The sequence below is a fragment of the Neofelis nebulosa genome, chromosome 15, assembly GCF_028018385.1.
Source record: "Neofelis nebulosa isolate mNeoNeb1 chromosome 15, mNeoNeb1.pri, whole genome shotgun sequence".
Lineage (NCBI taxonomy): Eukaryota > Metazoa > Chordata > Mammalia > Carnivora > Felidae > Neofelis > Neofelis nebulosa.
The window spans coordinates 38,126,159-38,269,470 of NC_080796.1; the positions used below are offsets into that span (position 1 = coordinate 38,126,159).

At 45.9% G+C, this 143,312-nt stretch overlaps 2 protein-coding genes and 2 long non-coding RNA genes across 12 annotated transcripts in view; 3 read left to right on the top strand and 1 right to left on the bottom strand.

Annotated features, from left to right (window-relative positions):
• The first annotated feature begins 31,227 nt into the window (after window positions 1-31,227).
• On the top strand, window positions 31,228-39,048 carry SLC30A1 (solute carrier family 30 member 1). The gene is made up of 2 exons (XM_058700180.1): window positions 31,228-32,529; window positions 34,192-39,048. Exons 1-2 carry the CDS (start codon window positions 31,923-31,925, stop codon window positions 35,091-35,093), a joined length of 1,509 nt encoding a protein of 502 aa, XP_058556163.1. The 5' UTR covers window positions 31,228-31,922; the 3' UTR covers window positions 35,094-39,048.
• Window positions 39,049-47,899: 8,851 nt separating this feature from the next.
• Window positions 47,900-78,004, top strand: LOC131495426 (uncharacterized). 4 transcript variants are annotated; one of them, XR_009253942.1, is made up of 4 exons: window positions 47,900-48,719; window positions 68,046-69,942; window positions 74,546-74,608; window positions 76,742-78,004. It is a non-coding gene; the product is annotated as an uncharacterized LOC131495426 (long non-coding RNA). The 4 variants fall into 4 exon arrangements; XR_009253941.1 differs by having other exon boundaries at window positions 47,901-48,719; window positions 74,546-78,004; XR_009253939.1 differs by lacking the exons at window positions 74,546-74,608; window positions 76,742-78,004 and adding an exon at window positions 72,130-74,535 and having other exon boundaries at window positions 47,902-48,719.
• A 29,592-nt stretch (window positions 78,005-107,596) lies between these two features.
• RD3 (RD3 regulator of GUCY2D) lies at window positions 107,597-121,626 on the top strand. Of its 6 annotated transcripts, none has more exons than XM_058700668.1 (5): window positions 107,597-107,912; window positions 114,848-114,944; window positions 117,028-117,070; window positions 117,552-117,901; window positions 119,720-121,626. In XM_058700668.1, exons 3-5 carry the CDS (start codon window positions 117,068-117,070, stop codon window positions 120,015-120,017), a joined length of 651 nt encoding a protein of 216 aa, XP_058556651.1. In that variant the 5' UTR covers window positions 107,597-107,912; window positions 114,848-114,944; window positions 117,028-117,067; the 3' UTR covers window positions 120,018-121,626. The 6 variants fall into 6 exon arrangements, with proteins under 6 accessions (XP_058556651.1, XP_058556655.1, XP_058556649.1 ...); XM_058700672.1 differs by having other exon boundaries at window positions 117,592-117,901; XM_058700666.1 differs by lacking the exon at window positions 114,848-114,944.
• Window positions 121,627-131,677: 10,051 nt separating this feature from the next.
• LOC131496413 (uncharacterized) overlaps window positions 131,678-143,312 on the bottom strand; it is a 12,542-nt gene continuing 907 nt past the window's right edge. Inside the window, exons 2-3 of the long non-coding RNA XR_009254482.1 lie at window positions 137,543-137,640; window positions 131,678-132,076 (exon numbers count right to left, since the gene is read on the bottom strand). This is a non-coding gene — a long non-coding RNA (uncharacterized LOC131496413). The remainder of the gene's footprint in view (window positions 132,077-137,542; window positions 137,641-143,312) is intronic.

Here is a 143,312-nt window from a genome sequence, read left to right on the forward strand (position 1 = left end):
ATGTAATTAGAAAAGGGCTATGGAAGAATGAAGTGAAGATAGGGAGGAGAAGGACTATTTGGGGTAGGGTGGTTAGGGAAATGGGTCCAGGACGCACCGACTTATTCTACTGTTAAGCCTGGTATTGAAAACATCCTAGATTCCCTCATTATTCGTAGAAATCAGATGTGAAATACCCATTGAGAGCCCTCCTTTGTCCCCTCACTACCCACTCTGTAGACAACTTTCCTGAGAGTTGAATATTCCTACATCTAAATTAATCAACCACAAACCACACAACTTCTTTCTGTTATGACAAAAATTGGCAGGTTGATTCACCTCTGTTCCCTTTACAGCTACTTCATCCAAGCCTAGGGCTGACGGTGAGTTCTGCTTATGTCACCATGGGCTCCATTGCAAGAAAGTGTCCCCTTTAGGCCATCTCCTCACTTTCACTTTCCTGAAGCGACGCCTTGGATCGGCCCTGCGTGGTGCCCCCCTTTTATGAGGACAGAGGTGCAAAGGTACCATTTGTGATAAGGGAAGGTCTGCCAGTACTGATACCAGCACCCCCACGCTGATAGGTGCTTGGTCGGGATATGGGGCAGGAGACCTTCCCTGAGAGGCAGCGGGTGGGGTGGATTTAAAGGCAGAGCTATAGCCGGAGTCCCTGCCCGCTGTGTGGCCCGGAGGGACCGCCTGTTTGGGAGTCAGGAAGACCCAAGTTGCTACTTCCTGGGTTGCCTCAGTCCCTCTAAGCCCCGGTTTCCTCACCTGTAAAAGGAGGATCTTTACCTAGCTTGAAGAAACTGCACAAGACCCTGGCGGGGGGACAAACACCTGGTAAATGACACTGGCTGTGGCTCCCTGGGCAAATAGCTTAATCTCACTCAGCTTTGATTCTTCATCTGCGAAAGCGAGATAGCAATGTATTGTCCTCCTGGGGTCACGTGAGGGTGAGGTGACACATGTAAAGTGGCCTGCCACAGCGCCTGTGTCTAATCTACGTTGGGAGCGCATCCCAAAGTGAGCCAGCAGGTAGACAGGACAGAGAGGGGCGCGATACTGCCTAGGAAGCCCTCGGCATCGCAGGGGATGGGCCCTCCTCCCCGGCCACCGGCCTAGTCAGCAAAGAGAAAGTGAGGGAGGGGAAGTGAGGGGAAGGACTTTCTGGATGTTTTTGCTGATTTCGGTTTTGGTTTCAGGATGGGAACCGACATCAGTAACGTGCCAGCTGAACAGATCGCATAACCAAAGGAGGGCCGCATGGTATTAGGCCAGAGGTTAGAGAAAAGTGCAGCCTCACGGCCTCTACATCCCCTGCTGGAGAGAGAGTTCTGCTTTTCCAGGTTCACCATTAGCTTTCCATCTGCTGACTCATTCTCACACAGCTCCAGCCCCGGAAAGCTGAGCATGTGGAAGGAGGCCTATTAATAGCCTTTTCCTGGGACACTCATCCTGACTTTTCCTAAGACAGTTTATTTTTTTTTAATTTTTTTTTTTCAACATTTTTTATTTATTTTTGGGACAGAGAGAGACAGAGCATGAACGGGGGAGGGGCAGAGAGAGAGGGAGACACAGAATCGGAAACAGGCTCCAGGCTCCGAGCCATCAGCCCAGAGCCTGACGCGGGGCTCGAACTCACGGACCGCGAGATCGTGACCTGGCTGAAGTCGGACGCTTAGCCGACTGCGCCACCCAGGCGCCCCGACCTAAGACAGTTTAAATGCAAGCACTGATCCCCTACCCTTCATTCTCCTCCCCACCCACCGCTGCCCTCACAGAGACTGAGAAGGAACAGTTCTGGGCACTGAGTAGTGCCCAGAAGGTTCTGGAGCTTCCCTTCTGTCACTTCTAAATTTGTTGGGGTTTCAAAATGGAGGCCTGTTAACTTTGGTCAGAGAGCAAGGCGTGGGGAGCTCTTTCTTTAGTGTTCCTAAAGGGCTCCAGCAGGGTCCCCACACAGCCTTTACGTGGGAAGCTGTAACAAGTGAGAAGAAGGACGCAGCACAAATCCTGGAAAATGTCCCGAGGCCCATGGCCCGGCAGAGGGCAGAAATCCCCGACGGTGGAAAGCAGCCGTGCCAGTCAGTATGGCTGGGTTTGTGTGGGAAGAGGTTCCAGGGTCCCTGGGATTCTGCCCACTCCAGGGTGCAGTCGAACCCAGCTCAGCAGACAGGCCACAGAGCAGAGAAGGCTCTCAGACCATATGCAGACATGCTGCTGGCCTCTGCCTCCATGACCACAGCCCCACACAGAACAACCCGCTCTGGGGGCATCATCCACTGAAGGAAAGAACCGTGACTGGGTGGAATAGAAGCCAGGACAGGACAAACTGAGGTCCCCTGAGCAGACCTAAAGAGATAACGAGTGGGCCAGGTTCTTGGACAGTACTGGGGAGCTGGCCCACGCAGTCTCTTCTGTATGGGGGCGTGGGTAAGAGGCAGCCTCATGTAGCACGGAGCACTGTTTTTTTCATCTACTGCTTATGTGACCTTGGTCAAGACATGACCCCTCTCTGGACCTCAGTTTCCTCAACTATAAAAAGATAGTGCTAGACAAGAGGCGTTCTAAGTTCTCTTCTGGACCTGAGCTTCCTGGTTAATATTATGCACCTATTTGGAAAGTGTGGCTCTGTATAGGATGAAAGAGAGGAATGGCTAAGGGAGTCAGTGGGTGGACCGGTGGGGGTAACAAGGGACAAAGGGAAAGAGTGGGGGTTCTCTCCCTCTTTCCTTCTCCCCTCCCTTTTGTTAGAAAGGCTTCCCGTGTCCCCTCCCACCCGACCTCGCTGGCAGGGCCACTGCTACATGGGAAAAGCAAAGTTTCATGTGTCACTTTTCTGGGCCTGAGACATGCCTCTGCTACCAGGCCCTGTCAGCCGAATCTGCTCCCTCTTCCATCCATGCTCTGGCCCCCAGTTCTTCCCTTTTCCTCTATTGCCCCTACATTCCAGTCAGGATTCAGAGGCTCCCGGGCCACGAGGACTCTGCAGGAATGACAGTGATGCGAAGGGGGTCTGGGTAATGAACAGAGGAGGCTTGGCCTATTGGGATGGGGGTTGGGAAGAGAGGCAGAGAGAGAGAGAGAGAGAGAGAGAGAGACCTAGGCAGAGGATGTGGGTGCTCCCCCCAACTCCACACCCAACAACCAGCCAGACCTGCATGGTCGCAAACATTTTCTGCCTTCTCTTCTCCAGCTTTAAAGTGGGCAAACCTAAGCTTTCTGCTCAGGAGGAGGTTAGGGACATTCCCAGAGCCCTCAGGTAGCCTGTTGCTTCACTAGCCCTGGCAGGGAGGCACAGTCACCTCTGTCAGGAGAGTGTCACTGGGGCCCTGAGGGTGTAAGGATCAACAGATTAACTGCTGGGGTGGGAATAACCCAGCCCCCAGTCCAGGATACTTCACCATCATTCAAGGGGAATCCGGGCTGGGGCACTCCTCCTCTAACCCCCTGAACTCGGTTCGAAGGGAAGATGGAAACAGCTAAAATGATTTCCTGGCTGGCGCTCCCGCCCGCATGTCTGTCTAGCAATTGCTCATGCCGACAGAAGCCACCTTGCACACGGCCCCTGGATCCAGATTTCTGCAAAGCGGTGCCAGGGAACCATGGGGGAAGGGAGGGGCATCTGGCTAATGAACTTGCTTCGAGCCAAGAGGGAGTTTTTGGTTTGAAAATGGATTGTGTTTTGCTCCGTGAATATTTCTCTGGCATTACTTTGCTGACTGTGAAAAAGAGGCTTTCGGCCAAAAAAAGTAAGTCTTCCTGGAACAAACAGACGACTGAGAACTAACCCAACACAAAGAGATGGTATTTTTCCCTTTCGGCACAGTATCCACAATTACAATAAACATGTAGCGAGCACTGGCTGAAGGGGAACCATGTGCTAAGAGGACAGATTCTGGAATCCAACTGGCTGTTTTCACTCAGAGCCCTCTGACTGGATGTGTGATGTGGCTTCAGCTTCCTCATCTGTAGATGGGGATAATAATAGGTGAGGCTTATACTGAGGGTCTTTTTTTTTTTTTTTTAACAAAGCAGTTAGAACTGTACCTAGTACATGGTCAGTGCTCAGTAACTATTACTTTAACTATTGTTACCTATACTATTGATAACTATATAGCAATAGTTACTACGTATAACTAGATGTAACTAATACATTGGCAGCTATTAATAACTATAACTATTGTTATCACTTTATTACAGACATTTAGGACCATCATTTCTACTGTTAAGGACATTTATAATCTAGTTAAATGGATACGAAACAAACACATGCAAATTTAGATAATAAATAATACTTTGAATTACTCAGTACAGCAGCACACAAATGGGGCATATGATTGATTGCCAAATGGGTGGTACAGCTTCCTGACCAGGCTGTGCCCACAGTCCATTTCTAGGTTGCCGGGTCTCGCCTCCCTCAACCCTATGGAAGGGACAGCCCAATGAAGACTACACAACCCACCACCTGTCCACAGGTGTTTGAACCAAGGGTGAAAACTTGGCCCAGTAATGGGCCAACCATAGGCCAGCCAGGGACCTGGCGTGGCTTGGTGAATAAAGTTTAGTTATTCCAATCAGATCCTCTCTGGGAAATCTGGATTGGGCCCATGGAGAAAAGGAGACACACGCTGAGGGAACAGAAGCTGAAAGGCCACCCTGAGGTTGAAGTGAGGACATGGGGGGGTATGCGCACCCTGACGTTGCTAGGAAACAACAGTGACCAAGAGGCTGCCCGTCTGCAGAGACACGGAGTCAACTAGGAGGCTCTTGAGGAGAGATGAGAGGGAGCAACACCGGGAGCTGCCTCGGTTCCTAATGACCTTCTGAAGGAACTTAAGTCAATGTGACTCTTGGGACTGAGAGAGTGGGACTGTAATTTGGGGATGGAAGGGACCATGGGAGCTGTATCCACCTGAGGAGAGAACAGAGGTTTCTGTCTGGGGGGCCAGGAGGACATCAAAGGAGCAGAGGGGCTGGAGGAAGGAGCGTCCAGAGGACAGGCATGGCGCTGGAAAAGCATGAAGAAATGTGAGGAGACTGGATCTAACGATTAGATCAGAATTTGGAAATATTCAGAAAGATACCTTGTTCTATCAGTTAGGATGTCAGTTGCACTTACCAGAAAATCTGCCCAAGCCCAACTTAAACTCTAAGGGAAAAAGACTGGCTCGAGTTTGGGAAAAGGCAGCAGGTGCAACAGGCTTCAGTCGAAGCCCAACCAGAGTTTAAAGGCCATAGCAAGGACGTTGCATTTATGCCTTTCCACTCTTCTTCTGAAGGCGGCATCATCCTAAACCCACCGGCCTGGCTTTATTTAAGTCAACCTGCCAAATGACCAAGGTGCCAAAAACATAATTGAAGAAACATTCTTTTTTAAAACAGTCAATGAAAATGCATATATTTTTAATTTGATTCAAAAACTGGCTCGCAGCTAATTGGCTTTCAAAAAATTGTTTTTAGGCAAGTTGCCCTGCTTTCAGCTATTCTTGGAAATGAAGATGCCTGGTAGCAGCCCCTAGGCTATTGGCTTCTCTATTCGGGTCCAGGAGGAGAAAGAGCCTCTGTGCCCCAGTCTGACCAGCAGAAGTCCTGCGGTTTGCTCTGGTGGGTCATCTGGGCTCACATACCATTCCCGAGCCAATGACACTGGCCCGGACAATGTGCTGGCTGGTGTGGACCTAGCTCAGTGGCTTTTCCTGAAATAGTCACTAGGGCCAGGGTGATGGGTCAGCATCGGTGGGCTTAAGCCATCCAAGCACCACTCTTGACACTGAGGTGGGTGAAATCACACCACAGGCACACGGCTGGGAGACTGCATGGAAAGACCTTGGAGGTCACAGGTGCTGAGAAGGCAATTAGCAATAGCCAGCCAAGGGGACAGGGGAGACTTTTAAATCTTGGATGTAACCTCTTCAGGCAGTATTTCAGGAAGATAAGTCTGGCTGTACAGTGGATAGGAGGAGGGGAAAGTCTGGCAAGCCAGTGGGGTTATTGGCGAATACAGGAGGTTGGGCAGTGAGGATTGAAACTAGGGAACTAAGTGAGAAAGGGAAGAGAGGGGCAACTAGGAAGAATCTTGAAAGAAGAAGTAAGAATCTGTGCCTTATTTGACAGTAAGGAAGTAGGTGGATGGTGGTAGAGGGAGGAGTAAAAAATGACCCCAAGGTCTGTGACTGCGATGAAAATTTGGAGTGTCTGCCTCACTCCTTAACCACTTTCTCCAAAGCTATCCCCTCACTCACAGGAAAGGGTGGCTGTCTCAGTGCCCCATTGTGTCGGCAGCCTGGCACTCCTCCCACTTCTGGGAATGGACCCTTCCCTCCTTCTGGGAACTACCCGGTCCCCACCATCCCTCCATGGTTATTGTGAGGGCACTGTGCTAAACACAACCCCCATCTAGGGGCACCTGACTGACCCAAAATGGGTCAATTAGAACTCTTCCTCAACTTACCAGAAGAACTGAGAGAGTGATGCCCGCTATTGGCCTTATTCTTCCACATGGTCCAAGGAGCAGAGGAAGCCAGTCTGTAATACAGAGAAGATCAAAGCAGATGCAGATATGGTGTCCGAGAGTGAGCCTGGGAGCAGCCGCCTGGATCCCTGACAACTGTCTGCTTTCTGCATGTACTTCCTGTTCTTGGAATCTGCAAGACACCCTCTGGATTCTTCATACACATTGTAAGCAACTATTTCCGAAGTCAGGAAATCAAGAGTAGCTGCTCATTCTGAAGAAAGGATATATCATTTTGGAACTTATTTGCATTACTAGTGAATTTATTGGAAGTATCCAAGCTGGACCATCACTTAGAAGAGATGTCACAAGGAAATGCCAACAACTGGTAAGCAGATCCTCAACTAAAGAAGGAAGCCATGGCAGAGGGTGAGAGCTTCCAGAGAGGAAGAGTGGAACCTTGCAGAGATTTATAGATTATTAGGTGTAAGGGGACCCAGCAGAGATGTAGTGAGATTTATCAGAGAGTTAGGGGAACTGGGATGGAATGTCCAAAGAATCCAAGGCAATTCAAGGATCTTAACCAACAGGGAAATACGGGTGACTTCGGGCAGGCTTTGGAGTTGGCTGATTCAGCAGCTCAGTCAGGTTACTTAAAACCCACATTTATGTCTACTTCTCTGTTCTGCTGCACCGGGCACTGGCTTCATCTAAAAGTTGACTCCTCCTTTGGCTGAGTTACCAGAATGGTGGAAGAGAGTGAACCATTTCCCAGTCAAGGACTCTAAGCTTCTCTCTGCAATCTGATTAGGCCACTCTAGATCACGTGCACATCTCTAGCCCAGTAAGACTCACCAGATAAATGTCATTTCCTGACTGGCTTAGACCAATGAGGAGCCACTCCTTAAGCTGGGGGTGGGATCAGAGTCCCCTGAAGCCCCTGGCCAAATATGGCTGCTCCACCTGAGGCTGCCAGGAACTTGCCTAGGGTTGTGTTGGGGAGGAAGAAAGGGGATCGGAAGCACCAGAGGCAATACCCCCCTCCACACACACACGTGGCCCACAAGGCCTGCATGTGCTGGCCCTGCCTCACCTTGAATTTTTCTCTCCGTGCTTTGTAAAGTTCCCAGAGTACACTAGGTTTCTTTCTCCCTCCTGCTCTTCTCATAGGCTGGTCCCTCTGTGGGGAATAGTCTCTATATTTGCTGCCTAATTCCTATTCTTGTATCAAGTCTCACTTAAATGTCATTCCTGAAAGAGAACTTTACAATCCCCCCAAACTAAGTTAACCCCTCGCCCCCTTGTGTCCCTATTGGAATCTAATTTCGAGCTGTAATTATGTCCATATTTTGTTCATTTGTAGCTCTGTGGGGCAGAGGCCATGTCTGTTCTGCTCACCAATGAGTTTTCAGAGGTTGGCACACCGCAGATGCTCAAGAAATACTTGATGAAGGGAGGAAGTGGATAGTGTACCCACTTCTTCTCACTCACGTCTATAGTCTTCTTCAAGCACCTGAGACATCTTTGGAGGTTACTTGAGTGTAAATATTTCTACAGAACAGTATCTCTTCTAAAAGAATGATGCCTTTAAAAGAGCCTAAATAATTAGGGATGCTTTGAAAGCTTATAGAATCCAAGCAGTGGGACTTTTTAAAAAAAATCATATATTTGTATCATGTTCAAGTATCATGTTCATGCTTCATGTCAGTTACACAGATGAAGACAAGGCTAGAAAAAAATTCGTGAGCTAGCCCAACACTGTCTTTGTTCCAGTCCCTACCTCATTAGTTAATTATATTACCAAATATTTATTGAATGCCTCCTCTGCATCAGCCATTGGGCTGGGCTCTAAGACTTGGCCCTGCTTCATGAAAGTTTACATTAGGGTCATTTTATCTATGAGGGCAGGAACTGAATGGATACATCTTCAGAATGATTTTTTACTACAGAGTTTGAAACAGTAAGTTTTTCTGGTTAACCTTTTGGATAATCCAATTAACTTTTGTTGCCAGAACATTCTAGTCTGCTTTGCTAGTCAGAGTTTCTTCACAGGAGGGGCTTACGGGCCAGCAATCTGTTAGGAAGGGAGGCTGGAAGCTTGTCTTGAAATCATGTTTGCACAGCAAGCACGCTGTTTCTGCTCAGACTGTATGGCTATTTGGCATGGTTAGAGGCAGCTATTGGAAATTACGGGGTAATTAAATCACTGCCTCTTCCCAACCACCCCCTTGGAGCTACCATTGATCCTAGTTAACTGAAGCATAATTGTATTTGGTTTATCAGACTTTCAGATATGTCGGGCTTCAAAATCCACTAAGATCTCAAAAAGAAAATTTCAAAGGGAAGAAGTAGCAGTGATATTGTCTGATAACTTGTTCATCAATTTCTTTTTCTTTTTTTTAAGTTTATTTATTTCAAGAGAGACAGTGAACAAGTGGGGAAGGGACAGAGAGAGAGAGAGAGAGAGAGAGAGAGAGAGAATCCCAAGCAGGCTCCACACTATCTGGAGCCCAATGTGGGGCTCAAACTCACAAACTGTGAGATCATGACCTGAGCCGAAACCGAGTCGGTCACTTAACTGACTGAGCCACCCAGGCACCCCTATCAATTTCTTTTCCAATTGCCCTGTCCTCACCTCTGAGAGGAAGACTTAGGTGAGAAACTGACTCTCAGCATTGATGCCCATGACAGGCATTAAGAAAGAGAATATTTAGGGGCACGTGTGTGGCTCAGTCGGTTGGGCGTCCAACTTCCGCTCAGGTCATGATCTTATGGTTGTGGGTTCTAGCTCTGCTTTGGGCTCTGTACTGGCAGACTTATGTTCTGTCTCTCTCTCTCTCTCTCTCTCTCTCTCTCTCAAAAGTGAATAAACATTAAAAAAAAGAGAGAGAGAGAGAATATTTAATTACTTGGGGGAGGGGGAGGTTTTGACCTTAAAAAGAAAAAAAAAAAGGAAAATATGGTTAGAGTGCCAAGTTATAAATCTGTAAACTGGCAACATGGAAGTATATATTTACCTACTTTATAGGGATATCATGGCATCAGAATCAGAGGAATGTGCTGTGCAAATACAAAGGATGTAATTTAATAGCTTCCAAATGGCCTTTCTTGTTTTATTATCACCCATCCGCTCCTCATGTGTTGAAAAAAAAAAAAAAAAAAAAAAACTTGTCTGTATTTATCCTCACTTATGCTGAATGAACATATTTCACTCAAGGAAAGCAAAACTAGACAGGTCTGGCTTAATTGCACAATCAGATATTAATATACTGTTTTTGAAGATAAATGCTTCATGACCTCAGAATGAATCAGCTCCTGGCGCAAGGATACATTGGATGCGGCCGGCGGGATGCCTGCCGTCCGCCGGGATGCCTGCCGTCCGCCATTTATGCTACGTGCTGCAAGCACCGTGGGGCTGAGCCTCATGGTCATGTCATGTATCTACCATATGCAAGCGAGGCTGACACAAATGTGTGGACTTGGACTTCATTCTCTTTCTCCTTCCTAGATTCTACTCTGGAAGTTCAGTTCTGTGGTTATGCAGTCCTCCTGGGTGAAGGCTTATAATGATAATGACATGCCTAATAATAGCTAACATTTACTGTGCACCTATCATGGGCCAGATGTGGGGCTAAATGTTTTCGTCCTCATCTTTGGAGCTGGCCCCGTACCATTACGAGGTGTATTTTATCATCTTGCTATTTTTCTAATTTTGCAGCTGACAGCATGAGCAGAGAGCAGTTCAGTCTCCTGCCCGAGGTCGAATCCCTGGGGTTTAAACTGGGTGTGGCTGGCTCAGAAGGGGAAACTCCACAGAACCAGTGAGCTGAGGTTTCGGGGTCCTGCACTTACATGGCCCCTGGCATGGCCCAGTGCTTAATTCTGTGTCATAATTTTGTGTTCTTTTTTCTTAAAGAGGCCCCCAAACTGTGTTAGCTGTAGTCCCCATAAAATCTGGATTCATCACTGGCTTGAGGGCAGAGCCTTCATTCATGATCTCCAAAGTGTAATTTCTTTTTTTTTTTTAAGTATATTTATTTTTGAGAGAGAGAGAGAGAGAGAGAGAGGCATAGAGAGGGGGACAGAGGCTCCGAAGCAGGCTTAATGTGGAGTTCGAACTCATGAACCAGGAGATCATGACCTGAGCCGAAGTCTAATGCTCAACTGACTGAGCCACACAGGCACCCCTCCAAAGCGTAATTTCTAACCAATCATAAAACACAAACCTGAATGACAAGTACTGTCTTACTTCCAACACAAAGCAGGTGTTCAGTTCAGTTTGTATTGAATGAAAGCATAGATGACTGAATAAATGTCTTACTTGGAAACCATCCTATGGATGGATCACTATCATAGGCCAAAAACTATGGGGTGGATTAAAAAGCTCGGATGGGGTGCCTGGGTGGCTCAGTCGGTTGAGCGGCTGACTTCGGTTCAGGTCATGATCTCGTGGTCTGTGAGTTCGAGCCCAGCGTTGGGCTCTGTGCTGACAGCTCGGAGCCTGGAGCCTGTTTCAGATTCTGTGTCTCCCTCTCTCCGACCCTCCCCCGTTCATGCTCTGTCTCTCTCTGTCTCAAAAATAAATAAACGTTAAAAAAATTTTTTTTTTAAATAAAAAGCTCGGAAGCCAGAGCACCTTGGGAGCCTTTAAAGGAAACGGATTCTCTCCTGACGTAGGGCACAGAGTAGCAGCTGGACAGTGTAAAAGAGAAGACGGGATTCTTTTCTGTACCATCTCATTATTGGCAAACCAGGGACAATACCACACTGGTAAATTTGCGATGACTCCCTCTTCGCAGCACTTCCATAAGAGACACCTCATTTCACTTAGCTTATCCAATTAACAAAGGGAGACAAACAAATTAAAAGGAAGTCCCTGAGGTGGCTGAGACTCCGTGTGCCTAAGTGGATAAACAACATAATTGGAATCACCTACCCTGATGAAAGCACCCTGCTCTGGGCTGGCTGTGAACAAGTAGTTCTAGTTTTGCAAGACTTTGCTAGTGTCATTTCAAGGAAAGGCTAAGAGGAAATGTGTTTAAAATGTGTTTAAAACAAGTTTTTGGTTAGATGGTGCAGATGGTGAGGATTGATACATTTTGGAAGTAACTACTGAAGGAAGTTGCACTGTGTATGTTCCTCATGCCTAAAATGCAATCTTGTCTCCAACTCAAGACTGGAGATTCCAGTTCCCTAATGGGATGCATTTACCCCATGATTTACCCCGAACTATGTGCCAGAATGAGGAGATTCTAGACAGTGGACGACCCTTGAGAATAATAGTGGTGGTTCCCAGGATCACCTATGCTTTTCTGGTGACATTGACTCCAAAGTGCAAGATCATGACCTGAGCCTAATTCAGATGCTTAACCGACTGAGCCACCCAGGCACCCTGTAAGGAAGGACTTTTTAAGGATGATGTAAAAATCAGAAACCAGAAAGAAAAAAAAATTGATTTCATTATATAAAACCTCTTAAAAACTCAGTACAACAAAGAATAATTATAGACAAGTCAGTAGACAAATGACAAAGTGGAGAAAACACGTACAACACATGTGATGGTTGAAGATATCTGTAGTGGATGCTGGGAAGTGCTGACCAGAGCCCGCCTCCAGTATTGAGGTCAGTCCCCAGCTATCAGGTCATGTATATTGGTGTCTCAGAGCTAGGCTCTTCTCCTCAACTCCACAGCTGAAAAGAGTCACTTTTCCTGGTCATCCTCACTCCCTGGGCACAACCCTCAGTGACTTGTCACTTGTCACTTGTCACCCTCTTTCCTCAAGGCAGAACAATGAAGGGTCATCCTAGCTCCAGAGCTCCCCAATGGAAGTAGCTGAGTGAAGCCTTCTTCCTAATCCTCCTTTTTGTCCCTCCTTCTTAGCTACTCATCCCATGGGCTCTCCCCAGTAAACTCCTGCATGGGAATCTGTCTCAGAGTCTGTTTCTGGAGAACTCAACCTAAGATAATATCCTTAATATGTAAAGAACTTGTGTAAATCAACGAGAGAATTTAAAAATGGGCAAAAGACAAAAACAGCCAATTTTGATCTGCATCATAGTTCAAATGACCTCTACCTTTTGTCACAGAAAGTTCGCTTCTGGAGTTTGTCACAGAGAAATACCCTCACAAGTGTGTCGAGCTGTATAGTTAAGAATGCCCATAGGAGCATTGTTTATAATAGGGAAAAACTGGAAACCATCTTAATGCCCATCAATTTGTTAAGTCAATGTCATATTATGCAGTTATTAAAAACAATGATTTAGATAGCTATAAACATGAAACTATATTTAACATTCAAGCATATTCCTTAAAACACATTCTGTAAAATAGGTCGCACAATATATAGCATATATACGGAATAGATAAACAGCTTGGGAGACTATAGAAAAAACTTTAGTAAATATATTTAGGATTTTAGGGGTTCTTATTTTCCTCCTCATACTTTGCTGTATTTTCTGCAAAGAATTATAATGAGCATTACTTACACAAGCAGAGGAAAAATAGAAGGATGTTACTGGATAAGTCTTTAGAATTAAATTCAAGTGTACTGATTAAAACCCAAGCTTATTTTAGGGTGGGCCTGGGTTGCTCAGTCAGTTGAGTGTCCAACTTCTGATTTGGCTCAGGTCATGATCTCATGGTTCATGAGTTTGAGCCCTGTGTCTGGTTCCATGCTGACAGTGTGTCAGGCTCCATTGCTGACAGCAGGGAGACTGCTTGGGATTCTCTCTCCTTCTCTCTCTGCCCTCGCCCTGCTTATGCTCTCTCTCCCTCCCTCTTAAGATAAATAAATAAAACTTAAAAAAAAATCGCTCAAGTGTATTTTCATTTTCTCATTTCTAATTATTTCAATTAAAGCAGAATAATTAACTTCAAAATTAACCTTACCAGCAGTATACAAACAAAACCTTACTTTATGGTTTTGCAGTTCATATTAATCCATGAGAGTCACGTACTACCTGCTGGACACCTGCTGTTTCTGTGTGTGCTTTGCCCGAGCAGTACCTAGTCTCTTTATCCAGGTAAGGGGGTCTGGCTTGTCCTTAGGGAGCCCTTCCTCCCCATCCTGAGGCCATGAGGTTTCTGTGAGGCTGACCCCACAACCCCTGTGAAGGAGCACATAACCTGTCCACACCTTGCATCTCTCCGGCCGGGAGGGCATTCAGGAGGCACATGTGTCCCAAGTTTGTCCCAAGAGAGCCAACGGCAGAACTTCAGTTACATGTATTGGAAAAGCAACGCTCTCTGTTAACTGGTGTTGCCAAGGTGGTCAAAACTCAACTTGGAGAAATGCTGCTGAGTTCAAATTAACACAACAAAGCAGAGCAGAGGGATGGAGAGAGAAACATTTCTGAAGACAGTGTTGGTGCCTTTCAATCCAGCTGTGCTCAAAGATTACTTTTTGGATTTTTTGGTTACATGAACCAATACATGTTCCGTTTTTGCTTAGGACTGTTTGAGTTGAACCTCCTTTGCATCTTGGATGATGTGTTATTAGACACATCCTATCATTCCATGCAAAGCAAAATCGTATTCATTTGTTCAATCTTTCGATCATTCCACACAATGTATTGAGCGCTGTCTTTGTCAGCTCAGGCCGCCATAACAGAATACCACAGACTGGGGGGCTTAAACAACAGAAATGTATTTCTCACAAATCGGGAGGCTGGAAGTCTGAGATCAAGGTGCCAGCAAGGTAGGTTTCATTCTGAGGCCTCTTGGCTTCCCGGTGCTACTATCCTGTGCTCACATGCCTTCTGTGTGCATGCTGAGACAGAAAGCAAGCTCTTTGGTGTCTCTTCTTATAAGGGCACTAATCCCATCATAAAAGCCTCATCCTTGTGACCTCAGGTAACCCTAATGACCCCTCAGAGCCCCCATCTCCAAATACCATCACATTGGGGGGGTAGGGCTCCAATACATGAATTTTGAGGGGGACAAGGTATTCAATCTATAACAACACTTAGGACTCACAACGTATGCCATCAAGTATGCTCATCCTGGGAATACAGGGGAGAATGGCACAATCTCTACCCTTAACAGGAGAGGTACACTTGGTGGGAACTCAATCCCAGAGAGTCGTCCTTGGGAATGCTCAAGCTTCTTCCCAAGAACTTTCCCAGTTGCCACGAAGCAAAAGGTAGGCCATCATTTTTATCTTCTCTCCTGCTGGAGAAGTAGCGTCTGCCTTCTCTTTGGCTGTCTCTGGTGTTCTTTCTTTGGACTCTTCTACTGTCTCTCAAGCCAAAGAGGCTGCACCTGGGAGGCCCGAGGTGGGCAGTCTGGACCAGCCCTGCTGTTGGTAGTGATACAGATGCCTTTTTGCCCTGGTGTCCATCTTGCTGTTTGTGCTCTCTTCTTGTTGGATGGCCTTTCCTCTCCTTTGGACACAGTGAGATTGACTTGGGGGTGACTTATAGGAAAAAGATAAAGGAAGAAATGCTGCCTCGTGCCTATGTCAAAGGGGTTCTGCATGAGCTCCGTCCAGCCTAAACCATGGGTTCCATTTTGGGGGTCAGGGCACGTGTCCCGGAAACAGTCTTTGTTATCAGCCATTGTTCTCTCTGACAATGGGTTTCCTTAGAGAAATCTCATGGAAAGGAGTTGCTGGCCAGAGGCCAGGGTCTGGGCCCTCCTGGGTTCACTGGCCAGTTGATACCTTTACCTCATTACCATTCTCAACCCACAGATGTGTATAAGGCCTTCTAGGGAAAAGTGCTCAGAATAAGGGCTGGGAGTGTAGATCAGCTGGACAGCTCTCTCAGAAGTCCCTCTGAGAGAATTTTTGAGGCTATAGATCACATCTCCAGAAGGCAAAATTAAGCATCCTCAGCAGATTCCATTAGAATAAGGGTAACCCAGTGAGGTCATGTCTGGTAATTATAGAATTATACTAATTATTTTTTAATGTATTCAAGGCTTGAGAACACTGGATTCTCATTATACAGCATAAACTTTCAGAACCAAGCCCAAACCCTACCTGTAGAAACTGCACAAATGTGAAGTGAGCCCCCAACCACACTTTGAGATTGAGTGCCCTAAATTCAGCCAAATGACAAACTGTCGACTTTATGGAGCTGCCTACTGAATTTTTTGTCTTTCCTCTCAATCTTGGAGAATCATAGAATTCAGCAACCTCTCAATCCGGTAGTTCTTCTTTTGGCGTACACACCAGAATCTCTAGGAGAGCTTTTGCCGCCTTCACTCTTCCAGGCCCCGCTTCTGGAGGTTGCTTCGAAAGGTCTAGGGTGGGGTCCCAGCATCTGAATAATCACCGATTAATCCCTAAATTAGCAGACGGGGAACTGAGACCCAGAGAGAGACAGCAATTTGTCTAAGGTGGACAATAACCACCTGTCAAAGAACCAGGGTTAGCACTCAGGTTTCCTGACTCTGATCCAGTGTTCTTTTCACTACACAAGTACAAGCACAAAGAAGTAGGTATCCTTACTCAAACGGCTAGTTACCCTGTTACCCCAGTGCCCACCTTGAAGAATGGAGTGTGGCTCCAGTCTATGCTTGGGAACACTGCTCAGTGATTTATACCACGGCCAAACAGACAAAACTGCCATTTGGGTAACAGCTGCCAGACATATCTGTCCTTCATTTTCAAAGACAAGGCCACTCGCCCTTTGTATTCTACTGTAGTAGACAAGATAGGGAAATGCGTGACACATGTCTCCCTCTGTTTGCTGCACATTTACTCTTAATGCCCTGTGGTTTGTGGTTGTGGTTGCTTGTTTACAAAACCCGGCACTCAAAGTCATGGTCAGCCCAAAGCCTCTGTTGGCAGAAGAAATCACCATTTATGCTATAGCTTCCCAGAGGGGCCTCTCTGCTGCCATCCTTTCTACTCTTTCCTCCCAAAGCTCCAGCATTGGATTATAGGCATTTTCAATGAATGCAGGAGATGAACCCCACAATGTCAATCGAGAAATAAGTATTTGTTGAGAAGTAGTACATACCCAGCATCATGTTTATGTTAAACTCATCCTGTAGTTAGAAGGCATTTCAGGGTGTTGGGGAAAAGGAATATAAGCTGCTTCAGAGCTCTCTTTTGGAAACAGAAGTCCCCCTTATTCCTAGCACACCCAAAAGAACACCAAAATGCATTACTCTTGGAGGAAAACATTCTTTGGCTACTCTGGGAAGCACTCACCCAACCTCTCTACACTGAGCCTGTCCGTAGGAGCTTAGCCAGGTGCCATTATCAACCAGCTCAAAAGTGCCACCTTGGTTAACAGAAATCTGGTAACTACAAGTCATACTGCCTCCTGGACAGTGGGACTTGTCACCCATTATAACCAGCTGTGTTTTACTGTTGAAGAAATCTAAAGACTGAGTGATTAAAGCCCAGCCAAGGTCACTCTCATGGAGTTCAGAGTACAACCAGAGCAGAAGGAACACGCGCTGGGTTTCTAGAATCAAAGGACACTATAGCTGGAAGGGATTTCAAGAGGTCATTTGGTTCACTTGCTCCGCTGTGGGTGAACAATGAAACCGTCCAAGACTAATGATTGTCTGGGGGCAAAGGCTTCGCGATTCCTCCAACCTCTTCGTTCCTGAAGCTCTTCCTTAAGTCTCAACAAACTCTCTCTTGCTGTTACTCTTTCTACCTTCCCAAGCTGTGTTTAATGAAGAGAATAGCATTTCTCTATTGTGAGGCCTCCCTTGTTCTGTTGAAGAGTCAGCTCAGGGGAAGTCTTGAAAGACCCACTTGGAGAGGCTCTGTGGGGAACTCCAGCAGGCAAAGGAAGACTATTCTGTATCTTTGGCTCTTTTTTGCTCTGCCTGAATGCCAGACAATTGTACTTCCCTAATCCATCCTCTCCAGGGATTATTTTCCCTGGAGAAGAGAAGGCTGAGAGACAAATCATTGGGATGCAAATGCAGAAGATATTGAACAAAAGCATCCGTGACCACAGGCAACTGCGGGGTGAAGGCTTTCAGGTTGGGTTGATGGGAGGGTTGTTTCTGCTTCTGCAGGGTTATTCTTGAAGTAAACTCTGATCCAGAGGGCTGCTGTGGAGTCCTCCTTTCCAGGAGGACTAACAGATGGGAGAAGGCTTCACCACAGGGATGATTTCCCTGTGCTTCCCAATGGGAGAAGAAAGATGGAGAAACTTTCCTTGGACTCTTTCCAACTTTCTAGTGGTTCTTCCCCTCGTCTGAAAAAGCACTAGTTCTAAGCATTTTGAAAGACCAGTGTGAGAAGGAACTAATAAGCACATGCAGCTCAATGAGACTCCCTTTGAATTTGGCTCTGGCCCTGCATTAAACCAGCAGGGACAAGCCTAAAATGAGATGGTTCTTATGTGGCTCCCCAGGCAAAATTTTGAAAGCTAACAACTGAAATTTTCTTCCTGATATTTTCCCACCCTACTGCCTCCTTCAATTATTGCAGTGGGAGGAGATGCAGAGTTCTGAGATTAATTCCATGTATCGGGTTTTATTTCATTAAGTCTCTTTTGGGGGTAAACTATCCACTGGCATTTGCATTGCTTGTTCTTGAATGAGGACCTAACATGAAATGCTTCAATTGGGAGAAGAATTTCTCTTAAGACACTTCTTCCTAAAGGTAAAATGAGATATCTCGAACCTTGCAGAAGAGCTTTAAAGAAAAAATGATGGCAAATACATAGCCTGTTCTTTACAGTGGCACCCTTCAGAACACTTTTCACCAGTCTCTTCCAATCTACCAGCAAGCATGTGCATCCATTAGGAAGCACTGACTGAGCCCAGCTTTAGACCAGGCTGTTTGGGGTTTACCCCAAAATGGAAGTTTGGTCTCTGCCCTTAACAAGTGTCCAGACCAGTCAGGCTACAAGAGTAACTCAGACTCATGCAAGGCAACACACATTTAGGTGCTAAGAAGTGTTGGTGTTTTTGTGGATAAAAGTAATCAGGAAGCTTTTATTAAAGAGTGTATAGCTTGAGCTGGCTTTTCAAGAAATGACAGATTTGGAAGAAGCAGAGCAAAAAACAAACAAACAAACAAACAAACAAACAAACAGAAATGGGGAGGGTGGAGGAGGCGGGGAGGGGAAGCAAATTGTGAGAATTCAAATGAATTTTAAAACTACTAATTATAGATCACTTCAATCATATAAAAAGGTGCAGAAACACTATGTACTCATCATTGTGCTTCAGACTTTATCAATCTATAGCCAATCTTGCTTCACCTTTCCCCTCATCCATTTTTTCCCACATCCTGGATTATTTTTGAGGCAAATCTCAGACATCATATCATTCTATCTGTAAATATTTCAGTACTTTACTAGCATTTTAATGTAAGCAAAGATCAAATTATACAGGTCAGAGCGTGTTTGAAAAAACAGCACAAAACTGAAAATCTTGGCGTAATAAAAAGATTCCCCCAAGCCTTAGCCAGCAGCACATGTATTCCCTTCTATTTTGTTCAACAATGTCCCAACACATCAGAAGAATCCCTCATTCTTTTTGGAGGAGGTTGAAATAAAATATATATGTCCAGAAATACATGCTTTTTGCTATAATGCTTGGACCTTACTGGAATGTCGGAAGCATATGGACAAACACTTGTCTCTGTACATCTGCTGCAACTTAAGTATATTTCTTTATTCTATTTTCAACATAGATCAGAGCGGTATTTCAGGAAGACATGCCTTTCTTAAACCAGAGTCCAATAAAAGTGACCGGTGGAATCTGAGGATGGTGAGGCAGGCTGGGCCAGGAGGTAAAAGCACAGTGGGGGAGGGGAGAGAGCAGGGTGGGGTGGGGGGATGGAGAGGGCACAACTCTCAGGACTCTGGCTGGATGTGAAACTGAGTGGGAGGCAAAGAATGAAAGTGGAGCATGGTAATCTTGGAACAAGGATGAGTCATGCCGAAAATGAGATGCTTTCCCACTGATGCTTTGAATAATACCCCTTAGACTGGGAAAAGAAATCAAATGAGCTCTGCGCTTGATCACCGTAGAGATAGAGAATGACATTCAGAGCGCATCGTTGGAGTCTGGGCAGCCCTCTTTGCTCTTCCACTCTTCTGGGTGACCTGGAACCAGCCAACGAACCTCTCAGGGTCTCAGACTCTACATCTTCAACCAAAGGAAAGCAGGGCTAAATTATCTCTGGATTCTTGGAGACCCACAATGGTCAACAATTCAATTATTTGAAATGTATTTTAAAATAGATATGAGGGGTGCCTGGATGGCTCAGTCAGTTGAGTGTCTGACTCTTGATTTCAGCTCCAGTCATGATCTTATGGTTGGGAGTCTCTCTCTCTCTCTCTCTCTCTCTCTCTGCCCCCCTCCCCCTGCTCTCTCTCAAAAAATAAACTAAAAAAATTTTAATTGTTTTTAATGTTTATTTATTTTTGAGAGAGACAGAGACAGAGTGTGAGCAGGGGAGGGGCAGAGAGAGAGAGGGAGACACAGAATCTAAAGCAGGCTCCAGGCTCTGAGCTGTCAATACAGAGCCCGACGCAGGGCTTGAACCCACAAACCGTGAGATCATGACCTGAGCCCAAGTCGGACGCTCAACCAACTGAGCCACCCAGGCGTCCCTAAAAAAATTTTTTAATAGATATGAATTTGCAGTGGCTTGTGGATGGTTTCTGTTAGCAATAGGAAGCAGCGGTAGTCCTTGAGACAACCCGGAATCTGCATGAGCTGTCATATGGAGAAATTAAGTAATGGCACTAACACATGTATATCAAGTGTTAGTTACTCTACTAAGCAGCTCGCGTACATTCTCACAACAGCCCTGTGAAGTAAGTTCTAATATTATCACACTACCATGAGGAAACCGAGGCATAGGGAGGGTAAGTAATCTACCCAAGAAACATTGCCTATAGATAGGAAAGCCAGAATAGACAGCAGATCTATCTCAATTCCAAACCCTTTACCACTGCACGACATGCTCTCCTATTGTGCTAAGGTGCATAGAATGACTATTAAAGTCTTGTATTTTATCTTCCAATCAAAATCCAGGAACTTTATTTCTTTTTAATGTTTATTCATTTTTGAGAGACAGAGAGGCAGAGCATGAGCGGGAGAGGTGCAGAGAGAGAGGGAGACACAGAACCCGAAGCAGGCTCCAGGCTCTGAGCTGTCAGCACAGAGCCCGACACGGGGCTTGAACCCATGAACCACAAGATCATGACCTGAGCCAAAATTGGATGTTCAACCAACTGAGCTGCCCAGGCACCACCAGAAACCTTTTAAAAATATCTGTCTGACTCAGGAGCCAGGTTGAGGAGGGTTCCCACTGAGTAAATCTGGGACAAATTCAGCACCAAAATTAAGTATAGTGATGAATTATAAGCCACTGAAAAAATAGGATTCATGAGTCCCCTTACTGATGATAGATAGATAGATAGGTAATAGAGAACTAGAATACGAAGGATTAACTGGTAAACGCAGAGGGATTGCTGAAGCTGGAAAATCATCATTTGGCAATCATCAGAGTAAAGATAGAATCAGGCAGGAACCATCAATGTATGCTAAATCTAAGGGAGAAATGTTAATGAGCAAGACATTTGCTTGGACTTAAAGTATTTCTCCAAAGACTGCTTTATTAGTTCAAGGGAGGGGAAAAATTAATTATACAGTAGAGAAAATTGAACAATACCTTGATGCATGAGAAAAATTTACATTACCAATAAGGGTAGATGGACATTGTGTGCCTCTAGCTGTGATACCCTTAGAAGGACAAAGTGTTAATCTTGCAATATTCCAGCCAAGAATGTATAAACAAAACATCAGACAAATGCAATATGAAAATGTTCTTTAAAAAAAAAAAAAAAAGACCAGGGAAACTGAATTCTTAAAAAATGTAAACATGATGAGAAACAAAGAAAGGCTGTAAAAATGTTCCAGATTAAAGGAAGCTAAGGTGAAAAAGAAAACCAAATGCTCGACAAACTGCAGGGACGTTATGCTCGACATAAGATGGGGGTGGGGGGAGATGTGGACAATGCCATAAAAGACATTGTTAGATCTACTGACAGCATTGGGATTTGGACAGTACCAATGTCAATTTATGAAGTTGGTAAATGTACTGTGGTTATGTTGAGAATATTCCTGTTTTTAGGCAATGCACACAATATTTAGAGGTGAAGGATCCTGATGTATGTAATTTACCATCTCATGGTTCAAGAGAGAGAAAGACAGAAAGAAGGCAAATTCTAAAGCACATGGGATAAAATGTCAACGAAAGGTGAATGTAGGTAAAGAGTATATGGGGGTCCCTTGAAACTTTTTCTAAGTTTGAAAATATGTCCAAATAAGGAGACTTTTTTTTTTTTTAAGTCAATCTGACATCACATTAACAAGTGGTGGTCAGTCTCTGCGTTTCTGGACTATGTGGAGGGAAAAAAAAGAATGACATGCATTGAGTCATGAGAATAATTGTCATCAGATGGGAGAAGCTTAAGGCTGAGTTGATTCCCTGCAGTTTAGGGGTTCACCAACCCAAACAGGGAATTATGTGGGTCACACAGAAAACAGACTCACAAGTGAACAAATAACAGAGTAATTCCACTGTGAGAAACATCAGGAAACCATCTCTGTATGTGTAAGGAAGAACTTTTCAGGCATGGAGGCATGGGCCTATATTCAGCACAAGTCTACCCAGCAGAATAATTAACCTGTTCAAGCCCATCTACCACTTGCTGCTCCTTGAAATATATTGGAACTAGAAGGTTCTGTGCCAGTTGGGAAAGGCAGTTGACACAAGGAGCAAACTGGTAGCATTGACAAGGATATGATAAATGCTAGGGTGTGCGGAAACTCTAGAACGAGTGACAAATTAGCAAATTAGTGGGCAGTTTTTGATGGTGGGATTATTATGATGGCCACAGATTTGAGTTACTTACTATTTGCCAGGCCCTGAAGGTATAGAAAGATAAAGGAAATAATCCCTGTTCTCAAGAAGCTTTGGGAAGAGAGAGACACACAAAGTTACACCACAGGACAGCAGGTGACAAGTATCAAATGGTTGTTCTTGGCACTGTGCTAGAGTTGATGGAATAAGACCATCGAGAAAAGCTACTGTGGGCATGTAACACCAGGTAAGTGGTAGCGGTATGCCCTTCCTCTCTTCCTCCTTCCCTCCCTCCCTCCCTTCTTCCCTTCCTTCCTTCCTTCCTTCCTTCCCTTCCCCCTTCCTTCCTTCCTTCCTTCCCTTCCCCCTTCCTTCCTCCCTCCTTCCTCCCCTTTTTCTTTCTTTCAATAGATATTTATTCTGTTTTCTAATTGCAAGGTAATGTGCTGGACAAGGAGAACAGTGAGATAAAACATGATGCTGAGAGGAAAAAGGAAAGGCACATTTGGGGATTAATTGATGATAATAATGGCTAAAATATAATGGGCCCCGTATGAGTTTCCTGTGGCTACCATAATAAATTATCACAAATATAGTGGCTTAACACGACAGAAATTTATTCTCTCACACGTATGAAGGCAGAAGTCTGAAACCAAGGTGTTGGCAAAACTGTGCTCTAGGGGAGATTCCTTTTCTTGCCTCTTCCAGCATCTGCTGGCTGTTGGCACTCCTTGGCAACCTGTCTCTACCCTCACATGACCTTCTCTTCTGTCTAGTTACCCCGTGTCTCTTATTAGAGATGATCTTTTCATCTCAAGATCCTTACTTACATCTTCAAATGACCCCTTTTCCAAATAAAGTAACATTTGTAGTTTCTAGGAATTAGGACATGGGCATATCTTCTGGTGGGGGGCAGGGGGGGCACCATCCAACCCATTACAGGCTCTTTCCATGTTCCAGGCCTTGTGCTAAGCATATTATATGTATTAACTAACCTAATTCACAATAACCCAGTAAGATCAGTTATTATTTTGGTCCACATTGAGGAAATGGAAGCTTGGAGCCATTAGGTAACTTGGAGCCATTACTTAAAATAATTTGGCTTGAATCGTGGGCTTGTGTCGAGGAGGAGTGAGAGACAAGTTTGGATAAACAAGTGAAAGTCACATGCAGAATGCCTTCAATTACACCTAGATAAAATGTTGTGCCTTATTCTGTGGGTAATGGGCAGCCACTGAGGGTTTTGAGCATTGATGTGTGGGGATATTGATCAAAAAGCACTGCATTAAGTAGACTGGAGGAGAGTGGGAGTGGGAGACTTATTAGAAGTGCTCACGTAATTGCTATGAGAGATATGTAGGCCTAGACTGGAGAGCTGGCCACAGAAACAGCTCATCCTTCTTTTCATCCCAGCATGTGGAGCCAGACTCCCTTTTCCATTAGACTTAGCTTTTCCATCTTCCTAGATGCCATTCCAGGAGGCAATTGAGAGATCGGACCATTTCCATTTGCCCCATTTTAGCCCACACTGGTTTTTCCATTAAAGGATTGCTCTCAAATTTGAAGGCACCTGAGCAGCGCCTAGAAATGCAATCCCTGTGATTTTGATGGTGGTCCCTTTTAAGACAATGGCACTTTGGGGACTGAAGGATGTCTCTCTTGAGGTTAAGAGATGCTCAACCCTGACCTTATGATGGAATAAGCCTTGAAGCCAACTAAAGCATAAATAAAGTCAATAACAAGGACTCATGGGAATGGTCATCGATGTGGCTGCCATGAAGCTAGACCTTTGCTTTCTTTCTCCAGAATCAGCAGATAGGCAGAGGGAAATATCTCTAGTCTTACTTCTCATCTGTTCTTCTTAGTGACTATTGCTGCTCCTGTACAACCTGAATATTAAACACCCCTTACTCATTTTTAGTCTTTTCATCTCCTTCTGATATGTGATCAGTAACGCCTGATGAAAAAGGCATTTCCTATTGGATAATAAAAGGTTTGAGTATGAGAGACCCCCAGTCATACTCTGAGTCCTCAGCCCAACCTGTTATTTAGACTTCAGAAGCCATTAATGCTAGTCAGAATAATGAAATGTTTCCAAAAACTGTAAGCTCATTATTTTTCTTTCTGCAAGAGTGAAAGCAAAAACTTAAATGCTTATTCACACCTGGAGTTCGATTAATTTTAAGGAATGCTTTCCTACAAGGACCAGACATTTGGTTCATTAAAAAGTTTTTGATACAGAATAGCATTCGTTACAAAATAAAATGCAAGTATGGCAGGTGAATATAAAATTAAAAAGTAAAATGAAAACATTTTTAAGTTTGAGGAGGATATCTTAACTCCTAACTCCGTGTAATATTCTTCCAGGGTAAAGAAAAAATTTTTTTTCTAATGCCTTTGTCCCCAAAGTGGGGTCTGGAGGCCACCAACATTGGAGTCCTGCAAGAGCTTTTGGAAATGCGGGATCTCAGTCTCCACCACAACCCCTACTGAATCAGAACCTGCATTTTAACCAGGCACCTCAGGGAAGGGGTCAGTTTTTCACTAATGTTAGTCCTTTGGAAGATATCTGAATGGTTACAGAAACTAAAAGGAAGAATTGGGATTAACTAATTCATTCTATAGAATTATGTGTGAACAGACCCAATTTTGGAACACATCCCTAGAGAATCAGACTTTGGAGTGACCTGTTAAAGAGGTACGTGTCACTCACAAGTAGGCCACCTCCCCTTGGTCCTTATAGTAATTACAAATTAATAAGAAAATCATAGAACCAGAAACTTTTAGAACTGAGATGAATGATAGAATTTTATGGTTAGTGCATGTTAGGTTCTTAGCCTCGTATTGGGTTTGTTACTCATGAATTTGGGTACGAAGTTAAAAATAAACATGTTCTTGGTGAGATTAGATTAGGGCCTCACAAGCCACGGGACCTTGAGCAAATTTCTTCATGTCTTGGAATCTCAGTCCATAATCTGTAAGATCCAGTCGGCAAACTTCATAGCCTTGTCATGCATGTTAAGTGAGGAATGTTGAAGCACTCTGAAAGCTGTGAGAACTTAGAATGTTATCATATGGCGGATTTCAAGGCCGAGTCCCAGTTTCATCCAATTAATTGCATCTTGTGTGAGATAATATCACAGCCAAAGCCTGTCTGATGTAAATACAAAGGTAAGCTTGGGTGCCTGGGTGGCTCAGTGGGTTAAGCATCGGACACTTGATTCCTGCTCAGGTCATGAGCTCACGGTTTGTGGAATTGAGTCCCACATTGGGCTCTGCACTGACAGCATGGAGCCTGCTTGGGATTCTGTGTCTTCATCTCTCTCTGCCCCTCCTCTGCTTGTGTGTACTCTCTCTTTCTCAAAATAAATAAGCATTTTTAAAAAAGAGGAAAAAGGTGAGCTAATTAATAAGAAAGTGTCATGGTGTTTCCTACATTGTCCAGCAGGAAAAGGTCCTCTGATCGTCATGTTCAAGTGTAGATGGAGAACCACTATTGTTCAATGGTCAGGTTCTGTTGACCGAATGTATGAATTACTAAGCTGGACAAAGGTAATTTATTAACATTCATTCATTCAACAAACATTTACTGAGCCAGGCTGGCTAGGGACACAATGGTGAGCAAAAGCACACATCGCCCTTGCCCACACAGAGCTCACAATCTAATGAAATACTCACGTGGATAAACGTTAACTGTGTCATTGTTCTGTGCCATAAAAGCTCAGGCCAAGGAGCCAAGAGAACTTGCCCTAGAGAGACTTGACCTGGTCATAGGGGTTAGAGAAGACCTCCCTGAGGAAATGGCCCCTAATGTGAGAGCTGATGGATGAGAAACAACTAACGTGGGGAAAAGGGGATGGAAGAGTGTCCCAGCCAGAGGGAACAGTGCGTGCACAAGTCTTTTTGCAAGAGGGAGCATGGTGGTCAGAAAGGCCAGTCCTGTTAGGTGGAGTGATGGCTTGAGGCTGGGGAGGACATCCAGGGACTGACCATACCCAGCGCCATGCATTTGAGCTTGGTTCTTCTCAGAACACCTGGAGGCCTCTGAAGGATTGCACTGTGGTGGTGGAGGAGGAGGAGGAGGAGGAGGAGGAGGAGGAGGAGGAGGAGGGGGAAGAGAAGGAGGAGGAGGAGGAGGAGGAGGAGGAGGAAGAGAAGGAGGAGGAGGAGGAGGAGGAGGAGGAGGAGTATTTTGCAATGACCAGACCTGGGTTTTGAAAAGATCACTCTGGCAGCAAAGAAGAGTATAACTAAGGGGCAGGAGGGCAGAGTGTGTGTGCAGAGGCAGGCAGGAGATTTTACAGCCTAGGAGAGAGGGAGGAACTGCTCCCCTCCACAGAATATCCAACTGCTGGTCTAGTTCCCTCCTCCCCGGGCAACCTTGCTTCTGAAAGTCTCTGTCCACCAACAGAGAGGCAGCCTGTGTGCAATGGGCTCTCCCCTCTAGACAGAGAAAGTGAACAGACCAGAGGCCCAGCCAGCAAATTAGTCCATTTTGAATCCATGCGAATCAGTCCCCTGTAGGTGAAATGATAAAAATGCAGTGTCCGAATATGCAAGTTGAAAATTCAGTCCTGGATTCTTGGCGGTGCTAAATACCAGGTAACCTGAAAGGGCCCATCTGAGAGTGTCAGCCAGGCTTCAGCATCCCCCTTAATTCATTTCCTAACTCCCGTGAAGAGGCCATCTCTTTCAACCACTCACTGAAAAGATGTAGAAAGTAAGGCCTAATCACACAGTAACTTTTAAGGACCAGTTCCTTGACCTTTCTAAAACTCATAAGGCGTGTGATCCTTTCAAGATGCCTGACTGGTCAGCATCATCTTCATAGACAAGTAATGGAGAGAGTCATAGAAAAATGTCTTTAAGTTAAAAAAAAACTTTTTTTTTAACTTCTGTTCTTTGTACTTTAATTTCAAACTCCAGCCCCTAGTGTAGAAAGGCTAAAGAGAATGGGTATATTCCATCTATACCTTAAAACTGACTACCTGAGCCTTCAACAATTTCTGGCATAATAAGACATTCACAAATGTCTTTAATGAGGCTTTCCATATAGGTGTCACTGCCTTTATTTCTAGATTTAATTTCCAGGCATGACTAGAGAACTTTGATCCAGTTTTCAGTCTCCCAGAAACTTTGATCCAGTTTTCTTTCCCTTGCTATTCACTCTTACCTGCCATTCTTTAGCTTATCCAAGTACAAAAAGCTCAGCGATTGTCCTGGGCTTCTCAATGTACATTCTAGTCTAGCTGTTCCTGTTTCCCCTTTGCTTCCTCATAGGGTTTCCTGCTCTGACCCTTTCTTTCATATGGTTTCCCTTATACCTCTGAGCCCTTTTGTGATGTTTCTGGGCTTTATTCTTGCATTGTTACTTGTTTATTCTTTTTTCTACTGCCTGTTCCCTCGGGGAGCCGCTAAAAATTCAAACCCTGGTCCTCGTGTTGTTGCTAGAGATTTTACCGTGTATTTGTAATAATTATTCACGTACGTTCCAAAACAAGCAAAAAACCAAACAGATCCATTTCCCCCATCATTTTTGCTTTAAGATTGAACATTAGATGTGATTTACTGTTAACTAAAGTCAAATGTAATCTGGTTTTCACATGGTTTTCTTCTTTTCCATGCTTGCAGTCATGATTTTTGATAAGCAAGATTCAGAGGTGTGTTAGTATTTAGCAGGGTGGTTGTTGGTTTTTTTTGGTTTTTGTTTTTTTTGGTTTTTTTTGTTTTTTTGTTTTTTTTTGCAAGAATCCTTTGCAACCAAGCTACATTTTGGATTGATAATTTGCAGGTTGGAGGAGCTTGGCATTGAGAGCAGGATGAGGTCTTTAGAGGGCTTTGAGATTGCAGTTTGTGTTACACATTTGATTTTTCACTCAAATTGGCAGTCTCTTTCCAAAAGGAGCATTATTCTCTCATCTTTAAAGTATGCTGAGTTTAGTCAGTTTGGATACTAAGCAAATTATCAGGAGAGTTCTCAAGATTTAGGAAGAAAAAGCCAAACCATTTTATTCAACTAGGGGCCACAACCTCCAGGGTTGTTGGTGAGTAATTCCATGGCTTTCTTTTATTTTAACCCACTTGTGGCTGTGTTAACACTGTGCAAGGGCTATCAGCTGAAAAAGGATAAGTATCAGTCTAGCTACCAAATTACTTTGACTACACAGCGCTAGGGGGAAGAAAAGTTTATTTGACTGAAATATTTTGCGGTCAGGTAAGTGGGATTACTCTTTGTGGAGTGCATGATTACAACTTTTTACACCCTGGAAAATGTAGCTCCCTCCCCATCCCTCCCCGCCTTTGTATGTGAGGATAAAGCACATTGTGAAATGGCTTACAAGAGAAAGAAAAGTCTGCACCAGATGGGTTCTCATGAGTGACTATCGGGTTGAACTGAACCTAAGAGCCTGTTTTTATATGGGTCTAAACATCTTCCAATTCTGTCTGCTTAGGTACTGAAGGGATGGCTGTCCTGTTTGCTGAGTGCTGCTGCCTTCTACATCTCCTTACTGGTTCCTCTTTGGGCATTAAATTCTCACATTTGGATAAATCTGTTTTTTAAATAAAGGGACACAGCAGCTCCCAAGAGGCGGCAAAATGGTATTCCAACCATTTCCACAGGATGTCTTGACCCAAAAGGGGCTCCCTAATTTCTCTATAGGAGGTGCTGGTTGGAAGGAGATTTGAAGCTGTGTTTACACAACAGGATCAGATAAATGTCCATTGTCCATACCAAAGGAGGGGAGATTATGAAGTGCCAAGACTCATCTCCCCACTCCTTACCACTGCCACCATCCAGATTTCATTGCAAATTTAGCACATTAAAAACAGCCTCAGTATTTTCCCCTTAAAATCAGTTCCCTTCCCTCCCAACTTCACCTGCTTAGCGCAGGATTTTCCCTGTCAGGTTAAAACATTTGAACTACCTTTGTTAGATTCTCCTCCTTAGTTTTCACCCTCCCAATTAATCATCAAATCCTATCAATTCTTCCTTTATAATGTCTTGGAAACTTTTCTCCATTCTTTTCTGTTACTGCAGAACAGAAATAGATGAGGGTCCAGCTCTGTAGTGTGGATGGGGAAATGAGAAACACACCACATACAAATGGGGGAAAATAGAAATATATTTTTTTAATGCAAAATAACAAGGCTCCAAACTAGCCTTATGTATAGATCCTGAGGCACTGGCTAGCTTTGCCTTTGTCTTGTTGTGTCCAAAACAGTGGGGGTTCTTCCTCCTGTTCAGGGGCTGTGGTGAGGCCTTTCAGGGGTCCGGCTTAGGTTACCTGATTCCAGCCACCCCTCTACTTTAGGATCGGGAACTCTTCACTTCCAGATGAACTAATCTCCACTCAGTGCATATGTTTGCACTCTAAATTCATGTTGGTACAAGTTATTGAGTATTTCATTGTAATTTAAACATTTTATACGTTTATATTTTACCTCCACCAGACGAAGCGCATTCTTCCTTATTCTCAACCGCCCCTCCCCTTCCCCATAGCAACCAACACAGGGTTTGGCTATTTGTAGTCCATAAATAAAATGTTTGTTCAATCATAGAGCCTTAGAATTTTAGAGTCAGGAAGAATCTGAAGAGATCCTCTTGCCCAATCCTTTATGTTTGAAGAAACAGGTCTAGAGAGATTAGTGGACTCTTCTAAAGTCACACAGCTGGCTAGTGACAAAGCCAGCACCAGAACCCAGGTTGCCCCTGCTTGAGGTCTGTAGCCTAAACTGTCCTTAGATAATCAGTGACAGAAATATCTGCCTTTACACAAGGTCTCCTAGGGATGGTGGTGATAGGTGTAAATATTTACTGATATATTTACAAAGACTCAGTTCTCGCCGCTTGCGAGACTGCTCCTAAGGTCTAACTCCTCAGCTCGGTGTTGAGCAGTCCCAAGTTCATGCAGCACTCCTTTACGGATGCGGCCTCATCCCAGTTCTTTGACAGGACCCGCACCCCACCCCACCCCAACCCGGGAGTCCCGTACCCACGGGCTCCCCCTCTCGGCCCCTCCCTGGATGCAGTCTGTCACACAGCGGGCGCGGTCTCTGGTCTCTTCTCCTGGATGCAGGCCGGTGGAAGCCCAGAGGGAGGGTCTCAGGCCACCCGCCAGGCGGGGTCTTGGCTTTGCGGAGACAAAATTACAGGGCAAGCCATTTAGAGAAAGGGACAAAGGTGCTTGATAGCATAGAAGTGAGAAGGGAGCTACTCTCCGGACAAAGCAGCCGTCTCTCCTCCCAGGTGAGGAAGAGGAACCCCCCCCCCCTCCTCCTCTAAAGAAAGGTTTTATAAGTTTTTCAAAATCAGCTAACGTACGGGAGGGGCTTATTCCTAAACTTCAAGTTTATCATTTACACCGAGCGGTTAGTTTCTCTGTTGTCTTAGGGTTGTGGAATTACCCACAGGGAGCAATTTTAAGAATGTCCAGCCTCTATGACTTTTACTGCCAGAGGGAGTCCGGTCTTGTGGTCTTCCATGAGTGGGATCTTGTGACTTTTTATGACCTGCTGACTTTTAGGTTAAGGGTCAGCCTAAATACCAAAATGGCTTTACTTAGGTCAACTTGTCTCCCCAGCCTCCCTTCCCTCCTGCCTCACCACGTGGACTCAGCTCGGAGGATCAAAGTCTGTCTGCTGCCCGGCCCCAGTAGGCGTGAGGGGTGCTGCGAGGACCCGCAGGGCCGGAGGAGCTGCCCCGCGGTGCTAGGGGACCCCGCCTGCCCTGCCCCTCCCCCTCTCCCCCACCCCCAGCTGCACGCGGCCCGCGCCCCCAACCCTCCCCCACGACGCCCGCCGCTGCACCCGGCCGCGGCCCCCGGCCCACGCCCGGCTCCCGGAGGGAAAGGCCCCGCCCCCATCTGTTGGAGCCTCGACACCGCCCCTTCCCGCCCCTCCGGACCTCCATCCAATAGCGAGCGCAGATGGGCGGGGTGCGGAGGCTGTCGTGAGGGGGCCCTGGCCAATGGGGAAGCGTGCCGGGCCTGGTGGGCGGGGCGTCGAGGCCTTGTCACGCTCGGGTCCGTGTGAAAACGGGGGTTCCGAGTGCAAAGCAAAGTTTTTTTGTAAACCGTCTGCAAAGGAGGGGGGGCGAAGAAGGCGCCGGAGACCGGGCCGAGTGCAGCTGCCGTGGCCGCCGCCTTTTTAGCTCTTCAGGCGTCGGCTCCCGGGTCCGAGCCACAGCGGAGGAGACCAGCAAGGGAAAGACCTGCGCGGAGAGCCTGCAGATGCTCGGAGCCTTCGTAGCGCGGAGCTGCCCGTCGCCCGCCCCCGCCGCCCGCCTGCTCCTGCTCCTGCTCCGGCTCTTCGTCCCCGGGCTCCGGGAGCCCCAGCTCCCCGCCGCCGCCGCCGCCTCGGCCTCCGCCGCCCCTCTGTGGGTGTGGGGACTGCTGGGGCTGAGCCGGGCCTCCGCGCCGGCTCCGAGGACGGACGCCTGAGGAGCTGCGCGCCGCCGGCCCGCCGGGGACGCCCGCAGGCGCGGGGGCTCGGCGGCTTGACCCCCGGGCTCGGCCCCGTCCGGCCGCGGAGTCCCGTCAGCGGTTTCCCCAGCGGCCCGGTCGGGCGGCGAGAGACCCGCGCGGCCCTCCCGCCTCGGTCGCCCGGTCGCCGGTCGCCGGCGACTCGCCGCCACCGCCAGTGTAGCCGCCGGGCCGCGCTCGGCGGGCCCCTGAGCCGCAGCCATGGGGTGCTGGGGTCGGAACCGGGGCCGGCTGCTGTGCATGCTGATGCTGACCTTCATGTTCATGGTGCTGGAGGTGGTGGTGAGCCGGGTGACCTCGTCCCTGGCGATGCTCTCCGACTCCTTCCACATGCTGTCGGACGTGCTGGCGCTGGTGGTGGCGCTGGTGGCTGAGCGCTTCGCCCGGCGGACCCACGCCACCCAGAAGAACACGTTCGGTTGGATCCGGGCCGAAGTGATGGGGGCTCTGGTGAACGCCATCTTCCTGACCGGCCTCTGCTTCGCCATCCTGCTGGAGGCCATCGAGCGCTTCATCGAGCCGCACGAGATGCAGCAGCCGCTGGTGGTCCTCGGGGTCGGCGTGGCCGGGCTGCTGGTCAACGTGATGGGGCTCTGCCTCTTCCACCATCACAGCGGCTTCGGCAACGATTCCGGCCACGGCCACTCGCACGGGGGTCACGGCCACCCCAAGGGGGCCCGCGGCAAGAGCAACCGCACCGGGAGCAGCGACAACAGCGTGACCCCAGGCGAGCAGAGGCCCGAACAGGAGGAGACCAACACCCTAGTGTCCAATAGCAGCTCCAACGGGCTGAAACTGGACCGGCCAGGTGAGAGGAGAGAGTGGCCGCCGCAGGTGGTTGGGTCAGGGGAAACCGGGACCCTAGGCTGGCCCCGGGGCGGGATGGCCCGCACGCACCCTGGTGCCCGAGCCGGCCGGCGCCGCGCCGCCTCCTCCCCTCGCCCTCCGGGTCCCACACCCGCGGGGCACACGAGGAAATAGGTCCCCTCTCAGCCGGGTGCTGGGAGCCGGGGTGGGGGTGGGGGCGCGGCTGGGTGTCGGTGGGGACTGTGGTTTGGGGAGTGGGAAAAGGGTCAGGAGGTGACCGTCAGCCCGCCGCAGTCCACAGCCGCACTTGGCTGCCCTTACAAGAGACTGCCTGCTTTTGGTTTTCACAGGATCAAAAGCGCTTCCTGATTAAATTTCTTGGCCCTCTTGGGAAACGGAGAGAACCCCCAGTTAGTTCATCCTTGGTCGGTGGCTACTTGAAACCTTGCCCTGCCGGAGTAGTTCTTAGGCCCTTTAAGCGAGTTTCTCAGTACGATATTCAGAGCCAGCTAGCCTTGGACTTTGTCGAGCTCAAAACCCTGGTTGGAGGTTTCTTTTATGAACAGCAGTGTGTGTTTCAGTTAGTTGTCTAAAATCGAAGCCTAATCCTGACAATCCTAGGTTTCGGACCTGTCTGGTCGTGTTTGACATTTCACTGAGGACTTTTCAAAATCATCCTAAAATAAAAGTGATGGCCACTTATTAATCTTATTTTTTACTGTATGCTTTTCATACTAAACATTATTGCTCCTGAAGGTAATTTGGAAAATGTTGAAAGGCGATGGAAAAAGGAAATCAACCCAAGTCCAACTACCCAGGCTCAAAGACATTGACAATTTGGTGTATTTCCTTCCGATTTTTTTTTTTTCATTTACATTTATTTGCTTGGTAGTATGATGCTACACAGACAATTGTTGCTGTTTTCAAGATGCAGGGTGTCGTGTTAATGACATTCAACTTGTACGTTTGAAAAGGTTTAATAAACGATTGAATTTCCCCTCACCCATGCTCTTCCAGGTGTTATTGCAAAGAAAATTAAGCTGCTCTGGTGTGCATACAGTAATTCCTTTCAAAGATGGATACATTTGGTTTAAGAGCTAGTAGGGTTAGATAGTGGTCATTTATTGCGGCTTTTCCTGAAGTTTATGATTGTTGATGGGTTTGTGTTGTTGATTTTTTAGTTTCTGAACCCTCTCCACCAAGATACTCTATGGTTTACATTCATGATAAAAGTTTAAAAGTTAGCCTCTACACCTTAGTGACAAAGAGTGACTAGAGCTGTGTGTCAGATCAGGCACCGTGGCATTTAATTTATGGGGGATCACATTACATTTTATATTTTCTGTTTGTTTGTATATGCCAAAAAGTATAGTGGAATGTTCCCACCCCCACAGAAAAGATGAAATTTTGGGGGGAGGCGGGCAGATAGGAGAGTGGTTAGGAGGATGGGGAAATGTAGTGTCTTCTTAATAACTTGATTTAGCCCTGGCCATTTTGCCCTGGCTCATTCCCAGTATGTCAGTTTATATTAAACTGCCCTAGGCACGTTTTTAAATCATATTTTATGAAAAATGTTCACCTCCTTGACTAAGATGGAGTTAGATGAGGATGTGTGTGTAAACACTTTAAATGTATTTGATACAGCAGTTTTCTTTCTTTGTAGATCCAGAAAAGTCCAGAAATGATGCAGTGGAAGTACAAGTGAATGGGAATCTTATCAGAGAACCTGACCATATGGAATTGGAAGATGATAATAAGGCTGGACAACTTAACATGCGTGGAGTTTTCCTGCATGTCTTTGGAGATGCTTTGGGTTCAGTGATTGTAGTAGTAAATGCCTTGGTCTTTTACTTTTCTTGGAAGGGTTGTCCTAAAGGGGAGTTTTGTGTGAATCCATGTATCCCTGACCCCTGCAAAGCATTTGTAGAAATAATTAATAGTACTCATGCAACAGTTTATGAAGCTGGTCCTTGCTGGGTGCTATATTTAGATCCAACTCTTTGCATTGTAATGGTTTGTATACTTCTTTACACAACTTATCCGTTACTTAAGGAATCTGCTCTTATTCTTCTACAAACTGTTCCTAAACAAATTGATATCAAAAATTTGATAAAAGAACTTCGAGGTGTTGAAGGAGTTGAGGAAGTTCATGAATTACATGTTTGGCAACTGGCTGGAAGCAGAATCATTGCCACTGCTCACATAAAATGTGAAGACCCGACATCATACATGCAGGTGGCCAAAATCATTAAGGACGTTTTTCATAATCACGGAATTCACGCTACTACCATCCAGCCTGAATTTGCTAGTGTAGGCTCTAAATCAAGTGTGGTCCCATGTGAACTTGCCTGCAGAACTCAGTGTGCTTTGAAGCAATGTTGTGGGACCCGGCCACAAGCCCCTTCTGGAAAGGATGCAGAAAAGGCCCCGACAGTTAGCATTTCCTGTTTAGAACTTAGCGACAATCTAGAGAAGAAGCCCAAGAGGACTAAAGCTGAAAGCATCCCTGCTGTTGTGATAGAGATTAAAAAAATGCCAAACAAACAACCTGAATCATCTTTGTGAGTCTTGAGAAAGATGTGATATTTGACTTTTGCTTTAAACTGCAAGAGGAAAAAGACTCCATTGAAATTCTAAGTTTGCCAAGTAGTGTAATTGAAGTCCTTGTCTGGTCACACAGTTTAATTCTATTTTTGTAAGAACATAATGGGACTGCTTAACATAGTTCTATATTACAACTTTGTGATTATTAGTGCAGAGTACAGCTATGCTGTAACAATTTTGGAAAGCCAGTTTTAACACTATGTTACATTTTTGTTTAAAGTAAGTATAAACCTTATATAACATAATGACATTTGATTTCCAGTTTTTCCATGGTAAAAAATTAATTAGGGGGATAAATAAATTAAAATTGTTACTGGAATTTCTCTGCTTTTCTTTTCCCCCAGTATTATACTTTATTTATTAGAATTAGAATCACTAAACTTTGAAAATCATCAACAGGTTCGTTTCCTTTGATGTTTCGGGTAATATTTATTTGCCCTCTGAGATCATTACGTAGCATAATGGCAGCATGTTTTTAAGAATGACTCATGGATATTATTAGGAAAGGTTCCCCTTTTTCTTCACATGGGGCATTTACGATACTAAAGATCAGTTACTGTCCTGGATTCTGTCTTGCTGAGTATTATTCTAATAAACAATTGAAATAATTAACAAGTTGAACTATAGTTTACATATGATAGGGCATATGAGAGTAAGCAGGGAAGAAGGTTCACCAAATTAAATATATAGATTGTGGTAAGTTAATAGACTGCATTTCTAAATTATTCGGAGAATCTTAACTCATATCTTCTTTTACCAAAGTTAGTCTAAAATGTGGACATGTTCACCAGCATCACTTTCTTTGAAAGATTGCCATTAGAACATTGAGCTGAAAGTTGGCTTACGAAATATATACAGTAAGTATTTTTAAGGCCGTTAAAGCTAACCTAATAATTACCTGTTAAATGGCAAGCTTATTCATGTAATCTTTTCAGTTGTAGATATTTACAAAAAACTTAACGTTAGTCGTTTCACGGTGACCAATCATGAATGGATCCAAACAGCTTTTTTCGAGCACAACCAGCAGTTCTTGTGCTTTGCCCAGAGCCACTGACTTAGGGGGGAGAGAAAAGAAATCTAAGGGTTAATGCAATTTGGATACTAAAGTCGTAGAAAGCAAAGTTAACGAAGGCAAAATTAATCATTAAGATTCTGTAGGTCATCCAATCTTGACCTATCTCGGATCTTCTAATAGTGGTCTATTTTGTAAGATTGCCACAGTATCTACACAGGATGTTCCTGGCTATGACATTGTTGCTGTGGGTTTCAAATCCATACACAAATATTATTTAAGGCTAGTTAAGTTATATTTTTCTTGACAGAGAGGGGCTATGCTTTGTGAAGAAACTAGAGTTTTGTCCTCAAAAGGATGAATAGGAGTGTCGGTTATCATGTATAGCTCTATTTTTCTAGAAATAAGGTATCCTGACTACTTCAGTAACTTTTATAGCTGACTACTTTTGGGGTGGCTGTCTTTTGGGATTTGAAATAATTCATTGTTGAATGGGTCTTAAGATGAAGGCATCGGCATTGGGCAGTTAACTTTTTAAAGGGATCTTTTGTGGTAGATGGTGTGTTTTTTTCTAGTATAAGCCTATTGCTGGCAATGGGCCTATTTAAGAACAGCCGATTTTTCCAATGAGAATGAGGTAATTTTAGGAACACCGTTTGTAAGTTCACATTTGCTATAATGGGCCAAAACCATAACCTGCCAATTTGCAATACATCTTGATCTTTTAATACTCTTATCTGATAATTGTGTAACTCAATTCCTAAACTGGAAGTTACTTTGAATTTTGCAAAACAGTTTTTTAAACATGAAATTTGGGAGTCTCCTTATTTGGGTAAACGAGAAAGAAAGCTTAAAACTGTACTGTTATCATGTACATTCCTGACTTGACACTTAAAACTACAAAACGTTTCATTAAGATCTTAAAACACTCTATGTTACAGAAACATTTTGGTAACAATGCATACAATAGGATAATTGGTAAAATACATTCAGTGGGGTTTTCTTTACAAATGCTCTATTGGGTCTTTCTTAAAGGTTGTACAACGTATAAGACATCAGCTAACTGAGTTTTTGTTTCTGTTTTTGTTTTAATGGTGTACAGGCATGGAACAAGGGCTTTTTTTTTTTTTTTTCCCCCAAAAGTGCTTTGGAGGTAAAAGCCTTTAGATTTCAGTTATTTCACTTTGCGTAATTTTTAAGTAGCTTATATGTAACAAAGTGGTACCACAGAATTCTTTTTTCAGAGGACTTTGTCATAATAGCAAAATCAGTGGGCACTGACTCACCTTTTGAGTTTTAGCAGAGAATTATTTATTTCTTTACAATGCACTTTCTAACCCATTTTTAGCATTATCTTTTAAAAAATGCTTTTATATTTAAATATTGTGGGATTTAAGTGTCTTTTCCAAAATAGCTTATTCCTCCCTGAAAGAAAATGAGAGGAATACCCTGAATTATTAGGAGACTTAAACCCAATATTTAAATATGCTTTTTATAGCAATGCATCAATTTTAGGAGGTGCATCTCTCCTGCTGGCTCTTTTATATTTGAGCAAGATCAGTGTGTTTAGAATATGTGTTTAGAAACTTGTCTGTTGTCTCGGTTTCGTGAAAAGGAGGTGCTGCATGTGCCTGAATTAAAACCAACGCAAATTTTTCCAAGCCAAATGCCGCCTTAGTGATGAGAGTGATTTCATTCTCCACTGTCACCTTATAGCTTCTATGATTGTTTAAAGGTTTTTTTTGAAGGGCATCTGCATTGTAAAAATATGGACCAGGACCTTTTAAAAAAGTCAAAAAAGGACAAAAGCTTTGGTGTATGAATTTTAGCGTTTTAGAAAACAATGTCTGGATAACTAAGGTATGTAATTTGAATAGGAAAAATTTCCATCAAGAGCACCTTGAAAAATCTCAATAGGTAGAAGACTATGGTTATAACATGTTTGTATCTTGTTTAACATGCCCAGTTAATTTTGAATTTTTGAAAGTTTGGGGGGAAATGGCCTATGGAACCTAGTGTGAAGTATTTAGTAGGCTACCCGGTATTGAGTTGAAGATTTTCACTGTTTATAAGCAGATACCGTTTGAATGATATAAATGTCATTTACCTGCTGTCTTAAGATGTTCACACATACACAAATATGGAGAATAATTCTACAATACGGAAATATTTATTTTAATAGAGTTTCAGTTAAGTCCTAAAACAGTGTTAAAACTCTTGGGAAGGTGGAGGGTTTTTTGTTGTTTTTTTCAGTGGAAAACTGTCAAATACAGTGTTTGGCCACCTGAAATGGGAATTGTAATAGCACTATTTTCATGTAGCGCTACCAATATTATGTGGCAATGCTATTCTGTTGTACTAACAAGCTCTGGAATATTTAGCGGTCCTTTTCACTGGCACAGGAGCCTTTTGTATGTCATTCACTTTAAACTTTTAAACCAAAAAATTTGTGGTCCAGTGTCTTTGGCAAAAAGATGCTGAAGGGAATGTAACATACAATTGTTATGTGGCTATATATAAAAAGACACAAATTGCCCTGTTATGGTTCTGCCTTGAAACAGCACAATGAAGCGTATCAATGTATTCTGTGATTCTTTATGAAACTTCCATGTTGTGTTGTTTTGTGTCAACCATAGCCTGTCCTTTGGGCCAGATGTGGCACAGTTAAATGCAAGTATCATCTCATTAAATGCAGATGCAGATCAAATGTCCTTTAGTGCTGCAACATTTTACCTGACTTTTTGTATGTTTTATGACTGTGCGTTGTTTTCCAAAGCTGTTCCTACCTCACCATGAGGCTTTATGGATTGTTATGTATTATAAATGTTCTTTATGAGACAGACTACTGTGTTTCTTCTCATTTATTAAATGTCAAGTAGAAAAATAAACTAATTTTAATATCTACTTCATCATTTTGTGCATGTGGCCTCCTCTCCTATACTAGGCTGGGTTATGTAGACTTAAGGTATTTCAAGGGAAATTGCAGCTTAACTTAAGTGTTGCTAGTGCACAGACCAGGTTATAGAATGGTAATGGGGAAGGAAAAAAAATGTGGGCAAAAATTGCAACCGAAATTGAAGGGCTAACACTACAAAGGCTCACTAACATGAAATATTCAGTGGCTGTGAAATGTTTTTGTTACAAATATTAAGCTCACACGTTATATAATTGTAGGTTAACCTGCCTCTTTTGGTACTTGCTATTTGTAAGCATAGTTACTAATATGGATTATTAAATGTTTTCCTATTACATGATCATCTGGAACTACTAACCCAAGAGTACATTAGTACATTAGTTTGGTTATATGAGTTCAGGACTGTGATAAATGTAGTCTCTCATATAAAGAATTTCTTTAAAGAACTTGTGCTTCTGGCTGGGAGATAAGCAGATAAAAGTTGCATAAGAAAAAATCAAATTGGCAATAAATGGCAATAGATAATAGAATTGGTAAATACAGTAATACTCCAAAGAAGGAATGAAGATCTTTGGAAAGGATTCATGTACATGGGGGCTGAGAGACAAGGGCATGAGATAGTACAGAGGGCTGAGGATCGAGAGGTAGGAACTTGCTAAAGGTTGAAGTGCCATGTGAACCAGTTTGAATTTGGTTTCTAGGAATGGAGGAAGCCATCAATATTTGGAGAAATGAGAAGGTGGAAAAGGACAGATTAGCTTTGGCATGGCAAGTAGACAGTGAGACTGGAAGTCAAATCAGTTCATTAGGTATTCAATGCTAAGAGAATGAACTAGTTCCCAAATACCCTTGCCCGCATGTACGTATGCATACCACATTTCAGTTGATTTCCAAACACATCCTTTGTTTATACCTTACCTCAATTTCTGAAATCAAAATGCACAGATATAATCAGTAGTATCTTATAGCTGTTGGCCAACTTATTTTCTTATCTGAATGTCATCTATTAAGGGTTCAGAAAAGAATTCTCAGGCAATGTGGTCTTTCAAGAAGTATTTGCCAACATTCCCTACAACATAATTTCATGTACTATGCATTGCACATCTGGATGAAAGCTGTTGCTTTTGAGTTAAATGAAAATAAAAGTCATGGACATTTTTTAATGAATTTTGTAAACATTTCTGAGTCTTCAGAATTGACCATAATTTTTGCTCCCCCACTGTAGGCTATGTAGCTTTTTTTTTTTTAAGTTTATTTATTCATTTTGAGAGAGAAAGAGTGTGAGTGGGGGAGAGGGCCAGAGAGAGGGAGAGAGAATCCCAAGCAGGCTCTGTGCTGTCAGTGCAGAGCCTGATATGGGGCTTAAACTCATGAACCATGAGATCATGGCCTCAGCTGAAGTCAAGAGTAGGCTTAACTGACAGCCACCTAAGCGCCCTGAGCCCTTTTTTCTTGTAAATCAAGGAATTTATGGCACTTTGTTGCATTTGCTTATTTATAAACTTGTTTACCTTTTAGATTACAAACTATGGTGTCAGAGCTGTCGTCTCTTTATCATCTATATCATCTATCACCTATAATTATTTATTATTTGAGAGAGAGAGTCCACAAGTGGTGGAGGGAAAGAGAATCTTAAGCAGGTTCCACACCCAGCCCAGAGCCCGATAGGGGGCTTGATCCCACAAAGTGTGAGATCATGACCTGAGCCAAAATCAAGAGTCCGAAGCTCAATTGACTGAGCCGCCCAGGTGCCCCTATCTTTATTTGCTCAGGATTTAGCACAGAGACTGGCACACTGTAGGAATTCAAAGGTGTTAAATGAATATTGAGGAATGGTGGGAGTGGAACAAAAGAATACTATTCATAGCTAAAATATACCTAGCACTGAAAATATAGTAATAATATTAATAGCTATAATATTCTGGGCTCTTATGAAAATATACAAAGCAACACATGGTTTCATTTAATTCTTTCAAACCATTAGGCATATTTCATTATTCCCATTTTACAGACATATTCAGCACCTTACCCAAAGTCCTCTAGCTAGTAAGTGATGGAGCCAGAACTGGAATTCTGCAAGGAATCCATCAAGTAGCTTGCTTTCCCATCACTTTGAATCACCAACAACTAAATAAGTAGATTCAAAATGAAGAGTTCTTTTTAATTTTCATCTAATTTGCCTTTCCAAATAGAAAGGCAAAGGAAATGAGGAAAATAAATTTTAAAGCATTTGCTATTTATTTTTAAAAATTATAGTAGTTACCACATGAAGAACCTTTCTACCTAAGTTAGGGATGCCTGGGTGCCTCAGTCAAACAGTCTGACTCAGCTCAGGTCATGATGTCACAGTTCGTGGGTTCGAGCCCCATGTTGGGCTCTGTGCTGGCAGTGTGGAGCCTGCTTGGGATTCTCTCTCTCTCCCTCCCTCTCTCTCTGCCCCTCCTCTGCATGTGCTCTCCCTCTCTCCCTCTCTCTCTCTCAAAATAAATAAACTTAAAAAAAAAAAAAAAAAAGAACTTTCCTACCTAAGTTAGGTTTACTTACATTATGGTTTAGTGTCTTTTTTTTTTTTTTTAATTATATTGGGGAGAGGAATAACAATCTTTTTTAGAATTAAGAGCCTCTCCTGGTTTTACTCTAGCCTTGTGGACAACTGCTAATCGTTACAAACTAGTGGCATTTTCACCTAAGTTATCATATAGCATTGTTTGAGGTATTAACTGCTTTTGCTAGAATACAAAGAACTATAGCTTAAATATCCTTTAATGCTGAAAGCAGTAGGCCTCTAGGGGAATGAGGAGTAGAGGTGATTGAAGAAAGTAAATATGGATGAGGAGGAGGAGACACAGGAAGAGGACCATCTGCGTTTCAACAGGAATGCTGTGAGCATTTTGGTGAGATAATTTATTATAGTTACAGGAGTGTCCCATGCACTGAGTTTAGAGACCCTGGCCTCCTTCCTCACATATGCAGGTAGTTCCCCCTTCCCCCACCCATCAAGACACCCTAACTGTTTTAAATATCCCCAAGGGAGGCAGAATGGCCCCCATGGGAAACCATAAAAGGCTAACCAGTGAGAACTCCTCCAGCCTCTCCCACATGATCCAAATGCTACATCTGGTCTCCTCCTTTTACATAGACTGTTACCACAGACTCTTCCTGTTTTGTTCAAATTTTAGTTTCATCCTTAAGTCCAGGAACCGTGCTTCCATGCTGCATGGTCACATAGAAAGTCTAAAGGTGTGATTTCCAAGACTTCTAACCATTGATAGGACCAGGTAGACAGGAGCTCCTCTGATCGTTTGGGAAGATTGTTCTGCTCAGGAAAGCAGTGCAAATGTGGCCATCTGAATTAGTCATGGAAGCCCTTGGCTGTCTCTTTTGAAATATAAAGTAGAAATGGGTTTCTGGCAACCTAAAAGGGTTTAGAATCAGTGATTTTTATTAACGTGCAAATTTAAATATTCAAATAGAAAAACTGAGAATGGTTGCACTTATTTTTTTTTCTAATGGTGAAAATGTCTAAGACAATATTGAACAAAATTTATCAGGAATTTTTATAGCCTGAACCAAGAGTGACCTTCAATGGCACCTGCCCTGGGCTCTTGCATCAAGTTTTAGATTCCTCTGGAAAGTGATAGTGATGCAGCAGTATCTATTGATGAAGACATTGGGTCCTGAGTTTCTACACATTTTAAAAGTCATCGAGCTGAAAAAATTAAGTAGTATATTATGGTAGAATAATGATCCCCTAAAGATGTTCATGTCCTAATCCCCAGAACTTGTGAATATGTTACTTTACATGGAAAAGGGACTTTACAAGTATTATTAAGTTAGGAATCTTGAGAAAAGGCGGGGGGGTGGGGGACGACGGTTATCTTGGATTCTACATGGGCCAAATATACTCATAAGGGTCTTTAAAGGAGAAGGCAGGAGGATCAGAGTTAAAAGATATGATGACAGAAATATGGGTGACAGAAGTAGGGTTGGGGTTAAAGAAATTGGAAGATGCTATGTTGTTGGCTTTGAAAATGGAGGAAGAGGTCACTAGCCAAGGAATGCAGATGGCCTCTAGCAGCTGGAAAAGGCAAAGAAACAGATTCTCCCCTAGATCATCCAGAAGGAGTATGAATCTGCTGACACTTGTATCTATTCCATAAGACCTATTTTGGACTTAAGACCTCAAGAACTATAAAGTAATACATTTATCTTATTTTAAGCCACTAAGTTTGTGGTAATTTGTCATAGCAGCAATAAGAAATAAAGGTAGTGTATGTATATTAGTGTGAAATTATAATTTACACACTAAATTTGTGTATTTATTATTTTGCTCTCACTGGAGTTACATTACAGACTAACTTGTAATTAAATTTTAAGAAAAAATGGCTAGACACTATAAAAGGTGATATAACTTTTTGTTTTATGCTCATGCAGTAATTCACATTGGATAAGTAAGTTAATGAAACATTGCTCTGCAGGTAAGGAGATGCTCAGGTTGAATATATGAAATACAGTGATGGATTTTCTTTAACTATACATATGATCTGACTTTGTGTGTTGAGATACCAAGCTTTAGGGATAGATAATTCTTTAAGGGATTTGGCGGGCATCCAGACTTGCTCATGTGTTACCACAAGACCCAATCTGAACGAAAGGAGAGCACATGGTGAGTGAAACAACCTTGTATGAATTAAAGATGTCATTCTGAGTCCACCTGAGGTAACTATAGAGTGGCATTCACCACAGCAGCCACCATTTTCCTCTCCTTACATTTCTCTCTTTTGTCCCACTTGGAGCCTGGTCACTCCTTCTTTTCTTCTTCCTCCCCTCTCCATTCTCTTTTTCCTGTTCTTCCTCAGCACAACCCCTTATTAGGCATATGACCTTGGGAGGTTGGATACCTCTTGGAGTCTCATTTTTCACATCTCTGAGATGGGACAACACATCCTTTATAAGGTCCTTGTGAGGATTACATGGGACAAAAACTAAAATGTATCTAGCACATTCTGTGTTCTGGTACTGTGCTAAATGTTTTTAGCCCATGTAATCCTTACAAGCACCCCATGAACCAAAGGCTATTATTATCTCTTTAAAGATGGAGAAACTGAGGATAAGAGAATTGAGTGACTTCTGGTGAGTGGAGGAACCAGGACTGAACCCAGCTCTGGCTCAGGCAAAGTCTGTGCTCTTGGCCATGACATCAGCTCCACTGAGAATCAGCCCAGTCTCTCATCTGCGAGGATCTTCAAATTCAGCAGTATGCAAAGCCTTTAGCTCTGGAGTCAGACCGCCTGCTTTCAAATCCCAGACTCCACACTAAGACACTTAAACTTTCTGCCTTCTTTTCCTCATTTGCAAAATTATAAGAATAGTATTTCTTTTGGAGGGTTGTTTTAAGATTAAATGAATTAATACAAGTAAAGCACTTTGAACTGTTTCTGCTCCTTATTTTAAGTGCTCAGGAAATATTAGCCGGTCATTTTATTCCCTTCCTATTTCTTACTTTCCTTCTTCTTTCCTTCCTTCTCTTTTCTCCTCCTTCTTTCTCTTCTTTCTTTTTCTCTCTCTCTAAGCCCAATTTGTGACCCTTAAAACCTTGATTAATCCCTTTCTTAACTCTTGGGCTTATACCAGTTCTCTTCATTGGCACCACATTTCTCTCCATCTTTCAAAGTCATTAGACATTTTTTCCCCTTCTGGTGATGCCTAAAACAAACACCACCTGCAGGAGACAGGAGTATCTGGAAGATAAAGAGATGTTTACATGTAATCTCTTCTAAGGCTGCTATGCGGAAAGGAGGGAAGGTGGGAAAATAATTGAGGGTCAGAACAAGAAAGACAATTCCAACAATCACACAGGCCACGGAGAGAACAGGTGTGAGGTGCTTCCATTGGCTGCCGTGTGTCACATGCGCTGTCTGTTCTCTCGCTGGGGAGCCTGGTGGTGATTTCTGCTAAGGGCAGAGCTTGGACCCAATAGCTTGGAGATCTTTCTAGCTGAGATGTGGGGATTTTCTGAGAAGTCCTTGTGAGGGGCAGCGGTATGGCACAGAGAAAAGAGTCCTTGGTGAGTTTCCACTGCTCTGACCCAGCAAGCCGGGCATCACCACCTGCAGTTCTAGGGAAGCACATCCAAAGGAGGTAATAACATTCACTGTGTGCTTCTTCCTCTTCCTCCTCTCCTCCTCCTTCCTCTTCCCCTTCCTCTTCTCCTCCTCCCCTCCTTCTCCTTTTCCTTCCCCTTCTTCTTCCCCTTCTCTCCCACCCCCTCCTTTTCTTCCTCTTCTTCTTCTTCTTCTTCTTCTTCTTCTTCTTCTTCTCCTTCTTTCTCTTCTCCTCCTCCTCCTCCTTCTCCTTTGCCTTCTTTTTAAATCAATGGATAATATAATTTTTACTTTCTTTTTTCTAACTGGATTGTTTGAGTACCTCTGAGTGTGCAGGCAGCGAGCATGTTGGGGTAGGTCTGGTGAAAAAACTCCTGAGTAAGCAGCTAACACATATTTTTTTTTTTTTTTTTTTTTTTTTACTGAACACCACTAGTGCTGGGGGTGGGGGCTTTAGCTGCTGAAGAGTTTTAAATTGTGTTTTCCCTCTCTTAATTACAACTTAGTGACAAGTCACATAAAGGAGCACCCATTTGAAACAGAAGTTAATGAGCAGCAAAAAAAAAACACACACAATGATTTTGCATATTTGCTTCAGTATCTGCTTCCCTGCATCACTCAGTTGCATTCGTTAATAACTATTATTTTATAGAACATTCTAGTATCCACACTCCTACAAAATCCAACGTACAAAAGAGAAAAGATGGTGCTGATTCCATCCCAAGAGGTTTTTCATTTATTGGAAGTCAAGACTGCTCTTGCCCACAGTGTGGGATTTGTGGAGAAGGGCTTGCAAAGAGCAATCTGAAACTTGTCTTACATCATCGTTCAAAGCACAACACGAGCATTTTGTATGTATTAAAAAAAAAAAAAGAGCTAATTTTGTGAAGTGTATAAATTAGGTTTTGAAAGCCCTTTTTGTCTATTTTTGGTGCTGGAACACAGGGCAATATTTCAACTTGTATTTTAAAACTATGTGTGTGTATATGTAACTATATGTGTCCACAAATTTTTTTTCTTGCTTAAATAAAAAAAAAATTCAGTTGAACAACATATGCCACTTGTTAAGCAATGAAACGATTTCAGTGATACATTGATTTCAAGTAAAAATATTGTTTCCTGTAAATCACTTATTCCACGTAAAAGTGACAAAGTACCAGGGCCCAGTGCCAAATAAGATCCTGGTGGTAGGAGGGCTGAGAGTACATGCACTTGAATGTGAAAGGCTGTAGCAGGTCATAAGGCTGGTAGGGCCACAGGTGTGGGTTGTCCTGGGTTCTCAACTGTCCTGGTTCTTTTTTTTTTTTAAATGTTTATTTTTGAGAGAGAGCAAGACAGAGTGCGAACAGGAGAGGGGCAGAGAGAGAGACACACACACAGACTCTGAAGCAGGGTCCAGGCTCTGAGCTGTCAGCACAGAACCAGATTCGTGGCTCGAACTCACGAGCTGTGAGATCATGACCTGAGCTGAGGTTGGTTGCTTAACCACCTGAGCCACCCAGGCTCTCCAGTCCCAGTTCTTTTTCAGTAGCAGGAGCAGTACCTCCGGGATAGTGGTTGGGAACAACTGTGCCTAGGGCACAGGCAGGAGGGCAAGTTGAGGAACAGTGTGGGCACCTTCTCCCCATCAGCACCCAGCATCACTCTGCATCCAACATGGTGGTTCGCTCATGGGTTTCAGAGACACAAAAATGAAGGTTGGAGTCCTGTGACCTGTCCGTTTCCTGTCTTCATCACCCTGGGCACGCCACTTTGATCTGCTTGGGGTTAATGGGATTGTTGTGGGGATTAAAGGAATAGTGCATGTACAGTCCTTGGCACAGAGCCTGGTATTAAATCAATTTTCGGACATTATTATCAGACCTCACTGCGATCCCACGAGGCAAATACTCTCCCTTGACCAACCACCAAATGAGGCTTAGTGAGAATAAATTTTAATCTAGATTACTTCCTACACTAGATTAAGTATCTAGTCTGGGCCTACCTTCAAATAGGGGTCTCCAAAGCTCTAGATATTTTCCCTGAATGCCACACTTACACCTTGTAGGGGTTTTCCAGGATTTCTCTGTTCTCCTCTAAAGCCCAGATGGATTTAGTCATTCAACAAGTATTTACTGAGTGCTTATTAAACAGCAGACGCTGTTCTGAGTGCTGGCCCTGTAGCTGCGAGCGCAGACACAAATCTCTGCCCTTGTGGAGTTTACAGTCTAGCAGATAAGATAAAGAAGTACGATGTATATTATATTAGCTGATGATAGATTCTAAGGAGAAAAAAAATAGAGCAGGGATGAGCGCTATGGGCGTGTTTGTGTGTCTGTCAGAAGGAAGGAGTGTTGTCGTCAATATTTTAGATATAAAGGCCAGAAAACCTGAAAGAATGAAAAAGAGATTTGAGTAGAGAGCTAAATGGGGTGCAGGAGCAAGCCCCTCAGATTTCCGGGAGAGAAGCCTTCCAGGCAGAGGGAATAGCAGGGTAGGACCCTGAGGTGGGGGTTGCTTAGCTCTTGGAGGACATAAAAGCATGCCCTGGGGAGGGGGGGAATGGTCTGTGCACCTAGAATTATTTGATCAGTCTGAGAATCAGCTTTCTTCCCCCAAAACCTGTTTTTCTAACACTTGGACTTCCCTTTAAGGAGTTGCTGCCCCTTGGTTGGGTCACTAAAGCCTGGGGTTGAAGCAACCCTGAGGAACAATGTTGGCTTAGTGACCGTCTGATTTGTTGTGTAATAGCATTGACTTCCTAGGTGACTCGGCAAGGTTCTGTGCTTAAACGTCAACTCTGGGGATGATGAGCTCCAGCCCCAAGGCCTCTCAGGTCTGGAGGATTCCCCACCCCAGGACCAAGGAAGGGGCTATTTCTTCGAGGCTGACCTTGATGTCGCTTTGCTGCCTGGACTCCTGGAGCTTTGAGCAAATGCTTTGCCCCTAAAGTAGACATCTTCCAGCTTGATTTTGCCTCCCTGGAAAAAAAGAGAGCCTGCTGAATGTGGTGGGTGAGTGAGAACATGGACTTTGGAACCTGAGAATTGGTTTAAGTGCTTGCTCTGGCATTTACGAGTTATGTAGCCTTGAGCAAGTGATTGACCTGCAAAATGAGGACATTCTTCCTGAAGTCTTAGGAGACTGAATTAAAGCGCAGTGATGTAGGAAGTGTGCCTTGCACAGTGCTGGCAATTGGTAGAACCTCAATGAACGGTCGTATGATTATTTTCTTCCTCTTGAGCATTCCTGAACTAGCAAAACAGCCCCCCCCCCCCAGCACTCTGTCCAATTCCTAATCCTTATCCAAATATTGATACAATTGTGGTCCCTGTACATCCAGAATCACAACTGAAAAATGGGTGGCATGATCTCCATATGCAAAGTAAACTTGCACTGGGGGACTAGGCTGGGAGTAGGGGCGGAGCCACATCAGATCAGCTGGTTGAATTCAATCAACTTTTGATTCCCTGCCCTCATCTTTTGTAGAAGGAGTTGGATGTCTTTCCCATTTGACCTTAGAATGTGTTATTCTCCATGTGCCCTTCCTTAGGCTCCTCATTTACAGATGGATTCTGGTGAGTGGAAACCTGGTTTGAATATAGCAAGAGAGATCACGATTCAGAAAAATCTATGTCGTGTGTGTTTTAAGAATGTTGATTCACTATGTCCTAACAGTCTGGTTTGTCATCCAGATTTTTAATATTTTGACATGTGTAATTTTGTGTTTGCAGAATTATCTCCTTTTTATCAGATACTTCTGTGGATTCCATGGAGTCAAGATCCAAAGGCTTTCCCCTAGAGTTTTACTTTCCCCATATATACAGGGTTTGTAGGGGTAGAGGGGCAGTCACTAGCCTGGGATTTAACTTCTCTTGGGGGAGACCCATGTGGGGCAGTGGAGGTCACTGAGTTAGTGCTAGTCAGCAATTAAAAGCCTCCAGACACAAGAATCTGCGTTCCAGCTGCCATCCCCTCTGTCCTAAGGCGCCTCTCATCAGTGTGGCCAAAGACATCTACTCAGCTCTGGAAGTTTAAAAAATAAACTTATTCTTTTTTTTTTAATATTTATTTATTTTTGAGAGACAGAGAGAGAGAGAGAGAGAGACAGAGTGTGAGCAGGGGCAGAGGAGGGTCAGAGAGAGGGAAACACAGAACTCATAGTGGGCTCCAGGCTCCAGGCTGTCAGCACAGAGCCCGACATGGGGCTCGAACGCAGGAACCATGAGATCATGACCTGAGCTGAAAGTCAGATGCTTAACCAACTGAGCCACCCAGGCATCCCAAAAATAAACTTATTCTTAATTATACAATTTATATCCAGATTCATTCTCCTAGTAAACAATTTAAATGATACTGACAAGGTTCAAGGACGTTTCCCTCTGTTTTCAAGATTTTGAAAAAATAGTGGATTTTGAATACCTCAAAGCTTTTCACTTTCTATTGCTCTAATCCTATGGTTTTGTTCTTTGATCTAATCACCATCCCCTTATGATCTTCAGTTTGGTGTGTGTCATTCAAGACATTTTGCTATGTGCACGTGTGTGTATGTACATATCTATGTGTTGATAACCTATGACTGTGTGTGTATATACAGGTATTAAGTTAATATGAGTACTATATTTACATAGGTATTCAAGCCATATTCATATATATGTGTATGCATATATTACTAACATATAATTAATACCTTTATTAATTTATGCAGGATTATTTTCTGTGGAGATTGTTTCTCAACTGAATCAGTTTGCAACTTGCTTCTTTATGCAGCAAGATGCAGTTCATAGAGATTTACTTTTCCATTTGGAGCTACTGCATAGTTTCTGCTAGTGATCAGTTTATTTGGTCAGGCTTCTGCTGATGAGTATTGAAGGAGGTCTAGTTTTCCCCTCTTGGAGACAATGCTGCAATGAATTATCTTCATGTTTTGTTTTTTTTTAATGTTTATTTATTTTGAGAGAGACAGAGACAAAGCAAGTGGGGGAGAGGCAGAGAGAGAGATAGAATCCCAAGCAGGTCTCATGCTACCAGCGCAGAGCCCGACGCAGGGCTTGAACCCATGAAACTGTGAGATCATGAGCTGGAACCAAGAGTCGGATGCTCAACTGACTGAGCCACCCAGGTGCTCCTGCAATGAATTGTCTTTAATCGCATTTCCTTAAGCACATGCGTCTGCCTTTCTAGAAGGCTGATTTTAAGAAGTGTCATGGGGGGTATATACAGTTTAAACTTATTAGATACTGCTGAATTGCCCTTCAAAGGGCCAATTTAAATTCCCACTGACAGTGCATGAGAGTACTTGAAAAGTTTTCATATTATTAAACTAAGATTCTTGCCAAAACTTTGTGGTACTTCCAATTTGGCTTTAATTTGCATACATTTGAAAACCAGTAGATTGGAGTGTCTTTTCATGTCTTTATTGGCCACTGATATTTCCTCTTTAGTGAATTTCTTTTTCAAATTCTTTCCGTAGTTTTCTCATTTGGGTTGGTTATCTCTTTTGCATGAATTTGTAAGAGTTTTTAAAATATATTCTTTTTGGGATGAGCACTGGGTGTTGTATGGAAACCAATTTGACAATAAATTTCATATATTGAAAAAAAAATTAAAAAGTAAAATAAAATATATTCTTTTTGGGGGCGCCTGGGTGGCTCAGTTGGTTAAGCGGCTGACTTTGGCTCAGGTCATGATCTCACAGTCAGTGAGTTTCAGCCCCGCAACAGGCTCTGTGCTGATGGCTCAGAGCCTGGAGCCTGTTTCAGATTCTGTGTCTCCCTCTCTCTCTGCTCCTCCCTGCTCACACTCTGTCTGTCTGTCTCTCTCTCTCACAAATAAACATCAAAAAAATTTAAAAATAAATAAATAAAATAAAATATATTCTTTTTTTAAAAAAAGTATATTCTTGATATTATTTGTTTCTCCTAGGCTATTGCTTATTCTTAAATTTTGATATTCTTGTGGTATCTCTTCGTACACAAAGCATTTATATTTTTGAAGCAGACAAATTACATTTTCTCTTTATAGTTTTTGCTTTTAAATCTAGTTTCAGTAGACATTCCAAGCCCCATGTAATGAAAATTTGTTATCATGTTTTATTTTAATATATATGCATATAATTCACACATACATACACATATGTAATTCACATGGAATTTATTTTCAGGTATAAAATGTATTTTTTTAAATGGATAGGGTTCAAATATACATATTATACACATATTCAATTTATATATATTCAATTTTGATTGAGTATTTTAAAGCAACTCACAGATACATTACTCATTATTATATATTATTTTTTAAAGCCTCATCAGTTCAAAATTTAAATAGAAGTATTTATATATTCCTACCTCACAAGGCTTCTTAAAAAAAATAACAACATAGAATAATCATACCTGACAAAATTAGGAAAAATGTCTCATATGTCATCTAATACCCAGTTTAGGTTAAATTTTCCTTGATTGTTTAAAGATATATTTTCATGTTTGAACTGGGATCTAAACAGATTGGTGGGTATGTTTCTTGATTTTCTTCTAACCTGTAGGAGTTCTGTCTTCCCTCACCATTTTTATTTTTTATGAGTGGTAAGGAGATATTTTATGTGTGATATTCTTGGCTTCTATATTTTTTATTTATTCATATCACAATACAGATTGCTAGGGTTTTTTGTTTGTGTGTTGGTTTTGTTTTTGAGGTCTTGACTTTTCTTTAAAGGCTTAAGTTTTTTGTGTGTTTAAAAAAAATTTTTTTTAATGTTTATTTTTGAGAGAGAGAGAGACAGAGTGAGCAGGGGAGGGGCAGAGAGAGGGAGACACAGAATCCAAAGCAGTCTCCAGGGTCCAAGCTGTCAGCACAGAGCCTGATGTGGGGCTCAAACTCACCGAGTGTGAGATCATGACCTAAGCCAAAGTCGGACGCTTAACAGACTGAGCCACCCAGGCGCCCCGTTAAAGACTTAACTTTTTAAGTTTTAGGTTCACAGCAAGTTAAGAGGAATGTGCAGATTCCTCGTCTACTCCCCACTCCCAAGGCACAGCCTCCCGCATTATCAACACCTCACCCCAGAGTACATTTGTTACCATCAGTGAATGTATATTGAAAGATTATAATTACCCACAGTCCATAGTTGACCTTAGGGTTCATTCTTGGTGTTGTACATTTTATGGGTTTGGACAAATATATAATGCCATGTATCCATCATTATCCCTTCACTTTTTCATGCGATTAATTTAGTAAAAAAACTGATCATTTGTCCTGAAGAGTTACCCGTATTCAAGGTGTGTGTCTGCCTCCTCACAATGTCATTTAATGTCTCCAGTATTTCCTGAAAAACGGTAGCTAAAGTCTTCATTAGATTCAGGTTCAAATGTTTTGGCATGTATACCATGACATTTTTTTTTTTTTAATGTTTATTTATTTTGACAACGGGCCTGGGGGCAGAGAGACAGGGAGAGAAAGAATCCCAAGCATTCTCCACACTCAGAGTGGACCCTGACGCGGGGCTGGACCTCACCACTGTGAGATCCTGACTTGAGCCGAATCAAGAGTCAGAGGCTTAACTGAGCCCCCCAGGCACTTCTATCATGACATTAAAAAAAATTTTTTTTAATGTTTATTTATTTATTTTTGAAAGAGAAAGCGAGAGAGACAGAGCATGAGCAGAGGAGGGGCAGAGAGAGAGGGAGACCCAGAATCCAAAGCAGGCTCCAGGCTCTGAGCTGTCAGCATTGAGCCTGACGTAGGGCTTGAACCCACGAACTGTGAGATCATGAGCTGAGCCAAAGTCGGATGCTTAACCAACTGAGCCACCCAGGCTCCCCTATCATGACATTTTTTAATGGGGTAACTGGTGTATATGAAAGGAAGTGGGTTTTCTGTTTTGCTTTCTTTATATCCTAATTTTGTATTTGACTATCTTGCTAAGTTCTGTGAGCAGTTATAATAGTCTGTCAATTAATTTTTTTATATTCTTTAGACAAATGACTATATTATCTGTTAATAATGGCATATTTTTCTTTTCTAGCATTTATACATTTTATATATTTACTGCATTGGTCAGAGCATCCTATAAAATGTTGAAATGTGGGGCACCTGGGTGACTCAGTTGGTTAAGTGTCCGAGTCTTGGTTTTGGCTCAGGTCATGACCTCTTCCTGAGTTCGAGCCCTGCATTGGGCTCCACTCTTGATGGTGCAGAGCCTGCTTAGGATGCTCTCTTTCTCTCTCTCTCTCTCTCTCTCTCTCTGTCCCTCTCCAGCTCATGCTCTTTCTCTCTCTCTCAAAATAAATAAATAAACTTTAAAAATAAATAATTAAATAAAATGTTGAAGCAGAGGTAATACTTAGTCTTTACTGACTTTAGTGGGATTGCTTTAGCGCTTTACAAAAATGTGCCACCTTTGTTAAGTATTTTGGTTAATGCCTTTTAACAAGTTTGTAAAGTTTTGTTAGTTTTCTAGGAGTTTGTTAAAAAATCATGAATGGACTTGAATTTATCAAAGGCTATTGTTTATTGTCTATTGAAGTGGTCATGGGATTTTCTTCTTTAATTTTATTAATATAGGAAATTATACTAATAGGTTCTGTATGTGAACTATCTTTGAGTTCTCAGTTCAATCCTCACACGGTCTTCTAATACAGTGCTGATCACAATGTTGGTTTCCCAACATTTTCTTTAAGATTTTTGCATCTATCTCATAAGTTATATTGGCCTTTAAATTTCTTTTCTTGTGATATCCTGTTTGGTTTAAGAATCAAAGTTAAGCTAGCATCTTAAAATGAGTGAGTGGTTTTCCACCATTTTTCCAAGCTGTGGAAGAGGTTATATCAGGAATATTCATCTCCTGAAGTTCTGCTAGAGTTGTCCCTCATAATTATTAAATATATTTTCTATCTATAGTCATATGTCTTTCATTTTTCTTAATGTTTAGTTTACTTTTTCTTTTTCTCTTTCGTTATATTTGCCAAAATATCCATTACATTGAGCTTTGCAAATAGATCATTTAGTTTTAGACACAAGTGCAAATTTGTTTTTAAATTATTAATTTTTAGTTTCAATCTTATTTTATTCCTTTTTTCTATTTCAATTGAGTTTACTTTGTTTCTCTTTTATTAGCTTAGTTTTTTTTTTTTAAGTTTAACTCATTTGTTTTTGAACTTTATAATTACTTAATGTGTATTTAAGATTATAAATGTTCTGACTACTGGTTTGGCTGAATCCTTGAAGATTTCAATATGCACTACTCTTATTCTGTATCATTTCCACGTTATATGTTACCACTATTTTGACTTCCTGTTTAATCCGAAGGTAAGTAGAATTGGGGAAGCTATATTTTTGTATGGTTTCAGATTTATTTTATTATAGTTACTGAATGAGACTGTATGAAGTCAACATTTTAGAATGTGCTGAAATTTCTTTTGTGGTCATGATCATGAAATTATCAAGTTCTGCAAATTTCATGTGTATTCCATTTGTTTGTTGAGAGAAATTTATTGAGTTGTGTTATTAAAACCCTCCCCATACCTGTAATTACTTTCTGTCTGCTTGATTAGTCATTTTATGAAAGAAATGTGTAAAACTCTCCCACTATCACAAATATTTGTCACTTTCAGTTTTACTTTATATATTTCAATCTTGTGTTTTAAGCATATCAATAATCATCATTATATCTTCTTGAGAGATTGCTCCTTTTATTAATATAAAACATTTCTTTTTATCACTTTTAATGCTTTGAATTCTAGGTAGTCTGACATTTATGTTGTTACAACTACTTTCATCCTCTTTATATTTGCTTGATATATCTTCTTCTATTTCTTTATTTTTTCATTTTCCTGTGTCATTTTTTTTAAGTGCATCTCTAGTTTAAAGTCTATGGCTAGATACTTTCTAAAAATCCAGCTCTAGATTCCTTTTTTTAATGGGCAAATTTAACCTGTTCATATTTATTGAGACTACTGATGTATTTACAGTTAGGCATGCCATTTTGTGTATGTTTTATATTTCCATACATTATAGTTTTGCTTTTGCTTTCTGCTTTTTGTTCCATTTAATTTCCTTTACTTGTTAGAAAGTCTTACCTTCTACTTATATTTTTGTAGGTACTTCAGTCCCTTTAAATATTTAACACATAATATTAAGCCTACTTAAAAATATTTTTTTCAACGTTTATTTATTTTTGAGAAAGACAAAGCATGAGCAGGGGAGGGGCAGATAGTGAGGGAGACACAGTATCTGAAGCAGGCTCCAGGCTCTGAGCTGTCAGCACAGAGCTGGACACGGGGCTCAAACTCACGAACCGTGAGATCATGATCTGAGCCAAAGTTGGGCACTCAATCGACTGAGCCACCCACGCGCCCCAGCATATTTTTTTTTAAACCATGGCTAGAGTTCAATCTTTTTAATTGAAATACAGTTGACATAAAATATTACATTAGTTTCAGGTGTACATCATAGTGATTTGACAATTATATACATTACAAAATACTCACTGTGATAAGTGTAGTTACCATCCATCACCATACAGAGTTATTACACTATTTTTAAAAAAATTTTTAATGTTTATTTTTGAGAGAGAGAGACAGAGACAGAGTGCGAGCAGGGGAGAGGCAGAGAGAGAGGAAGACACAGACTCTGAAACAGGTTCCAGGCTCCAAGCTGTCAGCACAGAGCCCAACATAGGGCTCCAACTCAGGAACTGCGAGATCATGACCTGAGCTGTTGTCGGTTTAACCTACTGAGCCACCCGGGCACCTTGAGTTACCACCACATTATTGACTGTATTCCCTATGCTGTACTTTTCATTCCCATACAGTTCAATTTGTCTCTAGTAAGTCCCTTGAACAGGAAACTTAGCACGTCTTTACTTTTCTCCTCTCTCATTCCACTGCACAACCATCCATGCTAATATTTTTTATAGTGTATTTCTTTATTTTGATAAAATATATATACCATAAATTTTACCATTTAACCGTTTTAAATGTGCAATTCAGCAGCATTAAGTACATTCACGTTGTTATGCAACCATCACTACTCTCCATTTCCAGAAATTTTTCATCATTCCAAACAAAAACTCTGTACCCATAAGACCATAATTCCTCTTCACCATTTTCCTCCAGATCTTGGTAACCTCTATTATATTTTCTGTCTGCATGTATTTACATATTCTAGGTCCCTTATATACATGGAATCATATAGTATGTTCTTTTGTGTCTGGCTTATCTCACTTAGCATTATGTTTTCCAGACTCATCTGTGTTGAGTCTTTTTTAAAGGCTTTTACTTTTTTAAAGGCTAATTAATATTCCATTGTATGAATATACCACATTTTGTTTATCTACTTCTTTGTTCATGAACATTTGGGTCATTTTCACCTTTTGTCTGTTGTGAATAATGCTGCTATGAATATTGCTGTGCAAGTATATGTTTGAGTCTCTGATTTCAGTACTTTGGTGTATACACCTAGAAGTAAAATTGCAGGATCATGGTAATTTTGTGTTTAATCACCAAAATTGGGGAAATCACCAAAATATTTCCCATAGTGGTTGCACCATTTTACATTCTCACTAGCAATCCTCCAAGATATCAGATTCTCCATACAATCCCCAACACTTGGTATTTTCCATTGTTTTGATGATGTCCATCCTAACAGATATGAAGCAGTATCTCATTGTGATTTTGATTTGCATTTCCCTAGTGGCTAGTGATAGTGAGCATCTTTTCATGTGCATATTGGAATTGGCATATCTTTTTTGGAGAAATGCCTATTGCAGTCCTTTGCCATTTTTCATTTGTTTGTATTTTTGTTGTTGAGTTCTAGGAATTTGTATATATATGATTTTCTCCCATTTCATGGTTGCCTTTTACTCTTGATAAGTGTCCTTTGATGCACAAAAGTTTTTAATTTTGATGAAATCCAAGTTATCTATTTTTCCTCTTGGTGCCTGTGCTTTTACTGTCTATCCAACAAATCATCACCAAATTCAGTGTCATGAGGGTTTTCCCCTATGTTTTCTTCTCTACTAATTTTGGTTTTCACATTTAAGTCTTTGATTCATTTTGAGTTAATTTTTGTATATGATGTGAGAAAAGGGTCCAATTTCATTCTTTTGCATGTGGATAACCAGTTTTCCTAATACTATTTGTGGAAAAGACTGTCCTTTCCCCACTGAATAATGCTATGGCCTGAATTGTGGTCCCCCACTTCATATGTTGAAGTCCTAACACCCAGTACCTCAGAAAGTGAAAATATGTGGACAAAGGACCCTTATGTATTCTTTATTTTTATAAATATTTTTATGTTTGTTTTTTTATTATTATTTATTATTATTTATTAATTTATTATTTATTTATTTATTTTTGAAAGAGAGAGAGAGTACAAGTAGGGGAGGGGCAGAGAGAGGGACACAGAATGTGAAACAGGCTCCAAGCTCTGCACTATCAGCACAAAGTCCAATGTGGGACTCAAACCCTCAAACCCATGAACCATGAGATCATGACTTGAGTTGAAGTTGGACATTTAGCCAACTGAGCCATCCAGGTGCCCCTGGACAAAGGAACTTTAAAGAGGTAATTTAAGTTAAATGAGGTCATATGTATGGACCTTAGTCTGTAAGACTGCGTTTGGAGGTAGGGTCTTCAAAAAATGATCTAGTTGAAATAAGGCTGATAGGGTGAGTCCTTAATCAATATAACGGATCAGATGTCCTCATAAGAAGAAAAAGAGACATTAGGAATATGTTCTCAACAGAGAAAAGGCCATTTGAGAAGATAACAAGGAGATAGCCACTTGTAGGCCAAGACAGAAGACTTAGGAGAAATCAAACCAAATTTAGTAATATTAAATCTTCCTATCCATAAACATGGGATGTCTTCCCATACCATCACCAAGGGTAACTATTCATGTTCCCAGGCATAATTACCAAACTTATCAAGAGCTTAGTTCTAGAAATTTTTTTTATTTTGGTTTTTGTTTCACTGTAAATATTTATATACACTTAAATATATATATAAAATACACAAAATACACATATATATGTACATGTACTTTTGGTGTGTACACACACATAAACACATGTATTTCACCTCACTACTTTTTAAAAAATATTTATTTATTTTTGAGAGACAAAGTGTGAGTGGGGGAGGGGCCAAGAGAGATAGAGACAGAATCTGAAGCAGGCTCCAGGCTCTGAGTTGTCAGCACAGAGCCCGATGTGGAGCTCGAACCCACAAACTGTGAGATCATGACCTGAGCCGAAGTCAGAGGCTTAACCAACTGAGCAACCTAGGCACCCCTTACCTCACTACTTTTTGGAACTCATTCGTCATGGATTCATATTTCTTCTTGTTGGAATATATCTGTAATTGTTTTAGAGAGAGTCTACTTTGGCTGGACATGGAATTTTAGCTTCTGTTAGTTCCCCTTAACATTTATAGAGGTATTGCTTGTCTTATATCCAATGTAGCTGGTGAGGGCTCATGTCAATCTGAGTTTCTTTCCTTTGTAGGTAATCCTTTTTTCTCTCTGGAAGGATTTAAGATTTTCTCTTTGGTGCTCTGAAATTTTGCTACCATGTATCTAGATAGAGTTGGCTGAGAGAACAGGGTCAGGTCACAGGGTACAGAGGGGTTCAAGCCCCTATATGTCTTAGCTGCTTTCAGTATCCACCTCCTCTGAAGGTGGGGTCCTCTTGGTAGCACCTTTCCTTTTTGAGAACAATGACCTTCTTCATAATCTCGTGTGCTTTCTGCCTTTTAGGGACTCCACACAATTTCTGGCCCAGAAGAGTTTCCTCTTCTTGTTTCTGAGTTTGATTATAGACTTATTTCATTTTTATTTTTTAATTTTATTATTATTAATATTATTTTTGAGAGAGAGAGCAGGGGAAAGGGGCAGAGGGAGAGAGAATCTTAAGCAGCCTCCATGCTCAGCATAGAGCCAGATTCAGGACTCAATCCCACCACCCTGGGATCACGACCTGAGCCAAAATCAAGAGTTGGACGCTCAACCGACTGAACCACCCAGGTGCCCCAAATTTATTTCATTTTTAAATTGTATTTTTCAAATATAAAAGCTAAAGCAATAAAACTTTTGGAAGAGAACATAAACTATCTTTACCATCTTAGGCTAAGTAAAGATTTCTTAAATAAGACACAAAAAGCATAAACTAAAAAAATTGATAAATTTTACTCCATCAAAATGAAAATCTTTTGTTCTTTGGAAGACATTCTCAAAAAAAGAAACAAGGCACAGACAAGGAGAAGATATTTGCAAAACAAATACCCGATAAAGGACTTATGAGCAGAATATGTAAAGAACTCTCAAAATACAATAATTAGAATCAAAGAGCCCCCCTTTTTTTAAAAATGGGGAAACGACATGAGCAGACCCTTCATCAGAGGAGTATGAATGGCAAAGAGACATGTGAAAAGATGTCCAACGTCATTAGAATTAGGAAAACACAAGTTAGAACTACAGTGAGGTACCCCTACACATTGGCTGAAATGGTTAAAATTAAAAAGTGCTGGTGACAGTCTAGAGCAACTGGAATTCTCCTTCACTGCTGATAAGAATGCAAAATTGTACAGTCACTTTGAAAATCAGTTTGGCAATTTTTTTAGTTGTTTTTTTTTTTAATGTTTATTTATTTTTGAGAGACAGAGAAAGACAGAGCCTGAGCAGGGGAGGGGAAGAGAGGGAGAGGGAGGCACAGAATCCCAAGCAGGCTCCAGGCTCTGAGCTGTCAGCACAGAGCCCGATGCGGGGCTCGAACCCATGAGCCGTGAGATCATGACCTGAGCCGAAGTTGGATGCCCAATCAACTGAGCCACCCAGGCACCCCAACAGTTTGGCGATTTTTAATATTCATACAACCAGCAGCCCTACCCTAGGGTGGTCTCCCAGGAGAAATCAAAATTTATGTTCGTGCAAGATCTGTGTGTGAATGTTTATAGCTGTCTTATAAGTAAGTGTCCAAGGCTGGAAGCAGGCAGTTGGCAAATAGATGGACAAGTTCCGACACGTTCGTGTGGTGGGCTACTTCTCAGAAATCAAAAAAGAGCTTCTGACTCACACAACACAGAGGAATCTCACACACATTAAGCCACAAACAGAAGGTTCACATTGTCTAATTCCCATCAAATGACATTTTGGAAAAGCCAAGCTGCAAGGACAAACATCAGATTTGTGGTTGCCAGTGGCTGAGGGTTGGAGGAAGGGGAGGACCGTAAAGAGCACCGCAGGACTTTGGGGGGGGGGGGGGACATGAATGTTTTACATCTTGATTGTGGTGGTGATAACGTACCTGCACGCACTTGTCAGAAGGTCGCAAACTATACGCTTTGAGAAGTGTCATTTTTCTATGCAAATGATGCCTCAATACATACTGACATTTAAAAAAAGTTCGGTTTTTTTTTTCTGTGATTGTTAGAACTTGAGCCAAAAGGGAGAGTGGTAGCTTGTGCTCAGTTGGTCGTCTTGAAATGACACTCAGCCCACGAGTTTTAAGCAGCACAAACATCAGCATCCACGTCAGAGCTACCTGGGTCAGTGCTGCTTTCTGTTGGTGGTTGTCTGGACCAGGGTGACCAGCCGTCCTGGTTTGCCCAGAACTGAAAAGGTGTTTCTTGGGACATGAGACTTGAGTGCTAACATTGAAAGGCCTGCCTGGGCAAAGGGGGAGGAGTTGGTCACCCAGCCAAGGCCTGTTTTTCATTCCTTTTTAAATCCACCTATGGTACCGGGCAGGGGAAGAGGCCCAAACTCGTTGACTGATGTGTTGTTGAAGAGGTGTTCAACAGGCTAGTGACCAGGTCCAGGTGCCGTACAAGCTGTGTGGCCCTCAAGGTCATCATGAGTCAGAACCGACCTTGGCAAACCCCAAATTCCTGCATCCTGCTAGAGAACCATTGCCCCCAACAGGCTCAGTCTGGGGGTCCCGTGTCAGCCCCAAGACATTTCCTCTGTTGGCATATAACCCAACCTCTTAGCAGTTCAGTTTCTCCATTTATTAACTCAAGCTGGAGTTAAGAGTTAAGTTTGCTGCATGTTCGTTAGTCTTTGCAAAACCCGTGGGAGGAAGGTACTGTTACCCTTGTTTTACAGAAGTAGTTACAGAGGCTCCGGGAAGCTAAGTACCTTGCCCAGAGCCACACAGTTATACAAGGCAAGTTGGGATCTGAACCCCTGCCCTGCTTGTTCTAAGCTCAGATACTGAGGCACTTTCCATAATACCAAGCTAACATTCGGAAGTGGACAGAGGCACTCAAGCGTCAGTTTTCTGTCTCACCTTTCTCCAAAAGGGAAGGAAACTTTTCTCCCCACAGGTGACTCTATCAATCAACAATTACGGTTCACTGTATTTAGACTTTCCTGAGTGAGAACTAGGGAAAGAGGAACTTTCCTGGGGGCAGGAGAGAGGGGAAATGGTGGATGGTCTCCTGCTCCCGCCGGGGCAGGAGACAGAGGGTCCCGAAGAGGGGTTGCTCTTGGTCTGCGAGGGCTGATTCTCTAGTCTGGCCTGTGATCTTTCAGGAAGCTCTCTCCTCTCTGGTTCCCCTCTGCCACCAACAACCGTGCATTTGCAGGATGCCTCTGACCCGGGATTGGCCTGTGACCTGTGGTTAGTGACAAAGCAAACTTGGCTACACAGGCTCAGCCTGGCGCTCTCCCTAAGGCCCTGTGGCCTCATTAGGTGGTATGTGCCTGGCAGGCACTAGAGCAGGACATGGGAGGTCAGCAGCTGGCAAGAATCCTGCAACCCAGCACACGAGAAGGTAGGAAAGAATCCCAAACTCCTGAGTGCCTGGGGAGGGAACATTCTGCCTTGCTGGCTGTGATTTTCCTCCCCCCTTCCTTGGCAAAGTGAAGGAATTAGGTGCATCTCGGCAGCAAAGTCAAAATTAATTTTGCTTCCCTCTGCAATGAGAGTCCAGCTGAGCTGGACAGGGAGGGGCCCTAGAAAGGTATTTCCACCTTGGCCTGACATTAGGTTAGTAGAAACGGACTTTTTGTTCTTACTGGTAGGTTATTAAAACCCTCAAGGAATGTGCAGAAGGCAAATTTAGTTTGAGGAGCCCAGCAGGCCAGGGAAATGCCGAATAAATAGTGCAGCTGTTTGGGTGACTGCAGTGTTGGTGACAGGGAGCATTTGAGTGAGGGCTGCCCCAGGGCCACACCTCACGGCAAAGGGGGGGCGGGGGGGTGCTCCACCCTGAGAGGGTCTGCAGGCTGCTTCTGCTCAGCCCCAGTCCCTTCCCACAGTTCCTCCCCTACTCTCTGGGGGCCTGAGAAGCTCACTAGCTTCTTGTCCTTGGACTTGATCTCCACTGAAATCTCTCCGGGTTGAGTGCAGGAGGAAAAGGGAAGTTGATGCGGGGTGACAAGGGAGGTGGGAGAATGCCACATCCACTACTTTCTGATAATCTCTGGAGCAGTGAGCCTTTGTAGGCCCCTCCAGTGCAGGAGGGCCTGTTGCTTGTAAAGGGTTTTACTGAGCTGCTGACTCAGAGGTACAGGGTTGATTGCCCATAATCACAGCCCCGTGTGGTATTGCGTCTTGTCCAAATGCAGAGATCTCTTTAGCCCCACATTTCCCTTGCCCCTTCTAAGTTAGAGTAGCATCTTCTAAAATGCAAATCCCCCTATCTCCCTACGCTCAATTCCACAAAGGCAAGAATCACCTTTCTAGAGGAAGTGTTCTCCCTCTTGGAACCCAGGGGAGCTTTTCCAAGCACAACTATGATCATGTCAGCCTTCCCCCAGATCTTTAGCAAGACCTAAAAGCCCTGCTGATCTGGCTCCTGCCCACCTCTCAGCCCCACCTAACAGCCATGACCTCCACACCTACTCATTCAATTAATGCAACAAATAGTATTGAATGCCTACTGTGTGCTAGGCATGGATATATGCATTGAGGATACTCACGTGACCCAAATAAAGTCTCTGCTTTTGTGGCATTTATATTCTAGAGTCAGGAAAAATTTATAGCAAGTTGGCTGGCAATAAAGCATTAAGGAGAAAAACAGAACAGGGAGGGGAAAAGGGGGTCCTACTTCAAAAGGATGATCAAGGAGGGGTGCCTGGGTGGCTCAGTTGGTTAAGCGTTGGACTTTGGCTCAGGTCATGATCTCACTGTTCATGAGTTCAAGCCCCACGTCAGGCTCTGTGCTGACAGCTCAGAGCCTGGAGCTTGCTTCAGATTCTGGGTCCCCCTCCCCCATCCCTCCCCTGCTTGTGCTATCTCTCTCTCTCAAAAATAAATAAACATTTCAACAATAGCCAAACTATGGAAAGAGCTTAAATGTCCATCAACCGATGAATGGATAAAGAAATTGTGGTTTATATACACAATGGAATACTACGTGGCAATGAGAAAGAATGAAATATGGCCTTTTGTAGCAACGTGGATGGAACTGGAGAGTGTTATGCTAAGTGAAATAAGTCACACAGAGAAAGATACCATATGTTTTCATTCTTATGTGGATCCTGAGAAACTTAATAGAAGACCATGGGGGAAGGGAAGGAAAAAAAAAGAGAGGGAGGGAGCCAAACCACAAGAGACTCTTAAAAACTGAGAATAAACTGAGGGTTGATGGGGGTGGGAGGGAGGGGAGGGTGGGTGATGGGCATTGAGGAAGGCACCTGTTGGGATGAGCACTGGGTGTTGTATGGAAACCAATTTGACAATAAATTTCATATAAATAAATAAACACTAAAAAAAAAAAAAAAGAGAAGAAAGGCCTTGAAGGAAGGATGGCCAGGATTTTAAAAGGATGGTCAAGGAAAGTCTCACTTACAATGTGTCATTGTAACAAAGGCCTAAAAAGAAGGCAAGCCAGACATATGAGGCAAGCACATGCCAGGCAGAGACCAGCACATACAAAGGCCCGGAGGTGGGAGCATGCTTTCCATCCTCAAGAACAAGGAGGACAGTGTGGCTGCAACAGAAGGGGATAGAAGATGAGATCAAAGAAGAACCCAAGCATTTGCACTTTGGTTCTTATTCTGAGTGAGATGGCAGGTTTTGAGCTGAGAAATGGCATGACTTTGACTTAGGTTTTAAATGGATCCCTGCCTGCTTTTTTGACAATAAAATGAAGGAGGGAAGGGACAGGATTGGGGAGACCAGTTAGGAAGCTCTTGTCAGAATCCAGGAGAGGGATGAGGGAGGCTTGAACACAGTCCCTGTGGTGGAGGTGCTGAGTGGTGGCCAGAATCTAGATGCTTGGCAGGGCTTTCAGGACTGGGTGTGACGGGAACTGAGGAGTCAGAGATGACTCCAAGCTTTTGGCCCAAACAACTGGAAAGATGGATTGACCACGTACAGAGATGAGAAGACTATAGGAGAGCAGGCTTTGCAGGTAAGAGCAGGAGTTTGGTGTTGAACATGTTAAATTTGAGATAAATATTAAACCTCCCAGAGAAGGTATCAAATAGGCATTTGGATGTTCAAGTACGGAATTCAGGAAACAGATCTAGCTGGAAATGTGTATTTAAGAGTCATCAGCTATAGGACGTGTTTAAAACCATGAGCATGACTGAGAATTGTCCTTATTTAAATTCGGGACCACCCACCTCAATGGGCTCTTAAAGAGACCAAGGAGTCCAAGGACAGAGGCCTGGGGCACTTCAATGATTTGGGGTCAGGAAGATGAAAAAGAGTCAGCAAAGGACACAGAGAAGGAGCAGCCAGTGAGGTAGGAGGAAAAACCAGGAGAGGGTGGGGTCCTGGACGCCAGGGGAAGAAAATGTTTCAAGGAACATGTGACCAGCTCAGTTAAAAAGTCCGGAGGGGCCAAGTGAGATGGGAATTGGGTATGTTCAATTCATACCCAGTTCAAGTTCAATGAGAATCAATGTGTTGGCCAGTAATTGGTCACCTTGAGGTGATGTGTTCTGTGGAGAAGTAAGAGGAAAAGACTGATGGAAGTGGGGTCAAGAGAGAATGGAGGATAGGAATTGAAGACAGTGAGTACAGGTACTCTTTTGAAGAGTTTTGCTGTAAAGAAGTATATAAATGGGGTCAGTAGCTGGTATGGGACATGGAATTAGGAGAGGACTATTTTGTTTTTAAGGTTTCATTTATTTATTTATTTATTTTGAGAGAGAAGAAAGAGAGAGAGACAAAGCCAGGGAGGGGCAGAGAGAGGGAGAGAATCTCAAGCAGGCTTGGTGCTGTCATCACAGAGCCCGACGTGAGGCTCAAACTTGCTAACCGTGAGATCATGACCTGAGCTGGAATCAACCAACTGAGCCACCCAGGCACCCCAAAGACTATTTTTGAAAGATAAGGGAAATAGCATTATGTCCATAGGCTAATGGGAGTGACATGATAGAGGGTGAAAATGTGATGATGAAGGAGAGAGACACTGTTGGAATAAGGTCCTTGGGTAGATGACAGGATGGGCTCTAGTTTCTAAGGAGAGGGTCTGGCTTCAGCAAGGAGCACTAACAGTGTCCAGAGTAACAGGAGGAAAGTGTAATATCTGGATACAGACTTAAGTTGGCAGATGTGGTAGGAGCATATGAAAGTTCTCTGGCAAGTCTCCTTAGAGAGTGGGAGGGCGAATGAACAAGAGAAATTAGATAGGATTCCTGGGGAGCCCTAGGTGTCCACCTGACCTCAGTTGGCTGTGAATTTACAGTAAGGTCAGTTACCATCGTTGATGTTTTCTAGACACATTTAGCTGTTGTGGTACAGGTGTTAAGTAGGTGGAGAGCTAGATTTAGCCAAAGCTGGCATTTTTCTAGAAGAATACAGTGAAGGAAGAGGGGGCAGGGCGTTGAGGGTATTAAAATGAGTGCCTATAGTGATTGACTAGATCATCTAATCGGGATGAGAGGGGCACTGGGGAGATGGAGGGAAAAGGAAGGATGGGTAAGTCTCAGGAGATAGAAGAATTATTGGAATTCAGGTACCAGAGGGAGTGAATTGGGAAGACAGGAGACACGACATTGAGATTATGGGGGCATGATCACAGGGGTGAGCAGCTGAAGTGAAATGGAAGACAAGATGACCAGAAGTGATGAAGGAGATGAAGGAGAGGTCAGTCGTGCCTTGTGTGCTGGATCGCCCATTGACCTCAGTCCCCCTTCCCCTCTGCGCTCTCCCCAGTGCTGCCGGAGCCAGAAGCCCAGAAACCACATTTCCCAGAATCCTCAGCCAATAAGCTTCTAGGTTTGTTTCCACAAATGAGAGGCACTTATGATAGACTTGGAAGTAGGAGAGAAGCAGAAATATTATTGTGTCTCTAGCAGGGCAGTGGTGGACAATTACATGAGCTTTGGGTTCATAGATAGAAGATTTGTAGCCGCCTGTAGGTGCTTTCTGTCACATCACCTGCCTTCCTAATAGAGTCAGATCACTGTGGAAGGTTTCCTGTGTTTCTTGAAACTTCCTGAATCTTGAAACCTGGTATTAAATTTGAATTCTATGGCAGCTTCTCTGACTTGTCTTTCAGCCCTAGCGTTTTGTTGTTTTTAAACATTTAACTTCCTGTATTAAATAGTTCGTGCTGGAAATACCTAGAGGGGTTTCTGCTTGCTTGCTTTCTTTATTGTTTTTTAATATACCAGATTCCTCCCACCAGAGAGCTTTTGTACCTGCTGTCTTCCCCAAACCCCTGTTCAAAATGCTCTGCTCCAGTGCCCCTCTCTTTACCTACTTACCTTCAGCTCTGGGCTCAGTTGATCCTTCCTAATGGACATTGTTCCAATTACCTATTGCTGCATCATGAACCACCCCAAAATATATAAACAACAATCGTTTTACTATGGTCAGGAATTTGGAAAGGGCATAGTGAGGATGAATTGTCTCTTGTCCACATGTCTGAGGCCTCAGGGTGGAAGACATGAACAGGTGGCTGGTTGAGGGCTGGAATCATCTGGAAACATCTTAACTCACATGTTTGGTGCCCGGACCGGGATGGCTCAAAGGCTGGGCTCAGTTGGGACTGCCAACTAGAGCCCCCATATATGGCCTCTTCATGTGGCTTGGAAGTATGTGGGTTGGACATCCTTACAGTATGGTGGCCCCAGGGCAATTGGACTTCTTACATGGTAGTTTGGGACTCTGGAAGACAGAGTTCCAGTGAACAGAGCGGAAGGGCTTTTATGTTCTAGCCTCTGACATATTGGTACTTCCACTGGACTCTGTTGGCTGAAGCAAGCACGAGTCACCCGAATTCAAGGGGAGGGACATAGACTCTTCTCCATGGGAGGAATGTCAAAACCTGATATGTTTCTGTCAGTATTCTTCCCTTAGTTTGTATGTATTCATTATGATGAGCACATAAGTCAGGCGAACAAAGCTGGCCGTGTGTAAAAGACTTTAAGGGCTAGTGAGCCAGAGAACGTTCACGCTCTCGAAAGTAACCAGCCACCTCTTGGCACTGGTTACTTGTTGCCCCAAGGGAAGGCATACCCAGTGCTGCTAGAGTCACAATTTTTCAAGAGGATCCAGAACTCAGGGTGTTTATGTAAAAGTTTCCAATTTTAAAAAGGCTGTGCAGGCCAACTGCCTGGAACGTAGTAGGCTCAGTAAAGAGAAGAAATAGAAAAGTATCTCACACGCCCACCACCATGCCCACTGCCATTCCTATCCTGAGTTTCTGCTGATAAAGAGAAAAAATAAAAATACCTCATAATGTGGAGTGTGGGTGGGACGTTCCCACCCCTTGGTCAGGGTGCTGTAGGAGATGACGGAGTGAGACAAGGAAACCAGGCTCCTATGTGGGCCTGACACGTGGTACGATCCACACAGCAGCTCAAGGGGCAGGTAGGTCACCGTGCTCTTCCTTTGCTTCGTTTTTCTTCTAAATGTTGAAAATGATCTGAGGTACGTAACTAATTGTCTGGCTCCTCTCACACAACAGGTTAAATCTCCTTTGTTTTGTTCACTCTGTGTCCAGGGCTTGGAGAAGGTCCTGCCATAGAAGGTGCTCAGTGGATTCCTCCTGGAGGAATGTCATGCGGGTGTTACGGGTGAGGCTCAGGGGGCCAAACACCTGGGGACAGGTCCCAAGGTAAGTGAGGAAGCTGGGATTAAGAAATACACGTACACACACACACACACACAGTTTGGTGCAAACTAAGACTACCATTGATGCCTCAATATGGAAGCTGTTCCTGATACTCTAGAGCCATGTGTTTGAAAACGTTTGAGCAATTTAAAAATGCATTTGTTAAAATCAGTTTCCCTACAGGATATTACAGGAAAGAAGGGGATTAAGAGATTTTGGTAATCCTTGGGAAACATTGCAAGCTTCATGATTCTCATCTATTTCAGGCAAAACTGTGAATATTTAAAAAAATTTTTTTTAACGTTTATTCATCTTTGAGAGACAGAGAGAGACAGAGCATGAGCAGGGAAGGGGCAGAGAGAGGGAGACACAGAATCCGAAGCAAGCTCCAGGCTCTGAGCTGTCAGCACAGAGCCCCAAGCAGGGCTCAAGCTCACAAACTGCAAGATCATGACCTGAGCCCAAGTTAGATGCTCAACCGACTGAACCACCCAGGTGCCCCCCAAACTGTGAATATTTAAATATGTGATGTAAATGCAGAGCCTGGGAATGGAGAGAGGGAGGAGCAGGGTTTTGGAAACCAAGCAGGGGTGCAGAAGGGCAACTTGGCTTCCCTAAATTTGCCTAGAGGTTCATAGCAGCAGCAGCAGCAGCAGCAACTACTCTGTTTTCCATTCTTTTGTTCATTTTAAAGACATTTGTGGGGCGCCTGGGTGGCTCAGTCAGTTAAGCATCTGTCTTCGGCTCAGGTTATGATCTCATAGCTAGTGAGTGTGAGCCCCACATCAGGCTCTGTGCTGACAGCTCAGAGCCTGGAGCCTCCTTCAGAATCTGTGTCTCCCTCTCTCTCTCTCTGCCCCTCCCCTGCTCATGCTCTGTCTGTCCGTCTGTCTCTCTCTCTCTCAAAAATATATAAACAGAAAGAAAGAAAGAAAGAAAGAAAGAAAGAAAGAAAGAAAGAAGAAGGAAGGAAGAAAGAAAGAGAAAGAAAGAAAGAAAAAGAAAAGGGTCTCTCTTTCTTTGTTCCTTCCTTCCTTCCTTCCTTTCTTTCTTTTCAGGGGGAGCTCACCTGGCTCAGCCAGCCGGGAAGGCAGAAGTTTTGCAGTGTAACAGAGGTGCGAGGTGTGGTGCCACCCAGCACAGATACAGCACAATGTCACCTCTGGAGAAGATGGCCTCAATAAGCAGCTGGTCGCCGGTGACCCGCCGTCCTCCCACACTGCCCACTGATGTCAGAGACGCTGAGGACGCAGTGGTGGTAGCCTGTTTTGACATCACTGCCAAGAGCATGCTCACAAGAGACCTGGAGAGAGAAAGTGAGCCCTACGCAGAGAAGAGAATATCCTTCCAGCCTTTTTTCTGCGGAACTGGGCTTTGAGCCAGACTTGCCTGACCCCAAACCCTTTCGCCCTCCGTGAGTTTTGCAGATGAGCCTCAAGTCTTTTTGCAACACCAGTGGATATTTTTCCCCGATAAACGTTGCTCCTTTCTCAGACAGCAAGAAGTTAGGACAGTTTCTGGGGCGCCCCCCACCCTCACCCTGACCCAAGTCACACGCACCGTGTCTTCTATCTGCTTGCAATCCAAGGCAGAATTCCAGTAGCAATTCCGGGCGGCAACACTTCATCTCAACGCCGGTCCGTTAAGAAGGACGCTGTCCCCTCCCCCCACCCACCACGCACGGGACGGCCACCTGCACCTTTAACAGTGCTTGGCACACGGTGGGCCCTCAAGAAGTGGGAGTTCACGGAGCAGTAACCATGATTCAGCACCCACTGGGCCGCAGGTGCAGTACTAGATTCTCTGTGAATAGATTCTCTGACAGCAACCCTCAAAGGCAGCCACAGGTCCTACTTTACAGATGAGGAAATTAAGGTTTGGGGAGCACAGTAGACTTGTCCACACTCACAAAGCTGGTTAGCAGTGGCGCTTGCATTTGAATGGAAGTAGCCTGCCTCCATAGCAGCTCCTGTGGTATAAACCACCCTGGGGGTGTACATGTGGGTGCGGCAGTATTCAAGTTGCTTGTACCCAGTGCTGAGGGCGTCCAGATCCATGCAAGCATCTTGTGGTCCATGTGGGAGTGGAACTGGGAGGCAGCTTCCCCGGCAGGGAGGGGTTTGGAGAAGCTGTGAGGAGGAGTGAATGAGAGAAAACAGGTCAGGGCAGTAGGTGGGGCACATTGCAGGCTAGGTGACACGGGCTCAGCTGGGCCCCTTGGGTTTGGAATGGGAGGGCGATGAGGGAGGCGCCATATGCACAGGTCACGGCTGGGCTCAGCCCAACCCAAGCAGTTGTTGTTGTTGTTGTTTTTTGATGGACCAGCCAAACTTGTCCTAGCAGCTTCCTGGCTTTCTAAGGCCTCCCTTGCCTTGTTCCTAAGTTACGGGGCTAAGAAAATAGAACATGTCCACCTGGCCAGCTTCTTAGCTGGAGCCTCAAGAAGTTCTAGCACACAGACAAGCAAAAGAGGAGAAAGGGATAATCTGTTCATTAAGTCATGGAATATTTATTGAGTGCCTACTATGTGCCAGGCGCCACTATTGGTACTTGAGATACAGCAGCAAACCAAAAAGATTGACGCCTCTGCCCTCGGGTTGCTTCTCGTGGGAAATGGGGAGACAGTCCATAATCACCGTAAGAGATAAGTAAATTAGATCTTAAAGACAGTGAAATAACGATTAAGTGAAGCAGAAAAAGGGGGACCAGTAGTGTGTGTGACTGGGGCTGAGGTTGATTCTGGCTGCAATCCTAACACGGTGGTCAGGGCAAGTGAAGGAGTTATCCATGTAGTTCCAGAGGAAGAGTATTCCAGGCAGAGGGAACAGCCAGGTCAAAGTGCAGAGGCAGGAAAGTGCAGGCTGTTGTGTTTGAGAGAAAGAGCTAGAGAGAAGGGGGTGGGGCAGGGAGGCAGGAAGAGATGGGGATTGGCAGGGTCCAGAGCAGAGAATGGAGGCTAGCTCTGAGCACAGACGTGATGCGATCTGACTTCTATGTGTAAAGGACACTCCCACTGCTGGGCAGGTAGAAGGTGGAAACAGAGACCAACTAGGGCCTGGTGGGACCCGAAGGTCACAGGGGAGGGCAACTTGGAGCAAGGGAGATACCGTGGTGGTGGGGGAAGAGGTTGATTTCGGGTATAGATGAGGGAAGAGCCAGTGGGATCGCCTGCAGATTGGATTTGGGGACGGAAAGAAAGAGAGGAAGCAAAGAAAGCCTCCGGGTATTTGACAAGAGAAGTTGCAGTTTCCAGGGGCTGAAACCGGGAAGGACAGAATGGAGCAGTTTCTCTTTCTTTCTTTCTTTCTTTCTTTCTTTTTTTCTTTCTTTCTTTCTTTCCTTCTTTCTTTCTTTCTTTCTTTCTTTCTTTCTTCTTCTTTCTTCTTTTTTTTAATGTTTATTTATTTTTGAGAGAGAGAGAAAGCACAGGTGGGAGAGGGGCAGAGATAGAGGGAGACACAGAATCCCAAGCAGGCTCTGGGCTCTCAGCTGTCAGCATAGAGCTCCATGTGGGGCTCAAGCCATGAGATTGTGACCTGAGCCAAAGTCTGATGCTTAACGGACTGAGCCACCCATGTGCCCCATGGTGCAGGTTCCAGAGAGGCCTGGGGAGAACTGGAGTAGCCTCAGATCTACTTCATCTGAGATGTCTGTCACTCCAGCTGGGCATGTCGGGTAGGCAGGTAGACAAGAGAAAGGTCTGGACTAGAACTGTGTTTGAGGTGTCGTCCTTTAGACAGTGGCCATGAGCCTGAATGAGGTCATGAAGAGTATAAGTGCGGACAGAGAAAAAGAAAAGGGCTGGGCCTTGGGGACTCTGAGAAGCCCAGGAGAAGAGAAGGAGCAACCAGGAAGGCAAGAGGAGAGCCAGGAAGGCTGGTGTCCTTGAGGCCAAGTGAAGAGAGAGCTTTCGGGAGGAGGGAAGGTCCAGTTGTACAGGGTGGCGCTGAATCCAGTCTTGCTGTCTTCGCAGGGCCCTGAGCTCCCATTCCCCTCCCCTATTCAATGGGAGCTACAATGTCCACTAGTGAGGGGTGCAGTGAAGATGAAATGAAATCGTGTCCTGAAAGCAAAGGGCATTTTGAAAGCTTTTATCAAATGGGAGTTTCTTTCTGGAGGAGAATTCAACCATACGATGATGATAAGAGAAATAAACTCGTAATGACCATAATGCTGCTGCTGCTTATTTGTGTCTCAGAAAAAAATGTCTAAGGCATTGCCCTTGTCATCGGGCAGCAGAGCGGCAGTCGGGAGGACCCCCACGGAACAACGGGCAACCAATAGCGCCTGCTGGGCACAGGCTGGAATTAAGAGACTGAAAGGCCAAGGGAGGGTTTCCCACGGTCTTGGACTTCACAGAGGGTGGGCCCTGGGATGTGGAGATTTGGGTGGGCGGAAGGGAAAAGATGTCCACGTGAAGGGAAGGGTGTCCCGGAGGTACAGAGCAGGAACTGATGGGGGCCCTCAGCACAGCACTGCACCCAGCTCCCCTCGGGCACGCAGCCACTGGGAATGGCATAAGCAACCCCAGTCCTGATGTTGTAAGACCTGCCTCAGTGTCTTTGTGCCTGTCACCAGTTCTCAAAACCCCACAGTAGGAGCAGTGAGGCCAGGTGCCTGGGAGGTCCCACTGCTCTGGTGGCCAGTGGCACATCCTGGCATGGGAAGACCAGGGGCACCCTGCAGACACTTCAGGCACAGACATTATCACAGGTGCCAGTTTCTTGGTCCTCTGTCCTCTCCACTGGGCTTGGAAACCTTTCAGCTCCTCCCCTGCTAAGGCCTCCCTCAGGCTCAGATAAGGAGCTATTTTTGCTATCCACCCCTCCCCCACCTGCCCCTCGGGTCCCCTGAGGCCTGATCAGAGCTCTCAGAAGGGGATTCCTGAAAGGCTCTGCACTTCAGGGGACCGGGAGGGGCCACCGGCTATCCGTTAAGGAGAGGACGGTGTGGAAACAAGTGACTCAGAGGAGCCAACAAGATGGAGAGGGAGAAAGAGGAAGAAACAGGTGCAGGGGAGAGAAGGAGTGGGGGTGGGGGAGCAAAATGGGACCCGCAGGGGCCTGGGCAGGGATGAGGAGAAAGCGGAAGAGGGCTGGAGAGGAGAGACAAGGAGGGAGGCAGAGTGCAGGCCCCCAGCAGCACCCAGGCTGAGCCCGGGACTGAGAGATCACTGCAATGTGTGCGTGGCTGAGGCCAGACGGCAAGCCGCCCAGATGCCCAGAACAGAGGGTGTCCTCAGCCCTGCCCCTGAGCACGAGGCCCTCTGATGCCCTCCCCTGGGGCCCCCGGGCTCACAAGCCCAGCAAAGTATCCAGAGATGGCAGGGGTCATGCAGAGGCTTTCTGTCCCTCCCCAGCCTGCCCTCCGCGGGGCTGGGCCTCCCTAGCTCTGGATCTTTAGGGGTGTTAATGGGGTGCAACAAGCAAGAAGTTCTGGGCCGAGAGAGAGGGAGCAGGAGGGATGCAGAGGTCTAGAAGAAGGGGATGTAGAGGGATTCTGAAAAAGTGCTAATTTTGAAAAAAATTGAAAATAGAGATTTTTAAAACATCGCGTCCCCTGTTAACTGGGGCTCCTAAGTACTAAACGAGGTTTACTACAGCAGCGTGTGTTTTGTGGGTTGGTCACATTGTAGCTTATCTGTGGAGCTGCTGACAGTAGAGGCGATCAGGAGGGGTGAGGCAGTGAGTGTATGAGAGTGTGCAGGAGGGTGTGTATGTGATGGTGAGTGTGTGGGGGTGAGGGTGAGTGTGCGTGCCTGTGACTCCTCGGACTAGCCGTAGCAGGGTCCCTCACGGGCCTGAGACAGGGTTAGACGTGTCTGGCTGGGGGGCTGTCCTACAGAAGTCTTGTTCCCCAGTCCCTGCAGCCGCTGAGGAGGACTCGCCCCGGGAAGGAGGTGGGTAACCGCACTCCCGACGTTAGGGGGAGAAGTGACCCGCAGCCCATCAAGGGAGGGGACAGACAGCCCAGCCTGATACTCTCCAAGCACTAGAAAGAGGACTGCAAATAAAACAGAAAGATGTTCCCTCAAAGACTCTGACCCCATCCACCGTCGCCCCAGTCCAGGGCCCCTGACACCCCCGCTCCAAGCCGTTGGCAGCAGTGGCTGGTGGCGCCCAGTGGGGAGCACTGGGGAGGCGAAAACCCTGGTGGAAGCATCTAGGGGTGGGGACAGGCAATGGGGGTGTGAAGAGTTGGAGAGGTTTGAGGCCTTGTGAAAAGGAGGCACAGCAAAAATAGAAGCCAGGGACGGTTTATCGTGGTCCGTGTGCACGTAGCACGGAGACACTGGGGGAAAGTCAGGGACACGCAAACGGGAACAATTAAACGCTATCCATTGTTTTCACTAGACTAACATTTACTGAACACATATTTGTCCGTGCCAGGCGCCGGGACCACTAAAATGAACGAAACACAGGCCTGCCCAGTCCTTCGGAATTCACCACGCAGTGAGTAAGATGAGCGTAAAAATGTCGTCGTGTATCATTCTTAAGTAGTGATGATGATAGAAGCAGTAGCGTGCTGAGCACTAGCACGTCCCGGGCACTGATGCAAGCATTCTACACATACTCGGTGTTAGGACTGAAGTTCGAACGAGATACAGATACGGGAGGCGTCCAGAGCAGAGGCCTTTCTGCAGCCTGGGGCCCAGGGGTAGAAGTTCCTTGTCCTCACTCTTCACCTCAGTCCTGAGGAGAAGCTCCTCCAGGGGAGAGAACAGCATTTTCCGCAGGGTTCTAGAATGGGTCAAGGAGGGCATCTGAATTCCCAGCAGCCCTCACCCCCACCTCCGCCCAGACCCGCTGCTCTCCCCGCTGGCCAGTCTCTGACCTTCCTCCTGTGGGGCTGGCCGGGTCAGACTTGTCTAGACCAGAACACCCATTACCCAATCTCTCCAACCCATCTCTTCAACTGACGCCCTCGGGGCCTTGTGGGGAGAGCAAACCTTGGGAGGACTGGGGAGGCCGCAGAGATAGTGGCAGATAGAGGATTGAGGGTAGGGATGGAGGGGCTGCGGGGCTGGTGTCCAAGGCTGGGGGGGCTGGACAGGGGACGAGCCAGCCAGCTCCCTGGTGCCCCACTCAAGAGCAGTCCCTTTGGGGAAGGCAGGGCTGGTAGCTCAGAGGTGGGTGGGGACAGCAGAGAGAAGTGGGAGGTGCTGGTATTTGCAGGGCTCAGCGTAGGAGAACAAATGTGTTCCCAGACGGTGGCCCACCCACCTTTTCTTCCCATTTCTGGTTCCATCCTGTATCTTGGGGGGCCACCAGTATCACCAGTGCCTATGTAGACAGCCCCACCCGCACACTGACACATCGCCAAACAGCAATGGGCGTCCTTGGGCCCAGGGAAATGTTGTCAAGTTTGGGACATACTTGCATTAAAACAGTATTCCTTGTGTGTCTGAAATTCAAATGTAACTAGGCTCCGTGTATTTTATCGGGCAGTCCTAATCAGGGGTGTCCCCACCAGCCATGAGGTCGGCCCTCAGGAGGCCCAGGGTGGAAATCCTCACAAGCCCTGCAAGCTGGCTCAGGGCCCATTGGGCAGTGACTTTCAGGGTCCTCATGCTAGAGTGTGGCTGGGGAACACAGGCTCTGGGTGGGTACTTCTTGGCCCTGTAGTCTTTTTTGGCCATTGAAGAGTCATGTCCGGGCCTCCTAAAGCTCAGGAGCTACAACAGGGGCCCCTCTGCCTGCTTATTGGCTGTATGGGATGAGCCTCAACCCACCTTCAAGTGAGAGCTCACTTCAAGCAAGGGGCGTGCCAGGACCTTTACTGGCCTCCTCGGTTGGTGCCTTTACGTCTAGATCCTCTAGATATTCCAAGTCCCCGGGAGGCAGTGACTTCCAACGTTGGGAGACCTATGTGATAGATCCGCTGAAAGCCTGGGTAAAACACAGGTCACCCAGTTATATTTGAATTTCACACGAACAATGTAATAATTTACTATAAGTATGTCCCGTTCAATATTTGGGACAGACTTATACTAAAAAACGATTTCTTGATTATCTGAAACTCAAATTTAATCCGGTGTTCGGGTTTTGATTTCATCTTTCTTTTTGGTAAATCTGAGAGCTGGGACATTGGAGTGCCACAGCTAGGATCTGGCCCTAGCTTCTCTGCCTCTTGCCCGGTGAACCTCCCCAAGGGTCACTTTTCCTGTCCACCCCCCAGGGCTGATGGAAAGATAAAATGAATAAGTCCCTGGCATAAGTGACAGTTGTTTTTGTTGTCCCTGGCCAAGGTCCCACCGCTAGAAGGCTGCGGGGCTGGTAGCTGCCCTCCAGCCCCCAGGCTCAGGTTCTCAGTCTTCTTGAGAACACTCCGCAGCCTGCTGCACGCTCCTCGGACCTGAGACCACCCTGCCTGCAAGGACCCAGGCAAGGGCGCCAAGAGAGGCTCGAGAAGGAAGCATGCTCTGGTTGGGAGATCTCAAATTCCCTGATGACTGGAGAGGAGTCGTTGGGGACAAAAGGGAAAGGGAGGAGCTGACATTTATTCTGGGCTCAGTGTATGTCTGGCGTTTTGTAGTTTCTAATTTAATCCTCACATTCCTGGTCATTTCTCTTTTGCAACTAAAGATGTATTCATAGGACCAGAGGAGACGGCCCCTGATGCTACTCTGCTTGTACCCTGGTTCTTCCGGTGGATGTCCCCTTCCCAGTGAGCCCTTCCCTGACCACCATGCTTAAAATGGAAACCCTCCCCCATGGCTTGGAACTCTATTCCCCTTCTCTCCTTCCTTCTTTTCCAAAGCACCCTCATCAAATACAGTAAAATATTGGTTTGCAAGCGTAAGTCGCTCCAGAAACATGCTTGTAATCCAAAGCACTTATATATCAAAGGAAATTTCAAGAATCACTGTTGTGATCGCATACTACTCATATGGCAAGACATCGCTTGTTTATCAAGTTAAAATTTATTAGAAGTGTGTGTTTGTCTTGCAGAACACTCGCAGACCAAGTTACTCGAGAGCCAAGGTTTTACTGTGTATTAAATAGGTCTCCCTCCCCTTCCAGAATGTAAGCTCCACGAGAGCAGATTTTTCCGGTCTGTTCTGTTTACTGACATGTTCCCTGTGCCTGAAACAGAGCCTTGTACATATTGGTTGAATGAATTCAAGGTAATAAGAATAACAGCTAACATTTATTTTGTGCCTACTTTGCCCCTGGAACTGTTCTAAGTACTTTGCGTAAGTTCATTTACAAAAGTTCATTTACATATCCTCATCCTCATATCACCTCTATGAGGCACAGAGCAGGCACAGAGAGGCTAAGTAACTTGCCCAAGGTCACGCAGCCAGCGGGCAAGAGTTATGCTCTGGTTGGCCTGAGTTCCTGGTGGAGGATCTTTTACACGCTCCACAGGTGTCCATCACCCTGGCATCTGCTCCTCTTGTGTGGCCCATTGGTGGCACCCCTCCCACTCCTCTGTCACGCTGGATTGTGAATGTTTGTTTACTGCTGACGTGGCCCCTTCGAGGGCAGGGGCCAACCTCCTTCACGTTTGTTTCCTCAGTGTTCTGTACGGTGGCCAGCCCATTGCAGGGCCTTCTCTCCATTCTCCCAGCTGGGGTTGGTTTGTACTATGAGCCTGGGGGGTGGGACGCACAGGTATGATCACTCCCCACCCCCATTTTACCACTGAGGAAACAGGCTCAGAGCAATACAGTGATTTGTTGCAGCAGGAAGAACAGACAGTAACCAGACTGCAGGCCACCTGCGTCAGTGCTTTCCTGGCCACCGCCCCCTGGGGTGGGGATCCGCACTCTACAGCCCCACGGATTCTGGCTGCTGCCCAAGGCTTTGGTGGGCACCTGTCTAACCACATGTCAGAACTGGGCAAAGGCAAAATATTGGTGTGGGGTGGGGTGGAGTGGGGTGTGGTGGGGGTATGGGTGGGTGGGGGTGGTAGGGCAGGGGTGGGGGTGGGGGGGTGGTAGTGGGGGTGAAGTGGGGCGGGGGTAGACCAGAGGATCCAGCCAGGTTCTTTCAGTGGGGCTGTGGGAGCAATGGGGGCTGTGGGGGCTGTGGGAGCTGTGGGGGCAGCTTCTTGGAGCTGGCGTGGGTGAACGGGTGAGGTACGCTTCCAAGCCTGCGATGCGTGTCTACCGGGTGTGCTTTCAAGCACACAGGATGCAAAGCAGGGTATATTTAGCCCGTGGTCGCTGCCGTGGTATGAGCCTGCTGCCCCGTTCCCCCTGTTGGGGAAACCCTTTGGAAGCTTTTCTTCTGACTGAGGAATGTGTGTGTTCTTCAGTGTTGGTGGCACAGGGTGTGTACAGGGTGGGGGTGGGGGGTGTTGTCCAGAAAACCTGAAGACTCATGGCTCAACCGGGGAAAAAAGGTAACAAGTTCCCAGGAAAAAATAAATATACCTCAACCAGAAGCAGATGACGGTCCTTATATCTGTCCTTTTCCTTGGCACCTGAGGGTGTTGTATGGACAGATGCGTGCTAAGACCTGGGAATGGTGAGGAGAGGCTATATTTATTCATTCACTGACTCACTCATTCATTCATTCACTCATTCATTCATTCACTCATTCATTCAAAGAGTGTTTATTGCACTTCTGTTACGCACCCACCAAACACTGAACTAAGTCCTGAGACTATATTAGGGAAAACAATGTACCTGTTCTCATTGAACTTGCAACATTTAAAGGAGTCTTGCTGGTATGTAATCATTCTTGGCTGTCAGTGCTCTGAAGGAGAATTACTGGATGCCTTGAGAGGGTAAAATAAGGAATTTCAGTCCAGGAGTCAAGGAGGGCTTCCTGAAGGAAGTGGTGTTTAAGCGGAGTCCTGGAGGGTATCTAAGAGTTCATTTGGCAACTTGCTGAGAGAAGGGAGAGAAAAGAGCAGAGCAGCAAGCATCCCAGGTCCTGGCCGGGGCACATGCTAAGACCTTGAGGTGGAATCAAGTGTGGCTTCTGCAGGCCATGAGTCAAGGACTCCATAGTGGCTGGTGTCAGAACTCTAATCTGATCAGGGGACACAGCCCCTGCCCACAAGCATCTCCTTGTCTGATGGAAAAACAAGGGAGTTCGATCATGAGAACAGCTTTCCTGGCAGCAGAGATGTGAGGTCTGAAGCAGGGGTATTTGCCACGGAGGAACGAGTGAGTTTGGGAAGCCTTGCTGAATATGGCATGTCTCTGGTTTTGAAGGTGGGAAGTTTCCTGATTTGGCAGAGGGTGTAGGAGTTTGAAGAGCTGTGTGCAAGGCTGAGGAGTGGGAACAGGCATACTTTAGATTCGAGTGGGAGGTGAGTGAACGTTTTCAGTTTGGATGTGTATATTCTGTCTCTCCAATTAATTCCAATAACTACTACATATTTCCCAAAGACTGTGTGCCACGGAAGTGCTGATCTAGCTTCTTTTACCCGTACAAATAGCCCTTTGAGGTAGACATGACCATCCTATTTCACCGATGAGAAAAAAGGCTCAGAGGATTAAGTGACCTGTCCACAGTGACCCAGAGAAGAGGCGGCAGGACCAGGAACCAAACAAAGTGTGTCTGTGTTTGCCCTTCCTAATGACCTGACACTTTAGTGATAGTCCCTGACTGCTCTGGGGGGTCCTTCATATTAGCTAAAACCATGTTTAGTCATTTGCAGGCTTTGACTGGTGGCATAACTGTGGTAGTCTGACCTGTTGGCTCACACCCCAGCCCTCTTTCCAGCCTGCAGAGGAGCAACTTGGAGTTCTTTATTGGAAAAGGCAAAATGCTGGAGGATGTGAGGCCTGCCCCAGATCCCAAAGGAAGTTGGAAAGAATCTGAAAACGATCTTTCCTCCACCCTATAACCACTGTCCACCAATCTTGATTGGTATCACCAAAACTAGGCGCTTTTTTTTTTTTTCTGTTTTATTGCTATATCCCCAGTCCTCAGAATAGAGTATGGCACCTACTAGACATACAATAAATTTTGTTGAAATCAATCTCTGTGGGTGGTGCGGGTGTTAAGGGGAATTTGACACACACAATCTCTGACCCCTGGCAGATCATCATCTAACTGAACATCATGCGACACACACATGCACATACATACACACACACACACACACACACACACTCACATGCTCACAGGAAACCAGTCTCGGACCTAGCTAAGACACAGGAACAGCTGTTCTCTCCCTGGCCACATACAATGAAATAGTATTTACCTATAATACGACGGACTCAAGTGAGACTTGAGCCTGCCCACTAATTTTTCCCAGCAGTGAAATTAATCAGAAACAAAACACAAACCAAATAAACCAAAACAATATCGTCTAAAATTTTTGTTGCCTTCTTTTTTGGCAGGGAGCAGGAAGGGTAGGTGGTGAGTGTAACTTACCTAATGAAGTTGGCAAATCTTGAGTATACAGCCAGATGGATTTTGAAATACGTAATGTATATATACACGTGTGGAACCTCAACCTGGATACGTGTATAGAATATTTCCAGCACCCCAGAACTTCCTCATGCACTCTCCCAGAAAACACCCTGCTCCCGGGCAGAGGTTACTGCTATATTTCACTTTGCCTATTCCTGACTTTCACAGAAATGGAATCATATGGTTAGAGTCTGGCTTCTTTTGCTCAACAGAATGTCTGTGAGGTTCGCGCTTGATGCTATATGTAGTGGTTTCCTCTTTTTAACTGCTGTATGACATATGTAATGCTGCATAGCAAATCTAATATATAGAAATCATATATGTAGGTAATATGAAACAAATGTATAAAATTATATACATATTGATTATATAATCCATTCATTTATCCATTCTCCTATTGATGGGCATCTGGGTTGCTTCCGGTTTGGAACTATTACAAATAGAATTATAACGGACATTTCTGTGCATGTTTTTGGTGAGCATAACCACTAATCTCTATTGCTTATATACAAGGGGTGGCACTGCTAGGCTTATGTTTAACTGTAGTGTGTTTGTCAGCAAGTTTTCCAGGTTGTACCAACTTATACTTCCACCAGCAGTATGTGAGAGATTGGAGGGTTTTTAAGGTCAGGAATGGGATCCTTCTTCCCATCTAACTATCCTGGCCATTTCCCACAAGACAGGACTAAAAGATTGGGTAGGATTTTAGCCAGGATCTCCATGTTCTGGTGAAGCTCTCACCAGAACCTTAGGGGAATCAAGGCTTCCTTCTGGAGCCAGGGAGTCTGGGGGTGGGAGGCTGGGAGTGGCCAGTGGGCTGGGTGAGGATCTGTTGGGTAGGGTTTCTCCATAGTTAGCCCATGAGACAGTCCAGGTGTTCTGAGAGCTGCTGTGTGATGCCCCAGTGGATTGTGCTGGTGTCCAGGTGACATCTGTTAGTGGTGACATCTCCAATCTGCTTACAAATAAAAGGTGAGTGGTTTTATTTATTCTGGAATAAATTTATGGCTGGAGATCCACCTACCACAGTAGGTTGTCTGCAGTCTTGTTCCCTCTTTCCCAATTTTCCACTCAGCTCCCTACTTCCTCCCTTCTACAAGAATTTAATAGCTGCATCAAGGAAACGGGTCAAGCACTCTGGTCCCAGGGAGAAGGGAGAGGTGGGCAAGATATTCCCTGATGTCTGTTGCCCCATTGAAGAGGCTGAAGGACTAAAAACCTTAGACTCCTGTGAGAGGAAGCAGTGACTAGACCTGGAAGGATTATGTAGAGGGCTGAACAGAAGATGGGCTTGTCCCAATTAACTTCAAGAGGCGCCTTCCAGGGACACTTACCCTCTTGTCGCCACTGAGTGGCATGGTGTTGCCCATAAAGTGTCCAGAGTCAAAAAAAACCAAAAAAACAAAAAAACAAAAAAAAAAACCAAAAAGAAAGAAAAAGTCAGGTAGTCCTCACTTGGTGGCTCACTTCTGCCACTATGACTTAAGAGCACTTGGGAGAATGAAGTAAAAGGTCCCTAAGGAGTCAGTCAAACCTGGATTCCTGTCCTGGTTCTGCCCTTTACTAACAGCATTGAGGCCTTGAGAGTGATACGGGAGCTTTCAGGCCTTAGCTTCCTTGTCTGTAAAATGTGGCTGGTCTGCTGATTTAACAGAGGAGGCACATACAACATTAGCAAAAGGCACAGGGTGGGTGCTCGCCAGGGGCTCCTTCTCAAGGGGCGAGGAGAAGTCAGGTGTGGGGAGGAAGTTGGTTTCCCAGGGAGCCCCTGCCTGGGCTGATCCAGGAGGCTGCCGGTGTGGGGCTGGGGAGACCATCTGCCTGACTTTATCCAGACACCTTTTTGACTCAGAATTCTCTTTCCTGAGAACAAACAGATAAAGGGACTTGGAGGTCAGCGAATGGACCAGAGTTAGATGTGAATTGGAGGGGTGGACGCCAAGCTAAGTTGCAAAAGTCTTTGCAAGGAAGAGAGAATTTCATCACTTGGTGTTTGGGCATCTATTTGTTGCCGTAGGAATGACATGCCAGGGGGAGGGTCACTTAGGCCCACTTGTCTCCCACCCTTGGAGGCCAGGCCATGAAGAAGGTGCGGCTGGTGTGGAAGCCACAGGTTCAGTCCTCTATAAGTACTGCATTTAGGGGGCAGATCTGGGTCCTGCTCACTGCTCACCGTGAACTTTGTAGCCTAGCCAGGCACAGGGCATGCAACCTTTTCCCCAAGGCTCCAAGCCTGGCATTCTTAATTTATTCCACCTTCTCAAAAGCCTTGGTCTGACCTGGGGACCCACCTCAAGTGGCTTCCTTCCCTTGGCTACAGAGGCTTTGAAACTGGCTGAAGCATTTCCTGTCCCAGGCCGAGTCAGGCTAACGGGTGGGCCAAGCTTCCTCCCTGCCCCGCTGCTGTCTCAGGCCTGGCTTGAGTCAGGGCCAAGCTTGGGAAGGCAGTAGGTACGGGGGCTTTCCTTCCAGTTCAGGGAAGGGGCTGGGGACAAGGAAAGGGCTGGGGACGAGGCAGGGCCTGGCTGAGCACGAACCGCTGGGGTCAGGCGTGGACCAAGTATGGGGGCAGAGGCACGCAGCCGGGCACTTGGAGAACAGGGGCGCAGAGCTCCATATCTGTCCCTCCAAGGCAGCCTGAGATAGCTCCCTGTGGGCGCAGGACCCACGGCAGCTCACTAAAAGAGCCAGTGTAGGTAGCTTTCAGCAATTGCTTTCCATTTAACTCTCCATATGCTAAGTTCTAAATCTGGCTGACTATCAGCTCAAGGCTGATACCCACTTGGCTTTTGCTTCCTGTTTTGTTTTGTGTTTTGTTTTTCGACAAATAAAAATCGTAAATAATTAAGGTGTACAACGTGATGTTTTGATATGTGTATCCATTGTGAAATGATTGTCACAATTAAATGCCACTCGGCTTCTTTATCAGGAATCCCACTCTCTGGGCCCCAGGGGCCCCTACCTTAATGATAATATCGCAATGGCAGTCGTGATCATAGTAACAGGGGTTCAGCCAGGCCATCCCACCGGAAGCAGAGAACACTCTTACCCTTCCTGTCTGGACAGTCTTTGGGCTTTCTGGCAAAGTGCCAAGGGGTCTAAGGCTTGGGATGGATTCCCAGGCCAGGCCTGTCCTCTTCCATTGTCCCCATCACTGTTTTAGGGTCTGAGCCCACAGAGAAGTCCCTCCTGAAGATGCTGCAGCCAAAGGAGCAAACATCTTGTTTGACAAACTACCAGATGTCAGGCAGTGCACTGGGAGGGGAGTGGCGAGGATGAGGGAGGGTGAGGGGAGGGGTGAGGGGAGAGCAAGCAGTAGAAAGGTTGCTGAGGCTGTTGGGTGAAGAGAGTAAGTAACCTTCCGCTTCAGGGCCTGAAGGATGGTGGGACCCTGGGGTGGGGGTGGAGGGACAGAGGATGAATAGGTGGGAGATGTACTGATTTGCATGCTATTTTTGCCGGGCATTTGCATGCTGTTCATGGACTGTCTAGAGCACAGCACAGGGAGGTTCCCAGGGGCCCCATTCTCTCTCCTCCCTCCTTCTCTGAGGTGCTGGGGTCTGCAAGCCCTGGACGGGGAGAAGTGGACTGCGGTCCCCCTGGGCCACATCCCTGTCTGGGCAGGGATTGCAGGGGTGGGGACCATGTCAGGAGCCCTGAGTCTGAGCAGAAGATGGGACCCCCATGGTGGGGAAACCGGGGTTAGGAGACGGTGTGTGGGAGAAGGGAAGCGTCCCTACTAGGAGAAGCCGGGTGCAGGGATGCAGGGTGTCTCAGGATGAGGAGCTTTCTGGCTCCAGGCTTGTTCCTAGACCAGGGCCCCAAAGGAAGGAAGCCAGATGAGGCGTCTCCTCCCCAATCCTTATGAAGTTTTGTTTCCTGCAGCAAAGCCGGCTTTGACATCAAACGCCTTTCTTTCCCTGTGGTCCTGCACACCCGCCAGCCTGCCCTGCTCCAGCCTCCTCCCTAGACCACCTCTGTATTCCCTCCTGGGGGTTCCAGGCAGGAGGGAGGGACCAGCAGGGAGTGGGCCCTGAGTCCCTTCCTTGTGCCTTCACAGTGGCTGGCTGGGCCCAGGATCAAACAAGAACAGGGGTCCTGAGCAGGCTTTTGGGTGGACCTGGGGTGCCTGAGCCCTAGCTGGCTTCTGACTGGTCCAGGGTGGTTAGTTCCGGAGGGCCCTGGGGCAGGACTCTAGGTAACCTGGGAGGAATTCATCCCCACCCTGGGCTGTGAAGATCCTACCTCTTTGTACTTTTTCCCTTCTGGCTCTCAGTTTTCTTTGCTCACTCTCTTGCCAGCTATTTGATTTTTAAATCATGAACATATGATTAGCACCCTGTAGCCCCGTTAGCCTTTCCAGAGCACTTTTCTCACTGATAATCCCCACCTGTGCAACTGCTGCCGACAGGCCCACTCCATTCGTGGGTGGGGAGGGGGAGCATCTATCTCAGCTCCTGGAAACAAGTCTCCACCCGCTGAGGGGCAGACAGGGGGCAGCAGGGCAGCTGGAGGGCAGCAGGAGAAAGCACTTAGGGCTGGGGAAGGCTTGGTGCCCTGGTGAGGCCTCCACCGGCCCCAGAAAGCAGGATGGTCAAGCCACACCTGGGGAGAGCCTCTCCTGGCTGTTGACTCAGCTCCCGGGGAACGGCTTCAGTTCATCTCTCCTGAGGGGAGGCTGGCCTAGAAGAGGCAGGAGACAATTTATTCCACAAAAGAAACAACCTCGCTGCCCGGCATGCCCGCAGTTTGGCGGACCCAGGCGCTCTTTGCACACACATGGGCTGGAACATGCCCAGGCTATGTGCACACTCACAGAGGCTGGAAGGCATGTGTGGGATCTGTCCACACTCACAGAGGCTCTGTGCGTGCCCAGTTTAGGAAACACCAGCCGACTCTAGCTAGGTTGTGCTCCGGTGTTGTTTGACTTCAGGTGAAGTTCCATCTTGTCCTCATTGGCGCGATCAGGACACCGCTCTGCTATCGTGAACCTTGGAGTTCACGTGACCCACCCCTCTTCCATTTTACACTTGACAAAACTGAGACCAAGTGGGGTGAAGCGACTCATCTAAGGCCATACAGCTGAGAAGCAAATTTTATTTTGAGTTACAGAGTTTAGAGTTTGGAGGTGACAGAGATTTGGGGGGTGACTTGAAGCCGGGAGCTTGCAGGAAAGGGACACAGGCTTTTCAGTCCTAAAGTCCTGAGCTCACGTCCAGCTCCAAACGTGTGTCCTTTGACGAGTTACTGAACTCCTCTGAGCTCCAGCTCCCTTTTCTTTATCTTTTTATTTTTTTCTCAAAAATGTTTTAATGTTTATTTATTTTGAGACAGAGAAATTGGGGGAGGGGCAGAGAGAGGGGGAGAGGGAGAGAGTCCCAAGCAGACTCCAAACTGTCAGCCCAGAGCCCTACACGGGGCTCAAACTCACAAACTGTCAGATCATGACCTGAGCCGAAGTCAAGCGTCAGAGATGCTCGACCATCTGAGCCACCCAGGCACCCCTCCCTTTTCTTTAAAGTAGGAGTCATCAAACCTACCCTGCAAGGTTGTTGCAAGGCTTGGAAACCATGTGGATTAGGAGCCTGGCACGCAGCAGGAAAGCAATCGACCACAATACTATTTCATGCTACCTAGCATGGGCCGGGCTCTAGACTGGGGTTGCTGGGGAGGCTAGGGTGTCTGGGTGGGTAGAATGTGGGGTAAAGACAAGAAAAACCGGTATGTTATGGGACTGGTGTTATAGGGAATACTGAACAGAGACACATGGGTGGTGGTGGTGGGGTCTGGGTGGGGCCACTAAAGATTTCCTGAATTTTAAGGATGAATATAACTTACCTAGGCAAGGAAAAAAGGAAAGGACATTCGATTCCATTGAGGGCAGAACCCTAAGGACAAAACCCTAAGGACAAAGGCCAGGGAGAGTCTGATGTGGTTGATGTGGCTGGAAGGGCCTGGAGGGTCCACAGGGAGGTGTGGGCAGAGGAAGGTGGCTTTGGCCTGAAGGGCTGGGGAGTCTCTGAAGACAGACATATGTCAACACCAAGAGCTCTCAACAGAAAAGCAAATTTAGAAAGTAATGAACTTCGCTTCGATTTACTCTTTTTTTAAAAAAAACATTTATTTATTTTTGAGAGACAGAAACAGAGTGTGAGCAGGGGAGGGGCAGAGAGAGAGACACACAGAATCAGAAGCAGGCTCCAGGCTCTGAGCTGTCAGCACAGAGCCCAACGCAGGGCTCGAACTCATGAACTGCGAGATCATGACCTGAGCCAAGTCAGACATTTAACTGAATGAGCCACCCTGGCGCCCCTCGATTTACTCTTTTCTTCTCAAAGAGTTGCTTCATTGTTTGCTGCAAACCTTTCACTTTTAATACGGGTGACTGGCAAATGACAGTGTGGGCACCGAACCAGTTTCCTTGGGTAAAAAGAAGAAATTCAAACCTACCTGAGAAACGCAAGTACCTACCCATTTATCAATGGCTTCATAAACCACTGCTTTGGGTCTTTAGCCTGGAGAGCTCCCTGAGCCCCACAGCTAGAGATTTGCTCTCCTGATGTTACCAATGTATTGCACACACGGAGGCTGGCGCTTGTCAAAGCTGTGTTGGGTGAGGGACACCTGGGTGGCTCAGTCAGTTAAGCGTCTGACTTCAGCTCAGGTCATTATCTCACGGTTCGTGAGTTTGAGCCCCGTGTGGGGCTCTGTGCTGTCAGCACAGAGCCTGCTTTGGATCCTCTGTCTTCCTTTCTCTCTGCCTCTCCCACCCTGGTTCTCTCTCTATGTCTCTCAAAATAAATAAATAAACTTAAAAAAAAAAAAAAAAAGCTGTGCTGGACGATAGTGGGTGTGGGGGAAAGGCTTTTCAAAGTGTTTTGTTAATTCAAATTGATTCAACAAATATTTGCAGGGCCCTGTTCTAGATGTTTGGGGATGAGGGCTGAGATACAGTGAGGTTCCCTCCCACATTCTAGGGGCCTACGGTGGAATCACACTGGCACTTTGTGGCTAACACCAAGTTTTCAGGTGAGAAATGCTCAGTCGTCCCAACAAAGCTGGCAGAGTAATGAAAGCCTGGCATTTTCAAGTCAGACTACACCTGGGCTTAAAGCTGGACTATTTGAAATCAGGCAAGTGACTTTGTCTCTTTCACGCCATCACGAGTAAAGTGGAAGGGCCAGAACCTACTTCATAGGTTGTTTTCCAGGATTAAACAGGATGACGAATGTGAAGTGCTTGACATCAAGACATACACAATAAGCCCTCAGTAAATGGTCACCACTGGTATCAGTGATCTTTGGGACAAACTCAAAAGCTGAGTGAGGGAGCAGAAAAGAGGCTTTCTTATGGTGAGGAGGCTGGTAATGAGTTTAAGGGGAAATAGTCCAGATCATACTTCAAAATCATTGGAGGTAAGGTTTCTCCAAGGCCAGGATTGGGCTTTGTTCATTTTGTATCTCCAGTGTCTACACACATAATAGACATTAATAGTGAGCCCTGAATGAATGGTTCTTAGCTCTTGGTCAGGATCCAGGAGAGAGAGTTGGGTGGCACACTGTTCCAGGAAGATACTGTTTCCATGGCCAAGGAAGGTCAGTGGAACCTGGGACATCATCAGGAATTGGGTCATTTGTGAAATAAGCAAACACAGCATGGAAGCCCAGTAACACATTTCTGGAAAGAGTGCAGAGAGCAGAGAGTTCAGGAGATACCAGTCTGGGGGCAAGGAAGGAGAGGAAAACCTTGAGGCAAGTACCCTGGAGGGTCTGTGGCAAGAAAAACATCCTTGTTCCACAGTTCACACCTTTGACCTTAACCTTCATCAGAGAATCTGCCTGACTGTGTACCAGCAGCTTATGCAGTTCACTCTTGCGTTCAAACAATGGTGAGGGGCCTCAGTTTCCCACTCAAGAATAGGAATCTAGGGTGCTCAGGATGGTCTTCGATCTGACCAGGGAAGAGGCAGCCAAGGTCACAACAAGAACTTCCCAACGGCCAGTCTAACAGAGCTGGGAACACTCCCAAAATTGGGATGCTTCTTTCTCTGGTTTTGTAGGGGAGGGGGTGGACAGGGAGGATTCTGGGATGTTTGGGCAATGCTTCATCCTCATATGCTCACAGATTCAGAGAATCTTATAGCTGGACAGAGCTTTGGTCCATGCCCCATAAAACACTGAGGACAGAGTCCCAGGGGCAGGCAGTGATTTGATCAATGAAGCTGGGACCAGAACCCACACCAGCTGGTTGTTTCATGGGTCGGTGCACACAGTTTGCAAATGACTCACACATATTATCTCCGAGCTCCTAACTGAAACAGCCAACTGCCTACTTGACATCTCTTTCTGAATGTCTTAAAGGTTCCTCCAGCTCAGTGTGTCTAAGAGCGAACACTTAATCTTCTCATTCTGGTTCCTGGCTCCATGACTGGTGGCTCCACCTACCCAGTTGAGCAAGCCAGAAAGAAACCCACACACACTCTCTTTCTCACACCTTCTGTATCCAATTGGTTACCGAGTTCTGCTGATTTTATCTCCCAAATACTTCTTTACCCACCCTCTCCTTTTCTCTACTTCCTACATCATTACCCTAATGTAAGCTACCCTGACCTTTCACGTCTTAACTACCGCAATAGCCACCTACCTGCTAAGGGCACCCGAGCCCATTCTAGACCATCCCTCACAAGGCCGTCACATGACCTGCACAGAGCACAGATCTAGATGTGCCACGCACACACACACTAGCTTGGGGGAACTTCAGTGGCTTCCTTTCATCTTTAAGATAAAGCCACAATTTATTAACATGACTTCCAAAGCCCTACATCGTCTGGCTCCTGCTTGGCTCTGCCACCCGCTCGCATGTCATATGACACATGCTCCTCCTTCCTCTACACTAGCCACACTCACTTCCCACAGTCCCACGCCATAGCCTCTCCAGCTTTCCTGTTCCTCTGCAGGAACAGTACTTTTTTGTTCCTCTGCATCAAATGCTCTCCTCCCTCCCCTGGCCTGGGTAATGCCTTTTCATCCTTGAGATTTCCAGCCCAAACTCCATTTTGTCAGGAAAACCTTCCTGAGTGGGTCAGAACCCTCCTAGGTCACGTTCATGTAGCAATTGTCACAGCTCACGTTTTACATTAGCTTGGTGAGTATTTGATGAATGACTTCTCCTCACTATTCCATAAGCTCCATGAAAGGAAAGACCGTGTCTGGTCGTAACTCAAGCACATTGTTCAGTGCCTTGCACATGGGAGGCACCTAAATATTTGCTCACTGAACACGTGAATTAATGAATGCTCCATTTTTTCAGACTTTCTCCAAAGATGACACGATGAAGAAAAATCACCACTTTTTGTCCACAGATGGCCTCCTGTGCCTCTTTCTGAAACAGGATGGGGGGTTCGACAGTGAGGTACACATGAATTTGGTTGTGCCGTGAAACTTACATCCTGGTAGTTTCTTTTGTATTTTCCTAAAGAAGATCACCATGTTCTGGTAAGTGTGAAGAAAAACAGACTCAAGTGACATGTAAAATATGACCCTACTGCCATTTTTAAATGCATTGAAAATGAGTAACAGCAAATAGTAGGATACAAGTGACCTTCCTTTCTTTTTTTTTCCATTAAGTATTATTACTTGGTAGAGAAATAAAAAGTATAAGCACTTTTCTGAATGTATTGACACACACACACACACACACACACACACTGGTTTAAAAAATGGAAGGTCATGTGTTCAGATACCCAAGAATGGAAACCATATTTCCCCTCAGCCTGGGACCTTTCTGAAAGCAGAAACCATTTCACTTCCCCTGCCCCACCCTCTCCCCATTTCGTCCAGCACTCTCAGTTTCAAGTGATGGAAAACCAACTCAAATTAATTTAGGCAAAAAAAAAAAGAAAAGAAAAGAAAAAAGAAATGTAGATGCTTCCATAGCTGGACAATTCCAGGCATGATGGCTCTCAGAGCTCAAGGGATTGGTCTTTCTCTGTTCTTTGCCCTGGCTCTCCTCCCATGGTGGCAAGATGCCACCTGTAGTCCCAGACTCCTATGTTGTACCAGAAGAGACTGTTCTCCCCCCAGGAAAAGTCTTGATGCTGATCCCTGCACCAAGAGCTGTGGCCAGAGTGGGGGTGGGGTGAAACCTCTTACTGGCCAGGCAATAGCTTCTGGCGATGGGACCTGCAGGAATCTTATAGGCTACAGGTGGGTGCTTCAGAACTGGAACACCTTTGCCAGAATAAGGGAGAAGGGATGATGGACAAGCAAAACAAAAAGCAACTAGCACACCCTGAGCACCCAGCTCTGCCCACGGTACGTGCTTGACCCATAGCACTGACTGGCTGACCTCCAGCTGGAACCATCTGGGGAGGAGACATGAGGAGGGTCGGGCAGCAGGACCTCGCTAGGTCCCACACCAGCTGCTGAACTTCCATCTACTTCCATCTACTTCCATCTGTGCCAACAGTCTCTTCTGAACAACCAGAGAGAGAAATTCTGAGTCTATGCACGTCCCAGAAACTGATGAGGAGGTGGAGAGCAATGTTTGCCAAGTTGCATGGAAAATTGCCCTTGAGCTTCTCCAAACACTGTATGCCCAGGAGGCCGAGCTTGATAACCGGTAGGACTGGGGCCCAGACTGGCTAAGCGGGCCACTCAGGATGGCCGGGAGTAGCTGGTGCCCTGCTTCCCTCCCAGCAAGCAGGGCCCACGGGCTGGCAGGTGCTCTGTAAGTGCGGATTGAGCTCTCAGGGATAAACCTCTTATGCAACACGTTGAGGGTGTAAGATGAAGAGGAAACATGATTTACGTGTTTGGGAAGTTCCTGGCCGGACGAGAGGAAAGTAACAAGACAAGATCGAGTCTGTACTTTGGGGCAGAGACACTGCGTGCTAGCCACCTCTGTGGCAGGGACTAGGTCTGCCCCACACCGTCTTTGCTTGCCTTGTCCTTTCTATTATTTCTGCCCTTGTGGTCCCAGCCCCTTTTGACCACACAGCCTGGTTCGCTACCCAGTGCACCCAGGAGCCCCGGGCACAGCGCCGGCCCCTGATAAGAGAACCCCGCCTTCTCACGCTGGCCCAGCCCCACATCTGCCTGGAAGGTACCATCAGGCAAGGCTGGTACAGGCTCTCTTGGCAGAACCTCTGCTGGAGGGAAAGGTCCAAAGGTCATTTTTCCTGGGCCCAAAATGAGGAATGAGATTGATTCCTGCAGGTGCCACATAGGGGAGTCTTCTGCAGTCTTCACCATTTCCAAATACTCATCACTGAGGCCTGGAGAAGGCAGGCACAGGAGAAAGTTAACAGAGAGGCGGGGGTGAGGAAGCGAGAGCAGATGGAGGCGAGACCCTAGGACCGTGCCAAGGCCCTTGAGCTGGCCGGGCAGACTTGGGGCTACCAAGTCATACCCTGCTCACCAATTCCCGGCAGCTTCCACGGGAGACTGGGCCTGGCACTGTCTGAAGTCACAGCTCGCCGGTGAGCTCCAGGGCCCTGATGAGCCCCTCCGGGTGAGCCAGCCTCCTCTGCCTCACCCCTCTTCCTCTGTCCCCCACCCTGTAGCACACTCCTCTCTGCTCCCTCCTGTGTTATTCTTCCTCCTCCTCCTACTCCTCCCCTGAGCTGGCCTCCTCTCACACAGGTCAGGAGAGGCTGGTGCCAAGCCTGTCTGAGCAATTAATTGCCAGTGTTTGGTGTTTAAGACCGGCAGGCACTCCCACAGGGGTCCTTCTTGATCTTTCTGCTGCCACTGAGAAGACGGATTGTCCTGTTCCAGGCAAGTGCTTAATAAACATTTAATGAATGAATGAACACCTGTTATCTGATTTGAACCCCACAGCAACCCTTTAAGGCAGCCCAGACAGTTACCGTGAGTGCCATCTACAGCTGGGGAAACTGAGGCACAGAGAAATTATATGCCACACATAGGTATGCAGTGGCCAACTGGGGTCAGAATCGTGTTCTCTCAGCACCCACAACTGCACTACTGCCCACTGCCTGTCCCTGTCACCCCCCTGCACCCTCTCAGCCACTCCTTGGGCAGAGAGCCTGACAGGCGAAGGCACAGGGACCGTGTGGACTGATTTGCACCCCACTGGCTCTGGGCTGTGGGGACAGTCTGGGCTGCTCTCTCTGCTTCCTGTTAAGGTCTCCTCCCTGGGTCCACAGAATTCTCAGCTCCTCTCCCCCTTCACCCCACACCACTCGATGCAGGGACAGCACCCGGGATCAGCTTGCCCAGCACAGTCCCATCAGAGCCTCCACTGCAGTTAAAGCGAAACCTGGATGGACATGGCAGTAATCTTTGACCTGCTGGCCGGCAGTGCCAGATTAAAATGTTAAGTGACCTCCTTGACTTCAAATCTATGGGGGAATCAGAGAAAGTAGGATTCCCTGGGACTTGGAGGTGGGAAACACTAGAACACTTTTGCGTCTCCACTGGTGGTCCTATGGCCCCCACAGCAGAATTGGGGGAACTCTTCTGGGGCCCAAGAAGACTTTAACCTCGGGAGTGGATGTCACAGAAGACCATCTCCAGGTGCTGGGGCTCCTCTGCCCCTCCAAAACCTACTACCAGTTCTTGTGTGCCAGTTTCTTTGCCAGGAGGCCCTGAATCTGGTGGAGGAGGGGTAATGATGTTAACTACATGCTTCTCATTGTCCACTAACTTGTCTGATCTTTTCCAGGACAATTGCGGGGGGGGGGGGGTGGTGGCTGATAAAGGAGCTACTAGCCACATGTGGGTATTTAAACTCAAATCCATAAAAATGAAACAAAAAATTCCCCAGTTGCACATTCAGAGCACCTGGAGCGCTCAGCGGCTCCTGGGTTGGACAGCACAGATACTGGACATTTCCATAACTGCAGAAAGTTCCACTGGACAGGGCTGGGCAAGAGGCTGACCTTGGCTCCCTGAATAACTTCACAGGCCCCTTTTTGAAACTGGGCCTGTCCAGCGTAGGGGTGGGGTGTTGGGGGATAGGGCTCAGCTCACCCAGTCATCACTGCGAGAGTGTTCAGGCTTTGTGGGAAGGCACCACCTCCCCCACTCAAGGTCACGCCCCCTGGGCGGTCCGGGGCGGGCGCTCCTGCCGGCGGGGAGCCGCAGGGCCAGTGCTGAGGGCCAGGGGGCGCGTTGCCGGGACGAGCAAAGGAGGCTGGCTAGCAGAGCGCGCAGCGCGGTGAGCCGGGGAGGCCCTCCTCCCCGGGGAGGTCCTCCTCCCCGGGGAGGTCAGCGCTGCAGGGAGCTGGCCGAGGCCGAGCACAGCGCAGGGTGACCGCACACCTGCGGAGGGCGGCCTGCGCTCCCTTCCTCCCCCCTACCCCCGGAGCCATCCGGACTGGGGGCAAGCACCCTGCTCCCTCCGAGCCCCAGCCGTCCCCGTTAACCTGAAGGTTATTAATTTTTTTCTCCCAGCTAGAGGCGAAAGTTCCACGGGACTCAGATGGGGTGAGAGCCTCGGAAGCCTTTTACCACGGGAGGCGGAGGCCTGGGCGGGATGAGGTCACGGGCACGCGGCTGGGGTGGGGGTGGAGGGAACTCCGGAGGAGGTGGAATGGAACCGTTAAGTTCTTTCCTCTCCTGCTCCCCGCACACCGCCCCCTCCTCGGCGCCCTCCTCCCGGGCCAGCCCCCCTCGGGGCGCCATACGCCGGCTTCCTCTTACCAACTGTCCATCCAGCTCCCTCCTCCCCGTGCCCCCCGCAGGGCGCTTCCTCTAAATGGCTGATTTCGTCTTCCCCATTTGCTGGATGAACAAGTTCAGAATGCTGGGGTGAGGTGCCCAAGGTGTCACAGCTCAGAGGCAAACCAAAGGTCTTGTAGAACCCAGGCCCACTGTCGCTTTCTGTCCCTGCACCTGCCCAACTCGCGTCTACACCCCAGTCTACCAAGTGAGGGACTACAGGAGTAGAGGAAATAAGGGTCTGCCCTTGCTCAGGAGCCATCACTACAACCTTAATCAGTCAGAAAATCCTGCCAAGGATTCATGTCAAGCTACATTATAAAATGCTCCTTTGGGCTGGAAGCAATTGTTAAGTGAGGCGTTCCGTCCCAGAAATCCCTCTCCCGACCCTGGAGCCATCCCATTTGTGGCTGAGACTTTAAGCTATTGGTTCGCAGGCCTTGCCTTTGCGGGGGTGGAAAGACCAGGGAAGGAACCCATTCACAGAAATGAGGATAAAAGCTTCTGAAATGAAGCTGGAAGTTCCGAGAAGTAAGATTAGGTTTCCCAATCCCTAGGGTAAAATGAGGAACGCAGGCGCCTGCGCACTCCGAGGCAAGACTGGGCCGATTCCATTCTATATGGGAGGTGCTGCCCTGATCCAGCATCATCCTGGACCCCTGGGCACAGCCTGCACGGAGGTTCGCGGGGAACCCAAGGTTCGTCCCCCTCCTCGCCACGAGATGTCGCTGCTGCTCACAGTTAGAGGGCATTGGGCTGGACCAACTCCGGATCTGACTTCTGGGATCAGAAACTCTGGGGGTAGACCCAGCCATCTGTGTTTCTAACGGACCCTCCAGGGGATTTTGCTGCACACTCATGATTGAGAACCACTGATATAGGTCATCCTGCAGGCCCCGCTGCCTCTGAGGTCTTGCTCCTCTGCAGGTGGTCAGCCTGTCACTAACCTGCAGTCCCCATCTTGCTACCTAACCTGGGCAGGACCTACGTTCTCAGAGCTTCCATTTCCTCTTTGGCAACCGGACAGGGCTTTTAAGAGGCCAGAGCGAGACAGCGTCTGACAATGTGTTTGCAGCGGCAGAGCACTATGCGGTAAGGGTGCGTCGTGGCCGCTGCTGTTTTATTCCCTTCATGACAAGCTCCAAACAGTTGAATGCAGCTGGTGCTGACGATTCCATCCTCTCTTTTTCCTTCTCTCAACACCCCTATTTCTCTCCCCACCCAGTATCCCCATTCAGGGACCCAGGGAAAGCCATGCTCAATGCAACATACAGCCTGCTAATAAAAGCTCAACTTTCATTGAGCACTCCCCATGTTCTAGATCCTGAGTTACCTGTTTTCTCTATTTTCTTTTGTTTAATCCTCACACAGCCCTATGAAGTAGGTGCTGTGAGGGACAATGACAAGGACACTAAGGCACAGAGAGATTACATCATTTTCACAAAACCATCTAGCTAGCAAGTGGTAGGGCTGGACTTGAACTCAGGCAGCCCAACACAGTGCTCATGTTCTCAAGGTTGTCCCCAAAACATGGTTTCCAGGCCCCTGTGTGGTGAGCCACGGTGTGGAGTGGTGGAAAGAACACTGGGTTTGGATTCACTTTCTAGCTCTGTGATCATGGGTGAATCACTGAACCTCTGGCCACAGGCACCCCCTCAACAAGGCTGGGTCCTTCCTCAAACCAGCATTGACTTGGCATTGCCCTCAGATCTGTAGACCCTAGCAGTCTGCAATGGTTCCCTTGCTTTGCAATGTAAGAAGTTCCAGGTTTGTCTTGTACTTTTCCTGCCTGGACCTGGAATCAGCCTCTTCTCCAAGAAACCCTCATTAGTTTTGGGGATAAATGGCATTTCAAGATCACAGTCCAGGCCTTAGCATCCATTTTTAAAAAATTTAATTCGAGGGGCGCCTGGGTGGCTCAGTCAGGTTAAGTGGCCGACTTCGGCTCAGGTCATGATCTCACGGTCTGTGAGTTCGAGCCCCGCGTCGGGCTCTGTGCTGACAGCTCAGAGCCTGGAGCCTGTTTCAGATTATGTGTCTCCCTCTCTCTGACCCTCCCCCGTTCATGCTCTGTCTCTCTCTGTCTCAATAATAAATAAACGTTAAAAAAAATTTAAAAAAAAATAAAAAATAAAAAATAAATAAAAATTTAATTCGATCGTGTGTTGCATGTATGTAAATATATGTAAGTAGATAATTTTATTAACCAACATTCTGAATGCTTCTGTGCATCAGGCAGTTTCTGAAAGAAGGCAGATCAGACTTTACTTTTTTTTATGTAGGCTTTACGTCCAGCACAAGTGCAATGCACGGCTTGAACTCACAACCCTGAGATCAAGACCTGAGCTGAGATCAAGAGTGGGATGCTTAACCGACTGAGCCACCCAGTCACCCCTGGAAAGAGGGTGAATCATAAACAAACAAATTATTACCACCAAATTTCAGGACCCTAGAAGAAGTGGAGGAAGCTATTCTAGGGCACTCATGCAATGAGGCTTCAGTAAACCCTTGGGGACAGAGTGGCATTGCACGTGATGGGTAGAATAACCCGGCCTCCCAGCTGGAGCCTAACGCTTGGCTGCCTCAGTGTCTATTTGGCTGGTGAGAGAGAGATGTTTGAGTTCAGGATGATGCCAGGTAATGAGGGCAGGTGACTTCTGTTGCCATGGTAACCGGCTCAGGTGGCCCTGGGGACTAAGGGTAGGGCGGGAGGAGTGCAGCTGGGTTTTCTGAGCAGCCTCTCTAAGTAGCCCCTTGGGTGTGGTGCCTGACTTCTGCATCAACAGGTAGAAATCTCAGGGGCCAGCAGGGAATTCCGAGCACTGCCGTTGACCCTGCTCTGCCGCCACCCATCAGACAAGGGAGCTGGGGGCGGTGGAGCTTGCCCCAGCGAACGAGGACGGAGGAGGAATATGGGATAGGAGGTACAGCACCTATAGGTGAACAGCAGGGCTCTAAGCCAGGGTGCATGGGAGTGAGAAGGGTGTGCCTAGCATTGGCTCCATTTCTCAAAAGCCATGGTCCAGGCTCCATAAGAAGCAGGTTCCTTCCCTGTTTCGTCAGCCTGAGGGGGCCTCTGACCCTGTGCAGCCATCACCAGAACCACAAGTGACAGCTCCGACCTCTGGCGTAATGCAAAGGGACTGGACGCCAGTTTAACTCTGAAACTTTCAACAATTACTGCCTGAGCCTCAGCTTATCACTGGCACAGGAAGACACTAAGAATGCCATTGTGGGGCGGCTGTGGGACTTAGATGGGCTCATGTGTCAGCGGCCTTGAAGAGGCCTGGCTATGGTAGACTAGGCCCTTTCTCCTGTGTGCGAAGCAGCCACTATGAGAAGATAAGGAGGGAGAGAACTGGAGAGAAGGTGCCCAACGGCATCCGAGGTATGGCTGCCAGTCTTACCCGATGCGGCCTTGACACTTGGGCTTGCACAAGCAAACAAGGGCCGGAGTGATGGTTTCCCCAAGTTTCAGGAGAACCCTGAGGTGAGTCTCAGCCTCCTCTGCCCCCATTCTCACAGAGTGCCCAGCCTGGGCCATGAAAACAGCATCTCTCCAGCCAGGGAGCAGACTCTCTCTGTGGATACTCTGTCAGGAACCTCAGGGTTTGGTCTGAGAGGTGATGATTCCTGGCAAGACAAGAGGAGACCCTGGCCGGGCCCCTCTTCACAGTCTGGAGAGCTAGTTCACCGCCCTGCTGCCTCTCACAGAGGGAAGATCTGCTTTATTGAGGTGTCTTTTGTTAGAGAGACCAAAGGAGTTTGGGGCCATGGGCTCTGCCTCTGAATGTGCCAGTGCAGTAACACAGAGAAACTGACTCTGGGGGTCCCCAAACCTGGAACTAGCTGCTGGCTTATTGAGGTGGCTAATCTCAGCGGTGCATCTCCTCTAATCCTTACGACTCTCCAAGGAAGGTATTATTGCCCCCAAATTATGGCTGAGGCTCAGAAAAGTTGGGACACAAAGCTAGGATCACACAGCAAACAAGTATTGAGTCTAGGTTTGAAACTAGAGAGACGTAAGTCTTTGAAGAGTGCCCCTCCTCATCCGTAAGGCCATCTGCCTCTATGCCAAGCTCCCACGAGGACAAGGATGGTTCTGGGCAACTCATCCCAGACACCAGAAAGCAAATGTTTTCTGAGGCTTCCTGAACTCAGAGAATGAGCGCTAGGATTCTCCACAGCCCCAACACTCAGGAACCTGCCTTGCCCTCCTCCCTGGACTCTGGAGGAGGATGGTTATTTGTAAAGAAAATGAAACAAAGGAAGTCAAAGGGTTTTACAAATAGACTGGCCTGGTGGGGAGGGGGGCGGGGGGGGGGGGTAGCGGTATAGCTCAGAGGTAGAGCATTTGACTGCAAATGGACAGACCACTATGCAAATGCAAAATGGTTGCAATTTACTTTCCCTGGTGGGCATAATGCCTCTCCAAGGAACTATGAGGTTGGGTTTCTGTGGTTAATCCTTCTTTAGTGAAGTCCTAAAGTAGATTGATCAAGCCCCACAATCACAGTCTTACACAACTTTCCGCCCAGTACAGTTTGCACCAAATAGTTTATTATTACATATTCCCTGAGAGATCTTTTCCAACTTTAGATCCAAAGGGACTCTTTTGTGTTGACAGATTTAACTGTTAGGTGCATGTTGGGTTTTAGCCTGTTAAGAAAACCAGGACAGGCAGAGAGTCTGAATTCTCTTACCCTTTGAGGAAATGGGTAAGCTCAAAAGAAGCCCTACAGTTCCCTCTGGGTTTCACATATGTCAAGAAAATAGTGTGAACTTAATGGAAACTGAAAAGCTATTGCCTAGAAAATAAATGGATAAACTTCTTTTTTCCTTCAAGAGTCCTTTTTTTTTTTTTTTAATATTATACTCTAGGTTTTTAAAAAAAAATTTTAATGTTTATTTATTTTTGAGAAGAGAGAGACAGAGCATGAGCGGGGTAGGAGAGAGAAAGAGGGAGACACAGAATCTGAAGCAGGCTCCAGGCTCTGAGCTGTCAGCCCAGAGCCCGACGCCGGGGCTCGAACTCACGGACCTCAAGATCATGACCTGAGCCGAAGTCGGACGCTCAACCTACTAAACCACTCAGGTGCCCCTATACCCTGGTTTTAAAGGGCAACGTAACCATAATTCGAACACCTTGAAAAGAATCCCTGCACATATGAAGTCATATTCTTCATCTAGGCTACTAAATTAATTCCAGCACAACACCAGGGGGTTCTTGGGTGCAATAAATTGGCCTTTATCCCCGCCTTTATCCACAAGTACACCCACCAAGGTGGGCCCTGCTGTTTCTAGGCGAATTTTGGCATAATTATCATCTTACGGCGGGATAAAGTCTGGGAGGTTGATGTAACGTAATTTGTAAGTAGCCACTCCATTGGTAGACAGCTAGATTGCTTCCAGTATGTGTCAGAACAAGCTTCGGAATCTTGGCTTTTCAATTCCTGTTCCCAATTTCCTCCCCAGGAGGTTTCCAGAGATCCCAGGCAGCTGGCACAAGGCACTCAGCTTCCACCCAGAAGTCAAAGGGGCCCCTTGCCCCAGTGAGAAGCATGTTGGGGCCTCAACACCGGCTTGTAGCCTCTCTGTGTTGTTGCCTGTCTGTGGTTGATTGGATGGCTCTGCTCTTCTTTCCTGACTGGTTGTTTGGCAGGAGGAAGTTAAATTAAGCTTTTGCTTTATCTTCTGAGAACCAAGGGCACAGGTGAAAGGAACTCTGGGGAGCCTGCTGCCACCTTCGGGCAATTTCCAGCAGCAGCACAGGGTCTTACACAGCACAGGGCTCAGCCTCAGCTGACATCCTGACTTCTTCACCAGCCCTGGATTTCAGATTCAATCCCCCACCCCTCCTTGTCCCTGGGGTCCCTCGTTAATCAACTCACCAAGTACATCTATCTATGTGGAAGACTGCTGAAGCACCTTTTCCAAGCAGCCTTCCAGGATTATGAGAAGAGCAAGTAACATGGAATTCTACACAACACACACACACACACACACACACACACGCACACACAGTACTTCCTTATCGCTCCAGATAAAATACTTGTAACACAGAGAAAATGAGATGTGTTTGGTGTTCACGACCAAGGCTTAGGGCATACATGCCCATCTGATTTGTGGATGCCACAAAGGCAGCAATGGGCAGGGGAGTTTTGGAGAAAATGAGCAGAGATTATCATCCTGACTTTGTTACCCACTCACTGTGCTGTGAGAGCAAGTTGCTTGACCTTTCTGAACTCATCTCAGCAGGTGTGGGAGTAAAGGGCATCTAAGCCCCTGCTGCTTTGGGACCCTCAGTTGAGCAATCCGGGGGCAAGAGAGGGGTGTGTACAGTGTGGGAGAGGGAGTGGGAGCTGGGGAGCCAGGGGCTACTCTCTGGGGGTGTCCTTGGATCTCTGCAGACCATCAGCCCAGCGGCACACAGCCTTGCTCCCCTTCTCTGGCTGGAAGCCCCCGAGGGCACAGATGAGCCTGCCTTCTCCACCTTCACCCTCAGCACTGAGCCTGGGGCTGGCACAAAGTACCTGCTCAGCGAAGCTTTGTTGGGGAGATGAATGGGGGCCAGGACGCGCAGTGAAAGCCAGATGTGGTAAATGAAACAATACACTTGGAGTTCCTGGAGGGCTCGTGTAAGCTCTAGCCATTTATGAGTCTATCGTAAAAGACCTTGAGGGAAAGACTTCCAGAGAGAATTGTTCTCGGGCCTTTGTGTGTGACAGTAAGGCATCGGCTCTGACTTATGGGGAAAGATTGTACTAGATCAGCCTCTCTGTTGTCCTTGGCAGGTCTTCTCTGTACAAAGCCACTGGAGGAGGAGACACTCTGCTGATGTGGGAACCCCACGGAGGACAGGGTCACTCAGACCTGAAGCCTCTCTCTGTGGCTCACTGCTCAGTGTCACCGAATGGGCGAGCCCAGCCCTCAGGGAGGTGGCGGCAAGAGAGACAGCCCGCTTATGTGGAGGACAGGTATCCAGGAAGCAGCAGGGCAGAGGGCCCCAGGCATCAGAAAAGGGACCTGGTTGGTGCTGGCCAAGTGGTTGGTGCTGGCCGAGAAGAGTCAATGTCCAAAAGGGGGTTGACAGGGTTTGCAGTGCAGGGTGTAATACCCCCCACCATTCAGCTTGTCCATAAACCCTTCAGTCAACTCTGGTTTAGGGAATAAGTATTTCCAGAGACTGAGGCTGAGCCCAGTGTTCAGGGTTGCAGAGACAAGATGTGTCTATATGCTGGGGTGGCTGCCGCAGGGGTACTGGTCCTGCCCCCGTGCTCCAACAGCAGTGTCCCCACAACGACCTGCACCACCTCCCTGTTGCTAATGGTGTTTCCTGCGCATCATATGCTACTGGACCTCTTGGTGGCATTTAATGTCACAAATGACCCTTACACTCTTGACTTTTCCCCTCTGTCTCTTCTAGAAGCAGAGCCCAGGACAAGGACATGGGTGCAGATCCTGGGGCTTGGGAGGTAATGGAGGAGGCAGGAGTGAGGGCACAAGAGAGTGAGACAGGAAGAAAGGAAACCAGCCTAGGGTGTGTTAGCAAGGTCACTGCCGAGGGCAGCAAGGTATGATCCCTGGGGACCCCTTGGGAATTGTAACGTCATGCTTTCCAAGAACTGTCAACCTGATGGACGGGAGTCTGGACATTTATCTGTCAGCTCCAACCCCCTGTAGGTTGAAGATTGTCCCCAGTGACACTAAATGCCCCATGTTTGGGGACTACACTTGTATGCGGGCCCACGGGGCCTCCTCCGTCTCAGGCAGTCGTGAGCTCGAGCTAGGATGTTGTCAGTTAAAGGAACATCTGACTTCAAACAGAACTGGACTCTGGAGCTGTGCTCAGAGCAGAAGAGGGGCAGGGGGATGCGCTGGGGGCACCGGAGGCATCGTTGCTGCTATCCCTGACCACCTTTCCCCTGTCTCTCTGGGGTGCTTCTCCGGACCTGTTGTCAAAAAATATCTGCCAACTCTGCTTGATCTCCACTCCTTTTTCTAAACTTTTTTCTTTAAGTTTATTTATTTTTGAGAGAGAGACAGACAGACAGAGCACGAGTGGGAAGGGGCAGAGAATAAGAGGGAGACACAGAATCTGAAGCTGGCTCCAGGCTCTGAGCTGTCAGCACAGAACCCGACGCCGGGCTCGAACCTACGAAATGAGAGATCATGACCTGAGACGCAGTCCGACACTGAACCGACTGAGCCACCCAGGCGCCACTCCACTCCCTTTTCTAAATGCTCACATACTATTTAATACAGCCCAGGGTTTTGCCAGGGCCCTGGGATGGTGTCAGAACAGTATGGAGACACATGGCCAAGGGACGCTTATATTACTTTCCCTGTGTTCCTTTGTACGAGTTTAGGCAGGGCATGTTGCCAGGCCTCCTGGCACTTTCTCAGCCTGCTCCTCTTGTGGTCCCAGCCCTGACAACCTCCCAGATCTGTATCTTCAACAATCACCCCATCTCTGTCTCTTCCACATCCACACAGCTAGAGCTGAGCCTGGCTTCCCCTTGGGTGTCATGTCTCACCACCATCCATCGAAGTCAGAGCTCCCAGACAATCCCCCGTCCCTTGTTCTCCACACCCAGTCCCTGCAGCCTCCTGGTGGTCAGGCAGGGAGCTAATCACCGGGCTGCCACCATTGCTCCGGACTCACTGATGTCCTTCCTTGGGAACGGACTTCAGAATCCAGTAAGATCCACATGTGATGTTCAGGCCCACATGGGACAACCTGTCTCATCCTGCACAGTCATACCTTCTCCCAGGCCCCAGGGCACCCCTCCCCCATAGTCTCACGTGGTGCCTACCCTCAGGGCCCCCATCTGCTTGTGCCCCTTCAGGTTTTGTTCTCTCAAATGCAATGCCACATGGCAGGCCCCCTCTTCCCATTGATTTTCCATGACCTGGCCTCCTCCCAAAAACATTTCCAGGTTGAGAGGAAGGGGCTCTCTGGCTTTCTTAGGCCGACCCTGCCTGGACTTGGGTGTAGAATGGCCAGGCTCCCAGACCACCCTCCAGAGGCCCCCGGCTTTACCCACCTTCCCTGGCATGTGCACCTGAGCTCCTCACAGTCCATTCCTGCCTGGCTTGTGCCTGGTGCCCGTGCGTCCTTGAGCCTGTGACAATTCATCTCTTGGGGCTCTTTCTTCCCAGAAAGCCCAGGGACAGGTCTGTGACATTTGCTTAGCACAGGCATCAGGCTCAGGGTGCTCTAATAATAATCTTTTTTCTTAAATGTTTATTTGTTTTTAAGAGAGAGAAAGAGAGCATACATAAGCGGGGGAGGAGTAGAGAAAGAGAGAGAATCCCAAGCAGGCTCTGCACTGTCAGCACAGAGGCTGATACAGGGCTTCATCCCATGAACTGTGAGATCATGACCTGAGCTGCAACCAAGGATCGGACGCTCAACTGACTGAGCCACCCAGGTGCCACTCTAGCTATCATCTTTAAATCACATGTATGACAAACATGTAGTTAGCATGTGCTGGGGCCAGGGCTCCTTGCCCTTGAGGAGCTTGGACTCTGCAGGGATGCTGAACCAAATGCTCAAGAAACAGTGTGAAGCACAGCTGATTCTCATTATTTGAGATAACGATAATGTTCTCAAAGTCACTGCAAATGCTGGAATAGCAAATACTGAACAATCGCTCCTGGGGAAATACAGGGTTAGTTTCCTAAAAGCCTCTGGTCATGACATCTTTGCCAATCAATCAATATATAACCTTGTTGCATGTGTATTACCATTTAAAGACACTTTACTTATATATAATGTCGATTCATTAACATTGAACTCATGGCCAACAGTGCCATAACTCATGCTTGAACCAAGCTTACGTAACGTGTGTTTTCTCTGTGAGGCACGTCACAGTGCTTAGGAACAGTACACAGCACTTCAGCACTGCACTTGGGGCCTTTTCAAGCAGAGAAATCACCAACAAAAGGCACCAAGTATGAAAAGTGTGGCACTAACTAGAACATGAAAGGGACACGTTTATAGTAGGAGAGCTGAGACAAGAAGGCAGAGGGTGGCTTTGTTCAACCTCAACTGGGAATGTGCTCACCAGGCAAGTCAAATTTTTCAATGCTTTGTACGGGTCCAGAATGACCACAAAAGTGCTGTGAGCATTGATTTGGGGATGACAGATTTTAGCAAGTAGGAACATTTGCAAATAGAGAATCCATGAGTAGTGAAGATCCAGTGAAGTTTCAGGTTGTGGAGAGGATGGAGCAACCAGGAAGACAGGAAGGATTACTGGGGTTTACCACTGGAGCGAAATTTCAAGGGGAAGTGAGACTTCCCCAGGCGGGCACGTGTGGGGCAGAGGGTGCATTGTGCACAAAGTCATGAAACAATGGGGAGTGAGGTAGTTAATTTCTTTGGGATGAAAATGGGAGACCTGGGAGGGGACATGTCAGGAAGAGCTCTGATCTCCAGGAACCAAGGGAAGGGCAGAAAGGTCCCCCATCCGTCCCTTCTCACAGGGCTCTCCAGCAGTTAGGGTAGGGCCAACTGCTGTGGCAGAGACACTCCACATGGCTTGACCCAATGCACTTCTTGTGCTATTAGAGCTCAGCATAGGTGACTGGCAGGCGGCTTTCCACATAATTTATACTCTGGCTCCTTCCAAATTGTGGCTCTGCCATCCTTCAGAGCCCGAGTCCTCGCTGTCCATCGGCAAGTGGGAAAAGATGGGAGGTGGAGAATTACACTGGAGACTTCCATAAGTCTTGCAGTCTCACACATCCCTTCCACCCACATTCCGTCGTCATGTGGTGCTCCCTAGATGCCAGGGAGGCTGGGTAATGAAGTCCCTGGGTGGACAGCTGCTTCCCAGAAATGTGCCTACACTTGGGAAGGGGGCATGCATCTTTGGTGGATAGCTAGCTGTTTCTGCCACGGGCTCTCAGGTCAGTCTGTCAAAACACAGGGCAGAATCTAAAAGAAGTTGGTAGTGATTGGATTCTATGGAAATGAGCCATCTGTCTAGCACAGAGTAGATGGTCAGTTAACGCGGTGAATGAATGAATGAGAAATGCATTATGTCTCTCTCCTGAGTTCTGTTTAGCCTAATGTAGTTTAGCCTGAATGAAGCTAGAGGGAGGAGCAGGGGAGAAGGACAGAGAAAGGGAGCAGGGGCTTAAGCCAGCCAGCTGGGAGGAGGAAGGTGAACATTCACGTTTTTCCTGTAGTCAGATACAATGCTGCCTTTCCCTGGAGAAGGAAATGGGGCCACAGGAGTGGCAAAAGGGCTGCCTGGAGAGAAGAGGTGTGAGTAAACACGAGTGTGGTCTGTATCTATGAATATTATGTCAGTTTAATCCAATCTCATTCAGGATTTGGGCTACATGAACTTTCTGCAGGACTCTGAAAGCCCCATGCATGACTGAGCGGCTAGAAGTGGTTTGGAACAGTCCTCACAGCCTGGAAGGAAGCCAGGGAGGAGGAAACAGGAGGAGAACCCCCATAAGGGCAGCCTGACATCTGGGATAGGGGATCTTCTCCAGTCTCCTCATGGTGTTTAATCTAGCCTTGTGCTCAACAGCTTCCTAAATCCACATCTCCAATTTATTAATCAAGCGCCATCTGTGAGGCAATGTCATGGGCCCCATTGGTGTTTCTCCATCTGAATGGCTGCTGAATATTTAACTACGCTTCAGCAACTTCCATTGATGTCAAATGAGAGAAAAAACAACCACCACCTTCTCTCTCTAGTACAAATTCACACTCAGCATGGATAATCACAAAGCCTCCACAGGCTAACAAATCAAAATAAATTAGCAGTCAACACAAACGCCAAGCCCTCTTTGAGCTACAGTGTTAAGGCAGCAGGCAAGGGAGGGAAGTAGGGAGGGGATGACCGTCTCTCCTGGTCACGGACATCACTGAAAAGTGCAAGAAAGGAGCCAGCTGTGCCAGGAAAGAAGATACAAAAAAACCTGGTCATCTGTGTGCATGTTCTCCAGAGTCACAGGTCAGGGGTCCTGAAGCTCACCCCTCACCCCTTGCTGCAGTGAGATCTTCCTTTTGATGGCTGACAACATTGACCTGTATAACCTCATTTACATTACTTGTGAGTGTGTGTGTGTGTGTGTGTGTGTGTATGTGTGTGTGTGTGTGTGTGTGTGTTTGAGGGTGAAGTATTAAGACTAATGTGTGGCTCGGGGCACCTGGGTGGCTCAGTCGGTTAAGTGTCTGATTCTTGATTTTGGCTCAGGTCACAATCTCACGGTTTGTGAGATCGAGCCCGGAGTCAGGCTCTGCACAGTTAGTGCTTGGGACTCTCTCTTCTCTGCCCCTGCCCAGTTTGTATGAGCACACACGCGCTCTGTCTCTCTCTCAAAAATAAATAAACTTTAAAAAAAAGAGAGAGAGAGAAGGAATGGCCCAGATCCTGACTTAAGACTCCTGCTTGAGAAGATGGATGAGGGAGGCAGACTCACCTAGGGGATGCAACCACAGAGCAAGCACCGAGTGGCACAGCACCCAGGGAGAAAGTCAAAACACGCAGGCAGGCAGGTGGACAAGCCGAGTCAGTTCATCATAGTGTAATTTCTCCTTGGCTATGCGTTCTGCTTTATTTTCAACATAGTTAGGACTAGATGCATCCAGAAGTCACTCCATCATCTGGTACCTGGCACAGCATCACCTGAGATCTATTATAACGCAGCTTGGTGCCCATCACCGAGGTCGATGCCGCTCACAGGGCGACATGCCTCCGTGTCCGTGCCCACTAATGTCTGGGGGGGCGCACAGCCTGGATACACTGGGCCCCTAACCAAAATAGTCTGCAAGCGATAAAGCGTCCAGAGCCTGGAGACAGACGGGAGGCTCAGATGCAAGTATCAGATACGGGAGAAGGGCAACAGAAGACTCCTGCCAGTCCCGCATTTACCTCAAATACCTCAAAATCCATCCCCATGATCCATGTTCCCTCTTCTCCCCAGATTATTTCTCAGCCTCACCTCTCCTTGAGAAAGTCAGCAGAACTTCCTGCCCTTGAGCTTGCTTGAGGGAAAGAGAGAATTTCAATTAGCAAAGAGGAGGACAGGTGGTGAGGCAAAGGCGAGGACATGGCTCTTCAGGGCCAGCCCCCAGAAGGTCCTCTCTCCCGGTGGAGGGCAGCGCGTGGGAAGAGGGGAGCTTCACCAAGATGGAATCATCTGTCCCCAGCAGGTGCGCCAGCCAGAGTGCAGTGAGGAATGCCATCTGGACACAGGTGCCCTGTCACCACCTGGGTCTTCCCAGGCATCTGTGGCAGGTCAGGCAGGCTCCCTCTACAGATAATACAGCTCCAGGTGAAAGAGGCTTAGGTGGGTCGCCATGGCAACGCAGATCAGGGGTTGGCCCGCCTCTGAGGTTCAGGAGGAGGAGCCGTGGTTCCAGCCTCCTGAGACACACACACACACACACACACACACACACACTCCACTAACACCAGCCCGGGCTGGATCCCTCCTCTGGTCAGTGTTGTTTTCTCTCTCAGCACAACTTCCGAGAGACAGAAAGAGGGAAGAGCATGAGGTAGCAGGCAGCAGCAGAAGAGAAAGAAGAAGAAGACGTTTAGAATATAGTCTTCCCTCCACCCCACCCTCCCCTGGACACTCTCTTCTCCCAGGCTGGGAAGCAGAAAGGCCCCCCACCAGAACTTTCACCTCCGGAGAGGGTGACCTCAAAACGCCAGGTAAGAGGGTGGTCTCCCCAGGAGACTGTGGTTTCCCCACCTGAAGTCTGGAAGCAGGAAGCCAGTCCCGAAACCTTTTAGACATGAGAGCAGAGGCTGAGAGCTGGGAGGGGTGGCTTCAGGGCTGCAGCAGGTTGGGGACAGCCTACCGAGCAGTCTGAGTCCAGGGTCCAGATGGCCTCAGGGAGGCCTCATCGGTCCTAATCTGTTCCACAAGGGTCGGTGGATTCCGCAGTATCTTTAGGGCCATGGCCTGTCCCGTGGGAAGCCATAGGTTCATCTGCTCTGCAAGCCCCAGCATTTTCTCTCCTGCTTTGCTGGGGAGGACCCAGTCAGGGGGAAGAAAGGGGAAACCCGCCAGAGATTTCTCTCTTCGATTTGAGAACTGCGACTTGAGTACCCACGAAGTCGGTGGAGCTCCTCCTCCATGGAGGACCACCTCCTCCATGGAGGACCACCTCCTCCATGACCGTGGTCAGTAGTACCTGAGCATTTGACCCCTCCTGGTTGCACGTGTGCCTCAGAACAAGGAGGACTCACTGCCATTCATTCATTCATTCATTCATCCAGGAACCACTTATGAGTTGCCTCACATGCCAGCAGATACAAGAGATATAGCTCTTGCTCTCGACAGAGCTCATAGCTAGCTGGGGGAGAGAGAAGAAAACAATCAAAAAAGTGAGAAATGTATTTGTCACAGATGCCATGATATGATAGGCTCTCATGCTGGCACCAGCAGGCACCCAGTTTACCTCAGTGGGGGTCAGTGAGGGACAGGCTGCAGGGGGCCCACCCTGGAGGTGAGTCTTAAGAGATGAGCAGGTGTTTGTCAGGTGAATGGAAGCCCACAGATCAGCAAGTCAGCCTGAGTCACACCTGGCTTGGTGGATTCCAGGTTATTTTTCTATGATGCCAAAAAGAAATAAGGTCAGTTTGTAATCTGTGAAGTTGGCCGTAGGCCTTGGCAAAAACAGGGCTGGAAGGAAGGTCACAGCGGGGAGCATTTACTCTCTGCACCTGCTTCGAGGCCTCCGCCCAGATAGAGGGTCTGGCTTCAGCAGGGCCATCCTGCCTGCTTTGTGAAGCAGTGGGCGATTTGGGACAGCCCAGCGAATTACCGCTCCATGCCCATGGGCCTGGGGGACATGCGAGGCAGCCCCCGCCCTGAGCAGCAGACACCCAGTTCAGCTGTTGGAGCCCTGCATGGGAGGAGGGGCCTGGGCGTGGCTCCCTTTGTACTGAGACAGCTGCTTCCTGGCCAGGACTGCACGGCCCCTCCCTGGTTGGCCAGGGGGCTGGTGGCCTGATCTCAGCAGAAGCAGGTGAAGTTCTCATGCCTGCTGCCTGGGTATCGGAGGCTGGCTTCCAACTCCGAGGGCACACCCCTGAATGTTCCCACCAGAGACATCCCCCATCTCCTCTGGAACCAGACCCCTCCTCTTGCCCTTGAGCATGGGGATGGTTTTTCTAGACTATCTAACGAGCCACAGCTGGTGGTAGTGTCTCCCAGGGAGCCATGGAAAAGATTATCCTCAGGGATGTTCAAAAATAGGCTGAAGGAGGAGCTCAGAGAGTGTGGGGGTGGAAAGGGTAATGAAGGGGAAGGGAGGGAGGAGAGGGAAAAGCAGAGAATGAAAGGGAGAGGGAGGGCTTAGCTGAGTGATGCCAAAAGGTAGAGAGAGCATGGGAGGACTTTCCTGCTGGTGGGGGTAAACTGAGGCTCCCCCGCCTGAGCTTTCCCTTCATCCAGGGGGCTCAGCTCTCCCAATGTCATGACCAGAATTCAGGGTTAGGGCAAGGCCAGGAACAAGGTTGGAGTCAAGCTTGCACCAAAACCACGGACGGGATCCTTTAGTTTTTATGGTACAGACAGACCCTTTTGGAAATCTGTAAAGGCTTTGGACATATTCTTAGCAAAATGTTTCTAAATGCATAAAATTAAGTCCATAGTATTAGGAAAGAAACCAGCTATACTGAAATGTAGTTATATATATATATATACACATATATATATATATTTTTTTCAACGTTTTTTATTTATTTTTGGGACAGAGAGAGACAGAGCACGAATGGGGGAGGGGCAGAGAGAGAGGGAGACACAGAATCGGAAACAGGCTCCAGGCTCCGAGCCATCAGCCCAGAGCCCGACGCGGGGCTGGAACTCACGGACCGCGAGATCGTGACCTGGCTGAAGTCGGACGCTTAACCGACTGCGCCACCCAGGCGCCCCTATATATATATTTTTTAAATCAGTTTAAGATATGGTAATATATGTGCCTCTCTACCAACATGTAAAAGAATAAAATCTAGTGGCAGGGTTAATATCACGATTTCACAGTAGTGATAAACATAAGCCATATTTTAAGAATGACAGCTTTCAAGTGTTAGGAAAATACCTGTGATCCCTGCTGGAGATAAAGTCACAGGAGCTACCCATACTGCTCTGGCCGGTGGTGGCCTGCATTCATAACTGACAGAAATCCCACACTTCAGTTAAAGTTAGTGAAAGTAGAGATGTGGTTTTTTTTCCTACCTGAATCCATAAACCTCGATGTCTTATTAATTTATAAAGCACTTACGTGAACATCCTTTTTTGCTCTTCACAGTACCGTGGAGTAGGTACTCGTACTACCCCATCTTACAGACAGGGAGACTGAGGCTGGGAGCAGTGAAAGGGACTTGGACACAGGAAGCCTCTGGCAGGGAGGAAAAGGCATAGGAACTCGGGCTGTCTCCGCGAGAGCCCCCAGCCCTGGCCTGCTTCATCTGAGCTGGCGATCACCCCATCACCGGAGGGCAGGGCGGGTACGCCCTCCATCGAGCTGTTCTGCCGGGTTACAGCAGTGCCCTCGCGGAGTGGGCTACACCTCCACCCGGCGCGCCCCTCCGCAGTAAGGTCCTTGCCCCTTGCCCCTCTCCCTGTTTTTCTTCCCCTCCTGACCGGGCGCTCCCTGATGGAGCCCCGAAGCAGGCACAGTGCAGGCGCCCTGCACACTCCCACCTGTGTGTGCGGGGCCTCGTGGGTCAGAGACCGGCCTGGCCCTTGGTGTCCACACCGCAGACCGCGGCTCCCCACTGCCGCACCCACGCCCCTCCGTGGAGAAACCCTGCAGCGCTTCAACAAATCTGACAGAAAGCGGGCAGAGGGGCTGAGGAGAAGTCGAGCCCGCCGGGTAGAACGACTTGGGAAGGCTTCCTACAGAAAGTGAGTTTTGAACTAGAGTTTTCCCCCAACTTTTAAATTGTGAATATGCTCCAAGATGCAGGAAAATTGAAAGACTAATGCAGTAAACACACATAAAATCCCCCTAGAAGAGGGACCGTCACTACTTTGCCATAGTTGCCCTGTGTGTGCGCGCGCACATATATAGGTGACATTTTTCTCAGGGACTGCAAGGGAGGACATTGCAGACATCAGGACACTTCAGCCATGGGCACATCAACATGGCCTCCTAAGTTGGGCTATTTGTCCACACTCCCCTACAACCATAACACCACTTTTATACCTAAGAAAATCAACACTCATTCCCTAACCTCCAGTTCATATTCAAATTTCCCCCAAAGTCCTGTTTTAAACAAGGATTCAATCAATGTTTGCACATCAGAGGCAGGTTGTAGGTGCCGTTGACTGAATGGGAAGCAGGCATTCATGATGGGAAGGTTCTGGAGTCAGTCACCACGATGCTGGCGAGGCCTGGCAGTGAGCAGGAGTGTGAGGGGACCTGAAGCTTACACTGAGGAATTTGGCTTTGCCACAGAGGGAGGGGGGTTAATCCAGATTTGGGGGGTAGGGAGCAGTCAAATCCACATTGTGCAAAGTGCCCAGAGAAGACGACTTTTGCCATTCTGATGAACCCTCTGGGTGTCTTTGTCATACCACGTTTGGCCATCACGTTCTTCCCCAGTCACAACACAAAGTCACAACATAGACTCACACGGGGGCTCGGCTGTGGGTCAGGTCCTGGGGATGCTGTGAGCTAAGCCAATGACCTCTGGCATCTGGGTAGCCAGCCTGACTCTCTGTCCTGGCTGTCCCTGCGTCTATCCCTCCTTCCCTCCTTTGCCCTTTTAAGAACCTAATCAGAGCTGCTGAAGAGCCTTCCGGGACAGCAGCTGGCACCAGAGACAGAAATAGCTCCGGCAGAAACCTGGTCTCTGTCAAAAGCTCCGGCCCCAGTGAGGGCTGGGGGAGGAGCATGGGGGGGAGGGAGGAAGACTCAGAACCTGCCCCCTGCCCTCAGGGGCCCCCACCATCTGGACCAGAGACGCTGAGAGCCCACAGAACCCAGGACCTAGGTGAGGTCACCCCGCCCATCCCCTGCCATCTGTCATGGGGTGAGCACCTGTCTTGAGAGGCCAGCTGGGGTCAGGGGCACAGCCTTGAAACCAGGGGAAAGGGACTCCAGCCGGGATTGTACTTTAGGCCGCATTTTGGCCGCCTTCTGGCCTCACCCACCTGGAGCAAGGAGTCTCGGGGTTAGGAAGACGTGCACATGAGGTCACTTCTCTCCAGATCAGGCCTTAAATTCTGAGACCCGGGACTCCCTGGCCAGACAGTCCCCAGCCTACTTCCAGAACGTGAGCAAGTTCCCTCCAGGGCCCTGTCCCCTCAGGGTGAGCCACACCACCAGTGTAAACAATCCCAGGTCTGAGGAAGTGGCAAAGAAGTGGTTGTTGGTAGGCGTGCGGATGGGCCTTGGACGTGAAGGCTGGGGTGTCCCCACACCTTTGCCAGGCCCTTCAGGGGGTGAGAAGAGAAGGGGTCAGGCTGGGAGCCAGACCCGGCTCAACCCACGCCTCCGTGTTCTAGCAGAGCCCTCTCGGGAGTCCAAGAATTCTCAGTTTGAATCTGAGCCTCCAAGTTGTTATGAAGGTACGGTTGACAAGGAAGCAAAACATATTTTATTTAATAGTTCGTTAGCCCAATTTGTAACTTACGGATATTTAGACGCATGGAATGTGAGGTTCCATCTGCAATACTGCCCGAGTCCCCTAGCAAATGTGTGGTGCCCTGGCCGGGCCTGGAGTGGCCTTGCTGCCGCGTTCTGGAGACCAGTTGGGTGTGGAGATGAAAGTCTTCAGTGCCTCCCAATCCCCTCTTTCTGTGCTCCCTCTGCCACAGGAAGGCCCTCCAGGCCGGGCCCTTCCTTCTCCTGCTGCCTCCTTCCAGTTCAGGTCAAATCCAGGCTAAGAAGAAAAAAGGCTCTTTGAGGGGGAAATGCTTGACCCTAAGGTGAGTCCCTCAGAATAGGTCTTAGGAAGGGTGAGAAGTTTTGGAGTAGGAAGGGACTCCCAAGGGGGCAGGGTAGGGGGCTGGTGGGGAGGGAGAGAGAGAGAGAGAGAGAGAGAGAGAGAGAGAGAGAGAGAGAGAAAGAGAGAGAGAGAAAATAAGGACTAAAGCACCACAAGGCAACCCCATCCATCACTCTGGGATTAATCCAAGTAAGTACTGTACTCCATTTACTTATGGACACTCGCCATAGGCCAGACCCCTGCTGGGTGCTGGGTAGGATGATACCCAGGACCTGGCTTCTCACTCGGTCTGGACCGGTGCCAGAGATCTGTTGTGTAGCAATGTGCTTACAGTTAACATTCCGTACACTTCAAAATGTTTCAGGTGGTAAATGTTATGTCATTTGCTTTTTTAAAATTATTTTTTAATGTTTATTTTTGAGAGAGAGAGACAGAATATGAGCAGGGGAGGGGCAGAGAGGGAGACACCGAATCCAAAACAGGCTCCAGGCTCTGAGCTGTCAGCACAGAGCCCAATGTGGGGCTCAAACCCACAAACTGTGAGATCGTGACCTGAGCTAGAGTCAGACACTTAACCAACCGAGCCACCCAGATGCCCCTATGTTATTTGTCTTTTTTTTTTTTGTAACCACAATTAAAGGAAAATGGAGTGGAGATTGGCTCAGAAGGACCAGCCCTGGGTTGCCAGCTAGGAGGCAGCAGCTGTAATAAATATATCTGGCAGATGGGCAAGGCCTGAACTAAAGGAGGGAGAGAGAGCGGACAGACTTAGGAGAATTATAATATTTAAATTTGAGAGAATCAAAAGGAATTGGATGCAGGACTCGACAGATGAGGCAAAGGGATGAGGTGATGCCCACTGGCAAGCAGGGGCTACGGAGAAGCAGCAGCCAGTGGGGAGGGAAGTGGGTTACGGTGTGAGTGGAACCTGCAGGGGGAGGTGTCAGGAAGCATCTGGTCACCCTGACCTCAGGTTGAAGAGACAACTGGCGTATGGATTTTGATTTGGGAACTATCTTCACTGTCAGTGGAGACGTGTGAACGGATGAGGCCGGTTGAAATGAGATGGACAGCCTGAGATGGAGCGCCAGGGAACAGCAACAACCCAAGGAAGGCCAGGGGAGGGGTGCCCATAAGGGCTCTGAGAGGGAGTCCCAGGAGGCAGACGGAGGCAGGATGTAGACCCAGGGTTGTGGTCTAATGGAAGCCAAGGAAAGATTATTTCCACAGGGAGGAGAGGTCAGTGGGCTGGGCTGGGCTGGGCAGCCTCAGGTGAGTTGGGACATGTGCTAACCAGTTGGCAGGGGTGTGGCGGGGGGGATTGTGGGGGGGAAGGTGTATGTGGCAGGTTACACTAAGAGACCATTCAAAGGCATCACATCCCTCTGCCTTGAGCCTCACCAGTCTCTTTCTGCTCCAATCATCTTCCAGGGATGGGTGCCCAGCATTCAGGTGCAGGTGCAGGTGCAGGATGAACTGGTGATAGCGGGGAGGGGGGCGGGGATGTTGGGGTGCAGGGGTTGAGGGAGGTCAACCAAGGAAGTCTTCCTGGGGAAGGAGGGCCAGGGCCAGGTTTAGAAGCATCATTGGGTGAGGCTCCATGGGGCAGAGAGGGAACTATTCCATCAGGGGGTCCCCACATGACCTCTGACCCCACAGCTCAGCCAGTGTCTCATCCTCAGGAGGGTTCTCTGAGCGACAGGAGAGTGTGGTGCCATGGGGGCCAGAGGAGACTGTCCTCCACGTGGCCGCTGACAAATGCCCCCTCACTTGGGGAAGGTCAGATCTGTGGGGACTTGGTCTTTCACCATCACGCATGCATGCATTCTTTAATCATTCATTCCTTTGTGCATGCATTTATTCACTCATTCATTCGCAGTACTACCCAGCACCAGGCATGGAAGGATGATTAAGGCACAGTTCTTGCCCCCATGTGACACAGAGCAGGGGGGTGGTGGAAGGTAAATTGTCACACTCCATTAAGTGTTCCTAGTGCTATGAAAAATGTCTGTACAGGATGCTTCCAGAGTAACAGCTGGAAAGTGGTCACATCAGGAAACGCATGTCAGAAGAGTTGCTGACCCTAGAGCTAAGTCCCCAGGCAGAGGAGGGAGGGACACTGGAGAGAGAGTATGGAGCTGTGGGTGGCCAGCATCTTCGGCAGCACCTACGGGACTGTTCGTCCATCTCTAGTTGGGGTGCCCTTCATGAGGCACCATGAAGACACCATTCACTCTTTTGATATTAAGCATCAACCTGACCCATGCACTTTTGAAAACACAAACACAGTTACAAGGTGTCTTTTTGCCTGATTCAATCAGATCCCTTGGCCTCGGACAGAGGATCCTGGTGCTCACAGCTCTCAGGACAGAACATAGCCCACCCCCCCCAACCCATTTCCCCACACTACAACCCAGCCTCAATTATTCTGAACACACGAAGCAGTTAAGGGTGGAGAAGAAAAGATCCTAACTGTCCAGACCCCAAGGACAGGGTCTGATGGTCTGTCCTTCTCTCCCAACCTCCCAGGAAGGGATCAGGGTGTAATCTGAGGCCCCCACTCACGATAGACTTAGGCTGAGTGGAAGATGAAGGTTTTTAATTTCCTAAATATAATGGTTGCTAGGGATTGTTCATGAATAAAGAAGAGGTTTGATTTTGTGCCACGCCAGAAGGCTATTGTTACCCCATAATACTTTTCCTCTTTGTGTCTGATTCTCCAGCATTAACAATTCATTTCTCTGCAGGGTGGTGGGAGGGCTGCCTAAAAATGTGTGTGTGTCCATGCCTCATGGCCATGTTGTTGAGGCTGAGTTCATCAAATCACTTTCCTCGGCCTCTGGGGGGTCTGGGCAGGAAGAAGACCATTGGTGCATGGAACAGAGGGTTCCCCAGAGGGGGAAGGTCATAGAAAAGGCAGTTGGGGCATCTTAAAGACCCACTTCAGATTTGGGCCCAGGAATGGCCCTCACCTTCACTGCTATCAGAGGAACAAACCCAACTCTGACAGCCATTGGGGTGTGTCTGAGATGGCAGTTCATGTATCCATCCAATCATGTATCCATCCACCCATCCATCCATCCATCCATCCACTCACCCACCCACCCACCCATCCATCCACCCATCCATCCATCCACCCATCCATCCATCCATCCATCCATCCATCCATCCATCCACCCACCCATCCATCCATCCATCCATCCACCCACCCATCCACCCACCCACTCACCCATCCATCCATCCACCCATCCGCCCACCCACTCACCCACCCATCCATCCATCCACTCATCCATCCATGCATCCATCCATCCACCCATCCACCCACCCACTCACCCATCCATCCACCCATCCACCCATCCATCCACCCACCCATCCATCCATCCATCCATCCATCCATCCACCCATCCACCCACCCACTCACCCATCCATCCACCCATCCACCCATCCATCCATCCACCCATCCACTCACCCACTCACCCATCCATCCATCCATCCATCCATCCATCCATCCATCCATCCATCTATTCATCTAGTCAGTCAGTCACCAAACCTGTATTACACAAGACCTTGTGGATATATGAGTTAGGGTCTCTGCTTCTGCACCCGATACTCCTTGTATCATGGCTGGGTTCGCCACCTGGGACACCTTCTCCATCAGTCCATGTGTCTGAAGCCTGCATTCCCTCTTCACCCTGCTCTCTCCCACAAGCTTTCCATGACCCCTGTCATCACCCAGAGTCACTCCTTCTGCTCCCCATCAATACTGATGCTATGCTTCATCAGTCACGTTTACCTCTTTCTATTGATATCTGCTGGAAAGCAGGGTCCCCGACATGCTTTCTTGCTTGTGTTCCTCCCACAGGTGTGCACACAGTACCTGATTAAGGCTTCTGAATAAATGAATGGTAAGTTGTGTCTTTTGCAGGGTGATGTCAACCCCATACAGTTCCAAGCTTCCTTCAGCAACAGGTTGGGGCATTGAGAAACTCAGGGTGTTTTCCTGTCAGGTTAACATAAGATGTAGGTGTGTATTTTTCCCCCTTAAATCATAGGGATAAGACTGTGCTCAGCCATACACAGTACATTTCCTTCTTTGTTTGGAATTAGCAGAGATTCAGGAGGGCAGTGTCTCTGGGCTCAGCCATCTGCATGCATTAGGGATCGTTATAACCTGAGACTACTTGTACGTGGTGTGCAGAGAGCCCCGAGTTTATTCACAACTGCTTCTCACGACAGCCCGATCTTGTCTTACAGAATTAGAAATGATTGCTCAGAGAGGTTAAGCAACTTCCTTGAGGCCACCCAGCTGTGAGGGCGGAGCAGGTCTTCTCTCGCTGGGGTCCCAGCTGTCCTCCCTCCCCCTTGTTCTCCCACCTTAACTGACAGAGGGGTCCAAGGAAGACGCACTCCTGCCCTGTCTCGGCAGGGCCTGGGGGGGCCATGTCCCTCATCCCATGGCTTCGGTGGAATGAAGGCCCCCCGCGGCCGTCATCCCGGAGGCCGGCTGAGATGGTGCTGGACACGCTCATGATGGAGCTGGTGGGGCAGATGCGAGAGGCGGAGAGGCAGCAATGGGAGCGCAGCAACGCGGTCAGGAAGATCTGCACCGGGGTGGACTACAGCTGGCTGGCCAGCACACCCCGGCCCACCTACGACCTCAGCCCTGGCGAGCGGCTGCAGCTGGAGGACGTCTGTGCCAAGATCCACCCGTCCTACTGCGGGCCCGCCATCCTCAGGTAACCCCTGCCGCTGGCACCGGGCCCAGCCATTGCACTGTGGGCTCCAGGGGTGTGGCTGCCGTGGCGGTGGCCTGAGGCCACCGGACCGGGAGCCAGGGCACCCAGATGACCCAGTTACCTGTTAAGAGGAGCAAGGCAGGAGGCCAACCCTGAAAGATCCCAGCCCAGAGCTGGGGGTTCAGAAGGAGGCAGGAGGCAGCTCCCGGAGGCACAGGAGTTTTGACGGGAGAGAACCCCGGGCCTTGGAGCTTTCTGTTCTCCCCGCCTGGCTTACATTTGCCCTGGATTTTAACGTAGCCGGCTCTTCCTCCTTCATCAGTTCATCTTCTTTGTTACCTTCTTAGAAAGGCTTTCCAGGTAATCTCTCCAAAATTGAGTTTTCAATTATCCTATTTCAAGCCAGCTTTCATATTAGCTCGCCTAAGGGGGCTGTGCACGCACGCGTGAGTGCATGTGTGCGTGGGCTTGTGTTGTGTGTGTGCGTGTGTGTGCGTGTGCATGCGTGTGTGTACAGCGTCCGGAGGCCTGGGGCACTGAACATTTAGAGATTTAGAGCGTGGGTACCACAATGCTCATGAATATAAATGTAACCTTGCTAAAGCTTGGACCCACATGGCCCGGTCCTAGTTGGATTCATGTGATGTGGAAGAAGTGTGGTCCCAACAACCAACAATAATTTCCAAAGTCACTCAAGTTCTTTAGCTGCACTTCCCCAAGCACTTGTAAAGGAATACAGATCCACAGGAAAGCATCTGAACACCCCACTTAGTCTCCCCACATCTTTGGTCCCCTGTCTCTTTAACCAACACAAGCATCTATTGTACACCTTTTTTTTTCTTGAAAATTCTTCTTAAAACTCCTTCTTCTTCCATCCTAGCTACACTCCTTTGGATTTTGTAGTCTTTTCCACCCCCGGCCCCCTTTCTTCCTCCAGGATGAGAATTCTTACCCTCTCCCGTTTCTCTTGTTCTGTACCAAGGAACCCCCCCTCCCCCGCCCCTGCCAAATGTACCTACTTCCAGGAGCCCCTGAGGAAAGGGGTGGGGTGAGTCGTGGGTGGGGGGGGAGTGGGGGGTTGCTGACAGAATTCAGGCTGGTAAACCAAACCTCTTAAGTGAGGAGGAGGCTGGGGATACACATGTGTTCATGATTGTCCGCTCACATTTCCTGTCTCACTGCTGAAAAGTTTGGGAAGTCCTGATTCTCAAGGTGGTGGAGGAAACCAGATGTTAAATGGACTCGCTAATAACTGTTATTCATTTTGAGCTCTAAGCAAAGACATTTGAGGCAGAGGAAAACCTCACCCAGTGGGTAGCGTGGAGCTATGGAAGGAGTATCGCAGGCCGGTGCCATCATCAGATACACATTTGGGAGAGATCGCTCTGGCCAGGGAGCAGAGAAGGGTGGGAGAGATTAGCCAGAAAGCCTCACATTGGTAAGGCCGGGCCATGCTAACACGGAAGTGGGCTACCCTTACTACTCTGGCACCGAGAACCTGAGGTTAATGTCAGGATCTTCACCTATGGTAGCTCTTTAAACCCCACAGAAGGGTTTATGACCCCAGTTTACAGATGAGGAAGCTGAGGCCCACAGAAGCCAAAAATAGCCGAGCAGGGAGCTGAACTCAGGATAGGCTGGAGCAGTGGGGGAGGTGGGGTGGTTTCTGATTGACGTCAGAAGCGGGGAAGTGGCTGAACCGGGAACTGGCCCCTGGGCGTGCACGGGAAGCCCCCGGGGTTAGACACCCCCCCCCCCCCAACCTGCCACGGGCCACGTCTCGTGACTCACGCACAGCCCTATCCGCTCTGCCCGCAGGTTCCGGCAGCTGCTGGCCGAGCAGGAGCCCGAGGTGCGGGAGGTGTCCCAGCTCTTCCGCTCGGTGCTGCAGGAGGTCCTGGACAGAATGAAGCAGGAGGAGGAGGCCCGCAAGCTGACGCGCCAGTGGAGCCTGCGGCCCCGCGGCAACCTGGCGCTGGCCACCTTCAAGACCCGCGCGCGCATCTCTCCCTTCACCAGCGACATCCGGACCATCTCGGAGGACGTGGAGCGGGACACGCCGCCGCCGCTCCGGACCTGGAGCCTGCCCGAGTTCCGGGCGCCCAAAGAGGACTGACCCGTGCCCTACCCTGCCCGGGAGCCGAGAACACCTGCGGGAGGGCATGATAGGCCGGTGACCGGGTCCGAGTCCTGGAACCTCCCCACCTGCCCTCGACAAGGGGCCCAAGAGGTGGCCCCGTCCCAAGACAGCCCTGTAAGATGCAGCAACCCTCTGGCCCACACTCTGCCACCAGCCACACGGCTCAGGGTCAGGGCTTGGAGCCGCAGCGGGCCCCCCTCCTTCCCTGGCGAAAGTGGAAAGTCGGCTGCAGCGTCCCCTTCCCTGCCTCGCAGAGATTCAGGGTTTTGGCAGACAGACCCCGGCCCCATCTGTCTGGAAGGGGAAGAGTTACCCTTTTTGCCAAGACCTGGGTTCACACCCCCAATTCAAGGATGTCCTACTCACCCCCTCACCCTGGGTAATGTGGGACTTGTTGGGTGATGTCCATTCTTTGCTGTGACTGGCTGGTCTCTCCGCTGCAGATAGGTCACAGCCCTATGGTCAGGCAGAGCTGAAAGGGACCACAAAGGCTAATAGGTCCACTGTCCTCAGGTAGTGAAATGCATAAACTGAGGCTCAGAGAGGGCCTCATTCTTACACCTTAAACTGCAGCCAGTGAGGTTGTTCGTGTAGGCATAGTCTCTGCCCCTGAGTCCTTGAGTGCTGGGCTATGATGGGACAGACCCAAGGGCCATGTCTCCACCTCCCTGTGGTCTGACACATCTCTTACCTTGGAATTGGCATGAGGGTCTAAGGTGGCCGGGATCAGAAGTAGGCTACCTTTGCCCCACCCCAGAGTGTCATCATGTAGGATGTAGCCAACACCTGGCAGCTCCTTCCGGAGGTAGAGCTTCAAGGCCTTCCCACTCACTGCTCTGAGAGCCCAGGTCTCTGATTCCAGGGCCCCTTCTGTATCTGGTCACACGTGCTCTTTGGCTGTCCTCGAGGAAAGTGATGCTTAAACCCCTAACTGGCCTCAAAGAACCAAGTGAAAGTTCTAGAAGAGCCTCCCTACAGGCTTCATTTGGTGTCCTTCCATTTCTAATACGGTTAGACCTTTATAATGGACATGTGGTGCTCCGGTGTCTGGAAAGTCTAGTGGCTTCCCCACATACCCAGGGCTGAAGTGGGGTGTGGTGGGATGGTGGAGGAAGTGTCTGTCCCCAACTATCAGTGCATGCTCAGAAAATGCAAGTGGATCTTAATATTAGTCTAAATAAAATGCCAGGAGATAAGTCAACAGGGAAAAAAAATCCATATATTCCCTGACCAAGCTCAGTAGAAAAAAACTTTTTTAATCATCTGGTTTGGGATTATTTTCATTCAAGTCTAGACAGAAAATCACTTGACACTGTCAAGATGAAGGAGTTGTCTCATTACATAATTGGTGGCGGTTGAAAACCACTTAAATAGGGGCACTGGGGTGGCTCAGTTGGTAAAGCAGTCCAATTCTTGATTTCAGCTCAGGTCATGATCTCATGGTTTGTGGGTTCGAGCCCTGCATGGGGGTTCCATACTGAGTGTGGAACCTGCTTGGGATTCTCTCTCCTCTCTCTCTGCCCCTCCCCCTGCTCACACTCTCTTTCTCAAAATAAATAAAATAAACTTAAAAAAAAAAAGAAAATCACTTAAATAAAAATATATATCTCAAACATCTTACATATTTTATGTTAAGACATAGGAAAAAGTTCGTTCAATTGCCAAGCTGTGTTCATTATTTCGTGACATGTGTGGATTGTCTGACGGGAGATCCACACTTCAGTTTTATTGGCCTGTGTGTACTTTAACCATACCAATAAGAATAATGAGCACAAACAAGTTTGGAACAAGCAGAAGTGACCCTTGGGGAGCAGACAACTCAGTTGGGAGGGGCGGGGAGAGTTAGAACAGGATTGACTAGCTGTGAGCTTTCTGGATACACGGGATGTGGGTCAGCGTGTTTTTTCTGAGGGAAGGGAGTGTCAGGGTCAACCTGGTTGTGGAGGAGATGATTTAGAGGAGGTCAGTTAAGAGAATAGCTACTGTTTTCCTCTTTTCCCACCACCTTACATGTCCCTATCCTCCCCAAAGAAAAAGAAGATCTGAGACTTTCAATGCTGTGTGCTTCCTTTTAATGTTTGTTTATTTATTTTGAGAGGGGGGGAGGGGCAGAGAGAGAGGGAGAGAGAATCCTAAGCAGGCTCCCTGCTGTCAGCACAGAGCCTGATGCAGGGCTTGAACCCAGAAACCATGAGATCATGACCAGAGCAGAAACCAAGAGTCAGATGCCCAACCGACTGAGCCATCCAGGCGTCGCAACATCCTATTCTTTTTTAAGGTGAAGTAACTGGCCGTCCGTGAAAGCCTTCCCTGCCCACCTCGGTCAAGACAGAACCCACCAGCTTCAGACACGGGCTGTCCTGCAGTGGATTCCAATCGCTCCTCTGGATTCAAGTCATTAAAAGAGAGTAATGGGGCGCCTGGGTGGCGCAGTCGGTTAAGCGTCCGACTTCAGCCAGGTCACGATCTCGCGGTCTGTGAGTTCGAGCCCCGCGTCAGGCTCTGGGCTGACGGCTCGGAGCCTGGAGCCTGTTTCCGATTCTGTGTCTCCCTCTCTCTCTGCCCCTCCCCCATTCATGCTCTGTCTCTCTCTGTCCCAAAAATAAATAAAAAACGTTGAAAAAAAAAAATTAAAAAAAAAAAAAAAAAAAAAAAGAGAGTAATGATCTCTGACTCAATTCCTATGTTTAAATCCCCAGTAAGAACAAATAAAAGAACAGGGGCGCCTGGGTGGCTCAGTGGGTTGAGCATCGGACTTCAGCTCAGGTCATGATCACACAGTTCCTGAGTTTGAGGCCCACCTCCGGCTCTGTGCTGACAGCCCAGCCTGGGGTTCTGTGTCTCCCTCTCTGTCTCTGCCCCTCCCCCACTCGTGCCCTGTCTCTCTCAAAAATAAACATTAAAAAAAAAAAACAAATAAAAGAACAAAACAGTTTGAGAGCCTCCTTGTGAGCGTGTGGTAGTGGCGGTCACAGTTGGTCAGGACGGGTAGAGCACGCTCAAGGCCCCGCAGGGCGGCCCCGGTCCCCTCAGCTCAACACCACCAGCCACTAGAGGGCGCCAGTGGGGTCTTGGAACCCTTGGTGATAAGATTTTATTTTACTTCGCGGACTTTTTAAAAATCCTATTATGAAAATTTACAAACAGAAGAAAGGGATAGCGAAAGGTGTAAGAATCCCCCATATGCCTGTCACCAAGGCTTAGTAGTTATTACCATTTTGCCATATTTGCTTTAATCTATTTTTTGGTGAAGTATTTTCAAATAAATCCCAGGCAGGATAACATTTCACCCCCGAATACTTCGCTCTGCATAGCAAAGGAATAATGAAAGTTTCCTGCGTGACTCCAGCACAATACTATCGCTCCCAGCAACATTAACAGTAATTCCTTAATATCATCTAATAGCCAGTCCATATTCAATTTTCCCTAACCATGCCCAACAAGTGATTTTTGCAGTTTCATTTCTTTGAACTGAGGATCTAATCAAGCCTCACACATTGACACAAAATTTATAATCTGTTTTATACTTGGTCAGATAGCATTTATTTAATTTCACAATGAAGAATTGCTTAAACAAAGTGTTTATGGAACATTAGTGTTAATATGCAAGAAGTTAATGACTGCACGTAAATGAGAACAACTCTGTAAATTAGCCTAAGGATGCTCTTTACTCAGATCCTTGTTATTTTCATTTGATTAAAATGCTTCCACAGCAACCAAGATTCTCTAATACCTTAAAAAGTAATGTTAAAATATAGATAGTGGCAATATATCTAATTTGACTTTTCATTTGATGAAAATGCTCTCCGTGTCTGTGTGCTTTATTTTCTGAGACATGTTTGCAAATAGCAACCTTAAAGCCTCCTCTTTTCTTGCCATACACTAAAATGTATCAAAATAACTCGGGGGAAATCTCAAGAATTCTAATAGTAGGTAATAAAAATAGTTTTTATTGCCATTATTCAACATGTAGTGAAATTTTGGTCTGTCTTAATATTCATATGGCTCCCCAACATAACACAAAATGTTATTTCAAAATTTATTTATCGACAAATCATTTTTAGACAGTTATTTTAAAACAATTTAACACTTCACATCATTTGTTAAATGGGGAAATTGGCATCTGTTCCTTTTTACGAGTGTTATTGCATAGAGTATTAAATTAACATGATTCTATTTAGTCAGGTGTTAATCTAAAAATAAAAACATTGACTAAAAATCATGACTTTATCGTATTCAAGGCAAAAATAACAATGATTTTTTAAAGTTTCTAAAAATGTCTGAGAGTTTTTATATTCATGAGAAAGGCATTCACAAGCCAGCAGAAGTTGGAGTGTTTTCTAGCACATTTGATTGTATTGCGTTCCAGTTATAATTCCCTTGCCGGAACAAATACAACATGCCCAAAGCCCTGCAGTCAAACTTGGAAGTTCTCCAGCCCAGTCTCCCCTCCCAGCTAGGATTTGGTGTGGGGAGAATTCCATGTTGGGAACAAGCTGTCGGTCTCTGTGTAGCTGAGTCCTGAAGTTAACAGCTTTAGCATCTACTTCTGGTCCCTGCTCCGGACTGGGGGCCTCTGCTCGGCTCTCGCCAAGTGGTCCAGGCTCCAGAACACAGGACAGAGGGGATCTAGTTGAGGTTAGCCTGTCCTAGTAGAAAAGAAATCAAGGTACCAGGCAAAGAAACCACCCTAATGTGCACAAGGGACGGGAGGAATACATCTTTTATCCAAATAAGCCAGTGCATCGATATTGCTAAGGATGGAAATGGTTCTGTCTTCAAGCAAATTCCTTTATTAACATTTGAATGGTCCTTTGCAGTTTACTCCCTTTATCTCCAGGTGATCTTGACCATTGGGTGAGGTGTATTATGTTTTGTCTCAGGCTGTAGGCAAGTGACCTGCCTAGACGTAGAAGCCAGGGATCCTTCTGTTGTGTCACTGCTCCTCGGTGTTATAGAGCCATACATCCTCTCAGTACAGCCCCCCAGATCCTGATCGCTGTACTTATCACACAGGGATGTAAGTGTATGTGGTGTTTCTGTTCACTCCTTCCCCTTCTGAGCCATTCCGCTGCCTCCAATACTCTGTGAAATCCTTAAGCGCAGGAACCGGGTCTTTCATCTCTCGGGCTCTACCTTCTGGATGCAGGTAGGCACTTTACAAATGTGCTGAACAGATGGGTGCATGTGGACACCAGCTTGGAGGGCTGGGACCCCGTGGAGCTGTGGATGAACACTAAGGCTTTTATGATGTATCCATATCATTCAATGGATGAAGTTCTATGAGGCCAGGGTGCATGTCTGACTTGAGTGTGTATCTCCCAAAATATGCCTGGCACATAGTAGGTGGTGAATGAAATAAAGCAGCAACACTTCTCATAATCCCGGGATGAAGCCATGGGACATCCTTCCTCATCTGCTGAGGAACTTTTCATTTTGGTTGGTTTTCTCTCTACCACTCCATCTGCTCTTAAAAGGTTTCCTATCTTTTACTCATAAACAGATTTTGCCTTGCCTCGGGGGCTGGAGGGGAGTTTAACAGTGCAGATAAAATTGTGGGGACTTTGGGGCTGCTGGAAATTCTGGGTTATAGTTCTCGCAAAATGGTTTTCCCCTTACATCTTTGCAAATCACTCCCTTCTCTGAGGCTCCTGTTCCTCATCTATCAGATAAGCATAGCTATGCTGTCTACCTCCCAGGCTTGTGGTGAGGTTAAAATAAGATCAAATGCATTGCAAACTATAAAGGAACTTTCAAATTTAAGATCTGACCGTTGTTCGTGACAGTTTTCCTTTCAATTAGTATGGATAATGGAAAGTTGATGGGACACACTGAAGATCATTTGTCACCTTCCTTCCTCTGGGATATCCAGACTCAGCTCTTTAATCATTGCTCTTGAACCTGATTGCCCTAATCTTTTAGATCTGTGGTTCTCAGGCTTGGCTACACATTGGATCATCAGGAGAGCTTTTATTCCAGTGCCCAGCTGCAACCCAGACTCCATAAATCAGAAACTCAGGATGGGTCTCAGGCATCAGGTTTTCTAAAACTCTTCAGGCGATTCCATTGTGCAGCCAAGGCTGAGAACCACTGTTTTAGGTTACTCTCGGGGTGGGGGGGAGGGGGGGGGGACTCAGGAAATTCTCTGTTGTCACATCTGAATCTATCTGAATCTAATACGTGCCTGAATAACTTCATCTCAATAGGAGATGAATGCACTTTGGAACTACTACATTGGCCTTATGTTAGGTTAGAGACAGATGATTGCAAGACTGTCACATAGATGTTTATCATCTTTGCTTAGCAATGTTCAGGAGATGCTTGGAGAGGACATGAGATGGATCTTTTAAAGAATGCTGAAAAGACCAGTTTATAGCAACTGAAAAGATGGAGAGAATGATGGATTCTGAGTTGTTTCATATAAACCTGGAAGCATACAATCGGGTAGGATGACAATTATCTGGTGTGTGTTGTAGAAAACTATTCATGAGGCTGTGTGTGTGTGTGTGTGTGTGTAAGAGAAAGACAGAGACAGAGAGTTGAAATCCAGTAGGTGGCAAGACCAGGAGGCAGCTGGCAACAGCCAGTGGGAGGGGGGAGGTGCCCTCGCTGGTGACACGCTGACCCATGAGGCTTTACAGCAGTCTTCAGACCCAAGTCAGTCTGGGAAACTGAGCTGGGTCTCACCTGCAGAAGACGCATGAAGGCCCCCTGGTGGTCATGGGAAGCTCAGCCAAAAAGTCCATCCTGTGGGCTGTGGGTCCCCATGGATGGGCTGGACACACAGGTCTCTCCCCTCCCCCCCTGCCAACTGGCCACAGCCAGCCCACCTCTCCTCTCCAACCACAAGGCTGCCTGGGATGGCTCTTGGCCTGTGCAGGGGCAGATGCTGCTCCAACATCATATCCTCTCCTTTTGTGTGACCTGGGCCCAGTTATTTAAACCTGTTGAGTCCCGGGGCGCCTGGGTGGCTCTGCTGGTTGAGTGTCCAACTTTGGCTCAGGTCATGATCTCACGGTTCGTGAGTTCGGGCCTTGTGTCGGGCTCTGTACTGACAGCGCAGAGCCTGGAGCCTGCTTCAGATTCTGTGTCTCCCCCTCTCTCTGCTCCTCCCCTGCTCACACTCTTTCTCTCAAACATAAATAAAGATTAAAAAAAAAATTTTAACTTGTTGAGTCTGTTTTCTCATTTGAGTAATAATTTTTACATGACCCTGTTGTTGTGGGGATTAACTGAGATTAAGGCACATAAAGCTCCTGGAACCAGAAGAGGATTACTCTGAGTCCCTCCCTCCATGCTAAGAGGCACCTTGCTTTCTACCCACTCACCTGCCCTCTGTGTCCTCAGTGCCCTGTCCCCAGGCTCCATTCTGGGCACCTCCTTCCCATCTAACAGGACATGATATTTCTGTCCTGTGATCCATTTTTTCATTGACCTCCACACTTCCCCTGGGAGGTAGGTGAGGCAGCAGCACCATTTCTAGCATGCCCAACATCAAAGAGCACATCATGGCAAGAACGGCAAGAAAACAACCTGCCATCTTGGGACACTTACTATGTGTGCTCGGCACAGTGCACAATTAGGTCATTTTATCCACACAAACAACATGGCGAGGCAGGTGTTTTTATCCCACTCTACAGAGTTTAGGCAGTTTGTGAGTTTTCCAAAGTTGTACAGAGAGTAACTGCTATACCAGAATTTGAACCCCCTTCTCATCCACTGTAAAGGCCTCCCCCCCTCTCCGGCAGCAACCTGGATTCCTGGAAAACTGCTTTTCTTCCAATAAAATCCTATCCTCTAGGAACAGCCTAGTACTCACAGTTGCCACAAGCACAGTGCTGGGCATTTCAGTAACACCTTCTCTTTGCTTGGAAACATTTCTACTTAGGATAACTAAATGTCTAATGCAGAATAACCCAGGATATGTACTCTCATGACTCAGTCCTTCCATGGCCAGAATCAGTTAATCCCCAGAAAAATATCAACCCTGGCTATTCTCATAAGAGTGCTTCAAGGGAGAAGGAAAGCATAGATTCACTCTTTTTCTTCCCCTTTCCTGTTCACTTGGGTGGAAACAGTACTTGCTTAGCCCTGAAAATATGTATTTTTAAATGTTTTTCAAGCGGTTCTATGATAAACCTGGATTTTCAGACTTAAGGTCCTGACCTATTGAGTGGTTCATGAAATCAGTGTATTGAGTTGTGACTAGGAATTTGCTTTTCTTAGCAATAGAGTAGAAAATATCAGTGTGTACCTCACATAAGTATTACTTCATGAAACTTTTGCCTTGGTTATGTATCCGTGAATATGTATATATGCATATGTATATGTATGCTAGGTCACGATGTAAAATGTATTTCTTTTTTTTTTTTAATTTTTTTTCAACGTTTTTTATTTATTTTTGGGACAGAGAGAGACAGAGCATGAACGGGGGAGGGGCAGAGAGAGAGGGAGACACAGAATCGGAAATAGGCTCCAGGCTCTGAGCCATCAGCCCAGAGCCTGAGGCGGGGCTCGAACTCACGGACCGCGAGATCGTGACCTGGCTGAAGTCGGACGCTTAACCGACTGCGCCACCCAGGCGCCCCTGTAAAATGTATTTCTAGGGGCACCTGGGTGGCGCAGTCGGTTGAGCATCCGACTTCGGCTCAGGTCATGATTTCACAGTTCGTGGGTTCGAGCCCCGCATTGGACTCTGCTGACAGCTCAGAGCCTGGAGCCTGCTTCAGATTCTGTGTCTCCCTCTCTCTCTCTCTCTCTGCCCCTCCCCCACTCATGCTCTGTCTCTCAAAAGTAAATAAAAATGTTAAATTTTTTTTTCTGTGTCATTCCAATTTTATTTTTATTTATTTATTTTTTATTATGAAATTTATTGTCAAATTGTAAATTTTTTAAAATGTATTTCTATGAGTCTCAGAAAGGATTTGGAAAATGCCAACTGTTTGTTGTGTAGAATTGCCATTAGGATTTATTATATTAACAGTTCTTATGTTTTTTGTCTCAGGACACTTCATACTCTTAAAATTTATTAAGAATCCCAAAGAACTGTTGTTTATAAGGGTTATATCTATCAATATTTACTGTATTAGAAATTAAAACTGATAAATTCAATCTTTACTAACTTCATTTAAAATAACAACTAGAAACCCATTACACATTAACATATTTTTAATCCTATATATATATATATATATATATAAACACACGAATATACATACATACATATATATGTATATATAGTATACCCAGAGTATATACATAGTATATATGCATATACATAGTATATAATATGCATATTCTATAATGCATATACTATTGCATATTAGTATATTAGTGAGAAGAGTGATGTTGTTTTTATGTTTATTGAACATCTGTAATGTCTGGAGTAAACACACCCTAAGGTGACCCCAGTGAGTCAAGGGAGTGAGGGAGAACCGACAACTTGCTTCTAGCCAAAAGAATGTGGTGAAGGTGATGATAGAGTCACTCCTGTGACTGCGTTAGGTTATATAAGACTCCATCATAGCAGACTGGAGTGAGATTTTCCTGCTGGCTTTGGAGAAGTAGTTACAATGTTGTGGGAAGCAAAGACTAATGTTGTCACATGGCAGGGACCTGTGAGCGGCCTCCCGTTGCCGAGAGCAGTCCCCGGCCAACAGCTGGCCAGAAAACAGGGACTCTGGCGCTGTAACTCCAAGGCACTGAGTTCTGCCAATAAGCAGTGCACTTGGACAAGGACCCTGAGCCTCAGATGAAATTGTGCCCTTGGCCAACGTCTTAATTTTAGCCTTGCAAGACCTTGTACAAAGACCCTGAGGAGCCCATCTGAATCCAGACTCCTGACTCACAGAAACTGATATAAATGGGTGTTGTTTTCAGCTGCTATGATTGTGGTTGTTTTTCACACAGTAATGGGAAACGAATACAACCTATTGTGATAAGACGTTTTAACTGAAGTATCTGAAGAAAACTCACCCTCTCACAGATACGCACTTAGAAGAGGGAAAAGTATTTTATTAGTTTTTTTTCAATCCTGCTGGGAGGGGGAACTAGGGTACTATTATAATGGGTACAGAATTTCAGTTGGGGATGATGAAAAATTCTGGATACGTAGTGGGTGGTGGTTGCACAACAATGTGAATACACCTAATGCCACTCAACTGTACACTTTAAAAAATGGTTAAGGGGTGCCTGGGTGGCTCAGTTGGTTGAGCGTCCAACTTTGGCCCAGGTCATGATCCCGCAGTTTGAGCCCCCCATCGGGCCCTGTGCTGACAGCGCAGAGCCTGGAGCCTGCTTCAGAATCTGTGTTTCCCTTTCTCTCTGCCCCTCCCCAGCTCATGCGCTCTCTCTTACCCTCTCTCTCTCTTTCTCAAAAATAAATAAAAACATTGAAAAGATTTTTTTAAATGGTGAAAATGGTGAATTTTATATTATGTACATTTTACCACAATTAAAAAAAAAAACAAACCAAATTATCCACAGTTCAGAGACCAAAACAGTTAGTTACAATGTGGAATATGAAATCATAGCGATGATTTTCATACTCTATTCCATTAAAATCCATTAGTCAACTTCGTACTTCAAATGGCTTTTACTGGTCCATGATTGTGTAACATCGTGCATTGATTATCTGAGAAATATTGGTCTACTAAATTATGCAGATCTTCTAAAAAGTAACTCTCTTAGTTATACAACATAAAAAATACATATTCATTAACATCATTACTAATCTCATCAGAAAAGTCATTAAGTTTGGATAAACTGTTAACCTCACGATCTAAGACAAAGAGGGAAAATGAGTAGTGGATACAGATTTACCAAAATTCTGGTTTTTCCTTGAGAGCTCAACTTTTATCATTGGCAACAAATACAGTACTGTTTGCTATGTGCTCTTACATAGAGATTTAAAATGTGATTTTAAGGCCCTGATTGGGAAGAGCAGCTACTGCCCGAACTGTTCCACAGAAAATGGAAGACAAGATGAAAACCATCTTTGCTGCTTTGATCATATTTATTTTGAGAGTCATTGGACATGGTTTTACTTTCAACAGATTCCTTTACTAAGGACTTGCAATTCTGTGTATCAATTATACTGAGTTTAGTATCATATTATATGAAACTATGTTAATATGTATTTTCAAAAATAAAATTTGAGGGGCGCCTGGGTGGCTCAGTCGGTTAAGCATCCGACTTCAGCTCAGGTCACAATCTCACGGTCCGTGAGTTCGAGCCCCGCGTCAGGCTCTGGGCTGATGGCTCGGAGCCTGGAGCCTGTTTCCGATTCTGTGTCTCCCTCTCTCTCTGCCCCTCCCCCGTTCATGCTCTGTCTCTCTCTGTCCCAAAAATAAATAAAAAATGTTGAAAAAAAAAAAATAAAAAAAATAAAAAAATAAAAAAAAATAAAATTTGAGGGGCGCCTGGGTGGCTCAGTCGGTTAAGCATCCGACTTCAGCTCAGGTCACGATCTCACGGTCCGTGAGTTCGAGCCCCGCGTCTGGCTCTGGGCTGATGGCTCAGAGCCTGGAGCCTGCTTCCGATTCTGTGTCTCCCTCTCTCTCTGCCCCTCCCCCGTTCATGCTGTGTCTCTCTCTGTCTCAAAAATAAATAAACGTTAAAAAAAAATAAAAAAATAAAAAAATAAAATTTGAAAAGAGACAACTGTTTACCGAATGCCATCTTTCTCAAGGTACAGAGGTAAAAATAACCCAACTGGCATTGTTTGATGGTTTGAAGTATGTGGGTCTGCTCTACTAATCTTGATAGAGATATTTAAGAGATGGCACTATGAATCTAAATTTTAAAGTATATTTACATTGCATGCAATCAACAAGCAAAATTATACACATAGTTTCTTCCTTAACAAATTGGACACTGTGACTGTAATCATGACAAACCAGTGAAAATGCAAACCAATCACAAAATAAACTCTTTAAACATGATGTGCACAATGCCTCAGAAAGGTTTAACATGTGGTTGTTTCCTCCTTTTGTTTTTACTTCTTTTTCTTCTTTTTTTATGATTCATCTTTTGTCCTAAAAAGAAAAAAATAATCATTTGCTTCAATAAAATAGAGATACATAGACTTTCTTTATTTAAATTTATTTACTTTTGAGTAAGGATTATGTTCACATGGTTCAAAATTTAAAAGGTTAAAAAGTCTCCTTTCCACACCTATCAACCATCCACCTAATTTTTCTCAAAGGCAACAAGTTTTGCAAATTTCTCGTGTATCAGAAACATTTGTATCCAGTTATAGGCCAATAGGTATAAATATTTTTTCCTCCACCACCATTTCCATAAACAGTAGCATATTTTATACACCAGTCTGTGACTTAATAACTGGAAGGCCATTCCTAATCAGTAAGAAAAGGATTCCTTAATATTTTTTATGATTGCAATGTATCCCATTGTAAGGATATTCCAGGATCCCCAAGAGCACACTCACTTCTGACATGGACTGAAAAGTTAGGGATTCCCAGCATGATGTGTGACAATATGCATGGAGTATTGCCAAATAGAGAAGCTCACCCAAGCCCTGGTATCCAGAGTTTTTATTAGTGCTCTGTTACATGGACATGACTGACTACCCACATGGCTGGTCTCAATCTCTAGCCCCTCTGGAGGTCCACCTGAAACTATCAGCCTATGCCCCATCCTAAATCACATGATCCAAGGCCCCTAAGCAAACAAAGACACTACCAGGCAAGACATTCCAAGGGTTTCAATATTACCACCCAGAAGTCAAGGGCAAAGGTTAGACCTCTCTTTGGGCAAGGTTAAATTCTTTACTATACACCTGTATTATAATTTATTTATGTATTCTATTGTTGATTGATATTTGGGTTCTTTCTATATTTTGACTGTTATGACCAAAACTGCCATAAACATTCTTGTACATGAAGGTATACTGGAATAAAAGTGCATGAATTTACCCAGAGAATATATCTAGGAGTATGACTGCTAGGTGTTTCATGTGTAATTGATATAATTTATCATTGTTTATTTCATGGCTTCTGGGTTTTGTGAGATATACACATCTCACAAAGACCTTCCTCTCTGATGAGGGACAGAAGCAGAAAAATGTTTACCCTTAGCCCAGAAGGCTGACCTAAAGCCTGCATAGGTTCAATAAGGATCAAAAACGTGCTGCTTGCTCCGTTCTTTAAGGGTCTCCTGACTGCCTGTATATCTCACCGATAGTTAATACTGAAGAATGATAAGCACCAGAGGAATCTTGCAAAAGTAGTTTTACAAGTAGAAATTCAAAGAAATTTGAAGAAACGTTTGTAATCTGATACTCCCTGCATGGGCCCTTCTCTTTGATTACTGAGCACATAACCACCAGCCTCACACAGCACAAGTGCAGCTCTTTCTGCCCACAGGTCGTGTCCCCGTGCTGTTTAAATAAACTTAGTAAGTTGTGCCGTAAATGTCTCAAGAATTCTTTCTTGACTGCTGCACTCAATGACCCTGCATTACTCTCCAGTTGATTATTTTAATAATCTCCTAGTGGTTTCTTGCGACTCTTTTTGGTTTCTTTTTTCTTTTTTTTTTGCACTTAGATATTTGATCCATCTGGAATCTACCTGAATACAAGGTTGAAGTATGGACCTGGCTTTAATTTTTTTCCCAGATAGCTAGTTGTATCAACACTATTTCTTAAATAAGCCAACTTTTCCCTACTGATTTGAGGTGACTCATTTATCAGATATCAAATCTGTCTGTATTTTTTTTCTTGTGTTAGTTCATTGACCTGTCCATCTAGCCATGTACCAATATTTTTTTCTCAGGTACAGAGGTAAACTGATAAAACTGTAAAATATTTAAAGGGTGCAATGTGATTATTAGATATATGTATACATTGTGAAAAGATTCCCACCATAGAGTTGATTAACACATCCATCAACTCTCAGGTTTACTTTTTCTTTTTTTTTTTTAGTGAGAGCATTTAAGTTCAAACTTAATTATAGACACAGTATCATCAACTGCAGTTACTATGTAATAGATTAGGTATTATTCTTACTGCAACTAAAAGTTTGTATCCTTTTACCAATCTCTCTCTCTCTCTCTCTCTCTCTCTCTCTCTCTCTCTCTCTCCCCCAACACCTGGCCCCTGGCAACTATTTCTCTACTGTTTTTATGAGTTCAACGTTTCATTTTTTAGATTCCACACATAAGTAATACCATGCAGTATATGTCTTTTCTCTGACTGGCTTATTTAATTTAGCATAATGCCCTCCAGCTTCACCCATATTGTCACAAAAGGTAAGATACACCCTGTATCTTGCCTATTGTGAATAATGCTCCAATAAATATGGGAGTGGGGCACCTGGGTGGCTAGTGTCTGACTTTTGACCTCGGCTCAGGTCTTGACCTCGGTGTTATGAGTTCAAACCCTGCACTGGGCTCTGTGCTGGGTATGGAGTCTACTTAACAGAAACAAACAAACAGGGGCGCCTGGGTGGCTGAGTCAGTTAAGTGTCCCTCTTGATTTTAGCTCACGTCATGATCTCACAGTCTGTGGGACTGAGCCCCGTGTCGGGCTTCCCACTGGCTGTCAGTGGAGTCTTCTTGGTTTTCTCTCTCTCCCTTTCTCCCTAACCCTCCCCGGCTCGTGTATGCTCTCTCTCTCTCTCAAAACAGATGAGCTTTAAAAAACAAAGAAACCTGGGAGTAGAGGTATGTCTTCAAGACAGTGATCTTGTTTCCTTTGTTTACATACCCAGAAATGAGATTGCTAGATCATATGATAGTTCTATTTGTAATTTTGTTAGGAACTTCGATACAGCTTTTCATAGTGGCTGTACCAGTTTACATTCTCATCAACAGTATACAAAGATTCCCTTTTCTCAACAACCTTGCCAGCATTTGTTATCTTATCTTTTTGATAACAGACATCCTAACAAGTATGAGGGGATATCTCATTGTGATTTAGTGTTTTTAAAATATTTTTCTTATTTTTTATTTTAGAGAGCACACGTGAGAGGTGGAAAGGGACAGAGGGAGAGAAACAGGGAATTTTTTTTTTTTTGAGAGGGGGAGAGAGAGAGAGAGAGAGAGAGAGAGAGAGAGAGAGAGAGAGAGAGAGAGAACAGGGGAGGGACAAAGTGAGAGGCAGAGAGAGAATCTTAAGCAGGCTTCATACCCAGTGCAGAGCCTGTGGGGCTTGATCCTATAAGCCTGGGATAATGACCTGAGCCAAAATCAAGTCAGACGTTCAGCCGACTTAGCCATCCAGGCACCCCACTCTTGCATTGTGGTTTTGGTTTGTATTTACCTGGTGAGGAGTGTTGCTGGACACCTTTTCATGTACCTGTTGGCCGTTTGCATGTCTTTTTGGAGAAATGTCTATTCAAGTCCTCTGCCCATTTTTAAATTGGGTTTTTTTGGGGTTTTATTTTTTGGTTTGAATTTATGAATTCCTTTTATAAATGTTTAATATTAATACCATATTGGACTGGATGTGTGGTTTGCAAATATTTTCTCCCTCTAAAGGCTCGAGGAAAGAATCTTTCCTTTCCATTTCCAGCTTCTCCTGCCCCCAGATGTTCCTTGGCCTGTGGCACATAACTCCGGTTGATGGCTTGATAGTCACATGATCCCCCTCGTTCATATCTTCTTACAACACCCTTCTTCTCCTCTTCTCACACCACCACCAGTCACTGGACTCAGGTTCCTCCTATCCCCCTGATTCCAGTGTGATCTAATCTTAACAAAATACACCTGGAAAGACTATTTCCAAATAAGGTCCCATTCTAAGGTTCTGGGTGGACATGAGTTTTGAAGGGGATACTATTCAACACACTATAGTGTGTATACATTCTTGATATATTGACCCTTTTATCATAATGAAATGTCCCTCTTTGTCTCTAGTAATATATCTCAAAATCTAATTTGTATGTGTTTCATTAGCTTCATAAAATCAATTAAAAGGTATTCTATATCCTTTCATATTCTGGAGGAGATTATCATATATAATATGGGACTCACCTATTCCCTGAAAATCTTAAAAGAACTAAGTGGAAAATCTGCCTATCAATTTGTGTTTTGGATAACATTTATGACTTCTCCCATGAAGAAGTTTTGTTTTGTTAACTCTTTGAGTCAATCTTGGCAATTCAGAGGTACTATACTGCAGTGTTTCTCAATAAGAGTTCTATTTACATTTTGGATGGGTCAATTCTTTATTTTTCAGGATCATCCTTCACATAACAGGACAATTGTTTTGCGCCACTAACCACCAAATGCTAGTAACACTCCCCAGTCATTAGGAAAGCTAGATCCATACTCCCATGCATTTCCAGATAGCCCTTGGGAGAGGTCATTTGAGAATCAATGGCATGGTAGTTAAGAAGGTGGACTACAGAGCCAGACTTCTTGGGTTTGAACACAAGCTGGGACACTACTGAACAAAGCTCAGCTGAATTAATCCATCTGGTATCTCGGCTTCCTTATTTGTAAAATCAGAATAGTAATGGCACCTATTTTTAAAAATTTTTTTAAATTTATTTTTGAGAAAGAGAGAAAGAGAGAAAGAAAGAGAGCAGGCAGGGGAGAGACAGAGAGAGAGGGAGACACAGAATCCGAAGCAGACTCCAGGCTCTGAGCTGTCAGCACAGAGCCTGATGCAGGGCTCGAACCCACAAACCGCGAGATCATGACCTGAGCCAAAGTCGGACGGTTAACTGACTGAGCCACTCAGGTGCCCCAGTAATGGCACCTATTTAATTATTGTTATGATGATTAGTTGATACACCTAAAGTTCTTAAAATAATATCTGGTACATAGTACGTGTTTGATAAATATTAGCGAACATTATTCTACCAATTTGTCATCTCAACATGTTTTTATGTGACTGGATAATATTTTGAAATGTCAACTTTTCTTCTCCTTTTGGCTCATCTTTTTCTTATCTCTCCTCCCTCTTATTCCTTCTCTTATTCCTTACTCCTTGTAGGCAGCTAGGCAGCTGTGAGCTCATTGTTTTAGGGACGGAATAAAGCAGGGTAGTAAACAGAAAAAAAAGAATTCTTCCTGAATTTGATTTCTAAAATTGTAAGCCATTAGGAGAATAGAGAAGGTTCCATATATAGATACAATATTTGGGAGAAATATAACTGGAGAGAATTGGACTGAGTCTCACTTCCCCATACCCCCACCCCAAGCTGCAACAAGACTAGAAAGAAATTTTCAGACTAAGGAAGAAGAAAATAGATATTGTGGGGAAGTGATAGGAGTATACAAGTTGATAGACCTCAAAAAGATAAACCCTGTACTCTGATTCATTGGACACCAGAGAAGTAGTAAGGATCCATGCAAATACGAGGAATCTAAGGCCGGGGGAAAGGGAGGCTATACTCTGAGCTGTGGGATAGTAACATGATACCAGAGAAAAAATGAGCAGGAGGACAGATTATGCTGACCAGGCTTTAAATCACCTTGCATTTGGTATCCCTGCATGGCGTGACATGGAAGTAACAGAGAGAGAGCCACCATACCTGATGGGACTAGGCAGAAAGGAATGAAGACATCTCAGTAGCGAATAGCATGGATCAATGGCAGGACCAGACAGAACGACGGACATCTCAAAAGGTACCTGAATGAACAGATAACACTGAAGTCTAGTTGAGTATCTTCCCCCCACCCATGCTGTGGAAACATGAAAACCACTCCCTGCTTCCTCATCTCTCTATCCCCATCCCTCAAACTCCAAATTGGCAGACAGCAGGTTTCATCCCTCTCCAGTTGAGTGAAGCCTTCGAAAAGAAAATAAGAATTATAGAAAAATAAATTTGGATTTCTTGTATAACTGGGTTGTAGACAGATTTATAGGTCTACGTAAGCAGAGTCATTAATATTTTCATGTTCTAAGTTTTTAGAGCAATATATCTGTTGATATATCCTTTATTTTTTAATTTTTATTATAATAAAAAACTTTTTTTAGTCTTTGCATTTGCTTATATTTCTTTTTTTTTTCAACTCAGTTTGTCAAAGGTTTGAATCTAAAATTAGAAGAAAGCAAATGGGATGGAGACAATTGTTTTCCATCATAAACCGTCCACACTCCTTGATCTTTTAATCATGTGCATGCATTATGTTGCTGAAGGTTTTAAACTATGTTTTGAAAGAATGAATGGTAAGCAAGGAGACAGAGCCAAGAAACATAAACTATATTTTATGAAACACAGTTTTATACAGAAAAATTGGCATTGTGGCTGGAGGGATTGTCGAAGTCAAGGGTAGGATTTTAAGAGAGATTCTGGACAAACTACAGTGCTTTTTTTTTTTTTAACTTAAAAAATCTACTTTTAAATTTGCATACAGTATGAGTGTGTGTGCACACAGTACTATGCATTTTAACACACGCATAAATTCTTTTAACAACCATTAACAGTATACAGAACAATTCCAGTATCTCAAAAAATTCCTTCATGTTACTCCTTTGCAGTCAGACCCTTTCAAAACCTTTAAACCTTAGCAATCACTGGTGTGCTCTCTGTCCCTTTAGTTTTGCCTTTTCCAGAATATCAAATAAATGGAATCATACAGTATGTAACCATTTGAGATCGGCTTCCTTTGCTTAATAAACACATTTGAGTTGCTGCATATATCAATAGTTTCTTCCTTTTTTTTTTTTAATGTTTATTTATTTTTGAGAGAGAGAGAAAGAGAGAAACAGAGCACCAGTGGGGGAGGAACAGAGAACGAGGGAGACACAGAATCCAAAGCAGGCACCAGGCTCTGAGCTGTCAGCACAGAATCTGACGTGGGGCTCGAACCCACAAACTGCGAGATCATGACCTGAGCTGAAGTCGATGCTTAACCGACTGAGCCGCCCAGGCGCCCCATTAGTTTGTTCCTTTTTATTTCTGCATACTATTCCATTGTATGGATGAATCACAATGTGTTTATCCATTTACACACTGAAGGGCATTTAGTTCATGTAGTTTTTCTTGTTTAGTGTGCTAACATGGTGAATTACACTGACTGATGTTCAAATGTTGAACCAGCTTTGCTTTGGGACATTTCGGACAATTACTAAAAATGCTGCTATAAACATTTATGTACGTATTTTTGTGTTAACGTATGCTTTCATTTCTCTGAGACAAACATACAGAAGTGGAATTGTTGGATTATATGGTAAATGTATGTTTAACTTCATTATAAGAAACTGAACAACTGCTTTCCAAAGTGGCTGTACTATTTTGCATTCCTGTAGCAACTGTTCTGGTTTCTCCACATCTTTGCTGGCACTTAGTCCTGTTACTTATTTTATCCATTTTAATAGATGTGTAATATTTCTTGTGGTTTTAATCTACATTTCCCTAATGATTAATGATGCTGAACACCTTTTCATGTGCTTATTTGCCATCTGTATACCTTTAGTGAAGTGTCTGTTCAAACTTTGCCCGTTTTTTATTGAGTTGTTTTCTTGTTAGGTTTTGAAAATTCTTTAAATATTTTGGACACAAGTCTTTTGTGACATTTAGCCATACCTTCCATCTTCTTTTTCTTTTTCATACCTTTCATTTTCTTTGTAGTATCCTTCATGTAGCAAAATATTTTAATTTTGGTAAAGTCCAATTTATCAATCTTTTCTTTTAAAAAAATTTTTAATGTTTATCCATTTTTTGAGAGATGGAGAGAGAGCACGAGTGAGGAAGGGGCAGAGAGAGAGAGAGAGACACAGAACCTGAAGCAGGCTCTAAGCTCTGAGCTGTCGGCATGGAGCCCAACACGGGGCTTGAACCCATGGACCGTGAGATTATGACCTGAAGTCAGACACTTAACCAACTGAGCCACCCAGGCACCCCATATCAGTCTTCTCCTTTAAATATGGTGCTTTCGGTATTGTATCTAAGAACTCTTTGCCTAATCCAAAGTCACAAAAATTTTTTTCTCTTATGTTTTCCTCAAGAGTTTCATATTTTAACTTTTACTTTTAGGTCTATGATCCAGCTTTGATTTAGTATTTATATGTGGTGTGAGATGTAGGTCAAGTTTCATTTTTTTCACAGGTGGATATCCAGTTTTTCCAGCACCATGTATAGAAAGGGCTGTGCTTTCTTCATTGAATTGCATTTGCACCTCTGTCAAAAATGAGTTGGCCAATTTTTGTGGGTCTATTTCTGGACTCTATTCTATTCCATTGGTCTATGTGTCTATCCTTTCACCAATACCATATTGTCTTGATTACTATAGCTTCATAGTATGCCATACAATTAGGTTGTGTGGATTCTTCAACTTTGCTCTTCACTTGTAAAGTTGTTTTTGCTATTCTAGTTCCTTTATCTTTCCTTATAACTTTTAGATTCAACTAATCTATACGTACAAAAATCCTGATAGGATTTTTATTGCAGTTGTATTAAATGCATAGATCAATTTGGGAAGAATTGACATCTTAACTATACTGAATCTTTAATCCATGAATACTGTATGGGTGTCCATTGCTTTCTTTCATTGGCATTTTGTACTTTTCGGCATAAAGATCCTGCACATATTTTGTTAGATTTATACCTAAGTATTTCATTTGTGGGAGAGAGGAGTGGGTCACCTTCCAATTGTTCATTGCTAGTGTAGAAACACAATTGTTTCACCTTTTACCCGACACCCTACTAAATTCATTTTCTTAACATTAGGACCTTTATGTAGATTTTTGAGCTTTACTACATAGACAGTTACGTCATCTGAAAACCAAGATAATTTCTTCCTTTCCAATCAGAATGCCTTTTATTTTTCTTCCTTACTGCAATTGCTTGGACTTCACCAAAATATTGGGTATGAGTAGGGAAAATGTACATCCTTGTTGGGTTCCCAATCTTGGGAGGAGGGAACATTCAGTCTTTCCCCCATTAAGTGTGATGTAACTCTAGGTTTTGTGGATGCCTTTAATCAGAGTCCTTCTATTCCTAGATTGTTTTTTTTTTTAACATTGAGATATGAAGACAGCCACATACGTTATAAATGTTATGGTTATATTCTATTTGTTTGCTGAAGTAAAAATGCACAATTTTTAAGATATAAACAAATGCATAGAAAAGTAGTGAATGCCATCTCTTGAAGAGACTACTAAGACCATGTCAAATGCTACCACCCCTCCTCACTCTTACATTATCTCTCTGCCATTTTACCGATGTGGTCTCTTTGATGGAGTAGGTGTAGGGATGCTGAATTGCCAGAGCAGTTTTGCTTGGAAAGCCAGAATCTGGCCAGGCACATCTCAACTGCTCAAGGAGTCCCAGCCTGAGAGTCCTCTTGTGAAGTCCTCAGATGATGGTCATTACCATAGCTATTAAAGAACCAATGACCTCTAGATGGGTTGGATTCTTTTTTGGGGCTCCAGACATGAATTTGACCTCATCTTGGATGAACCAAATTTTTATTTATTTATTTATTTATTTATTTATTTATTTATTTATTTATTTATTTTTAGGAGCACAGATGAAACCTCTTGGGTTTGTGATGCTGAGTTTTAAAAAATCATGGATGTTGAATTTTTAGTGTTTTTTTTTTTGCATCTATTCAGAGGATCATGTAGTTTTTCCTGTTTAGCCTGTTAATGTGGTAGATTATACTCATATCTGAATGTTGAGCCAGACTTGAATTCCTAGGATAAATGACACATGGTCACAAAGCATTTTTCTTCTAACATGTCGGATTCAATCTGCTAAATTTCTTGAGGATTCTTGCATCTTTGTTCATGAGAAATATGGATTTGGTTTTGTCTATATTGGTTTTATCTGATTTTGGTCTCAGATAATTTTGATTTCATAAAAATGAGTTGGGAAGTCTTCCTTCTTCTATCTGCTGGAAGAGCTTGTGTAGAACTATTATTTTGTCTTTCAATGTTTGGTAAAATTCACCAGTGAAGCCATCTGGACTTTTAAATACAAATTTGATTCCTTTAATAGTTACAGTACTATTCAGCTTATCTGTTTCTTCTTGGGTACATTTTGGTAGCTTTGATAGTGGTCTATTTCATCTGAGTTGTTGAATTTGTGAGTATATAGTTGTTCATATTATTCCCTTATTATCCACTGGGTCAGTAATGATACTCTCTTTGAACATGTATACATCAGGAATGACACAGTACGATCAAAAACAGATAAAAAAGAGAAGGTATGTAACTACGGCTGCAGAGGCCTCAAGCCTTGTTATCATGGACTCCTTCCTGTCTTTAAATTCTATATCCAGTCAGGTACCGCATCCTTTTGATTTGTCCTTGCCAGTATTTCTTGCAGTTTCCCTCCATTTCCATTACTGCTTGGCACAGCCCTGTAATATCTCCTAAACTATCTACCTAATTATTCCACTGCCTGCCTAACCAGTCTCACTGCCTTTTCCCACTTTAATTCACCCTTCACACTCCTGCCAGGCTTTATTTCTTAACTTCCAATGGTTCCACTCTGCCTACAAGATAAGGATCCTCTACGTCTGGTTTAGTCTTGCCTTTTGAATTGCAGTCCATTGTATCCTCCTAAATCAGGGGGGTCTTTAACATGCAAGCTTTGGAAGGGTGGGATGGGTCATGAATCTCCTAAAATTAGAGTATAAAATGTGATATGAATGTGAACTTTATTTCCAAGGCAAGGTTCCAACCATTATCAGATATTCAAAATGAAAAAGAAAAAAAAAAGTGCTAGGAAAAACCTTTAACCTAATCTTTGTTTCTATAATGTCTCAAGAATACACTATTAAAAACACACACACACACAATATAGCCTCTCCAACAGTTCCCACATCAGTAGTAATCACTCATTTCTCTGAACTTAAGAGTCACATAACTTTAATGATCTAGCCTAACCTTAACATTTTACAGATGAGGACATAATCTAGCACTTAACAAATTTGTCCAAAGTGGCTCCTGTAGAACTTTTCTGTGCAACTGAGTGCTGGTGTGCTATTTTGCTGGTCTTTTTTTATGAATAAATTTCATATTTCTCCTTGAGGTCAGGAACTAAACCTCAGAGTTCTTTGAAACTCCAATTATCTTTACTGTCTTACATAAACTAGCTGCTCAAATGTTTGCTGAGAACAGTGATAATGAAAAAGTCATACTGAGGCAAAGGAAGAGGGCTGGTTAGCAAGTACTGGGTTAGGAATACATTTTTAAGAAGCATAATAAGCACATTTGGAGGACACAAAATATTAGTAAGCTCAGATCTTAGCCTCTGATATAACGTGAACTCTCAAGAGTCTGCACGAGGAGAGCTCTGACAGTTCCTAGACAGAGGCCAAATTTCCACAAACAGGGATGCTCGAGACAGC

Excerpts from the sequence above, each read along its gene's own strand:
- SLC30A1 (XM_058700180.1), top strand. The coding sequence starts at position 31,923 with ATGGGGTGCTGGGGTCGGAACCGGGGCCGGCTGCTGTGCATGCTGATG. Across the intron at positions 32,530-34,191 it reads GCTGAAACTGGACCGGCCAG|ATCCAGAAAAGTCCAGAAAT; the intron begins GTGAGAGGAGAG and ends CTTTCTTTGTAG.
- RD3 (XM_058700668.1), top strand. Across the intron at positions 117,902-119,719 it reads TGCGGGCCCGCCATCCTCAG|GTTCCGGCAGCTGCTGGCCG; the intron begins GTAACCCCTGCC and ends CTCTGCCCGCAG.